At 43.3% G+C, this 143,631-nt stretch overlaps 5 protein-coding genes across 7 annotated transcripts; 1 reads left to right on the forward strand and 4 right to left on the reverse strand.

Annotated features, from left to right (window-relative positions):
• Window positions 1-1,774: 1,774 nt before the first annotated feature.
• MTG2 (mitochondrial ribosome associated GTPase 2) lies at window positions 1,775-15,674 on the reverse strand. 2 transcript variants are annotated; one of them, XM_081322848.1, is made up of 7 exons: window positions 15,451-15,674; window positions 13,821-14,006; window positions 11,569-11,716; window positions 5,528-5,643; window positions 5,134-5,352; window positions 3,967-4,105; window positions 1,775-2,483 (listed from the first exon to the last, which is right to left on the reverse strand). In XM_081322848.1, exons 2-7 carry the CDS (start codon window positions 13,998-14,000, stop codon window positions 2,089-2,091), a joined length of 1,197 nt encoding a protein of 398 aa, XP_081178974.1. In that variant the 5' UTR covers window positions 14,001-14,006; window positions 15,451-15,674; the 3' UTR covers window positions 1,775-2,088. The 2 variants fall into 2 exon arrangements, with proteins under 2 accessions (XP_081178974.1, XP_081178973.1); XM_081322847.1 differs by having other exon boundaries at window positions 15,374-15,672.
• An 8,637-nt stretch (window positions 15,675-24,311) lies between these two features.
• On the reverse strand, window positions 24,312-53,063 carry SS18L1 (SS18L1 subunit of BAF chromatin remodeling complex). The gene is made up of 11 exons (XM_081322849.1): window positions 52,733-53,063; window positions 46,441-46,517; window positions 44,724-44,808; window positions 41,840-41,984; window positions 40,440-40,637; window positions 39,849-40,013; window positions 36,001-36,102; window positions 33,168-33,260; window positions 31,455-31,574; window positions 28,311-28,438; window positions 24,312-27,151 (listed from the first exon to the last, which is right to left on the reverse strand). The coding sequence occupies exons 1-11, from the start codon at window positions 52,799-52,801 to the stop codon at window positions 27,125-27,127; spliced, it is 1,209 nt and encodes a 402-aa protein (XP_081178975.1). The 5' UTR covers window positions 52,802-53,063; the 3' UTR covers window positions 24,312-27,124.
• A 666-nt stretch (window positions 53,064-53,729) lies between these two features.
• PSMA7 (proteasome 20S subunit alpha 7) lies at window positions 53,730-64,283 on the forward strand. The gene is made up of 7 exons (XM_081323346.1): window positions 53,730-53,942; window positions 57,985-58,111; window positions 59,154-59,278; window positions 60,417-60,539; window positions 62,722-62,841; window positions 63,135-63,197; window positions 64,064-64,283. Exons 1-7 carry the CDS (start codon window positions 53,847-53,849, stop codon window positions 64,157-64,159), a joined length of 750 nt encoding a protein of 249 aa, XP_081179472.1. The 5' UTR covers window positions 53,730-53,846; the 3' UTR covers window positions 64,160-64,283.
• A 2,882-nt stretch (window positions 64,284-67,165) lies between these two features.
• On the reverse strand, window positions 67,166-93,998 carry LSM14B (LSM family member 14B). 2 transcript variants are annotated; one of them, XM_081323888.1, is made up of 10 exons: window positions 93,516-93,994; window positions 80,887-81,050; window positions 78,832-78,967; window positions 76,993-77,109; window positions 73,025-73,189; window positions 72,819-72,896; window positions 71,538-71,699; window positions 71,104-71,257; window positions 69,852-70,032; window positions 67,166-68,453 (listed from the first exon to the last, which is right to left on the reverse strand). In XM_081323888.1, the coding sequence occupies exons 1-9, from the start codon at window positions 93,634-93,636 to the stop codon at window positions 69,861-69,863; spliced, it is 1,269 nt and encodes a 422-aa protein (XP_081180014.1). In that variant the 5' UTR covers window positions 93,637-93,994; the 3' UTR covers window positions 67,166-68,453; window positions 69,852-69,860. The 2 variants fall into 2 exon arrangements, with proteins under 2 accessions (XP_081180014.1, XP_081180013.1); XM_081323887.1 differs by lacking the exon at window positions 72,819-72,896 and having other exon boundaries at window positions 93,516-93,998.
• Window positions 93,999-102,951: 8,953 nt separating this feature from the next.
• LOC308665575 (galectin-1-like) lies at window positions 102,952-103,356 on the reverse strand (the record flags this gene model as incomplete). Its single annotated transcript, XM_081323639.1, has 1 exon — window positions 102,952-103,356. The coding sequence occupies one exon, from the start codon at window positions 103,354-103,356 to the stop codon at window positions 102,952-102,954; it is 405 nt and encodes a 134-aa protein (XP_081179765.1).
• Window positions 103,357-143,631: the final 40,275 nt, after the last annotated feature.

The raw sequence follows: 143,631 nt of genomic DNA on the forward strand, positions 1-143,631 counted from the left end.
GGCTTGGGGGGGCACTTTTTTTCAGTGCCATTGTAACTTTGAACAGTCACTAAGCAAACAGTTGTAAGTCGAGGACTACCTGTACTTCATCACTTTTTTCCTTTTTTTGGTCATCAAGTTTTTGACACCTTGCTAGGTGACTGGGGCTACTCGGATGTTGCCATATCCTAAAAGTGGTACAATGGGTGAAAAGGTTGAAAAGCCCTGCCTTATAATACCGGTGTCGCAGGTGCTACATTGGTTGCCAAGAGGCTTCTGAATACAATTCAAAGCGCTGGTCATCACTTGCTCGTGTTTGGGTCAAAAGCACCGAGGCGCTTTCGGATTGAAAGGATTAGCCAGTGACATCACCACCGCCCAGGGGACTCCTTTTATGTCTCTGTTAATGTGCCCACCAAAGTGGAACCTATTTATCCACTGGCAATTACTTGCTTTCAAATTGCTAGGTCGGCAAGAGCCGGAGTGATTTGACGGGAGCTCACCCTGTTATGCAGCAGTAGTCAGGTCTTGAAGGTGGGCTCATCCTGCAGCGTCCTGACTATGTGAACTACTGTACACTTGGTCATCATTTAAAGGTAAAGGTAAAGGTTCCCCCGCACATGCGTGCTAGTCGTTTCCGACTCTAGGGGCCGGTGCTCATCTCCGTTTCAAAGCCGAAGAGCCAGCGCTTGTCCGAGGACGTCTCCGTGGTCATGTGGCCGGCATGACTAGATGCCAAAGGCGCACGGAACGCTGTTACCTTCCCACCGGAGTGGTCCCTATTTTTCTACTTGCATTTTTACGTGCTTTCGAACTGCTAGGTTGGCAGAAGCTGGGACGAGTAACAGGCGCTCACTCTGCTACGCGGCACTCGGGATTCGACCCGCCAAACTGCCGACCTTCTGATCGACAAGCTCAGCGTCCTAACCCACTGAGCCACCGCGTCCCTTTCGGTCATCATTTACAAACCCACAAGTCCCAAGTTCCTAAAGGCAACTGGATTTTGCTTTTACTTGGAAGACATTTCGCTTCTCGTCCAGGAAGCTTCTTCAGTTCTGACTGAATGGTGGAGGATGGATTTATATTCCTTGTAGACATCTGGTCGTAAGCACTCTTTCTGAGGGTCATTGAGGCCACTTGGAGCTTTAGCTGTGCCTTTAGTCACCTGAATGATGCAAATGAGGGTGGAGCCTTCTTGGAACTGCTGAACTGACTGTGTTGTAAACAGGAGACAGGTGGTGTCATATCCCTCTCCCTTCTGTTGAGAGAGGGCTGTTCAGTCTTAACGTAGATGGCTTTTTTGACTTCTCTTTCAAACTAGCGGTCCTCTTTGTCCAGAATGTGGGCTTGGCTGTCTTCAAGTGACCTTTATTTTTTCAAATGCAGATGGATATCACATTGCTCAGTTTATGTCTATGTGTTTTATCCTTGGAGTGGACAAGCTTCTGCCTTAGTGTATTTTTGAGTTATCAAGTGTGTATGTATATTGTGTTGGTCGGCACCAATACGAAGTTGGCACCTAGATAGGTTCAGGATAGCCTGAGCCGAACAGAAGTGATTTATCCAATGTTGATGTCCAGATATAGGATACTCAAGAGTCCTTTCCTCCCCTTGGAAGATAATAGCAGTCCCAGTTTGGTGTGTAACCCCTTGGGAAAATTGCCCACCCCTGATTTACACTGTTCTATGGGAAGGATCATTATGGGCTTTAAGTGCAATTCTAGTGGAACCCCGATGGCGCTATATTTGATGGCGATAAGAATTTGGAAACTGTGGAATTGGTGGTACAGAAACGTTATGATAAATACACATACCTTTATTAAATTATTGAATGTTCCCTTGATTAAACTTATGACCTGTAAGTCTCAGTAGGCTTAAGAACATTTCACTTTCTGTAGCCTGGTGGACTCGTCTCTTGCTTAATTTATTGTTTGTGCAGATTGATCATTCTTCCTTACTCTGCTGGTAGGGCTCTGTGTATCTCCTTGTAACTTTAAACGAATAAAAAAGCAGTTTTATTCTGCTTCTAGAGACTGGCCCTCTTGTCCACGCCCAAACTCCAAATGTCCTTCCTATCTCAAAATGATAATGGAAGGGTTCTGTTGCCAACTACCATTTCATTGGCTTGCGAGCCTGCTCTTCTTCCGTTTTCAGATAATCATCATAGAGTTCTCTCAGATGCACCAACAATTCCTCCAGATTTTCTCCCGTCAGAGCAGAGAGTGGGATGACCCTCTGCCTCACTTGCTCCTTAAGGAGAGGCAAATGGTTCTTGGATTCTGGAAGATCAAATTTGTTTGCGACAATGGCATGAGGAACCTTTGACAAGCCAACTTTATACTGTTCCAGTTCATACTTCAAGGCTTCCAAATGAGCCCAGGGCTCAGCCACAGAGAGATCCAACACGAAGAGAAGAAAGCAGCAGCGTTCGATATGTCTGAGAAAGGCCAGGCCAAGCCCTCGGTCTTCATGGGCTCCTTTTATGATTCCAGGGATATCCACAACTGCAAAATAAGACAAAACAGAATGCAGGTAGTCTTCAACTTACAACGGTTCATTTAGTGACCGTTCAAAGTTACAGCGCCACTGAAGAGAGACTTATGGCAGTTTTTCACACTTATGACCATTGCAGCATCCCCATGGCCGCGTGACCAAAATTAAGACGCTTAGCAGCTGGTTCATATTTATGACCGCTGCAGTCTCAGGGGTCATGTGATCAGCTTTTGCGACCATCTGACAAGCAAAGTCAATGGGGGAAGCCAGATTCGCTTAACAACCATGCTACTAACTTAACGCCTGCAGTGATTCATCTAACAACTGGCAAGAAAGGTCGTAGGACAGACATGTCAAACACAAGGCCCGGGGCCCGGATCCGGCCCGCAAAGTGGTTTCATGCGGCCCGCGAAGCCATCCTGGAAACAGTGAGGGAACAGCCCCCACTGCCTTGGCCCTGGCCCAGAGACCCTCCTTCTGCCAGAGACCCTCAGATCTGTCCCACTCCTGCCCAGGCCCCCATAGGCACCCTTGATGCAAACGATGTAGAGCTGGCCACGCCCACCCAGTAGGCCATACGCACTCTAGCCACGCCCACCCAGTAGGCCACGCCCACCCTGGCCATACCCACCCGGCCCCCTGAGGACAACCGCAACGCTGATGCGGCCCTCAATGAAATTGAGTTTGACACCCCTGTCGTAGGAAATGGGGCAAACTCACTTAGCAACATAAGTGTTGGGCTTGATTGTGGTCATAACTCGAGGAAATCTCTAACACAATCAGTAACAGTCTGGTGGTTGGAGAATGATAGAAAAAAAGGAAATTGCCTGGGGTGGGGGGGAAAAACCCAGCATTTGGATACCTAGAGGAGTTTTCCAGGCCATGGTATCAGAAACAGGAAAAGAAGAAAAAGAAAAAGAGAGGGGGAGAAGGAAAAAGGAATAATAATAATAATAATAATAATAATAATAATAATAATAATAATAATAATAATAATAATAATAATAATAATAATAACAACAACAACAACAACAACAACAACAAGAAAGAGGAGGAGGAGGAGGAGGAGGAGGAGACGACTCCCAGAATTCTTGACCAAGAGGCAAAACTGTAATGATAGAAAATTGTCTATCTACGCTTGAACATTTTTCCTTTAGCCTCCTAACTCATCAAAGTTTTCCAAAACCACAGAATTCCACAGAACATTGTTTGAAATCCTAGAAAAATGTGAGGCAGCTGGATACCCTTGATTACTTTGCAGTTGACCTGCAATGAGACAATCAAAACACTTTCAATTTTTTGTTCCAAGTTGTTTCGTGCTTTTCAAGCCTTGGTTCATGAAAAAGGGTAATCTGCAGTTAAGCTTTCTGTCTCCCCTGCTTAGTACAAACTTCAGCATGATACTGCTGTCACAAAATGCTTTTTTTTTCCCCCAGAAGGAAATAAAATCATGAAGGTCATTTAAAAAAAAAAGAAGGAAATATAAAAGCGTACCTGCAATCTGCTCGTAGTCTTCGTAGCGAACGATGCCTACGTGAGGATTTAGGGTTGTGAATGGGTAGGGAGCCACGGCGGGTTTCGCTCTGGAGATTGCTCGCAAGAGGGAAGATTTCCCAGCATTGGGGAATCCTATCTGGAATAGAAAGCCCAATCTGAAACGGAGATCGCTTTTGCCTTCAAGTTTACATTTAATTCTACTGGCAAGATGGAACGTGTATATGGCAAATTTCATTTCCCCCCCCCTTGTTTTAACTAGATTTGGTTTAATGATCTAATTAACCTAGGTCAGGGGTAGGCAACCTCGGCTCTTTTATGACTCATGGACTTCAACTCCCAGAATTCCTGCTGGCTCGGGAATTCTGGGAGTTGAAGTCTATGAGTTATAAAAGAGCCGAGGTTGCCTACCCCTGACCTAGATGAACTATGTTAAATTCAGTCAATATATTCAAACAAATACAAATTTAGAAGTTTCGTCCCTTTAGCCATCTGTATTACAGACTGGAACAAATAGCACAGGCAGTCATCAATTTACAACCATCCTTTTAGTGATCGTTCGAAGTTACAACAGCACTTTAAAAAAAAAAAACCCCACTTATGACCGGTTTTTATACTTATGATCCTTGCGGTATCCGCATGGTCACGTGATCAGAATTCAGGTGCTTGGCAACTGGAATGTATTGATGAAGGCTGCCGTGTCCTGGGGTCACGTGATCACCATCTGTAACTTTCCCAGCCAGCTTCTGACAAGCAAAGTCAATGGGGAAGCCAGAATCGCTGAAAAATCACACAATTCACTTAATAATTGTGGCAAAAACGCTTGTAAAATGGGGAGCAACTTAATTACTTTTCTTAGCAGCAGAAAGCTTTGCCTCAATTATGGTCATAAGTCCAGGCCTACCTGTAATGGCAAAACCAGGCAATGTCACCCGTCTTCCTACTCCCAAGTTATCAGCTGTTGATAGTCCGATCAACAAACCCGAAGCCAAGAATGTTAAGCAATACTCAACAAGCAGGTGAATTATGGGTCATCAGGTTTTTGTCAATTCTTTTCCAAGTAGGGCATTTTTTTAAACCTCCCATGTTCCAACATTCCTGACTGAACCTGAAGGTTTGATTCTTCAACATTAAATATCCTGTCGAAAAACAAACTAGCACACTTACCATCCCTGCATGGGCCACAGTTTTGAGCTCCAAGTGAAGGAATCTTTCTTGACCCAGTTCTCCTAAAGTGACAGTGGTTGGTGCTCGGTTGTCATTAGCCAGAAAGAAACGGTTGCCTTTGCCCCCAGTTCCACCGTAGGCTGCAATGTATTCTTCTCCGTGACGGTTGAGATCCGCTACGACGTTAGTGCCTTCCTTAATTATGGTACCAATGGGCACCTACAAAATAAATACAAATTTAGGTAAAATACAGCTAAGAATTTACAATCCTTGGCTATTTGTTCCTACTGGTGAGCAAAGAATTGCTCAGCAGTTTTCTAGTGTCGGACATTAGCCATTCAGCCTTTACAAATTCAAAATTTTGACCATCTAACAACAAGTATCAACAACATACCTTAACATACAGGTGCCTGCCAGCTGCTCCATAACAGTTTTTGCTTGCCCCATTTTCCCCACTGAGGCCTCTATAAAATGGGTAGAGGCAAGCCAAGGATTTGACTTGCCGATCCACTGTAAAAATAAAATATATTACAATCCAACATGCTAAAGATGATTTTTTTTAAAGAAAAAACTCTGTTGGCTAATTATGAATCAACAAACTGTTTCCTGGATAAGAGCACATCACAAATGCCAAACCTTATGTTTTTATTTTATACCAAATGCTGATTATACCATCTGTTCCTTACCTTCTGATATAGGAGTTGTTCTTTTGCCTAAAGGACAAAAGTGCTCATATAAACTTTTTCCCAAGATAACCTTATTATCAACAACTTCAAAATATTAAATGGAGATATTAAATATCACATGGAGAGAAGTAAGCAGTGGGGTACCACAAGGCTTTGTCTTAGGCCCAGTACTCTTCAATATCTTCATAAATGACTTAGATGTGGGAATAGAAGGGGAACTCATCAAATTTGCAGATGATATTAAACTGACAGGAATAGCCAACACTCCAGAAAACAAGCTCAGGATCCAAAAAGATCTTGACAAGCTTGAACAATGGGCCCTATCCAACGAAATGAACTTTAATGTGGACAAAAGCAAAGTTTTACATTTTAGACAGGAAAAAGTATAAGTACAGAATAGATGAGACCTGGCTCTAACTGTGAGACGGACCTTGGATTCCTAGGGGATGATCACTTGAATATGAGCCAGCATTGTGCGGCAGCAGCCAGAAAGCATAAACAGAGGCATAGAATCAAGATTGCGCAAAGTATTAGTACCGCTTTAAAAAACCTAGTAAGACCACACCTGGAATACTGCAACCAATTTTGGTCGCCAGATTACAAAAAAGATGTTGGGACTTTGGAAAAAATTCAGAGAAGAGCAGCTAAGACGATCAAAAGCCTGGAGACTAAAACATATGAAGAACAGAGCTCCAGGAATTGGGTTTGGCTAGTCTAAAGAAAAAGAAAAAATAGGGGTGACATGATAGCAGTGTTGCAGTCTTTGAGGGGCTACCACAAAGAAGACGGGGTCAAATTATTTTCCAAAGTACCAGAGGGCAGGACAAGAAAAACAAAGGTTGGAAACTGATCAAAGAGAGAGGCAACCTGGAATTAAGGACAATGAGGTCAATTAACCAGTTGGTCCCTTCCAGTTCTATTCTATTCTAAATTACTGTACTTAGGCAACAAACTGCAATTCATATTTTTATTGTATTCACCAGCAATTCTCATTCAACAATAAAATAATTACAGTTTATTATCCCAGTTTTAGCAGTTAAATTCTCAACATTCATTCTTGTTTATGTTGGAATTAAACCAAAATACATATGTTAAGACATATTTTGATGTGTTTTTTTTTACTTTACCTCATTTATTTACGTATTTATGTAGAGGGCTTATAGGTCATTTCAATCAGAACTGACTGTAAGCAGTTTTATTATTTGAATTACTGGATTTTTAAAATCTGGCCTCCTCTATGTTTTATCGTGCATTTTTAATTCATCACAATTTATTTTAGAAGTCCAAATATGATCATGCTTTTCATTATTTGCACAAATATATATTTCAATTTCGCATTCCCATTCTCTGATTTGGACCCCAAGAACTGTCAGCAGAAAGCACTTCTATTCAAATTATTGGTACGGATAGTCCTCGACTTACAACCATTTATTTAATGACCATTCAAAGTTACAACAGCATTGAAAAAAGTAGCTTATGGCCAATTTTCACACTTATGACCGCTGCCGCATCTCCATGGTCAAGTCATCAAAATTTAGGCAAAACTAGTAACGCCTGTTTATGACAGCTGCACTTTCCCAGGGTCATGTGATCACCATTTGTACCCTTCCCAGCCAGCTTCCGACAAGCGAAATCAACGGGGGGGACACCAGATTCACTTAACGACCACATGATTCACTTAACAACTACAGTAATTTGCTTAACAGGTATGACAAAAAGGTTGCAAAACGGGGCAACACTCACTTAATAACGGCCTTGCTTATCAACAGAAATTCTGGGCTCAACTGTGATCAGAAGTCAGAGACTACCTATACCAGTGATGGCAAACCTTTTAGAGACCGAGTGCCCAAACTGCAATCCAAAACCCACTTAGGTATCATTGGGTGCTGGGTGGGCGTGGCCCTTCGGGTGGGCGTGGCTGCAGTGGTAAGGGCAGACTGGGTGGGACTAAAAAGTTCAATCAATCAATTCCAACTTTGTGAGAACTTTTTTTTCCCCCCGCGTGAAGTTGAAATTGATTGATTGAACCTTTTTTTTTTGTACACGGTGGCAGAGGCCTAAAGCGAAAAGGTTTTATAAAACCCAGCTAAAGGCCTAGGACTGGGGTGACGGCACGTGTGCCCACAGAGAGGGCTCTGTGTGCCATCTGTGGCACCCGTGCCATAGGTTCGCCACCACGGACCTATACGTATGATTCACGTCCGTATTCAGAATGACCACTTCAGACTGGCTCCTTCAAGATGCCCTCAGAAGATAGAGGGGATCCTGAAGGAGCCTACAACTTGCAAGGATGTTGACAGCCCTCCCACATAAATCAGACAGGAAACATGACAAGATGAACTGATTTTACTTTATTGTAAGGCTACATCAAGATAGATAGACAATGATAGATAGATAGATAGATAGATAGAATAGATAGATAGATAGATAGATAGATAGATAGATAGATAGATAGATAGATAGATAGATAGATAAAACCACTTTTATCCTGCCTTTATTATTTTCATAAGCAGCCCAAGGCAGTGATCATACCTAATACTTTTTGTTCCTCCTACTTTACCCACTCTGTGAGGTGAGGTGAACTGAGAGAATAACTGGCCCAATTTCACCCAACCAGATGACCTAAGAAGCTAAATAAAGTACCAAACACACTTAAGAAAATTCTGGGAACTGAATGTTGGTTTTACTAGCTGAATTTAGCAAGGCAAGCATTATGAAAGAAGCTCTTAGATTAGATGCTCTGTCACAAAACGGGAACAAAATAGATCAAAACATGTATGCTCCATCTCTTAAAAGGATTTGCTTTGTGTATTATAGTGCCTTTGGAGAGTACAATGTTTTACTCCTGTAAGGAAGTTATCTTTGATTTAGTGAAGTATTTTTGATTCGATGCATTCAAAATGTATAAAATTGATGCCTGCCTGCACTCGAGATGTGGATGGAGGATTTGAAGGAGGCTGTGTGACAGAAGAGCATGGAGAGTGCTGATCCCTAGAGTGGATGAGGGTTGGACACAACTAAATGGCTGATGACAACGCTCTTGAGATTGAGTGTTCCGAGTCCACTGACAGGCATGGTGCTTAATGCTCCTTGATTTCCTCCTCCTGTTAATTTTTACCCTAGCTTCAGGGTGGGCTGAACCACTAATTCACAAACACTGATAGCAAGAAGTATTTCCCCTAATTAGTAAAACTGATAAAGCCATCAAAGGACCAAATCCTAAGATTTGGGAAGCAGCCCACTTGATTGTTGCTATTTTCATTGCTGATTTTCTTAGCAAAACAGTGGGGGGGGGAGGAGCAGCAAAAGCCTATTTGCATAAGGAAATGTTCTCTTTGGTTAGTCAGAGCAATAGGCATGTATTTTTTTTAAATGACTCACCAGCTCCGCCCCCAAAATTATTTTGATAATCCAAAGGATTTTGGAAAGCCTTTTCAGGCCAGTAATCTTTCGGTAATCAATCTGGTCAGGCTAGGAGGGAAATTCTTTACTCCACCCAGCAAATGTGTTTTCTTTTCTCCCTCCTTCTTGGCTTTCGTCAAAATGGTCTTTTGCCTCCCATTTTTCTCAGACCTATCTAGGCTACTTTTGGCTCAGGTTAGAAATCTTTTATAAAAGGGTGAAGGCAAGCCTTACTTGAAGTCTTTTTTCCATCAGCAACCAAAACCATACAGGAGAACAGCAGGGAGAGTCAGGCAGTCCTGAGGTCTTTCCACCATCCCTTGCCAGTCTTTTTTTCTTATTGAGAGAGAAAATCCTTTGAACCCTGGACTGGACTAGAAACATGGGAGGATAATGGGACTGACAGGTTGTCAAATTTGCTCATGGCAAAAAAAAAAAGGTGTGGCAACATCCAGGCTGACAGAAAACAGATCAGGTGAAGTACTAGTACCACTTTACAATGCCTTGGTAAGGCCACACCTGGAATACTGCATCCAGTTTTGGTCACCACGATGTAAAAAAGACGTCGAGACTCTAGAAAGGGTACAAAGAAGAGCAACAAAGATGATTGGGGGACTGGAGGGTAAAACATATAGGGAACGGTTGCTGGAATTGGGTATGTGTAGTTTAATGAAGAGAAGGGTGAGAGGTGACATGATAGCAGTGTTCCAGTATCTCAGGGGTTGGCCACAAAGAAGAGGGAGTCAAGCTATTCTCCAAAGCGCCTGAAGGCAGGACAAGAAACAACAGATGGAAACTAACCAAGGAGAGAAGCAACCTAGAACTAAGGAGAAACTTCCTGACAGTTAGAACAACTAACCAGTAGAACAACCTGCCTCCAGAAGTGGTGAATGCTCCAACACTGGAAGTTTTTAAGAAGAGACTGGACAGGCATTTGTCTGAAATGGTATAGGGCAGACATGTCAAACACAAGGCCCGGGGGCCACATCCGGCCCACGAAGTGGTTTCATGCGGCCCGCGAAGCCATCCTGGAAACAGTGAGGGAGCGGCCCCCACTGCCTTGGCCCTGGCCCAAAGACCCTCCTTCTGACAGAGACCCTCAGATCTGTCCCACTCCTGCCCAGGCCCCCATAGACACCCTTGATGCGAACAATGTAGAGCTGGCCATGCCCACCCAGTAGGCCATATGCACTCTAGCCACGCCCACCCAGTAGGCCACGCCCACCCAGACCATACCCACCCGGCCCCCTGTGGGCAACCGCAATGCTGATGCGGCCCTCAATGAAATTGAGTTTGACACCCCTGGTATAGGGTTTCCTGCCTGAGCAGGGGGTTGGACTAGATGACCTCCAAGGTACCTTCCAACTTCTTCTTCTTCTTAAAACTTCTTTAAAACTGTTAAAAGATTTCCCCTGTCCGGTCATGACTGACTCAAAAGGGCAGTGCTTATCTTTGATTCTCAGCTAAAGGCGCCTGCATTGTCTGAAATGCTTCCATCATCATGTGGCCAGCCTGAAAAGCATGGAATGCAATAACCTTTCCCGCTGAAGTGGTATCTATTTATCTACTTGCATTTGCATGCTTTCAAACCGCTACGCTGGCAGGAGCTGGGGCAAAGAGCTCACCCTGTTGTGCAGCACCCAGGTTTCAAATCCAGGCTGTTGGCTTTCCAGCTGACAAGCACAGCCATCTTTTAACTGCTGAACCATCGCGCTGCCCCTAGGCCAGGGGTAGGCAACCTTGGCTCTTTTATGACTCGTGGACTTCAACTCCCAGAATTCCTGAGACAGACATGCCTGGCTTAGGAATTCTGGGAGTTGAAGTCCACAAGTCATAAAAGAGCCAAGGTGGCCTACCCCTGCCCTAGGCTGACAGAATGCTGCAGTCTAAAATAAGCAAGTTGAACGGGCCCCAAGAAACGAAAGACCCTTCAATAGGAAGAATCGCCAATTGTTATTTTTATTTTGCATTAAAGGAATTTAAATTATTTATTAAATGGGTTTAACTTCGTTAAAGGAAGAAGAGCGTCAGGGATTCATGATTTGAAAACACTGAAAAATTCACTTGGTATGCTCACTGACAACCACGTGACTAAGAGCCAGCAGCTAAGACAGCTGCCAGATGGCCTATTGCAGTTCTGTGACGTGTCAGAAGGAGCACTGTGTCAAAGGCATTGGAAGCCCTTATTCCCCTCCAGCAGGCTCTCTTGGCACAAAGACATTGATCAACTTTGCCATACGAACTCAACTTGCTGATGGAGAGGTTAGCAGAGAATTCAGTCACCTCCTTCTCCGCCTCGTAAGACTGCCTTAAAACAGGTCTGTACAAGAGATGGTAACCTTCTTACCTTTAAATATAACATGTCCCCCATCTCCTCCATCTCCACCATTGGGGCCTCCAAATTCTTTTCTAGGTTCACTGAGAAAACAGGCAATACCATCTCCTCCTTTCCCTCCTATCACGCGTACCTTTAGGTGATCGACGAAGTAACGACTCTGGAATGTGGGAGACACATTATTCAGAGGTGCTTATCTTTTGTAAAGTTCAAAGCTTCAAAAGCCTTCATTTCTAGACATACTCATGTTCAATTCTCGAGGAAACACATCGGGCTTGTTTCGAGGATTGATCTGACGAATACTGCGATTGGTAAAAATATTTAAAGTTCGGGGAGAAACCTACCACGGTGGCCTGCAATCCAGAAATAGTTTGGTCTTTTTTCCTGAATTCTACCAATTATTCAGTTAAGAATACAAGCTACCACCACCTTCCATTTTTCTGAATTCATGACTGCAGTTTGCTTTTTCCCCCAACGCAATCTCCCTAGGAATATCCCTCAAAAGGATGTGCACAGCCTTAGTTTCAAAGCACAGTAATTGGGCTGTGTATAAATCCAAGCCCTGACATGTCTTTTAAAGGAAGACAAATTTTCTAAAAGATGACAGTGATCCCAAACAAGGGTGCACCTACAAACATTTTCCACCAAATGTTGAAAAAATTAGTGAAGTTGAAATTCCGGCATTAATCTCAGGTTTAATGCCTGATATCTCCAGATGAGAACTGCCTAAAGCTAACTCTGACCATAGTATAATAAAAAAAATGCCCAATATATTCTCTTTCTTACAAGAAACACATTTATTTATTTATTTATTTATTTATTTATTGATGGGATTTATATCCCGCCCTATCTCCTGAAGGACTCAGGGCGGCTCACAATAAAACAATCCCCCAAACAACTTTACTGGAAAAAAATAGCTAGCAGTTTTCCCAAAGGTGATTTTTCAAGAGGCAAATGGATTTTCTTGTTTTTCTTTGAAGACGTTTCGCTTCTCATCCAAGAAGCAAAACATCTTCAAAGAAAAACAAAGTCCAGTTGCCTCTTGAAAAAGCACCTTTGGGACAACCATGGCCTGGATGACTGAGAATTTCCATCGACGTTTAGCTATCAGTTTGTTGCTGATTTCATTTTCAGCACTTCTACCTTGCTACAATGTAAGAACCACTTCTGATATTCTTTATTCCTTTCCCAAAAAAGAGCTGTTTGTTAGATGACAATTAGACAAAATATGCTGACAAAATATTTTGGATTTTTAAAAGAATGCTGGCTTATCACTTGAACAAAATATGTTGAACTGGAATAGTTCCTACCTTCTTAAATATAACCTTTCTCAAGTTTGCATAGCATCACCAAGTGGTGAAACTGAAAATTGCTGCAATATTCAGTAACAATATGTCTTTTGTGTGTTTGTTGTTGCCAAAAGGATTTATAAAATCAAAAATTTGAAATCTCTCAGATAAACCAAAATTCACTAAGAGACCTCTCTCTTGAGAAAGAGGGATTTATTCAGTAATCATTTCCATTAACTTGGGACTCAAAAGAGATGTCTGCATTTACTGTCAGAAGGAGCCTAACGACACGTTGCAGTTCACAAAAGCATGCTTTTTAATAAAAGTTGGAAAAAGGGCTACTGCATTTCTTCAGGTTTTTGGCTATCACAGACTAACACAGCTCTCCTATGATATTCCAAATAAAACTAACCAATGATACAATCTAGCTACAAGAAAATCAGCACTAATAAAACCTAAAATGAAAGTCTAATTTTTTTACATTTCATGTTTTTATATTTGAATTCAAAAGCTAGGATTTTATAGAACACTATCAAAAGATATCAAGTGAATGCCAGATGGATGAATTTAGGTCAGTCACCATTACACTATTTATTATCTCATGATATTGCTGTAATATTAAAAGGGAGACCAAGGTACATATTGTGTTCCAAAGAAAAAAGGAGAGGATGCAAATTCAACAAATATATACAATAACCATCTTTATTCAAAGGAAAATCCCAATTTCAGTAGAATCTTATGTATGTATACCTATGCAATTCTACACCTTAAACACAGAACATCATTTGCATGCAAAGGATATTGAAAACATGTGTCAGGATTGTCACCTAAATGCTTAAATCTTAATCATTTTTGCATTTTTTTCACAAATATGTGCTTTCAGAAATAGAAATGAGACTTTAAAAGTACTTAAGAAAAACTTGCAAAAATACAAATTACATATTTTTAATTAATCTGAACATTTGTTTACTTTACCAGCTTCTTCTCAGACATATTTCCTTTACAGATTTTCTGCATCTTTGAACGTTGTATGTTTGTTATGCTAAGGCTCCTGTGCCAGTTTTTAATATGCTTTTGCAGTAAGCAACTATGTATTTGGGAATAAGCCGGCCTCCACTGACTTTCCAAACAAGCTTTGAGCATTATTTGTAGCATATTTGCCTAGAAGGAAAAGGAAAAAAAAGATGGGACAATAAGGTAACTAAAATATGCCAAACAGCATACATATTTTGTACCACATCTGGAACAAAAATGAGTAAAGATCAGTTGCTTCCATTTTTGATTTTCAGAGGTTGTAAAAGCATTAGAAAAAACTTTCGGAACAAAAAACTTTCAGCTCAGATTTTTGAGCGTTCTCAAAAATATTAGTGTTGTTTTGGGTTTACACAGAAAAGTAAAACAGGCCCGTTATATGTAAAATACATTTTTAAAAAAATCTTTTTCGTCTGTGTAGCATCCACTTGATGTCATGCATACTTAAGCTTTGCAGAAGTAGCAAAAGATTTTCTGCAATATTGTTACTTCTACGCGGGACCAAGCAACAAAAGTTGCAACTGAAAAATGAAGATAAATGGACAAATATGAAGTTTGTTGGTTCAAAAGAAGCAGGTTTATTCTTCCCCTTTGTGATGTGGCTAAGCAAATCCGTTTGTTTTTTTCCCCCTCCCCTTCGTGCATATACTATTTCTGGGTGGAAGGGCTCCAGATTCCTCGGACAGATTATTTCAGCCATGTTTACAGGCTGAAATACGGGTGAGATTCAAGGTGCTGGTGATGACCTATAAAGCCCTGAATGGCTTGGGTCCGGAATATTTGAGGGAACACCTGCTGCCAGCATCAAGTTCCCTTCGTCCAGTGTGCTCACACAGGGAGGGTCTTCTCAGGGTGCCGGCAGTAAAAGATTGCCGGCGGATAACACCCAGGGAGAGGGCCTTCTCTGTGGGTGCGCCTGCCCTTTGGAACCAGCTGCCCGTGGAGCTCAGGACTGCCCCCGACCTCCGTTCATTCCGCCGGGACCTGAAGACCTGGCTCTTTGAGTTTTCCAGCCCAGGCTGAGAATTTTTAACTGGGGTGTTTATTTTAAGGGATAATTTAATCTTTTTTAATTGTTTTTTTAACTTTTGTATTTTGTATTTCTTGATTTTAAATACCCTGTAAACCGCCCTGAGTCCTTCGGGGAAAGGGCGGTATATAAATCTAATTAAATTAAATTAAATTAAATTAAATTAAATTAAATTACAAGGTAGACCAGCGTTTCTCAACCTCAGCAACTTTTAAAGCGAGCGGATTTCAACTCTCGGAATTGCAAGACTGAGGCTCAGAAAGCTTGAGGAAGGCCAATGTTGCTATGATCCACCTGGGAAGCCTCAAATCCCCTCAAAGAGGGCATGAAGCGAGGCAGAGGGAGAAGGCCGCATCTGACAGCTTCTCACTCTCCACACGCGCTGCCTCGTCTCCCACCGCCTGGGATCCCTGGCCACCCACAGTTAAGATTGGGAGATTGCCCTCCCGCTTCTCCTTTGGCTTACTGGAGCTCCTCCGCTTTTAGCGCCTCACTTTTCGTCCCCGCTCCCCCCCCCTCCATAGAATAAGGGACGGGGTATACACGAGACTGTCAAGGTAGGAAAGCTTTTCCCGCTTCATTCACACGCAGCAGTTTCCTGAGGAGCCATCTTGCCCGCTCCAGTGTTCGGCGTCGCCCACCGTGACGTCACGATTGCGCGCGTCGAAGCGGCACCGGCGGCCAGAAAAGACAGAATCTGATCTGCTGCCTTTAGCGAGCCCGGATTTTCCTGCGCAAGCGCAGCTCCCAAGCGCTCGAGGAAGGAGGGAAAAGAAGGGAGTCGATATTACGCGTGCGCAGGCGCGGTTTGATGCTGGAGGTTTCAAACGTCGCACGAGGCTGTTGCCTTTCCTCCTCATTTTCCCTTCCCCGACCCCGCCTCTCCCCGGTCCTCTGGGGAAATGGGATTGGAGGGGAAAAAAGCTGGCGCGGCGTTGTGAGTGGATAAGAAAAGCACCTGGGGTGGGACTACCAGAAGTGAGGAGGAGCTTTGTCAAGGCGGAGGCCAATTACTTCGTTTCAGGAAAAGAAGCTGCGCTGAGATTGGCAGAACTTAGTAGCAAAGAAGACACTGAGCATTTCCTGTGAATTATGTCAGGGTTTCACAACCTTGGCAACTTTTAAGACATGTGGACTTCAAATCCCAGAATTCCCCGTTGTTGTTAGCTGCGAAGTCGTGTCCGACCCATCGCGACCCTATGGACAACATTCCTCCAGGCCTTCCTGTCCTCTACCATCTTCTGGAGTCCATTTAAGCTCACGCCTACTGCTTCAGTGACTCCATCCAGCCACCTCATTCTCTGTCGTCCCCTTCTTCTATTGCCCTCGATCTTTCCCAGCATTAGGCTCTTCTCCAGTGAGTCCTTCCTTCTCATTAGGTGGCCAAAGTATTTGAGTTTTAGCTTCAGGATCTGGCCTTCTAAAGAGCAGTCAGGATTGATCTCCTCTAGGACTGACCGGTTTGATCGCCTTGCAGTCCAAGGGACTCGTAGGAGTCTTCTCCAGCACCATAGTTCAAAGGCCTCAATTCTTTGGCGCTCAGCCTTTCTTATGGTCCAACTTTCACAGCCATACATTGCAACTGGGAAGACCATAGCCTTGACTATACGCACTTTTGTTGACAGGGTGATGTCTCTGCTTTTTAGTGTGCTGTCTAGATTTGCCATGGCTTTCCTCCCAAGGAGCAAGCGTCTTTTAATTTCTTGACTACAGTCCCCATCTGCAGTGATCTTGGAGCCCAGGAAAATAAAATCTGTCACTACCTCCATTTCTTCCCCATCTATTTGCCAGGAATTGAGAGGGCCAGATGCCATGATCTTGGTTTTCTTAATGTTAAGTTTCAACCCAAGTTTTGCACTCTCCTTCTTCACCTGCAACAAGAGGCTCTTTAGTTCTTCTTCACTTTCTGCCATTAGAGTGGTATCATCTGCGTATCTTAGGTTGTTGATATTTCTTCCGGCAATCTTAATTCCAACTTTTGATTCATCTAGCCCTGCCTTTCTCATGATGTGCTCTGCATATAAGTTAAATAGGCAGGGCGACAGTATACAGCCTTGCCGGACTCCTTTCCCAATTTTGAACCAATCAGTGGTTCCGTGTCCAGTTCTCACTGTTGCTTCTTGACCCGCATATAGGTTTCTCAAGAGACAAATAAGATGGTCTGGTACTCCCATCTCTTTAAGAACTTGCCACAGTTTGTTATGATCCACACAATCAAAGGCTTTAGCATAGTCAATGAAGCAGAAGTAGATGTTTTTCTGGAACTCTCTAGCTTTCTCCATGATCCAGCGTATGTTGGCAATTTGATCTCTAGTTCCTCTGCCTCTTCGAAATCCTGCCTGTACTTCTGGTAGTTCTCGATCCACATACTGCTGAAGTCTAGCTTGTAGGATTTTAAGCATGACTTTGCTAGCATGAGAAATGAGTGCAATGGTGCGATAGTTTGAACATTCTTTGGCATTGCCTTTTTTTGGAATTGGAATGTAAACTGATCTTTTCCAATCCTGTGGCCACTGTTGAATTTTCCAAATTTGCTGGCAAATTGAGTGTAGCACTTTTACTGCATTGTCTTTTAAGATTTTGAATAGCTCAGCTGGAATACTGTCACCTCCACTAGCTTTGTTGTTGCTCAGCTTTTCTAAGGCCCACTTCACTTCACATTCTAGGATGTCTGGCTCGAGGTCAGTGACCACCTCATTGTGATTATCAGGGACGTTAAGCTCATTCTTGTATAGTTCTTCTGTGTAATTTTGCCACCTCTTCTTAATCTCTTCTGCCTCTGTTAGGTCCCTGCCATTTTGGTCCTTTATCATGCCCATTTTTGCATTAAACGTTCCCTTCATCTCTCCAATTTTCTTGAAAAGATCTCTGGTCCTCCCTATTCTATTGTTTTCTTCTATTTCTTTGCACTGTTCATTTAAGAAGGCATTCTTATCTCTTCTAGCTATTCTCTGGAATTCTGCATTCAATTGGGCGTATCTTTCTTTTTCTCCCTTGCCTTTCGCTTCCCTCCTTTCCTCAGCTATTTGCAAAGCTTCCTCAGAAAGCCATTTTGCTTTCTTGCATTTCTTTTTCTTTGGGATGGTTTTGGTTGCTACCTGTTGTACAATGTCGCGAACCTCTGTCCATAGTTCTTCAGGCACTCTGTCTATCAGATCTAATTCCTTAAATCTATTTGTCACCTCTACTGTATATTCGACAGGGATATGATTTAATTCATACCTGAGTGGCCTAGTGCTTTTCCCTACTTTCTTCAGTTTAAGCCTAAACTTTGCAAGGAGAAGCTCATGGTCTGAGCCACAGTCAGCTCCTGGTCTTGTTTTTACTGACTGTATAGAGCTTCTCCATCTTTGGCTGCAGAGCATATAGTCAATCTGATTTCTGTGTTGACCGTCTGGTGATGTCCATGTGTAGAGCCGTCTCTTGGGTTGTTGGAAAAGAGTGTTTGCTATGACCATCGTATTCTCTTGACAAAATTCTATCAGCCTGTGCCCTGCTTCATTTTGTACTCCAAGGCCAAACTTGCCTGTTATTCCAGTTATCTTTTGGCTTCCTACTTTAGCATTCCAATCCCCCATGATGATAAGGACATCGTTTTTTGGTGTTAGTTCTATAAGGTGCTGTAGGGCTTCATAGAACCGGTCAATTTCATCCTCTTCAGCACTGGTGGTTGGGGCATAGACTTGGACTACTGTGATATTGAATGGTTTGCCTTGGATTCGAACTGAGATCATTCTGTCATTTTGAGGATTGTATCCCAGTATTGCTTTTCCTACTCTTTTGTTGACTATGAAGGCTACTCCATTTCTTCTGAGGGATTCTTGCCCGCAGTAGTATACCTGATGGTCATCTGAATTAAATTCACCCATTCCTGTCCATTTTAGTTCACTGATGCCTAAGATGTCGATGTTCAGTCTTGTCATCTCTTGTTTGACCACGTCCAGCTTTCCTTGATTCATGGATCTTACATTCCAGGTTCCTATGGAGAAAAAATCTTTACAGCATCGGACTTTCCTTTCACCACCAGACACATCCACAGCTGAGCGTCCTTTCGGCTTTGGCCCAGTCGCTTCATTCTTTCTGGCGCTACTAGTACTAGCCCTCTGCTCTTCCCCAGTAGCATATTGAACGCCTTCCGACCTGAGGGGCTCATCTTCCAGCGTCATATCGTTTTGCCTTTTGGTACTGTCCATAGGGTTTTCATGGCAAAGATACTGGAGTGGGTTGCCATTTCCTTCTCCAGTGGATCACGTTTTGTCAGAACTCTCTGCTATGACCTTTCCGTCTTGGGTGGCCCTGCACGGCATAGCTCATAGCTTCATTGAATTACGCAAGCCCCTTCGCCACGACAAGGCAGTAATCCATGAAGGGGTAGAATTCCCCAGGCAGCATTGAATTCTGGAAGTTGAAGTCCACGTATTTTAAAGATGCCAGAGTTGAGAAACACTGCATTATGTACATTTAATTGGGGTTTTTATTGGGGGGGAGGGAGAATTAGCGTTTGACATCCAGCCAGGTGGCAGGCCGCTGTGACCTGGTTGTGAGAAAGGTAGCATCTATTTGGATGGGAGACCACTAGGCAATCTTAGTGGTCTCCCATCCAAATCCTTCCAGGTCTCTAATCCTGGAAGAAAGTGGTGGCAAACCACTGTCTTCTTCAGAATGGCCTACAAATACTTTGGACCAACTTCCAGAAGTTCCTTCATGCACCCCAAACTCTCCTGTTAGGTGAATACCAGTTTCCTCCATAATTCAGGGGCTCTATTTGTACAACATACTAACCTAGAGTTAACAGAATAACAAGAGTTGGAAGAGACCTTGGGGGTCTTCTAATCCAAGCCCCTGCTCAAGCAATAGACCTTATATCAGGGGTGTCAAACTCACAACGTCATGTGACATGTCGTGACATATTGTGACTTTTTTTTCCATTGCCGGCAATGGGATGGGCACAGTTTCGCCATGATGCATCTGGCCTGTGGGCTGGCAGTTTGGCACCCCTGCCTTATATCATTTAGGTAATATCATCAGTGCTAGAAGAGAGGGGACTTTGCTTCCACCACTGATGATGTTGCCTAGTTTGGGTAATGAAACATCTGCAAGAAAACAAGCAAGCTCAGACAGCACCAAGGATGCTTCAGTGAAAAGACCTTTGTAAAGATGATGATAACAGAGTGAGCTCCTGTTACTCGTCGCAGCTTCTGCCAACCTAGCAGTTCGAAAGCACGTAAAAATGCAAGTAGAAAAATAGGGACCACTGCGGTGGGAAGGTAACAGCGTTCCGTGAGCCTTTGGCGTCTAGTCATGCCGGCCACATGACCACAGAGATGTCCTCGGACAAGCGCTGGCTCTTCGGCTTTGAAACGGAGATGAGCACCGGCCCCTAGAGTTGGAAACGACTAGCACGCATGTGCGGGGGAACCTTTACCTTTTTAAAGATGATGATAGAACAGTAATGAAGGACAGATATTGCATTTTCGATAATTAATCTGTGTCTTTCACTGTGAAAAGACTAACTGAATGCTGGACCATAAATTTATTTACAAAAGGGCTGGCATTCAGAATTTGGGTTGAGACATACAAGGCCTGGAGGCTAAAACATACGATGAATGGCTGCGGGACTTGGGTCTGAATAGTCTAAAGAAAAGAAGAAATGGGGGAAACATGATAGCAGTGTTCCAGTATCTGAAGGGCTGCCACAAGGCAGAAGGGGCCAGGTTGTTCACCAAAGCACCAGAGGGCAGGACAAGAAACAACGGTTGGAAACTGATCAAAGAAAGAAGCAACCTGGAATTAAGGAGAAACTTCTTGACAGTGAAGACAATCAATCAGTGGAATAGCTTACTACCAGAAATCGTGGGTGCTTCATCACTGGAGGTTTTTAAGAAGAGGCTAGAGCTACACAGTCACTTGTCCAAGATGTTATAGGTTCTCCTGCTTGAGCAAGGGGCTGGACTAGAAGACCCCCAGGGTCCCTTCCATCTTCTATTTCTATTCTAATTTTCCCTACAATAAAAGCTCTGTGAGATGGATTGGGATGACACAGTGACTGGCCTCACCCAGTCAGTTTTCATGCCTAAGGCAGGACTAGAACTCAGTCACCCAACTGGCTTTCATGCCTAAGGTAGAACTAGAACTTCCAGGCTCCTGCTTTCTAGCCTGGTGCCTTAACCACTAGACCAAACTGTCCTCAAACCACCCACAGCTGACGGCAAAGGCAATCTTCATCTTTTTGTGATTGTTGCAAATCGGAAGTATTGTTTTCCCACTTCCCACTGGCCTGTCTTGAGAAAGTGCTGGAGGGAAAAGTTGTGTGATTTATTGTTTACGTGTGGGTGGCCAAGAACGCACTTAGCTTCCCAGTCAGTGACTTCATCAACTGGGGTGGTATTTGAAAAAGATCAATCCCTCCCACACTGAGCTGGACTAAGTTAATAGATCTTTGAAAAGAACAATGGTATATGTTGCCAGGATGCTAGTATGAAAAAGTTGGGTCAGTTTCTCAAGCCTACCACAATACTCATCAAAGTGGTTCCAGTTCTCCTAGTATGATTAGATACAATGACCAAGTAGTCTACAGGAAAACAGGCCTAAAAATATTTAAATTGAGGACAACCATGCACTTAATTAATTAAGACCTAAATGGCTTGGGTCCGGGATATCTGAGGAAACACCTGCTGCCGGCATCAAGCTCCCTTCGTCCTGTGCGCTCCCACAGGGAGGGTCTTCTCAGGGTACCACTGGTAAAAGATTGCTGGCGGATAACACCCAGGGGGAAGGCCTTCTCTGTGGATGCGCCTGCCATTTGGAACCAGCTGCCTGTAGAGCTTAGGACTGCCCCTGACCTTCGCTCATTCCGCCGGGACCTGAAGACTTGGCTCTTTGAGCTTTCTGGCCTGGACTGAGAGCATTAATTGGGGTTTTAATTGGATTTTAATTGGGGTTTTATATTTATTCAAGGTCTAAATGTAATCATTTTAACTGTTCTTAATTTTTGTAATTGTTGTATTGTTATTTTAAAAACCTTGTGAACCGCCCTGAGTCCTACGGGAGAAGGGCGGTATATAAGTCTAATAAAGATAAAGATTAACCCTTCCCTCTCTCAACCCTGCTTAGACCAGTTTTCTCAACCATGGCAACTTCAAAAGGTGTGGATTTGAACTCCCAGAATACTTCCTGCTGGCTGGGGCATTCTGGGAGTTGAAGTCCACACACCTTAAAAAGTTGGCAAAGTTGAAAAAACACTTAGATGCCACTCTCGTAAATCATTTACGTGCTCCAAATCTTTCTTTTGGATGCTGTCTTAAGGCTTTTTATGCTGGCACATGGTTTGGTTGATTTTGATCAGTCTTCAGTGAGTCCTTTGTAAAGTTTTTATACTTAAAAGGCAACATGTGCAAATAGATCAGTTAAGTAAGCCAGGTAACAGCCCTTCAGATTAGTGTTTTTCAAACTTGCAACTTTTAAGATTTGTAGATTCAATTCCTGGAAACTCCCATGCGGTACTGGGAATTTTGGGACTTGACGTCCATGCATTTTAAAGTTGCCACGTTTTTGTTTGTGTGTTTGTTTTAAACTGCTTTAGATCAAGTGCAACCCCAGGCTCACTGCAGGAATCAGTTAAAAGTATCCCAAATAGCTGTCTAACTTCCATTTTTATCTTTCCCCAAAAATATGACTAGTAATCCTGTCACCTTGCAGAGGTGTTGAAAATTCTAGGAATGCAAATTTGTCTGCTCCAGATCAGTTATTTCTTGCTTAAAACAGAAAGAGTGAAGCCTGACCTCGATAATTACAATTTTACATCTTGAAAAGTGACATTAATGCTTATTTTCTCATGCAATGATCTTTACTTGAAATATTTTCCAATTATAAATAGAAGGTACGTAGTTTATGTATCGTTTTCATTAAACCTGCAATTTAAAAAAAAACAAAAAAAAACCCCAAAACTAAAACAGATTTTAAATATGATTACACCAGTCCTTTTAAAAGTGTTTCCGTCATATGAAAAGGTGCCATGGCTTGGTTTCACAATCCAGTCTTTTGAACCTAAAGTGTATTTTAACATTCTGTATTACAAAACAGAAAATATGGTACAAGTAATGAAACTGTTAAAATGCTGGCATTGCCTCGTTTTCACATCAATACATAAAAATCACCACACGTTAAGATATCTTGTTATTAACAGTTAGAAATATTAACACTAAATATCAAGTATAAATCAGGAAATAATGTACAAACTATTTCCAAAGCGCGTTTTCAAATACAATTTATATACAACATTCAAGAAATTCTTAATGTAAGACATTTCCAACAGATGCTATGTTGCTGTTTGTAGATGCTATGTTGCTGTTTGTAGATGTTTAAATGCTGCTGTGGCTTTTTTCCAAAGTGATTTTTACTAATGCTAGGAAAAACCAATATCCATAGAAGAAACAAGTATCAAAGCTGGTTAAAAAAAGCAATGTACAGATCGTACCTTTTTGGATAGCCACAATTCCAACATGAAGGCAGTTATCTTCTTACTAATCCTCTGGTGGTATTTAAGAAGCATTGTTCACATCACTGTTTCTCAAACTTGACACCTTTTGGACTTCAACTGCCAGAGTTCCAAGGCCAGAAGGGCTGGCTGGGGAATTCTGGGAGCTGAAGTCCGTACGTCTTAAAAGTTGTCAAATTTGAGAAATACTGGTCCACTGTTATCAGGCCATCTCCCCTCAAGGGGTGGTACCTACTCAATCTTGGCTGATCTTGGAAAAAGATTTGGGTATATGGATAATACATGGATGGGAGACAACCAGGTAATCCCAGCTGACAGCCTAGATCGGGAAATTGATGAAACCATCCTGAAAGCAGACAATGCAAGCTATCCCATAGCTTGCCAGCAAAGGAGCAAGGAGCTGTCCATGAAGACATGATGAGATTTAGTTTAGTTGGAGGTTTGACTAAATAATTTTCACTCCCTCCCTCAACACAAAGAGCCAGAAGTAGCTGCAAGATTAGTACATTCAATTGCCCTTTTCAACAATTTTCAGAGGGCATTGTCTGCAACTAGGTACAGGGGTAGGCAACCTCGGCTCTTTTATGACTCGTGGACTTCAACTCCCAGAAATCCTGAGCCAGCATGGTTCAACTTGGAAACCTCTCCCTTTCCCCTCAGCATGGCTGGCTCAGGAATTCTGGGAGTTGAAGTCCACGAGTCATAAAAGAGCTGAGGTTGCCTACCCCTGAACTAATAAAGGCAACACAGAGACTGCAGCAGGAGGAGCAGTACCCAAAAGCAGAATACATTAGAGAGTTTTAGTTGGTCCTAGTGGAAACTTTTTTTAAAGGAAGAAAAAATAAAAATAAAAATGAGGAACACATTATTCCAGCTCTTAAAATGAGGGGAGGGTGGTGTTACAGTTTTTAAAATGTTTGCTTTCCTATTTATTTATTTATTTTATTTTAATTCCATTTATATCCCGCCCTTCTCCGAAGACTCAGGGCGGCTTACAAGCTTAGCAGTAGTACTAGATATACTGAAGTTTATATTTGTAGTACTAGATATACTGAAGTTTTTTTTTAAACTGATAACTAATTAATTGGTTGTTATCCAAGCTCCTTTGGATGGAGAGAAAAAGAATATTGTATAACAGTTGGCAAGGACATTATTTTGCATATTACCTTTCTTTTTTTTTATAACCATTAACTTAGTACGTATATAGTTCTGCTATTGATATTCTTAACCGGTAGATGAGAATCCATAGCATTCCATAGTTGCCATAAGTCTTGAGAGTTTGTGGGGTAGGGACAGTGGTGGGATTCAGCCGGTTTGCACCAGTTCGGCAGAACCGGTAGCTAATTTTTTGTTGCCCAGGCCCAAAATGGACTTCCGGAAGCGGCATCCACACAGAGAACTGGTTGTTCACATATTTGAATCCCACCACTGGGTAGGGATGTCTCATCTGTAGATTAATTTTTGTGCCTGTTAATCTCTGGGGCACAACATTCAAAAATGTAAGTGAAAGCATAGTGAAAATAAGGCTTTAAAGAATATTATAAGCTAGATTCTTCCATACCAAGTGAGTAAATTTGGTCTGGTTTTGGTGCGTTGTAAACTGTGCCAGTTGATTCATGAGACTAAGATGGCAGAAAACTGGTTGGGTCCCTTTTATGACTTATGGACTTCAACTCCCAGAATTCCAAAGTCATAAAAGGGCCATTGTTCCCCATCCCTGTGCTAGAGTAACAGCCTCTATTATTTTGACCATATTCTGGGTTCACTTATAATGTTAAGCCAGAATTTTATTTATTTAATGTTTGTCTTGCCCATCTCCCCTACAAGGTGACTTTGGAATTCTTTAACAATAGTTTGTTAAATCTGCTTTCTGAGGATACGATATACAAACTACATTAAGCCAAACGTATACATACCAACTGCTAGACAAAGAATCTTGGGTTGAGGAGCATTTTTAAAAGAAAAAAAAACCCCCTGCATTTTGGCTTTCTAGAGAGCAAATATATGTGCTGGTGATATTGCCTGACTGGCAGAAAAAAAACAGTGGGTTTTTTGAGGGGGCCATAGGGGGGTTAACTAAAGTGAAAATGCACATGATAAATGTATATTTTAATACACATTAATAATTTTAATCTGCTGGGGAAAAAACACTCCAAAATCATAGTATGAAAATTAAGCGCTTTTTCCTAGAACTTCAGTGTACATTTGTCTATGGAGATTTTCATTTATCCAAGTCCTGGTTGTCCCAAAGGTGCTTATATTCCTTGATGAAAGGAATTTAAATCCTTCCATTCTCCACCATTCAGTCAGAACTGAGGAAGCTTCTTGATGAGAAGCAAAATGTCTTCAAGCAAAACAAGAAAGTCCAGTTGCCTTTAGGAAGAAAGCACCTTTGGGTCAATATACATTTCTTGTAACATTTGCCAATGTTTCTGCAGATAAATATTTCCTTGGTATTGATTTGTCAGGAGCTATAAGGCCATCATACATCCCACCTCTGGGTCATTCCAATGTTAATTTAAGAATAAATTCCAGCAATTAAATAATCAAATACAGGTAGTCCTTGACTTGTAACAGTTCATTTAGTCAGCATTCAAAGTTACAACAGCACTGAAAAAAAGTGAGTGAAGACTATTTTTCACACTTACGACCACTGCAGTATCCCCATAGCCATATAACCAAAATTCAAATGCTTGTCAATCAACTCATATTTATGACGGTTGCAGCGTCCTGCGTTCCCCTTTCGCGACCTTCTGTCAAGCAAAGTCAGGGGGGAAGCCAGATTTGCCTAACCACCATGTCACTAATGTCGTAAAATGGGGCAAAATTCACTTAACAAATGTCTCACTTAGCAACAGAAATGTTGGGCTCAATTGTGGTCATAAGTCAAGAACTACCTGTAATTTATCCAAAATGGTACACAGTCTCCCTCTTGGGCAGGTGGTTGGATCATAAGACCCCCAAGGTCCCTTCCAACCCTATTATTCTATGTCCTAACAAATTGAAGATGAGTGAGTCATATACAAAATTACTGTCTCACATATTGAGCAAATCTCAAATATATATCCCTGCACCCCAGTAGCTGTGGTTTCCATCATAGCTCAATTAAGTACATTTTAGAATACATTGAGCCCAATTAGAATCTAACGAAAAACAACGCATTTCAAAGGAAGTGCCCCTGGGAAGAGCTAAAACACATCTGGGTTGGGATATCCCAGTGCCAAACCAGTTGGGTGAACAGAAAACGAAAGATATATTCAGTTACTCGCTTGTCATACAACCCACAAATATCTTCCTGCTGAGTAGTGGTCCATCGGAACTGAAAGAGGCTAGGTTGCCGATGATCTTGTGAAAAAATAATAATAATAAGCAGGTCAACAAATGCTATGTGACCTCTTGGTTTCTCCAACTTTACACGTCAAAAGAGGAGGTGGCAAGAAGTGATGGAAGAACCTCTGCAAGGATTATTAACAGCAGCACCAAAATGTACCAGACCATCCAAACATTGCTTCGTTGCCAGTACTGTAATGCACTGTTTCATATCCAGCATGAAATGAATACTATTTCACATACAAACGCTTCTCTGTGCTACAGCGGTATCCAACATCTTACGATCCATCAATCATCAATCATTTTAAAAAAAAAAGACTTGCCCATACATCCAAGTTCCAAAAAAAAAAATGGACATAAATATTGAAAACAAATGTGACGCTCGTCGTTTTATTGCTGATAGTTTCCATACTGGCCCTGTTAAACGTTGGGAAAGTGAATAAGAGAGAGAAATTAATGTAATAATTCATTTTTACGCACAGTGTAAAGTACAACCCCCCCCCCTTTTTTTTTTCCTTTACAGAATTTAAGGACGTCAAAGACAAACTTTCCAAATATCTGTCAAATCTTCTCAAAAGTGATCAGGGCTGGAAAAGAAAGGCACAGAGACAATCTTCTCCAAGCTTAGAGCGATAAGATTAGGAAAAATATTTCAAGGGAGAACAGAACAAAAATTCCAGAAAAGCACAGGTAGCCTTTGACTCACAACCATTTCTTTAGTGACCGTTCGAAGTTACAACGGCATTGAAAAAAGTGACGTGACCGTTTTTCACACGTAGGACCACTGCAGCATCCCTGTGGTCACGTGACCAAAATTCAGAGGCTTGGCAACTGACTCATATTTATGACGCTTGCAGTGTCCCAGGTCACGTGATTCCCCTTTTGCCACCTTCTGACAAGCAAAGTCAATGGGGAAGGCAGATGCACTTAACAAGCGTTTTCCTAACTTTAACAATGGCAGTGATTCACTTAACAACGGTGGCAAGAAAAGTCACACAATGGGGCAAAACTCACTTAACAAGTGTCTCGCTTAGCAACAGAAATTTTGGGCTCAATTGTCGCCGTACGTCGAGGACTACCTGTAACTGATTGTTTCCTAAATGCCATCTTTGAGGGCACTGGTACCAAAAAAGTTTTTTTTTCTTTTTTTAAAAAAATACTCCAAATTTCATTCGTTCTCGGTGATTTCTCTTTCAAGAAACCTCACTTTCATCTATTTTCACTTTTTTAAAAAGAGTTACCTCTTCTGGTTTAATTTTGGGAGCGAACAGATACCCTACTGGAATATTGTGGGTGCAATACTGTTGACCCCCTTGAGTGAAATGTAAGTAAATTTCACCAAATATTTCAGAGTAGACATAAGGTTACCGTAAAATTTACAGTATAAGTGTTCTCAACACAGATTCTCTGCCCGGAAAACAGGTAGTTCAAGCAAATAAGTCTTATTTCCCAATTACTTCTTTTTTCAGGAGTAAAGCTCCCACACCCGGAGCTTCCCAATGTTCTTTGGGTCTACGATTTCTCTTTTCGCCCAGCCCAACGCATCTCGTGTCAGCTCAATCCCTTCCCATCTTACCTGTTCGTAGCCATAAGACCTCTGTTGCTGTGCAGATGGTCCGGTTTGTGAAGCTCTGTAGCTTCCGTACTGTTGGCCCTGTCCTTGTTGGTAACTAGAATACTGTGACGAAGTTCCTTGGGCAGGTCCTGAGAGGGGGAAAAAAGAAACAGCAGAATTTTTGACAAGAGTTCAAAAGACAGGTATCAAATCCCAACTTGTGTGTTCTTTGGTTTGCTGGTTTACTCTGACCGGACTTTTCATATTGAGCAATCAAAAGGTTTAGCCGAAGGAAATGGGCAGTCTTGGATGGCCTGCAATTTCTCTCCAACCTTTGAAATAGCTTGAGTGCACAGCCAGAGAGGGAGAGTCACAAATTTTAGTTGACGCTGTAAAAGTGAAGCACTCTTGACCTCGCGGGAGACAAAGGAGGAGTCAAAAGCTGGTTTACAGGTAGCATTTGAGGTACGATGGTTCATTTAGTGACCATTCAAAGCTAGAAGGGCACTGGAACAAGTGTTTTTCACACATGCGACCATTGCAGCATCCCCATGGTCACGTGATCCAAATTCAGACGCTGGACTCATATTTATGATACTTGCAGTGTCCTGGGGTCATGGAATCACCTTTTGTGACCTCCTGACAAACAAAGTCAATGGGGAAGCCAGGTTCACTTAACGGGCCGTGTTCCTAACTTACTAACTGCTGCAATTCACTTAAGAACTGTGGCAAGAAAGGTCGTGAAATGGAGCAAAACTCACTTTAAAACTGCGTCACCTAGCAACAGAAATGTTGGGCTCAATTGTGGTTGTAAGTTGAGGACTGCCTGTACTGTATATCCTTTTGCTTTTCAGGAGATGTACAGTTCTCTCCCGCTCAACGTTTTTAAGATTCTTGGTTTGGTCCTTGGCCTTCAATCAAAGCCAGAATCTAATTCCCTATTCCCTGCCTTGGTGGAGCAGTGGGCTAATGCCTCCTTAAGTAACACCAGCTGCCTGCAATTAGTGCAGGTTCGAGTCCCACCAGGCTCAAGGTTGACTCAGCCTTCCATCCTTCCGAGGTAGGTAAAATGAGGACCCAGATTGTTGGGGGCAATTAAGCTGACTTTGTAATAATGCCGCTTGGGGTGTGTGTGAAAGCCCTAATAAGCAGGCATATACATAGAATGAAGGCTACTGCTAAGCTTGTAAGCCGCCCTGAGTCTTCGGAGAAGGGTGGGATATAAATGGAATTAAAATAAAATAAAAAAAATTGAGTCAGCACCAAGTCTAAGACATCAGGAATGGCTTCAGTTGGCCAACAACCTAATGGTTCTTCAGATACTGCCTCTCAATCCATCAGGATCTCCTCTCCAGTTTCAAAATCTGGGAAGTTCGTAACACGGCACCGCTCAGGCATACTTCTCCAGAGTTAATTCGAAGAGAACCAGGAATCTAACTTCCCCATTGACTTTGCTTGTCAGAAGGTCACAAAAGATGACCCCAGGACACTGCGTCTGTCATAAATAAAGAGTCAGTTGCCAAGTGACGAATTTTGATCACGTGACCATAAGGATGCTGAGACGGTCATAAGTGCGAAAAATGGTCATACCTTTTTCAGTGCTGTAATAACTTCGAACAGCCACTGAACGAATTGTTGTAAGTCAAGGACTATGTCAATGCTGCTAACATCGGATGTTCTTGCTTTGACAACAGATGAAAATGCAGCCATTTTCCTCTATTGCTTTTAGAGTTAGAGTTAGAGTTAGTTGATGCTGGGAGGGGGAATGTGGATGAGAGTCCAGCTAGTCATAACAATAATAGCTGTGGGAACCCAAGGTCATTGGGCCCAGAGTTGATAAGAGTTTTGGCGGGCTGGAGAGCTTGGGAGAAAGCCCGTGCTTCAAGCTAATTGGGGAATGTGATTTATGACTGTTTATTGGAGGAGGGAATTGTGCATTGTTACTTAGTATCCAGGGGAGGGGAATTTAGTTTTTGGTTTCGACTATGTAGTGACGATACTTTGTTTCTCGAATAAAATATTTTTTAAGGTAAACAATGCCTCAAAGTTCTTTTGAAGAGTTTCATCTATCAGAACCATGACAGACTACCTGTATTCAACGCCAGAACATCTCCTGGACCTCCATCTTTGTTGGAAACAACTCTCTTGCTCCTTGACCTGCCGTTCTTTACCTTATAGTTCCTCTTGTGAAGTCATCCCTGGCTTTTGATTACTGGCCAGGAATTCAGCTCTGAAATAAAGGACTTCCTTCTAAGCTCTTCAAGCTATCTTATCTTTCAGGCTCTTTCCGTAGACTTGACATACTTTTATTCCAGTTGTGAGGCAAGAACCCCCTTACGGTTTTGCTTTGTGCGAAAGTCTTGATCTGAGTTACAACCATTAGCTTGTGTGTCAACTCTCTTTATGTACTGAACTCCTTTACAGCCTAGCTAACTGCGGCAGTTAGAATCGATGTGCTAATTCACTGAGGTTATTGTTCCGCCTTGAACTAAAACTGCGATAACTGGAGTGTTTAGTTTAGTCTGGATTGGTGTGAAAGTCTCCCCTCAGATACCAGTCATACTGGGTAACCTGCCTTCCAGTTGTGAGCCCAACATTTTCGCTATTAAGCAAGACCGTTTGTTATGCAAGACATTTTACAATCTTTTTTGCCCGGGTTGTTAAGATATTCACTGCAGTCGTTAAATGACTCGTGTGATTGTTAAGCGAATCTGGCTTCCCCACTGACTTTGCTTGTCAGAAGCAGGCTGTGAAGGTCACAAATGGTGATCACATGATCCCAGGACAGTGCAACCACCATGAATACATGCCAGTTGCCAAGCACCCGAATTTTGATCACGCCACCATGGGGACGCTGCAGCATGAACCGTGTGAAAAATGGTCGTAAGTCACTTTTTTCAGTGCCGTTGTAGCTTCCAACGGTCAATAAATGAATGGCTGTAAGTCGAGGACCACCTGTATTGAATATAGTATCATTGTTGGATACCTATACACCAAACCACCAAGAAACAAATCACATCTGAACCTGGTCAGTCTTTTTCAGCACAATCTAATATGAAGACACAAAGGTTCTGGGGATAGTGCCTGTTAAGAATTTCTCCCTGAGAAACTGAAGTCAGAACTGACATTTTCTGGCAAACAAAAGGCAGGATGGGGTGTTCTCACCATATCCTTGCTGTTGCCCTGGATAAGTTTGTTGATTTGAGTATTGCTGCTGGGAATATGTTTGCTGCTGGGCAGCTCCTTGTTGGTATCCGGCTTGCTGCTGGCTGTACTGGGAATTCCCTAAAAGACAACAGATCAGCACAATGGATTGGCAGGGTTATAAGATACACAGGGAAGGTTAATATCCACATTCGGTTTCTCTATTGTCACACAAGAACACCGCAATATCCACATGGAATCAGTGTAACACATAGGCCCTTCCAGGCATCCTAAGCAAACCAAAAGACCCAGCAACCCCAGAAGAAAAAACAGGAGTCAAATAATAACAAACAACAACAACAACAACAACAAACAAACAATAATAATAATAATAATAATAATAATAATAATAATAATAATAATAATAATAATGATGATGATGATAATAATAAAGTTGGAAGGTACCTTGGAGGTCATCTAGTCCAACCCCCTGCTCAGGCAGGAAACCCTATACCATTTCGGACAAATGGCTGTCCAGTCTCTTCTTAAAAACGTCCAGTGTTGAAGCATTCACAGCTTCTGGAGGCAAGGAGTTCCACTGGTTAATTGTTCTAACTGTCAGGAAGTTTCTCCTTAGTTCTAGGTTGCTTCTCTACTACAACATACAATGTGAGGACTGCAACCACTGTGCAGGACAAACAGGCAGAAGACTGGCAGAACGCATCCGTGAACACCAACCGGCAGTCAGAAGACACAGTGAAAATTCTTTCACAACATAGGGTTTCCTGCCTGAGCAGCGGGTTGGACTAGAAGACCTCCAAGGTCCCTTCCAACTCTGTTACTCTATCATTCTGTTCAATCAAGTTTTCAAAAATGCGTGGAGATATTTAAAATGCAGTATGAAAGTACAGTTTCTCGATGTTGCAGGGGTGGGCAACCCACAACAATTTGCCACCCTACCCCTCTCCTTTGCACTTGTAAATGTTACAGTATGAACAAATTGTAAAGAGTGAAAGTTCAAACAAATCTCCCTAAACATCTGTACGTATTTTAAATGAACAATGGATGTTCCTGTGTGAGGGGTCCTTGGTGCTCTCTGAGCTTGCTTGTTTTCTTGCAGATGTTTCATTACCCAAACTAAGTAACATCATCAGTGCTAGCAAGTGGCTTGCCTCTCACTGTTGGTGGGGGCGGTCTTAAGAGATTCTTTGGTTAGGCAGTTTGCTGTTAGCTCTTTGGCAGTTTCTTAATTGGGGTATTGTTAGCTTGATTGTTGGCCTGATGTTAACCTTGGAGTTAATCTATGCTTATCTGGGTGCCGATTGCCAGTGGAGAAGCGCCGGAGTCTTTTTCTCTTTGGGGCTGGTTGATTATCCCTTTTGCATAGACTACAGATGTTGTTAATGTCTATGTGTCGATTGATGGCTGATTTGTCAGAGTGGCTGGCATTTTTGGACTTGGCCTGATCTAGGTTTGTCACATTTTTCCCAACTGAAACTGTGTTAAATCTGTCTATACCATTCCAGACAAATGGCTGTCCAATCTCTTCTTAAAAACCTCCAGTGTTGGAGCATTCACAGCTTCTGGAGGCAGGTTGTTCCACTGGTTAATTGTTCTAACTGTCAGGAAATTCCTCCTTAGTTCTAGGTTGCTTCTCTCCTTGGTAAGTTTCCATCCCTTGCTTCTTGTCCTGCCCTCAGGTGATTTGATTTGCAAGACCGCTGATCCCCTTACCTCCTTCGTAGTAGTGCTGTGTGGAGTCCTCAAATGATCGGTCATAGCTTTGCTCAGAATAAGACGACTGCTGATACGCATAATCACCGTGGCCTATTCTCAGATAACAAAACAAAACATAACAAAAACCCATAAAAGCGATGTCACAAACATAAAGAAAATGATTTCTATGCATTAGAAAAGGAAGAGGCATATATCACGGGGTAAAATGGAGAAGGGACCCCTTATGCCAGACAGGTCAAACACAAGGCCCGGGGGGCCGGATCCGGCCCACAAAGTGGTTTCATGTGGCCCGCGAAGCCATCCTGGAAACAGTGAGGGAACGGCCCCCACTGCCTTGGCCTGAACGATGTAGAGCTGGCCATGCCCACCCAGTAGGCCAGGGGTCTTCAAACTCGGCCCTTTTATGACTCATGGACTTCAACTCCCAGCATTCCTCAGCCAGGTACGCTGGCTGAGGAATTCTGGGAGTTGAAGTCCATGAGTCATAAAAGGGCCGAGTTTGAAGACCCCTGCAGTAGGCCATATGCACTTTAGCCACACCCACCCAGTAGGCCACGCCCACTCAGGCCATACCCACCTGGCCCCCTGAGGGCAACCGCAATGCTGATGCGGCCCTCAATGAAATTGAGTTTGACAGCCCTGCCTTATGCCATATTTGTATCTTGATTTGTGGATCATTCTAATTTACAGCATGCCCGAATGCATTCTAGGTGTTGGGAGTTTGCTGCTACAAACTCTTAAGAGACACTTTGCACCCTTTTACAAACTGCTCTTTTCCATAGAAAAAGGAAATGCCAATAAATTTTTTCCAGTTTTGCAGGATCAAATTACTGAAAGACAGTTGGATAAAACTGCCTTGATTGTCGAGGAAAAAGACAGCAGACTTTAGAAGCAGACGTCTAAAATAAAAACGGATGGTAAGTGTCTGAATTTTTAGAATCGTGAAATTCCCATCGAATGAGAAAGGCAGCTTATGAAATACTCAGCAGCAGAGACTACAATAGAGTTTCTGCTTACAGGTTTCTGCTCCTTTTTAATCATCTAGACCAGGGGTAGGCAACCTCGGCTCTTTTATGACTCATGGACTTCAACTCCCAGAATTCCTGAGTCAGCTATGCTGACTCAGGGATTCTGGGAGTTGAAGTCCATGAGTCATAAAAGAGCCGAGGTTGCCTACCCCTGATCTAGACCAATCACGTTTACTGTCTCCAGGGATATTTTTTTCTCACATTTACCTTCACCAACTCAGAGCTGTGATGCATGTAAAAAGGGTGGGGCTTCGATCATAGGTTACTGGCTGCCATGTTGACTTTATTGGCCCCCTGCCTGCAGGCACCCACTGCACCAACTCAGCTGGCACTGTGACAGGTCACACTGTATTGCATGGGATACAACTACTCAGAGGAGATGCTCACGTACTTTCCAGGAAGGTCACACAATTTCCAGAACAGATGTTATGCCCCTAACTTGGTGCCTTCCAGATGTGTTGCAACAATTCACAGGGATGTCTGCAGCAAGCTGGAATTTTGTAGAAATTTTGTGATGTCAGAGTGCAAATTCCCGCCTTTTCATAACAGAATAACAGAGTTGGACAAGACCTTGGAGGTCTTCTAGTCCAAACCCCTGCTCAAGAGGAAACCCTATGCCAGCGGTAGGCAACCTTGGCTCTTTTATGACTCGTGGACTTCAACTCCCAGAATTCCTGAGCCAGCATGGCTCAGCTTGGAAACCTCTCCCTTTCCCCTCAGCATGGCTGGCTCAGGAATTCTGGGAGTTGAAGTCCACGAGTCATAAAAGAGCCAAGGTTGCCTACCCCTGCCCTTTGCCATTTCATACAAATGGCTGTCCAGTCTCTTCTTAAAAACTTCCAGTGTTGGAGCACCCACAAATTCCTGAGGCAGGTTGTTCCACTGATTAAGTGTTCTGAGTGTCAAGAAATTTCTCCTTAGTTCTAGGTTGCTTCTCTCCTTGATTAGTTTCCATACTTGCATATGATGTCAGCCCCAAGTAAAAAGGAATGAAAAAGGCATGCCGAATTGTAACATATAGTCTGTTACCAGCCCCCACATATTCCTGTGGACTTCACTACTTAAAATGCCCCAGTTTCACGTGAAACACGTGAAGTATTAGTACTGCTTTATAAAGCCTTGTAAGGCCACACCTGGAGTCCTGCATCCAGTTTTGGTCACCACATTACAAAAAAGATGTTGAGACTTTGGAAAAAGTGCAAAGAAGAGCAACTAAGGTGATTAAGGTCCTGGAGACAAAAACATATGAAGAACAGTTGCAGGATTTGGGTATGGCCAGTCTACAGAAAAGAAGGACAAGGGGGCGACATGATAGCAGCATTCCAGTATTTGAGAGGTTGCCGTGAAGAAGAGGGGGTCAACGTATTTTCCAAAGCACCAAAGGGCAGGACAAGAAACAATGGGTGGAAACTAATCAAGGAGAAAAGCAACCTGGAATTAAGGAAAAACGTCTGAACAGTGAGAAGAATTAACCAGTGGAACAGCTTGCCTCCAGAAGTTGTGGGTGCTTCATCACTGGAAGTTTTTAAGAAGAGATTGGACAGTCACTTATCTGAAATAGTGTAAGGTCTCCTGGGGGCTGGACTAGAAGACCTCCAAGGTCCCTTCCAGCTTTATTCTGATTCAGCTAGAATGGGCAATGTCTCACTTAACAACAGAGAAATTATGGGATCCATTGTGATCGTAAGTTGAGGACTATGTAGTTTAAATTAAAATCAACTATATTCAGGTCATAGCTTCAGAGCATGAGAAGTAGACTTTAGTTTATCATTTTATGCAATTCCCCTGTTCAGCACCATTACCGTCAGGATAATATTGCTGGTTCATGGGTTCTGAGGATCCTTGTCCATGACTGTATTGCTCACTATAATATTCCTCCTGACCCATGTACTGCTGAGAAGAACCTGGAAGAGACAGAAAATATTAAGACCATCAGCAGCATTGAAAATTCCTACATTTGGATTAGAGTTGAAAAGATGTTTTTAGGACTCTAAGGTAAAGGTAAAGTTTCCCCCGCACATACGTGCTAGTCGTTTCCGACTCTAGGGGCCGGTGCTCATCTCCGTTTCAAAGCCAAAGAGCCAGCGCTTGTCCGAGGACATCTCCGTGGTCATGTGGCCGGCATGACTAGACACCAAAGGCGCACGGAACGCTGTTACCTTCCCACCGTAGTGGTCCCTATTTTTCTACTTGCATATTTACGTGCTTTCGAACTGCTAGGTTGGCAGAAGCTGGGACGAGTAACAGGCAACTGAAGAATATCATTAAGTCAGATCGGGAAACTTGGTGAGAAATTAGGAATAAAATGTTGTAATGAAAAAGGGGTTAAAGTTTTTAAAAATGTTAAATAACAGAAGGACGTGTCTGCCAATATTTACAATTGAAAGAAAAGATTTAAAGCAGACAAAAAGAGCTGTGGGTATGATTTTGTGAAAAACGAATCGGAAGTCCTACTGTGTGGTAGGATTTACTGCTAAAGTTTTCAAATTGTTATTGAATTTGAATTTGGAGAACGAACATGTAAAGCACTGCATGATTCAGTGGGCAAGAAATTTTGGATATAATGTCACGCTTGAACAATGGGAGAATATGTAGACAAAAGGTTTAAAATTTACATTAAATTATAACTTAAAAGAAATTTTTTATAAGATGATGCACCGTTGGTATTTAACATAGGCTGTCAAGAATGTATAAAGCAGGCATGTCAAACTCGTGACGTCACGTGACGTCGCACGACGTATCAGAACTTTTCCCCATTGCCGAAAATGGGATGGGCGCGGTTTCTCCGTGACGCTCCGGCCCGCGGGCCGGCAGTTTGACACCCCTGGTATAAAGGTATTTCAAATGAATGTTGGAAATGTAAAAGTAAAGAAGGGACCTTTTACTGCTTATGGCGAAGTATCCTATTGCAGTAGGATTCATATTTTAATACAGAAGATTCTCAAAGTGAATATGAAGATAAAACCAGAAAACTTTCTTTTGGGTTTAATGGAAAAAGACTTTGATGCTTGATGGCAGCAAGATTACTTTATGCACAAAAATGGAAGGGCAATTTGATTACTACGATGGATGAATGGCTACAGAAGTTGACGGAGTTCGCAGAGATGGCTAACCTGATTGCTCTTTGAGCTCTCCAGCCCAGGCTGAGAGTTTTTAATTGGGGTTTTATATTTTTCAGGGATTGAATTTAATTATTTTTAATTGTTTTTAACTTTTGTATTGTATTGACGTTTTTAAATACCTTGTAAACTGCCCTGAGTCCTACGGGAAAAGGGCGGTATATAAATTCAATAAACTTAAACTTAAACTTTATTAAAGACAAAAATACTGCTACTTTTGTTTCTGCTTGGAAGCTGCTTCTGGACTTTGTGCTCGAGGTGGGGAAAAAATGATTAAATAGGCTTGTTATAGAAATGGCCAGCTTATGCTATTATGTAAAAGTAAAAAGTTGAGGTTTGATGTTATTATGTTATTCTATGGCACCAAAGGGAGTCGGAGGTCAATGCCTTTTCTTCTCTTTTTCCTCTCCCCCCCCCCACTTTTTCCTTCCCTTTTTCCTCCTCTATCTTCCCTACTATTTTCTTTCATATTTTTGTATCTTATTATGGTATTAATACATAAATAAACTAACATTTATTTGAGAAATTAAGGGACGCGGTGGATCAGTGGGTTGGGACGCTGAGCTTGTTGATCAGAAGGTCGGCAGTTTGGCGGGTCGAATCCCGAGTGCCGCGTAACAGAGTGAGCGCCTGTTACTCGTCCCAGCTTCTGCCAACCTAGCAGTTCGAAAGCACATAAAAATGCAAGTAGAAAAGTAGGGACCACTACGGTGGGAAGGTAACAGCGTTCTGTGAGCCTTTGGCATCTAGTCATGCTGGCCACATGACCACAAAGACGTCCTCGGACAGGTGCTGGCTCTTCGGCTTTGAAACAGAGATGAGCACTGGCCCCTAGAGTTGGAAACGACTAGCACACATGTGCGGGGGAACCTTTACCTTTACTTTATTCGAGAAATTGGAAATAAAGTGTCATAGCGAAAATGGGTTAATGTTTCTAAAAATGTTAAATATCTGCCTTAGGATCTTTAGATGAGATTATGTTTACAAAGTATTATTTTTCACATTTATTGGACATCCTGGAGGGTGAATTGTTTTCTTCCTTCCATTCAACAATGTCTACAGTAATTCTCAGAGACTGCCTGGAAAAAGTTCTTGCAGTTTTGCTGGCAAGATTTTTCAGAAGTGGTTTCGTTTGCTACTGCATGGCCCCCAACCTTTTGGACCCCAGGGACCAGTTCCGTGGAGAGAGGTTTTTTTTCCATGGACTAGAGGGGGCATGGTTTTGCATGCTGCCTGCATCCTGCAGATGGGGCTTCACTTATTTGCATAGTCCAGTTTCTGGCATGCTGTGGCCCAGTGCCAGGCCATGGCCTGGGGGTTGGGGACCCCTGTGCTACTGCCTTCTTCCTAGAGCTGAGAGAAAGTGACTTGTACAAGTTACTTAGTTGGTTTCACGCCCAAGGCAGGACTAGAACTTACGGTTTCCCAGTTTCTACCCTAATGCCTTGTGCTGGACCAGTTTAGAGTATTTAACATTTACAGGGTTAATGTTGTATCCTTCGCAGAATTGTATGTAAGAACGTTTAGCATTTCAAGGATTAAATGCTATTTCCTTAAGAGATGGCTTCTGGGAAACAGTCTAGTTAGTAAATCCTATAGCTTATCTAGAACAGTGGGAGAAGTTTCAAAGTCTATTGCAGGATATCCTGGCTTTATGCTTTTGTAATTATCTCTCTGGATGAATCCAAGCAACAAGGCTTCTTCGATCTGTACGAACATGGGGTGAATCTATCTTTATTTTTTTTACACTGCTAGAATGGACAGATATGCTCATGAACAGATGAACCTAGCAGCAAACGTAAATCTGCCTAGGATTCCTGATCAATAAATTTCTGTTTAAAACCGTTCTGCAGAGTTTATGCTATCTGGATCAGAATTATAAAGCATTTCTAATTCATGGTTCCATCATAGTAAAAAATAAAGCTAGTAGATTGCATCCTCTTCAAAAGTAAAAGTTCCATCATATGCCTTAACCATTACACCAAACTGCTCAAAGGAGGAGGTTTAGTAAGGACTTGTCCAGTGGTTAGAATGCAGTATTGCAGCAAACTCTGCCCACAGTCTGGAGTTCGATCCCGACCAGCTCAAGATTGACTCAGCCTTCTGAGGTCGGTAAAATGAGGACCCAGATTGTTGGGACAGCATGCAAATAATGGTTCTACGTTGTGAACCACCCAGAGATAGCTGTAAAAGCACTGTGGGGCAGTATATAAGTCTAAGTACTATTGCTATTGGTCTCATCAAGCCTTTCAGCAGTGACTGGAATTAAAAATAATTCTTTTCCAACTATGATTTTTCCGAGTACCTTTTAGCAAGGTTTATTAAGATCAAAAGAAGAGGGTTTTCCCCCCCCAAAATTCTGCCAACTGAACCAATTCATACATTAGAGTGTCTGTTATTTTGTTTCCAACAGCTGTCCTTGGGGTGCCATAGGCAGGGAGCCTCACGAGTATTGAGAAGGTTGCTGTTTGCTATTTACACAACAGCCTCTGGGAATCTTTATTGATACGGAAACCACTTTTTGCACTCACCTTGCTGTGAAGCTCTATAAGAGCCCATCGGCCTTTGTCCCATGAGGCTGTTTCCTTGATTACTCTGGCTCATCATGGCAATGGAAGACTGCCCTTGGTAATGTTGGGTTCCTGGTTGCGCAGAGTTGTAATGTGATGTTGCTGCTTGCTGGTGAATCATGGAAACTGCAACACAAAAAAAATGCAGGCTGGGTTCCCATGACCTGCTTAACTTGTCTGCTGAATTCACTGAATTGGCGCAAAGGCCTCAACCGCTATCACCATTAAGTAAGACTGCTTGGGTTGACCGAATGTGCTACGTTCCAGAGAAAGGAACCAGTGTTAATATTAACACCTAGATCCCTCTACACGGTTACTACTGTTGAGCCAGGTATACTGCTACTCTAGACCTCTGCGTTTCCTTTTTCCTGTCTAAGTGCAGGACTTTTACTTTTCTCGCCACTGCGCTTGCATCTCGTATGGGTAGTTCAATTAATTAAATAGTGCAATGAACTGATTGCAATTATTAAAAGCCAAGGTGGGCCCTTGGAGACCAAAGAGGCTGCTTTGGTTAAAGCAGGGCAAGGGGCAAAGAGAGTCAGCCAACTGTACCTGGGTTGGACTGCATGCTGAGATTCGCTCGCGAGACGTAGTTGCCGATTGATCCCTGGCCTTGCATGGCAACGCTCTGAGACACAGGCACCGTGTGACTGTAACTGGGCCCAGTTCCATGGCTGCTGAGGCTCATGCTCAAGGAAGTCGTGGGCAGAGTGTTCTGGCCCGACTGCTGCATAGACACATGGTTGGGACCTAGGTAGAAGGCGAAGCAGGAAAAAGGTGTTCTAGTTTGCAAAACATATTTTGATCAATCAGAATGTCCATAAAGAAAGGGTATATGTGTGTGTGTGTGTGTGTGTGTGTGTGTGTGTTTTGGGTGGAGCACCCAGTCTACCAAATATAAATGTTCCGCGTTTCGCTCCAGTCTAGGAGCATCTTTTGCAGGCAGACGTCACTTACTGTGAACACTGTAAATTCAAAATTTTGTGACTGACAAAAGAGTTAAAGGGAGACTAGTATAGCTATTTCAAGCTCTTTAGCTCTCATCAGCTAGGGGTAAGACTAGCTGATGAGAGCTAAAGAGCTTGAAACAGCTATACTAGTCTCCCTTTAACTCTTTGTCAGTCACAAAATTTTGTACACACACACACATACACACGCACACATACACACACACACATATTTGTGTCACTTTCTCTGGATCTAGCCCAATTCCCTATAACATAATCCTTGTTGAGTTGAGGGAACTAAGCTCTCAGCTCATTTTTAATTCCTGATAATCTAATTTTGTTCTTAGTTGTATGATTTTCTCTTTTTATGGTAAATGGCAAGTAAGTAGGGTAGACATGTACCCAAGATACATGTGCTTTCTTCCTTCATTTTATTGTCTCTTGCTTTGGGATGTTAGTTGGCCAGAACTGTTTGGGAATTCAAGAGGCCCCTAAATAGGATAGATGGATGGATGGATGGATGGATGGACGGACAGACAGAGAGAGGTTTGTCATCTCTTTTCTTCCATGCTACACAAACATTTTCTGGAATATTTTTGCAATGCAACGTAAGGAGAAATGGTTCTGTGCTGATCTGAGACGGGATCAACATTTTCACGCTTAGCTTCCCACATTCTGGGTAACCTGTGGGAAAAAGTCACAGTTGCAGAATCCCAGCTGCTGCTATATAAACTGCAAACATGCAAACTTTTTCCATGGTTTTTGAAATGCGTTGGGCCAATGTCGTTCAAGCATGGCCGCTTTAAGAGGCGTGGACTTCAGCTCCCCAGAATTCCCCAGCCAGCATTGGCTGACTGGGGAATTCTAGGAGTTGGAACTCCACGCCTCTTAAAGTGGCCAAGGTTGAGAAACACTGCATTAGGCTCTAAGCACGCCACCCTGATTGGTTGCAAACCCGCTCCAAGCATCTGTGATGCAGTTGCCAGGCAACCGTGGAACTCTTACCATTGGTAATCTGGCTCTGCATGAGAGAGGATGCTGGAAGCCCCGTGCTGATGGCATCGCTGAGGTTGCTTTGTGAATGGAGAGACTGATTGGAGGCACTCTGACTCATTCCAGTTGGGCCAAGGTTCATGTTTTGTGTTGGTGGCTGTAAGATAGGAACAAGAAGACAAGGTGTTTCTTAAACAAGGGTCCCCAACCTGTGGGCCGTGGCCCACTACTGGATGTAGCCTATTGGCCACCGGGCTGCATGAGTGGCTGGCCAGTGCATGTGTGCACTTGCGTGCGCAGTCCCACTCAAGTGAGTGTTGCCGCGAGTGCTCATGATCCCACTTGTATGACCGCTCACGGCCCCACTCATGCGAGCAACAGGTGTTCATGCACGCGCACACACATGCATCTGCATGCATTCACCCCCCAAAAACCATCGCTTCTTTGCCCCCTCCCCTCACTCCAGGCCGCCAACCACGAAAATTTGGGGGACTGTCTTAGAAGGATCCAGAGGTTTTTTGGGGGTATCTAGAAGGATGGACTGATACAACGTATAGACAGGTAGTCCGCGACTTGCAACAGTTCGTTTAGTGACTGCTCAAAGTTACAGCGGCACTGAAAAATGTGACTTATGACCGTTTTTCACACTTGTGATCATTGCAGCATCCCCATGGTCATACGATTTACACTCGGACGCTTGACAATTGATTCATACTTATGACAGTTGCAGTGTCCCGGGGTCATGTGATTCCCTTTTGCGACCTTCTGACAAGCAAAGTCAATGGGGAAGCCAGATTCACTTAACAACACTGTTAGTAATTTAACATCTGCAGCGATTCACTTAACAAATGTGGCAAGGAAAGTCGTAAAACGAGGCAAAACTCACTTAACAAATTTCTCACTTAGCAACATCAACTTTGGGCTCAATTGTGGTCGTAAGTTGAGGACTACCTCTATTTCACCTTGGTGACTCTAGATACAGTTCCTCACCCAGAATTAAAAACAAAAGAGCAAAACGTAATGTAAACAATAGACAAATCATCATCATCATCATCTATTTTTTAGGTTTGGTTGGAAGAAAAACAAAGTGTGGCCACACCTAAGTCTTTAATGCCTTACACAGAAAGCCAACAGGGTCAGGGATGCTGCTTTAGGTACAACAGAAGAGACACAACTCCTAGGTGCCACTAGATGGCACTGTCTAATAAATAGGACCCAGAAGACATCAACTTTGACAGTTCTGGTATGGTATAGCAAATAGAGAGGGAGACAGAGGGTCCTGTAAATCAGGGGTCCACAACCCCTGGGCCGTGGACCGGTACTGGGCTGCGGCATCCCAGCAACCGGTCTGCACAAACAAGCAAAGTCCCATCCATGGGATGCAGGCAGCACACAAAACCACGCACTCTCCGGTCTGTGGAAAAATCTTTCTCCACAGAACCAGTCCCTGGTGCCCAAAAGGTTGGGGACCTCTGCTGTAAATAACCTGTTTCTGGGCCATGCAGAGCTTTGTAGGGGATCACCAGCACCCTGAGTTGCACTGGAAGTCTCCTGGGAGGCAGCGCGGCTCACAGAGGTGTTACATGTTCAAGTTGTGAAGTGTGGGTCCTTGGTGCTCTGAGCTTTGTTGTTTTCTTGCAAATGTTTCATTACCTAACAAGATAACATCATCACTGCACCAATGATACACGGATGATGTTACCTTGTTAGGTCATGAAACGTTGGCAAGAAAACACCAAAGCTCAAAGAGCACCAAGGACCCCTCTTTTCAACCCAAAGCTACAGATATTCTCCTTTACCAGATCAATTGTGTGTTTTCAATTGCTCCAATGCAGGGGTCTTCAAACTTGGCCCTTTTATGATTGTGGACTTCAACTCCCAGAATTCCTCAGCCAGGCACGCTGGCTGAGGAATTCTGGGAATTGAAGTCCACAAGTCATAAGAGGGCCAGGTTTGAAGACCCCTGCTCCAATTGTTGTTGTTGTTAGCTGCGAAGTCGTGTCCGACCCATCGCGACCCCATGGACAATGTTCCTCCAGGCCTTCCTGTCCTCTACCATCTTCTGGAGTCCATTTAAGCTCACGCCTACTGCTTCAGTGACTCCATCTAGCCACCTCATTCTCTGTCGTCCCCTTCTTCTCTTGCCCTCAACCTTTCCCAGCATGAGGCTCTTCTCCAGTGAGTCCTTCCTTCTCATTAGGTGGCCAAAGGATCTGAGTTTTAGCTTCAGGATCTGGCCTTCTAAAGAGCAGTCAGGATTGATCTCCTCTAGGACTGACCGGTTTGATCGCCTTGCAGTCCAAGGGACTCGCAGGAGTCTTCTCCAGCACCATAGTTCAAAGGCTTCAATTCTTTGGCGCTCAGCCTTTCTTATGGTCCAACTTTCACTGCCATACATTGCAACTGGGAAGACCATGGCCTTGACTATACGCACTTTTGTTGACAGGGTGATGTCTCTGCTTTTTAGTGTGCTGTCTAGATTTGCCATGGCTTTCCTCCCCAGGAGCAAGCGTCTTTTAATTTCTTGGCTACAGTCCCCATCTGCAGTGATCTTGGAGCCCAGGAAAATAAAATCTGTCACTACTTCCATTTCTTCCCCATCTATTTGCCAGGAATTGAGAGGGCCAGATGCCATGATCTTGGTTTTCTTAATGTTAAGATAACTTAACATTAAGAAAACCTGCTCCAATGCATAGGTATAAATCACACCCCACATCACTTGGTCCACAACACCAAAGATTAATTCCACTCCAACCCATATCAGATGCATTTCTGGTTGCCCCCCCCCCCCAACTCTCATAAAGCACAACCAGAGGATTCTGGTCAAACTAATAAGAGTTCTCTTAATGGGCTCATTCAGTAACAAACTTGGGTTGATTTACATGCAGATACTTACAGCAGGCAGCAAGGACTGCATATTCTGATTAGAGTCTGCTATGGTGGCCAAGTAAACCAGGTTTCTGTGTAAGATTTGTTGGTATCTGTAGACAAAAGAAAACAGCACATATCTGAGAAAAAGAAACTGCGTTGGAAATATTTCTCCTTTTAAACCTGCATCTGAACTTGGTACTTGCTTCTTTAAAATCCCACACTTTTTGGCAGCCTTCAAATCACCCCTCACCTGCTTAACTCTAATAAGCAGCAATAAAGTAGCATTTATTCTAAAACTGCTAAGATGTCAGCCCAAGAATAAAAAATGTTGGGTGCATTTTTGATCCTTGTAACTAACTCCATTATCTTTGGACCAGAACTGTTGCCTGACACATTCATCTTTGTTCTGCATTACATGACATGAAAGCTAAAGAGTTACTAAACGGTTCCTTACTCTCTGAGCCTGGTTGTTTTATTGTAGACATTTCATTACCCAACTAGGTAACATCATCAGTGTATCACTGGTACACTGATAATGTTACCTAGTTTGGGTAATGAAACGTCTGCAAGAAAACAACCAGGCTCAGAGAGCATCACGGACCCCTCATTTCAACACTGAGCTACTAATATTCTCCTCTGTCAGTTAAGAAAGACAGAGTTGCTTTGCAGAGACAGAATCAGACACAGCATTAATACATCCAGTGCCAAGGTACTCGCAAAACACACTGGATTTCGAGAGTGGTTGGGGGCTTAAAATGGATGCTAAATATTCCTGGATGATTCCGATCACTGGAATGAAATGGCTTGAAATGGGAAAGGGTGCAAGAAGGAAGGGAAAAGCACCGGAAATTTTAGAGATGCAGGCATGCCGATGCAGCCTTTCAGAATGGGATGAACTAATTTGAGTGTGCATTTCATTATGTTATGCTTTGTTGTCTGCTGAACCCAAGTGGAAGTTACACAACCTCTTAGATCAGGGGTGCCAAACTGCCGGCCCGCAGGCCAGATGCGTCAGGCCAAAACCGCGCCCACCCCATTGCTGGCAATGGGGGGGGGGGGAAAGTCACAATACGTCGCAACACGTCACGTGACGTTGCGAGTTTGACACCCGTGTCTTAGACTAAGCTAAACTGGATTTTGTAATTTGGGGTTGAGCTTTGGTTGAGAGACCAGCCATTGCTTTAAGCTATTAGGTGACCCCAACTCTCACGTTAAAGCTAGAATTTCATTCATAGGTGTAGCACAAAGGTAAAACAGATCTCAGACCAAATGAAACATGGTTCAAAACAGTCACCTTTAGAGACAAATGCTTTAGAGCAGGGGTCTCCAACCTTGGCCACTTTTAAGACTTGTGGTCTTCAACTCTTAGAATTCCCCAGCTAGCATGGCTGGCTGAGGAATTCTGGGAGTTGAAGTCCACAAGTCTTAAAGTAGCCAAGACTGGAGATCCCTGTGTTAAAGGCCAAGCGAGTCTATGGAGAAGAGTAAAATAAATCAAGATAGCTGCCGTAATATATAGAAGAAACGGGGCTTGGAAGATGTGGTTGCATCCACCATCTTGATTTTTCTGACCCCTTTGCCTCCCTCTAAATAGAACAATGTGAAGATCCTGGCTTAAGACAAAGCAATTGTGGGTGTTCTCTACATTAGCAATAATGAAGATGTTCATTTGCTGACAGTTGGCCAGGAATTGACTGACAATCTCACCATATTTTAGCACCAACCTAGAAATTCATACTCACTGGGTACATTCTGCTGTTTTGCCCTTGCTCTGATAGTCCATAATGCACTGTATCAGATGGTGATTTTCATCCAACATCTGGATTTAAAAAGCAACAAAAAAGATCAAGCCATTACCGATTGAAACGGAGCTGAGAAATTCCATTTGATCCTGCTAAACATGCAAGATACTCCTTGCACAGTCTTTATGCCTTAAGTACCGTACTATGAAATCTAAACAAGCAATTAGCAAAAGTAGTGGAACAGCATTCGCGCTAATGGAAATGAAATGTTTCACCATCGTCTACATTATTTTTAATTTTTAAATTTGATTTATCCTGCCTTTATTTTTGTCCGCTCAAGGCAGCACATGTAGCAAATGTTCCCACCTGTTTTCACCTACACAACAACCCTGTGAGAAAAGAACAAGAAAGTCCAGTTGCCTTGTGAAAAAGCATCTTTGGGATAACAGTGAGATGGGTTGAGCTCAGTGGTGGGATTCAGCTGGTTCGCACCACTTCGGCAGAACCGGTAGCTAATTTTTTGTTGCCCTTGGCCCAGAACTGACTTCCGGAAGCGGCATCCACACAGAGAACTGGTTGTTCACCTATTTGAATCCCACCACTGGTTCTGCTGTAAAAAGAGGAACTGGGCCAAAGTCACCTGCTGGCTTTATGCATTCTCATTGATATTGGTCAATGAAGTCTTGTAAGGTGAGCATCTTCTCCGGGTCCAGGTTTTTTTCAGCAGAAGCTACTCATATTAAACCTAGGAGTTCATCATTTTAAAATGTGTGCTCCAAATTTAGAGGCAAATCATATTTATGTGTCTTTTCAACCTTGCAAATGGAATGGCTCCGGTAATTTGTTTGCAAAATGCAAAGCTGGTTCGGAGGTGTCCACTGGGTAGGTGTCAAAGAGATCATGTTTATCAAAATCCCACTTCTTTTTATTTGCATCATGATGAAGGTAAAAAAGAGGGAGAGCTTCAGCTGCATGATCGTGGCTGCCATATTGATTTTTTTTTCATCCCCTTGGTCTGGACATGGCCGACGGTATTGAATGGCTTCACCCATTCAAAGTAGCTGTGCGATGGTGTGCTGCTTTTGCTTTATTACAGCCATTGTAGATTGTCCTCTAGTTCAGGGCTTTTCAACCAGTGGTACGGGTACCACCTGTGGTACATTGGCACCTGGCAGGTGGTACGCAACCATCCTAGAAAAGTGGTAGCGGGGGAGGGGAATGAGCTGAACCGGTGGCAGCACCGCACAAGCCTGAGCGAGAGATGGCTGGAGCTGCAGGGCTGTCAGGGCTCAGCGGAAGTGCCAGGATCAGTGTTTCTTCGGGGCTGTCAGGGCTCAGTGGAAGCGGCAGGATCAGTGCCAGGCTCCAGCTGGAGCTTGGCACTGATCCTGGTGCTTCTGAGCCCAGAAGAAGTGCCAAGCAGCTGGAATGTTGCAGCATCTCCAGGGTCTTGTGATTTACATTCAGATGCTTGGCAACTCATTCATATTTATGATGGTCACAGTGTCCCAGGGTCATGTGAAATGACCAAAACCTGCTGCAACCACCCAGCAGACGGGGGGGGGGGAATAAAAACCAAACACCCACCCCTTCCCACCCCCGCTGCTAATCCTCAACAGAAATGCTCACAACAATGAAAACCTCGAACAGGAGGAAGAGCACTGCCAGGCAGGCAGACAGGTGTCTTGCTCGGCTGTGGCTTTTTTCAGTGCCATTGTAACTTCGAACAGTCACTAAGCAAACTGTTGTAAGTCGAGGACTACCTGTACTTCATCACTTTTTCCTCTTTTTTTTGTCATCAAGTTTTTGACACCTTGCTAGGTGACTGGTGGTACTCGGATGCTGCCATATCCTAAAAGTGGTACAATGGGTGAACTGCTCTAGTTTACGGTTTGATGAACTTGTATAGATAGTCTTTGAATTACGGTCATAATGGAGTCTGCCCATCAGAGTTGTGAATCATGACGGTTGTAAATCAGGTCACCAGCATTAATGACCCAATTTCATGACTTCTTTGGTTGTTAAGCGAATCTGTGGCTGTTAAACAAAAAACTAATCAAGGATAGAAGCAGCCTAGAACTAAGGAAAAACTTCCTGACAGTGAGGACAATTAATCAGTGGAACGGCTTGCCTCCAGAAGTTGTGGATGCTCCATCACTGGAAGTCTTTAAGACAGGAGTCTTCAAACTTGGCAACTTTAGGATTTGTGGACTTCAACTCCCAGAATTCCTCAGCCAGCCCTGGCTGGCTGAAGAATTCTGGGAGTTGAAGTCCACAAGTCTTAAAGTTGCCAAGGTTGAATACCCTTGCTTTAAGAAGAGAGCAAGGGGTTGGACTACTAGAAAACCTCCACATTCCCTCCCAACTCTGTTTTTCTGTTTGCTGTGGCTACGGTTATTCTAAAAACTGGAAGTAAATGCCAATTTTTGGCAAAACGGTCATAAAACACGGTCATATTACCAGGAGACTCTGCCAACATCTGCAAATGTGGTTTGGTTGCCAAGCACATGAAATGTGGTCACATGACTGCGGGGGGGGGGGGCTCTAGCCATTGGAAGTTCATCTCTGGGCTCTAAGTACCCCAGGTACATCTGTTGTAAATTTGAATGGTTGCTAAGTGACCAGTCTCTAAGTCAAGGACTACCTCTAACTTATTTATGAAAATATGGATAGAAAAATGGTGACGTCTCACATTGCATGATGTGATGTATGCATTGCATCGCAATTCACAATAGTTCGCAAATGGCAATGGATGAGTTCACACACTGGATTAAACCAGAGTCAAAACCAGCCATTAGATTCACTTGTGACCTTAATATGGTTTGATTTGGGATGGATATATTACAGGAAATCATACTATTGTGTTAATCGTGTTGAAACAAGCTAAGGTTCAACGTAATGTGTGAATCCATTGTCAAAGCAATATATATATATATATATATATATATATATATATATATATATATATATATATATATATATATATATATATATATATATATATATATATATATTTGTAAGAGGGATAAATATGAATAAAATAGAGGGGAAAAACTGCTTGAGAAAGCAACCAGGATTCTTATCAAATTCAAGGCCATTATCCTATCTTAATAAATGGCTACATTCACAAGACACACTGAATAACAAACTAAAGGATCAGATTTCAGCATTTTAGCCTAGCATGTTAAGCTCCAGCTGTGGTGATGGTCACAGAGAGCAAGAAAAAATGTGTTAATTCCATAAATCACAGCTGAGTTAATTAGACTAGAGTGCGACCATACATGGCTTATGCATAAACCCAAACAATGCATGGTGGTAATTGGCCAATTTGCTCATCCTTAAGAGCCACACTTCCTTTTCTTTAGAAGTCAATGGAATTGTCTCAAAGGTGCTTTGTTCCCAAGAGGCACTTATGACCGTTACAGCATCCCCAGGGTCATGTAACCCAAATTCAAAGGCTTGGCAATTGACTCATATTTATGACGGTTGCAGTGTCCGGGTTCACGTGATCACCTTTGGCAACTTTCTAACAAGCAAAGTCAATAGGAACATCAGATTCACTTCGCACTCGTGCTACTAATTTAACAACTGTAGTGATTCACTTAACAACGGTGGCAAGAAAGTTTGTAAAATGGGGCAAAAATTCAGTTAACAAAAGTCTCATTCAGCAGCAGAAATTTTGGGCTCAGTTGTGGTTGTAAATTGAGGACTAGCTGTAAATAAGAATGCCACTGAGGTAACGTTTGAGGTGGTGAATTTGGCAGCTCCTAGTCCAGGGGTGTCAAACTCAATTTCATTGAGGGCCGCATCAGCATTGCGGTTGCCCTCAAGGGGCCGGGTGGGTGTGGCCAGGGTGGGCATGGCCTAGGTGGGCATGGCCTAATGGCTAGAGTGCGTATGACCTACTGGGTGGGCATGGCCAGCTCTACATCGTTCGCATCAAGGGTGCCTATGGGGGCCTAGGCAGGAGTGGGACAGATCTGAGGGTCTCTGGGCCAGGGCCAGGGCCAAGGCAGTGGGGGCCGTTCCCTCACTCTTTCCAGGATGGCTTTGCGGGCCGCATGAAACCACTTCGCGGGCTGGATCCAGCCCCCGGGCCTTGTGTTTGACATGTCTGTCCTAGTCCATCCAGAGGCACAGAAACTAAATGGATGACTTTGGCCAGTCACTCCTTTTCCCGTGAACTAAATTAAAAATAAATACAGTATAACCCAACTAGGCTAGAGCAGCATAGTAGATTACAGTCAGTAATCTTCAGTAAAGATGCACAAGACAGATGCACAAGACAGATTCCAGCCAATAATAGTAACAATTATATCTGGGATGATTTTTTTCAAAGTACTGTCCGTGCCACCTCACACTTGCTAGGGCTTCATTACCTTGTGGTGACAGTCTGGACTTGGGGAAGTGTGGATGGGAGGAGGAATGGTTGGGGGGTGGGGAAGCGAAAGTTTTAACTGCTGTATCTTCCTGAGACACTGCTTCAAGGTCACCCAGCTGGGAGAAAAAAGCATCTGCACACCAACCTACTCTTGAAATGACAGTTCTGAAAACATCTTGCTTCAACCTGACTGGACAGGAGGGAGGTGTCAGCGGTGGGAGGCAATTAAGGGAGGGAAAAGTTGAACTTAGGGATTTTGGTGCGCGATTCTCGGTTCTGGCTATCGGTTCTGGCTATCGTTACTGCAACGCACTTGACTTCTAATAAAACTATACCTTTCTCAACAAATGGAGCCAAGGATCATTTCTATTCAGGAGTACAAGCTGTGGTAGGTCTGACAGGTACATTTTGCAACACAGGAAAATTGATTGGTTCCTGACCGTCCCAGCTCTTCAGCAGTGAACAACCCACTTCCTACTGTTAGACGCTCCATTGCGCTCCATCAGTGAACATTTTCAAGAAAAGGTTGGACGGGCATTTGTCCACGATGGCCTTTGTCCAGAAGACTTTCAGGGTCCCTTCCAACCTGATGCTCCATCCTCTTTCTCACCGTGATGATTAAAAAAAACCATCCCCTGTTCTTCCAAGATGCTGAAAAGACCTTCTTGGGTCTTGGCTGAGGATCCTGGGAGATGTAGTCTTTTGGCACATCTGAAGAGCATCATTGCTTCAGAGAAGGCGGGTGGGGGGATGGCTGGAGGGCAGCTGGGGTGCTGAAAATCCTGAGTATTGTTTACGCCTGGGCAGATCCAGGCTGGCCAGTAAGTTCCTCTAAGGAAGCTTTTCCTTCCTTGGAAAAGGGAGGCTGGAGAAAACCTGGGAGGGACTTGTGCGTCCCAAACTCGCGGGGGGGGGGGGGAAAGCACCTGCCTCGTTCTGGCCTTCCTCCCATTAAGGAGGGGCTCAATTCCCATCCAGAAACACACACACACACACACACACACACACACACACAGGTCGACTCTCCCTCCCAACCAGCCTTTAGGAATTTCCCCGGAACGAAGGAACGAACGAAGAAAAAGGAAGAGAGAGAGAAAGAGAGAGAAAGAGAGAGAGAGGGCAGCCCCACGGAGAAGACAGGCGATCCTCAAAGGCCAACCCCGAAAGGGAACATTGCCAACTCCCCCGGGCAGGCGCTGGCCACCGCTGCACGCGTTTCCCACCCGCAAACAATAATAAAGCCTCCCCCTCCCCGTTCCAACAACCGGTCTTCGCGTGAATTCCTCCCCCCCTCTCTTTCCATTGATTCTCCCACCCACCCCACCCACCCACCCCGAAGAAAGAAGATCGGGGACGAGCGGGTGCGGACGGAGAGGAGAACTGCGTATCTCTTCCTCGCCCGTTTCGCCCCCCCCCCGCCGCCTCCCCGCCAAGGCTGGACCGCTGTTAACCGCTGTCAAAGCGGCGGCCCGGGTCGAGGAGCGCCGCGGCTGAGCCCGGCAATCTGCAATGCGCCCGAGCGAGCCTGGCGAGACGCCGCTCTCCGGGGCCGGCAGGGAATCAACCCGGGGCTGCAAAGGGGGTGAGCGGGTTCGGGGGTGGTGGTGATGGTGGTTTGCACGAGCTCGGAGCCCCTCGGCTTTGTTCTGCCTTTGGCCCCCCGGTTCTTGCAGCAGCAGCAGCAGCAGCAGCCTTCCTTTTGCAAACGCCCGTTCGAGCCGCAGCCTCGGCGAGGGAAGAGGAAGCGCTGCCTCTCTCCGGCTGTCGACCGGGCTGGTGGAAGCTGGATGCAAGCCGGCCCCCACCCCGTCCCTCCCTCCCTGTGACACCCACGGCTGGTCCCTATTAAAGCAACCCCCTTGTGCCCCCCCTCCTTATTTTTGCTTTTATTATTATTATTTTTTGCTTTACCTTTTGGATAGTTTGCTGGGTGACCTCTCCTTTGCCTCTCGGGCGTGCAGAAGCAAAGGCAACCGACATGGTGGTGGGGTGGTGGCGGCGGCGGCGGCGTCCGCTTGCCTTTTTGGACGAGGCGGCTCAGGCGCGCAGGGGTTGCCCGGCTGTCCTAATCTTGTTATTATCTGGCCGCGCTATTGCCGTGCAAAGGGGCAGCCTTCGCCGCAGTGCATGAGGAGGGGAGCCCGAGGAAATGGTACAATCTGCGCCTTGCAATCAGCCTGCGGCATTGCACCAAGAGCCTTCCGTGCACCCCCTTTTACCTGGACGCTTCTTGCGCGCAATGCAAGGCGGAGAGCCAGCGACTGAGCTGGGGCGAAGGGAGAGGCGGCCGAGCCACCTGAGCGGCTTTGCCTCCTCCTCTCCCTTCCCTCCCCCCGTCTTTCTCCAAAAATCCACCTTCCCCTCCTCCCCCCTCGCCCTGCACATGGCCCATCCCCGTTGTCGGGTTTTCCTGTCGCGAGCGAATCGCATCTCTTTCCCTGATTTTGCCAATAAAGAGCATCTCGCTGCGCCAAGTGCGTAGGGAAAGAAGGCAGCGCTACGCCAAGTGCGTGGGAGCAGCAGGTGGAAAGTCAGGGGAGGAGAAGACGCGGGTTAACCCGCGCGTACGTCATCTGCGTAGGGGTCGGCCGGCTTCTCGGCTGCTTGCCCGGTTCCCTTCCTTGCCTAAGCTATTAGAGTAGGAGGAAGCCCAATCGCTTCCTGAGGGAGTGGGCTGACAGGCTGTTGTTACGCCTCAGCCAGCTAAGCCAATCCTGTCCAGCGTTGTGTCCGACCCGAGAGCGTTGGCGACGGGGATAGGTCGAGCCGCCTACGGCTGCCACTACGTGCTTGACGTAGGGCCCCTGTCTTTCCTCCCCTTGTAGGCGGGTAGTGCCTCAGATAAAAGCGGAGGAGCCGGCGTATGAGTGTTGCGTGAATAGCGTGTTGCGCGCGGCATCGGAAAGCACCGGCGCATGCGCGCTGAGGGAAGGTGACGGTGCTGTTTTGAGGGGAGATCTCGCGCGGCTGTTGCTTCCTTTCATTCTCGGCTCCGGTCGGTGCTTTTTGTCGTCTCGCCGCTGTCATGAGTTACGACCGGGCGATCACCGTTTTCTCCCCGGACGGGCACCTGTTTCAGGTGGAATATGCCCAGGAGGCCGTGAAGAAAGGCTCCACCGCGGTAAAGAAAAGGCGCGCCTGAGGGGGAGGGAAGGGCCTCTGTGCCGCGGAGCATGGACGCGTTGGAACTCCAATTCCCATCACTCCCAGCCAGCAAGGCCCAATGTTCTCCGGCTCGGCCTCGGGTCTTGTCCCGTGGCCGGCGTGGACCAGGCCAAGCCTCTCCGAGCGCCCGCCTGAACTTTCCCATCGATTGGGTTAGGAAAGTCGCTAATTTAGAAGGCCCGACTCTTACAAAATACAGACTTAACCGGGTTGGAAGGGGCCTTGGAGGTCATCTAGTCCAGTCCTTTTCCTCAGACAGGAGACCCTATATACCATTCTGGTCAAAAATGGCTGTCCGGTTGCTTCTGAAACTCGATTCTAGAGGGTCCTTGTGGGCAGAAGAGCATTTTTATTTCCTTGGGACTGCAAAATTAAATAAAATAAAATAAAATAGGATGGCTGGCTTGTAAAAAAAAAAAAAGAAGAAGCAGCTTTTGGTGAAAAGACGCGTTTCGAGCCCTCTCTGGAACTGTAAGAACGATGGGCCTCTCCAGTAAAGACCTCTTTTGGGGGCTGGGTAAGATGGGCCTCCCTGGTTGGTCTTTTCAGGCATTTTGGAATTGAATTTCCCAGAGTTCTCAGGAAGTAGGGAGGGCCTCGAGTTTTGGAAGGAGCCGGCTGTAAACATCTGGCGGGGGGGGGCAGAGGTGATTTGATAGTATGGATCAGGGATCTTCAAGCTTGGCCCTTTTATGACTTGTGGACTTCAACTCCCAGAATTCCTCAGCCAGGCACTGGCTGAGGAATTCTGGGAGTTGAAGTCCACAAGTCATAAAAGGGCCAAGTTTGAAGACCCTTGGTATGGATACTAAGAGCCTTGGTGGAGCAGTGGGCTAATGCCTCCTTAAGTAACACCAGCTGCCTGCAATTAGTGCAGGTTCGCATCCCACCAGGCTCAAGGTTGACTCAGCCTTCCATCCTTCCGAGGTAGGTAAAATGAGGACCCAGATTGTTGGGGGCAATTAAGCTGACTTTGTAATAATGCCCCTTGGGTGTGTGTGTGTGAAAGCCCTAATAAGCAGGCATATACATAGAATGGAGGCTATTGCTAAGCACATTGATTTGTGCTTTAGATTGTAAGCCGCCCTGAGTCTTCGGAGAAGGGCGGGATATAAATGGGATTTTTTTAAAAAAGTATACATATTTATTATTATTTATTTTATTTATTGAACTTATATACCGCCCTTCTCCCGTAGGACCCAGGGCGATTCACAAGGCAATTACAACAACTACAATACAAAAAGTTAATAACAATTAAAATAGATTAAATTATCCTTGATTAAAAAATCTAAAACCCCTCTAAATGGAATTAAAATAAAAATAAATAAATAAATAAATAAATAACTCAGATGTGTAGTAGATATATACTGGTATGCGTTCACACTGTATACAATGCCATAACATGAGTTTTGGTTTGTAAGCTTTGTTGTGCGTATCTAATGAATTGTCTGAATTTTAGTTTAATGTTGTATGTTGTCAGTTAATTGGGGTTGCTTAACAGACTGATACAGAACATTGTGGATTGGTGTGATGTTAGGTTAGAAAAAAGGCAAGTGTGTCTGTTGGGTGGTGGTGGTGGTGGCTATACTAGAAGAAAAGCTCTGGTTTCTTTTGGCTCATCCTCTAAAGGGAGGATATTGTTTCATATTGAAGGGGTTAGATAAAGTTAGGCTTGTTGTTGCCTGTGGCCTGCCACATTTTCTATCCTTAGGATTGTTCTCGGAAGCTAAATAATTTAATGGGAAACATAGAAAGTGAAACAGACACTTGGTGAAGCTTATCTGTCTGGCAAGAACTTTAATTTTTCCAGTGCTGTATTTTATAAAAATGCTGTTTGCTCATGTTTTAAGCTTAATGTATAACATTTTACTTTTAGTTATAAGCATTCTTGAAATGGAAGGAGGGTAATCAAATAATGAAAGTGATGTGAGGTCCAGAAATGAGCACAACTTAGTTCATTTGTGGTGGGACAAGCCTAAACAATTCATAGAAAGGATTGGTAGAAAAGAATTAATTGACTGAAAGAGATTAGAAAAGAGACTATTAGTTATAAAATTTAAGGAATAGGAATTTCAGATTGAGGAGGCAGTCTGAGAGATTGTTTTGCAAGGAGTTAAAGGTATTAGAGACATCCCATAAATCACTGGACAGAATGTGAATAATGTACAATAGTTCTGGTAAAAAGTTGGGAGAATTAAAACCTGTAGTTACAGAAAGGGACTTTAAAGAGTAAAGATTGAAACACATTTCAAACTTTAAAGAGTGTTAACCTTATTTAATAAGTAAAGCAATATGAAAAGGTAAATTTGGCTGAGTGAAATAAAATATTTATATCTAAAGCAAGTAATTAAATTGCTGGATGGAGCAAACAGGTATAGCAAGTGTGTATTTGCAATTCTTCATTGGCTTATTGTGGGCTGTTTTTTAGGATTAAAAAAAATGAGCTATGATGCTTCAAGGTAATATGATGGACCTGAATGTAGTTATGGGAAGATGGCATTTTGAATGAAAGACGTTTTGGATCAAATCAGTATATTTTTCCTTGCATAGTTGCTTTCTTTACTTAAGAGGTTATACTGGACAGTTTTAGGGAATTAAAGAGAACTACAGACTGCTCATTATTTTCCTCAATCTCTTTTGAAGAAAAAGCTGGAAGATATATATTAAGCGCAGGTAATAAAACTGCTAGGGGAAATCAGTGAAGTTTTGAAGGAGGAAACAAGGATAAATTAAAATTCAGGGAAAAAATATGATGTTCCTTAATAAGAAAATGCACTAGGATTAACATTCAGCATGTCTGGATGGGAGAATACTCCCTGTATTTATTTGGGAGATCTGAATATGGAGTATGTCTGTCCTTAAAGATAGTGTACTAGCTACAACCCTTCCTGAATCAATCAGATTTGGCAAACATGCTTAATTACTTTGGTTATTCTCCTGACTACTGCCACATGTTTGATGAGGAATTGTCCTTGAAAGGTGTCTAAAAGTTGCAATTGGTGAAAAATGAGGCAAGTAAGCTACTAAACAATGGGAGATACTGGAGTCACAGAATGATTATGTAGAAAGTTGTGAACCGGTTGCTTGTTGCTTAACAAGTACAATTTAAAAATTTGATATAAACCTTTGAAGTCCTAAACAGTGTATTGGTAATTACTAAAGGTCTGTCATGATGTAATCTCTCCTGTGAGGTTAGAATGAGCAGGAAAAGAGGGCTCTTTGAAAGTGTTCCCGTTAATAGAGGGAGACATTTCTTGCCTATAGTAGATTGCACTCTTGACATTGTTCCCAGACAGTGGAATGCACCCCTTTAAGAGATGTGTTGGGACCCTATTCTTTCATCCTTTAGAAAATTTGTAAAGGCATCATCTATCTGTCTTTGAAGAGAGACGACTTCATCTTACATTTTTGTTTCTTTTTGTATTATTTTTAAAAATTGACTTGAACATTCACCAGAGTAGAAAGGCATAACATGCAACAAGTAAATAATAGTAATGCCCTCTGGTTGGTATAGGTCAGGGATAGACAAAGAGCCAAGGTTGCCTACCCCTGGTATAGGTGGCTGCTACAATTCTTTTGGATAGGTAGAGCTGACTGGGGCTGATCAGAATTGAGCTCCATGCCATGAGGGGCACCATGGGGGGGGGGGGAAGCACACATAAGGTTTCCTATTCCAGATAGTGCTGTTGTAGGAATGGGTTTTTTTGGAATATATTTCTGTTACCTGTTAAAACCACTGAGAAGCTTTGCCATACATGTTACAAATTTTCATATCAGATAATATTTAGCAACAAAACTATACTTTGATTCAACTTTTGTTTTGGATAATTAAAAGTTCCACGTTCAATCTAAGTAGACATCTCCCGGGTAGAATATAGAATGATTCTAGTCTGAAATGATAAAAAGGCATTTGTTTTGCTATTGGTATTTTTTAAAATAAACTAATATATGGGGAAGGTGCTTGATATGGTATGTAACGCCTTCATTTCATATTACAGGTTGGAGTACGAGGAAAAAATATTGTAGTTCTTGGTGTGGAGAAAAAATCTGTGGCGAAACTGCAAGATGAGAGAACTGTCCGAAAGATCTGTGCTCTTGATGACAATGTCTGCATGGCTTTTGCAGGTACTCCGTTGATGGATTTTCTTAATACAGCCTTTCCCCACTTTCATTTTTTTTAGATGTGTGTGAAACTATAAATCTGAGAATTCTTAGCCAGTGCATTCCTTTCTACAAAGACTAGAAATTACTGTTCCTGTGGATCTAATTTTTATTTGCAAAGAATCTCAACAAATTAAAAACATTGAGGCTAGGGGGAAAAAAATCTGTGGAGATCTCTTCTGTTCTGAAAATATAATGAAGGACTGTTTTCTTTATCCCTCAGGTCAATTTTAAATCTCTTTATTTTTTTAAAAAAAGTACTTTAAAATTAATTATTCTAATTAGTTTTTGAAATTCAAATCTTTATAATAAATAGTATTCTACTTTGAATGTTGAGAAAAAAATATAAATGGTTCAGAAATGACCATTAATTTTTCTATTAATGGAAATTTAATTATTTTGACTTGAATATGACAGTGTCATTCTTTTGTCAAATATTTCAGTAGCAGTGTTCAATTCCCTATTTTACTCTGCCCACCATTCCCCCCCACCCCCCGCTGGTGGGGGTGGATTTGATAGGATTAAAACTCTGCTGTTGGAATACTGTCTGCTCTAGAAGACTGGGAGATTCTTGAAATTTAAGTTTTCCTGATTTTACTAATCAGGTTAGCCAGCCCTGAAAGGTAGAATTCTATAGCCCTGGTTCATTTTTTTTACTTAACAATCAGATTTAGGAGCACAACATTCCTTGTTCTATCTCTTTTTCTAAATTAAAAGCTGCATTAACAATCTGAGTGGAAGAATGGCAGTCACAAAATGTCAGGTTAATCTTTCCTCTGTCCTTTTTCATTCAAAATCATCACTGGGAGGCTCATTAGATATCATCATAATGGAGGTATGCTGGGAATACATATATCATTTATCCACATCAAAAGAACATGTTTTCTGGAACATAGGATGAATATAGGCATAAAATAAATATTCATTTAACCAGTTTACTAAAGTAAAAATATTTTTACCTACTTTGCTAAAGGCAAATATTGATATTTTGAACTATTATTTACAGGTCTCACAGCAGATGCCCGGATAGTTATAAACAGAGCCCGCGTGGAATGTCAAAGCCATAGACTTACAGTGGAAGATCCTGTCACTGTGGAATATATTACACGTTATATTGCTAGCCTGAAGCAAGTATGTACATTTTTTAAAGGCCATATTCTTTGCTTAGTTTTATTGCAAAATTTGGGGGAAAATGGAATATAATATAGCTGCTTTTATTGGCTAAAAACAAAATCTAGTTTTCCCCCCAAAAGTAATTAAAGATAGTAGGAAATAATGTTTCCTATTCCAGTTATTAGATATTATGTTTGATTTTTTCTTGCAGATTTACACACAGATAGTCCTCGACTTAAACAATAGTCCATTTAGTGACCATTCAAAGTTACATCACTGGAAAAAGTGACTTATGACCATTTTATACACTTATGATTTGTAGTATCCCCATGGTCATGTGACTATTGTAGTGTCCCCATGGTCATATGATTAAAATTCAGACACTTGGCAGCTGACTCATATTTATGACGTTTGCTGTGTCCTGGGATCATGTGATCACCTTTTACAACCTACTGACAAGCAATATCAATGGGGAAGCCAGATTCACTTTAACAACTGTGCTACTAAACGACAGTAGTTCACTGAACAACTGTGGCAAGAAAGGTCGTAAAATGGGGCAAAACTCACTTAACAAAGGTCTCACTTAGCAACATAAATGTTGGCCTCAATTGTTCTTGTAAGTTGAGGACTACCTATACTTGCTTCCATCTTTGCCAACGTTACTTTAATTAAAGTGTATGATAACACTCATGAAGATGTTTTTCATTTCTTAAATATGCATTTAAAAACATTGCAAATCCCAGGCTGGATTAATGATTAATGAGTAAGCAGATGTTTAAAATATTAATTCTTCAACATCTTTTGGGTTAGAAGTAAATTTAGTTTTCCAAAAAAATATACAGTACTGTTTTGTAAATTTCAAAGAGCATGGATCTGAAAATTTGAAACAGCTGTTCTACACTTGCTGCAAGTATTTCAGTGCTGTTTGATCATTCAGAAGTTTTGCTTCTTTGATATGGGGCTAAGTTTCAAATTCAGTCTGTTTTGAAACTCCGAACTGCTGTCTGAAACAGGGACTTTTGTTCTTAAAATCTTATTGATCTCTTCAGAACATAATCTAATTTCTCAGTTGTCAAGTGCTGGTTCATAAATTTTTACATCTCTTGGCATACAGTTACAATAGTTCTATTTTAATAACACCTTTTCCCCCCCTCAGCGATACACCCAGAGTAATGGCCGCAGACCCTTTGGTATTTCTGCCCTTATTGTAGGGTTTGACTTTGATGGAACTCCGAGGCTATATCAGACTGACCCTTCTGGCACGTACCATGCTTGGAAGGTGAGTTGATCCATTAGATTTTGTGAAGATGAAAATGAAAGAGCACTTAAATCATATAAGTAAAACCTTCCATCAGATTAATTTCTCTCCTAATCTATGGAAGATCAGAAAGTATTAAACCGTTTAATCTAACCTTATTTTCCTTATTCCTTTGTCTCCAATTCTGGATTAGATATAGCCTTTTTAAAAACTGCTTAACCATACTTTGATTCAAAATAACACATTCCCTCTTATTCATAATCCATGTATTTTTCTGCTTTTATTTATATGGAGAAACCAGAGTTAGACTAGGTTCATACATCATACTAACCATAATGTAACTTGTTTGGTTTACCAAGATACGTGAACCCTGCGAAATGAAACATGGTTAAGCCAATTAGTTCACTGCTTTGCATAGGATTTAATGGACTACTAGAAAAGTAGCCCCAAGGTGAGATGGGTAGCAAATAAATTTAATAAATACATTTTAAAATGAACGCTAATCAATGTTGAATGATAGTGGAAGCAACAGCCAAAATGTCACCATTTGGTTAAAATTCTTTTGCCATTTGATTTCCATTATTTGTAGGAATGGTCTTGTTATTGTTTTTTGATAGTGATAGTACTGCAGAACTTTCCAGTCGACAATTGGAATTACTTCATTCTTTATTAAAAATATTTGGTTAGATATAGAAAATTCACCTGGTTGCCCATCTTACGTATGAACTCTGGGTAGCCAACAACAATGAAGAGCAATATACCGCGTTTCCCTGACCTAGTCTTATAATTTTTTTGCCTCCAGAAAGAGGCACCAGGTCTTATTTTTTGGGGGGTGTTTTTTCCATAGTCTTGCCTCGCAGCGGTGGCATCAACAGCTTTGCCCAGCCGGCCAGCTTCTTCTCCGGCCGAAGGAAATGCATCTGCAGCTGAGGATGCAGCCTCGGCTTGATGCGTGCAGTGGCCCCTGGCCTGCATTTTGCTGATAGAGGCCTTTCCGGAGGTCTCTGACGTCGAAATGCAAGCTGGGGAGCACCACAGAAGAACTGGGCCAGCAAGGCAGGTGTCTATTCATGGGAGGCCTGGCTGCAACAGTAAGTGGAGCATGTGGGGCAACTCCCACCCTACCCCGCCCTAGCTTGATTTTTAGGCATGAGCCTTGCCCCCAAACTAGGACTTATTTTGGGGGTAGGGCTTATATTAGAACTGTGATGGTGAACCTATGGCACACGTGCCACAGGTGACATGCAGAGCCCTCCCTGTGGGCACGTGTACCGTCGCCTCAGTCCTGGGCTTTCAGCTGGGTTTTATAAAACCTTTTCGCTTTAGGCCGCCGCCGCCATGTGCAAAAAAAAAAAGGTTCAATCAATCAATCTCAACTTCTCATGGAAAAAAAAAGATCTCGCAAAGTTGGAATTGATTGATTGAACTTTTTAGTCCCACCCAGTCTGCCGTTACCACTGCAGCCACACCCACCCATTGGGCCACACCCACCCGGCACCTGACGATACACAAGTGGGTTTTGGGTTGCAGTTTGGGCAATCGGTCTCTAAAAGGTTCGCCATCACTGTATTAGACCCACCCCCAAAAATCAAGCTAGCGCGGGGTAGGTCTGTCTTTTGGGGAAACACAGTAGTAAGTTAAAACTCAACCTCTGTCCAAATAATTAAAAGAATTTTAGCACAATAGCAAAGGCACAGTATAACAAACAGTCACACAAACTGCATTTGCAGTGGGTTTCCCTAACAGCTGAGGATTGGGGGGAAAAGCTAGCTCTTTGCTGCCTTCCAGAAGGCCAGAGGAGTTGGGGCCTTCAAAGGAGGCTGTTAACATGGGAGAGGCACTATAATATTGTAGTCCTGCGCTGTGAAATACTTTTGTCTTGACTGCTTTCCCTAGAGCCTAGAAATATGGAGGAGTAGAGGTATAGAGTAATTGGACCTGGAATTCAGCCATCAATAGGTTTTGTCACTTTGTGGAAAAAAGAACTGTGATATCTTTCACTAAGAATATTTGCATGTTGGGAGATTGTTTATGTTAATTGGATCCAAATGCTTGCAATTTGGTTTCATAGTATCTGATAAATTGTTAAATACTAGCTGGAGGCATTTTAGGCTATCAGATGAAACATTTAAATACGTAAATATTTCATTTGACATTTTTCATCAGTTTGCCAAGTTTTGCCCAGTCTATTTCTTTATCCTAGGCTAATGCAATTGGCAGAGGAGCAAAATCCGTGCGGGAATTTTTGGAGAAAAACTATACTGATGAAGCCATTGAAACTGATGATCTGACAATTAAACTTGTTATCAAAGCCCTTCTTGAAGTAAGTGTCAACGTCTGAATTGTTCCTAACCTGATTATTTTGATAATTAACAAGCTAAATAGTGCCCTAATACTTTAATATTCTTTAATTTCATTCAGTAAAATTAAGACCCAGAGTTCTTTGCCTGGTTTTAAGATTGATTTGGAAGAAATACACTTTTTCTGGGTGTTTTAAATTTATTAGATTGAAGTACTCTTAGATGTATCATGTAGTTCAAATGGGATGTCAAACCAAAAATCCTTAATTGTAACACATTTGTAACAAAGTCTTTTTCTGAATTTCTGCAATTTAAGGTTGTTCAATCTGGTGGAAAAAATATTGAGCTGGCTGTTATGAGAAGAAGCCAACCTCTCAAGGTAAACTGATTTAAGTAATACTAATTTTTTGTTTTGAGGATTAGTTGCTGTATCATGGTCTTTAGTTGCTTGCACTTGAAATGTCATGGCTTCCTATTAAATAATATAGATAATTGGCATCTATACATGATACTTCTAAAGCCTAAATAAAGCAATAAATCATTCCAAACCATTCTGTTTCACTCATTCCCTTTCATTCCTATATTGATGTATACATTCCAGCAGAATTTTTCAAGCTGGATAACTTGAAAGATGTGTGGATTTCAATTCACAGAATTCCTCAGCCAAATCCCAAAAATACTCGGGTCCATACCACTTAAAATCCCAGAGTTAGAAAAATACTGTACTATTGAACAGTGATCCGCAACCTTTTGGGCTCCAGGTACCGGTTCCATGGAGGGCAGTTTTCTGCAGCCCGTGGAGAGTGTGGTTTCATGTACTGTCTGGATCCCATGTATGTGCGAGTGGGGCTTTGCTTGCTTGTATGACCCAGTTCCTGCCGGGCCTTGAACAGGTGCCGATCCGCAGCCTGTGGGTTGGGACCCTGGTGTAGAACATTATAAATGCAATGTGAAATTTTGCCTCAAATAAAAAATATATATTGTACAATCATTTCACATTGAGTTAACAACAGTATCCTTGATCTAAGAGGGCTAGAAAAGATGGGGATGAATAAAATAGGTAATGGACTTATCTGTTTTTTCTCTTCCGCTGGCTTGCTTAACTGGACCATTAATCTCTGCTATTGTCAATAAAAATCCTTCAGAGGGTGAGAGAATTTGTTAGGAAACCGGCTACACTGAAACCCCTGGTTACATAAGACTTGAAACTGACCAATTGATTGTAATCTCCTCACTTCCCTATAGATACTGAGCCCTGATGAAATTGAAAAATATGTTGCCGAAATTGAAAAAGAGAAAGAAGAGAATGAGAAGAAGAAACAGAAGAAAACCACAACATGATGAATTTCTTTAGTTTTGGTTTTTAAATCAATCATGAGTCTGTATAGATATGTAAGCATTCTATTTCCTTGTTCTCTGCCCCTTTTAAGAGGTCTACAATAAAGCACCTGTTTTTTTAAGCTTGTTACTAGAAGAGGCTCCATTCTTACATGTATGTGTATGTATGTATGTGTATATATAAGCCAGACTGCAATAATACCAGTTTTTCTAAACAAAAATAGAAAATGTTTTCATAACTTGTTCAGGAATGCACAATTTGACATAAAAGATACCTTTTATTACTATTATTCTATTACTGTTTATCACCACTGCTGCATTGCTAGTGTTTATGTTCCAATTTGTTAAAATTCATCAGGGTAATGATTGACGAAGCCTAAAATTGCTGAAACCTCACTCCAACATAATGTGGAAATGGTTCATATTTAAGTCCTGCACTTAACTATGAAAGATAAAATGTAAACGTGGTCTCGGTAGAATGTTTGACAGTAGATCTATGTGTGAATTAATTTCTAACTGCGTGGCAGTAAATTTCAATAAAATCATTTTGGCAGGTAGTCATAGAAATTCTCATACAGACTGAGGATGGGACCATGGTTGTAATGTCACCCTGAAATTATGAAAATGTTACCATAATTTTGCTTTTTTCAAAAAAATATATTGGTGTTGAGCACTTTTCTTATAAGCTAATCTGGTTTTGTTCTTTTGTCAGTTCCAGGCAATCATCAAGTCATGGGAGTTACAATCCAAACCTTCAAATAGTTGGCAAACACATACCAAACAGTGTATTTTGTGGGAGAAGGATGCAGTCTGTTGAAAAGTATTTGCATATAGAGCAATTGGAAAATAGTGGCTATTGAGCTGAATCATTACAAAAAGAGGGTTTTGTGTAGTTTAGAGCAAATAAGCATGACAGCAAAGATTCTGTAAAAAAAATCTCTTCCTTGAATAACGGTCCCTTCTTGATTTTGCAGCCCTGATAGAATAAGATAGAAAATTAGATCAGGGCTAAGTCAAGATTCACAGGACAGATCTGAACACTGGAAGAACTGTGGCACGTGCTGGGGAATACTTGTGAGCCTTTGAAAGATTTGATTCACAAAGATCAAATTCAAAGACTCAGATATAGTAATGCAGGGCTTTTCAACCAGTGGTACAGGTACCACCTGTGGTACATTGTCACCTGACAGGTGGTACGCAACCATCCTAGAAAAGTGGTAGCGGGGGAGGGGAATGAGCTGAACCGGTGGCAGCACCACACAAGCCTGAGCGAGAGACGGCTGGAGCCGCAGGGCTGTCAGGGCTCAGCGGAAGCACCAGGATCAGCGCCAGGTTCCAGCTGGAGCTCAACGCTGATCCTGGTGCTTCTGCTGAGCCCAGAAGAAGCACCGATCAGCTGGAATGTTGCAGCATCTCCAGGCTCTTGTGATTTACATTCAGATGCTTGGCAACTGATTCATATTTATGATGGTCACAGTGTCCCAGGGTCATGTGAAGTGACCAAAACCTGCTGCAACCACCCAGCAGACCGGGGGGGGGGGGGGGGCGGAATAAAAACCAAACACCCACCCCATCCCACCCCCGCTGCTAATCCTCAACAGAAATGCTCACAACAATGAAAACCTCGAACAGGAGGAAGAGCGCCGCCAGGCAGGCAGACGAGTGTCTTGCTCGGCTGTGGCTTTTTTCAGTGCCATTGTAACTTCAAAACAGTCACTAAGCGAACTGTTGTAAGTCGAGGACTACCTGTACTTCATCACTTTTTCCTTGGTCATCAAGTTCTTGACACCTTGCTAGGCAACTGGTGGTACTCGGATGTTGCCCTATCCTAAAAGTGGTACAATGGGTGAAAAGGTTGAAAAGCCCGGTAGTAATGAATAGAAAAATCATTTTTAAGATGTTCCACATGATTTATTCTATTCTTCCGATTTAGAAAGTGAAGAAACTTGACTTCTGAAGTGATAGCAGGATGCTTCTATTAACACCAGTGATACTTTCAGAGCAAGTAGTTGTAAAGGGTGTGTTTCTAATGGATTTTTATCAGTATTAATACTGAACTGCCAATTACCAAATTCAAGAAAATGTGTTCTAACATTATAAACCACCCAAATTTTTCATTATCAGGGCAGTCTATTAATCTCTAAAGCTCAAATTGGTACGTGTTAAGCCATATAATGCAAGTAAGAGGCTATTGCTCTGTTGTAAACCACACAGTTCTGCCATGCAGTATTCACATGTATAGCCAGGACTGGAAAGTTGCTATGTTGCAGAATTACGTGGGTCAAAGGTTGGCTTCTTTGCAAGATGAATTACTATCTTCACAGAACATCTAGGGACGTCTTAATTTGAATTGTGAGTTGCATAATCAGATTTAGCTGTTTTCATTAGTAAGTGTATGGCACAAATCCCATCAAAATTTCAAATCTGTTCAAAGACACTCAATGGACCTTGTCTATTTTGTTCAATTACATGCTCGTGTGTGCTTTGCAAGGATACTTTTTTTCTCTCTTAAGCAACCATTTTGCTCTTCTTTCAGATGGTCCCTGCGAACTGCAACGTGTAGCATAAGGTTATATTTCATAAAGACATAAATGTTAACTATTTAAAACTGCCAAACTTTGCTGGCCTCAGATTGGTTTTCCTAAAAGGACACCCAGACCAATTTTAAAAGTTTTATTCACCAAGTTTTTCAGCGTCTTTTATCCAGACAGAAGTATTTATGTTTCAAAATAGAGATTAAAGAGCAAGTCGCTAGGCTTCCAGGAGAAAATGTTGAAACTTCAGCAATAAAGAACAAGCTTTATAAATGACATGCAGTTAACATGTTACTTGTATGAAAGTGCTTTTGATGCAAGCAGAAAATGTGGCTGCATGCACATGCGTGTTTTTTTTTCTTAACATGAGAAATCATGTATCTAATTCTGGGCATCCTAAATGCAGCATCATCCTGATTTTGCAAGTTTGCCTAACCCTTTGATTGAAAACTTTAAAAAAAACCAAAAAGCTGAGAATGGTTAAACATTTACATGTTTATTTATAATTACAATTTACATGACTCCATAATGCGACCTCACCACAACGTGTCACTCTGTGCGATGAAGGCCTACAAAAGAAACTCAAAGCTTTACACCAACTTAATGCAAGACCTAGGGGAGCCATGGAAATGGGGGAGGCAGGGAGGAGACATGGCCTCCAGTACGGAAGCCTTTCAACAAAATATTTCTACAAGATAAACAAAAGTGGCACAAACCTATTACTAAAGGCTTGACCAATTTCCATGCAAGTGTATAATCCCTGTGTGCTCCTATCCTCCACAACTATTTTAAAAACAAGCAAAAAAACCGAACTATTTATAAAGTTGGAGGATGATAAGACCAACTGAATTTATTGAATGCCCAAGCTTCATTTACAAGTTGCATCTCGCATTTTGAGGCCACATGAAGCTTGGAACTTTTCCCCTTTAAATCGAGAGATTAAAAAAAAAGATCCCTCAAACTTTTGCTGAAAGGGCATGATGTGAGTTTTCGCTTTCTCCGCCGAGAGAAAATTCGCAGTGGCGTAGAACGGCTTCATCATTAGAAAATCGACCATGGCATTCATCCCGGATCCGTCTGAGATAACTAATTCTTCTGAGGGGTGACCAGCACTCCAAGCAACTCTGCAGTGTGTAACTCTCCAAAGAAAGATTTCTCGAGGGGCAAATCAGGATTTACAGATACATGGTCAGCAACAAATCCCATCACTACATCACACAACATATTTTTTTTTGCACTAGAATTGGTTTCTAGACATCAAAACAATCTGCTCCAAAGGGGGGGAGGATGAGGAAGGTGAAGAGAAAAGCACAGAAGTCAGAAGGATGCCAGCAGACTTGTCAGCTCTCCACATTTAAGTCACTGGTTTCATTTTTTTTTTTTTTTGAAGAGTTCAGAATTGCATCCCTTTCTTTAGGAATAGAACAAGCGCTGCGCCGTGTTCAACTACAACAGCAGCTAGAACTTAAAGAAGCAGCACAGGTTCCATGCACTACTTGCAAAAGACCCTCACCCGCAAAAAGAGAAAAATTGGGAGGGAGAAAAAAAAAAAGAGAACTTCTTGATTCGGTGGATCCTGAGCACACTCCGGTTGAAGTAATCCCAGTTGCCCCCATCTGCTGTGATAAGACTTAACAACAATCCCATCTGAATTCAGGCTTGTGAAGGTCAAGTTTCATCCACCCATTCTTTTTTAAGTGCAGCAGTTTGTATTGTTCCCTCCTTCCTATGTACATGATTTCATAGCAATGGGGTTGAAAGCTCTAAAAATAAAAACGAGAGACATGGTGTTTTTTCTTCTCAAATATACAATAAATGTATTCAATTTGTTCGCTGCCCCTCTCGCTGCAAGTTGACACTTTTATCTAAAAGACTGCTGGATGCTCATTTACTTCAAATGAATAAGAAAGGGGTGGAGGCACAGGAGACATTGTTAACCTTTTCCCAAGAAAGAACAGGAGAATTTGAGGGCATTGGGCGTTTACGATTCCCAGACTTGTCTCAAATGGTATAGGGTCGCGGTGGCGAACCTGTGGCACGCGTGCCACAGGTGGCACGCAGAGCCCTCCCTGTGGGCACGCGCGCCATCGCCCCAGTCCTAGGCCTTCAGCTGGGTTTTATAAAACCTTTTCGCTTTAGGACTCCACCGCCGTGTACAAAAAAAGTTCAATCGATCAGTCAATTTCAACTTCTCGCGGGGAAAAAAAAGTTCTCGCAAGTTGGAATCGATTGACTTTTTAGTCCCACCCAGTCTGCCGTTACCACTGCAGCCACGCCCACCCAAAGGGCCATACCCACCCAAAGGGCCATACCCACCCAAAGGGCCACGCCCAACCGGCACCCAATGATACGTAAGTGGGTTTTGGGTTGCAGTTTGGGCACTCGGTCTCTAAAAGGTTCGCCATCACTGGTATAGGGTATCCTGCTTGAACATGGGGTTGGACTAGAAGGCCTCCAAAGTCCCAGCTCTATTCTGATTGACTTATTGATTGATATCACCTTCAAAGTACATTGAAAGTATTTTAAGTCCTAAAGGTTAATTATGTACAGCTAGTCCCTCCACTTAGTGACAGTCTGAAGTTACAACAGACGTCCCAAACGTTGCAAATAAGATCTGTTTCTGAAGAGTCGATGGCCACTCCCGGTCATGTGATTGCATTTTGGGGGCCTGGCAATTGGCCCACGTTTCTGACCATTTGCAGCACCCCAGTCATGCAACCGTGACTGAGGACGTTACCACCAAAACCTGGCATTTACTTTTGGCATAAAAATGTCCCGTCTTAAGCAACTTAATGACGGTGGCCTTTGCTTAATAATCACGTATTCACCTAATGGCCAATACAAAAAAGGTCGTAAAATCGGGGGTCAGTCACGTGGGCGATCCACTTTATGGATGATCCAAAATTGATAACCGTTAACGGGCAGGTTCTATTATGGTCATAAACTGAGGATTACAAAGCCCTTGAAAAATTCTCCCTGTGAGAAAAGCTTGGGCTACTGTAAAAGCAACTATTTCGCTACTTTAAATATCCCCCAAAGAGTCTAATTAGTTACTTTTGAGGAACAGACTCATTATAAGCAAACGATTTAATTTTCTTCATTCATCCCAGCTGCTCTATTAAGAAAGCTGAACCTGAAATACTTTTAATTCTGTAACTTACCTGCAGAATTCAAACTCTTCCAGTACCAACTCTGGGAGTGGCTTGACTTCGCCGCACAGCTCCAGACCCCCTTCCACCACGAAATCCCCCACGAAAACTGCGGCCACGGAGAAATCGTCCAGAAACACCGAATGTCTCTGTGTTCAGCTTCCGCTCTTCAGCCCATGTTGTACGTCGCGAACTAAAAAACAAAAGTAACCAGCTCTCTTGTTACAGTTAAGTTCTCTTTAACTTCCCGATGTAAAGCTCTTGACTCCAGCAAAGAGCAAGACTAAAGCCATCGCATCATTTCCCACACAAAGGTCACAAAATATAAAGTGTGCTTTATGTTTGTAATTTTTCAAATCATATTGTTGTGGCTGAATTTTCCAAAACATGTACTGTAGATCCAAGTAATTTCAGAAGGATGAATTGGGGATAAAGGATTCGGTAACCAAGCAGTATTTATGGGTTACTTCCTGCCAAGAATATGTTATATACATTTGGCTTCTTTTTCCTGCTTCTCTCTCACGCTAAAATCTTAATTAGGGCTTTTCAAGCATGGCGTCAATAATCCGGGAAGGGCTGTGGGTAAAATCTACAATATAGTACAAAACTGAGAAAGGCATTCCTTTGCAACTGAAACAAGGACCAGGGGACTGCAGATTTAAGGACATTCATTTGTTGAAAAGCAAATTCCTGCTCAACATTGGGGTATAGAAGAACAAAAAACATTAAGATTCAAGGTGCTGGTGATGACCTATAAAGCCCTAAATGGCTTGGGTCCGGACTATCTAAGGGAACACCTGCTGCCGGCATCAACTTCCCATCGTCCTGTGCGCTCCCATAGGGAGGGTCTCCTTAGGGTGCCGCCGGTCAGGGAATGCCGGCAGGTGATCCCCAGAGGGAGGGCATTCTCTGTGGGTGCGCCTGCCCTTTGGAATGATTTACCTGTGGGACTCTGGACTGCCCCCGACCTGCGCTCGTTTCGCCGGGACCTGAAAACCTGGCTTTTCGATCTTTCTGGCCTGGACTGAGGGGTTTTTTAGTTTTAAGTTTTAACATTGTTTTATTGTTGGGCTATTAATTAATTGTTTTTAATTCTATTTTTTAATCTTAATTTTATATTGTCTTTTAAATATCGCCCTGTAAACCGCCCTGAGTCCTTCGGGAATAGGGCGGTATAGAAAACTAATTAAATAAATAAATAAATAAAATAATAAAATTAGCGTGGAAGAGATAAAATAAAGCTGCGAGAGTTACTGTTTGTTACCTAGACTTCAGTTCCGATGAGATGTTATCGAAGAAAGATTTTGTTTTGTCATAATAGCAGTTGGGCCCCAGTAGATCTTCATCTGGATTGCCATCACAGTTTTCAGCAGCCATAGTAGGCTCTCCCTTATCTTCACCGGTCTCAACTTTATCATCTGATAAGGGTTAGGGGGAGGAATCATTATTTTAAAATGTGCATATATGCAACAAGCTATATTGGTACTAGATCAGGGGTCTCCAAACTTGGCACTTTTAAAGACGTGTGGACTTCAGCTCCCAGAATCCTTCAGCCAGCATGGCTGGCTGATGAATTCTGGGAGTTGAAGTCCACAAGTCTTAAAGTTGCCAACTTTAGAAACCCCTGTACTGGAAGTTTTCTTTCACCCATATTAAGGAGTGGGGGACTGGGATACAAGAAACAGCCCAAATACTAACCCTTGAAATTAAGTTTCTTCCTGAATTCTTTATCCAATTCTTCTCGGTTGAACTGCGCGTTGGCGCTTTCAAAATCAAAGTCACCTTCAAACTTTATGGTATTCTCTTTCACAGTAGCTGGTCGATTCTGTCCTCGGGAACGATTCCTAGTTCTTCTATTTCCTAAACAGAAGAGGTTACAATCTCCTAGCGAGAATTCATTTAATTTTAGACAAAGCAAGGCTTGACCTCATATGCTCCTTGCTTAAGGCAGTGCACACAATGCTGTGCTTTTCAACATCATTTGAATGCCACAGAAGTGATGCCAGCAAGCTGGCTGATCTGGTATTTCTCATTCTGTTAATACTTGACTGGCATGAATACCTAGAATTTGACAAGACATCTCCTTACGCTCAACAGAAGGCATCCATCAAATCAGAAACTTCCAAGAAATTTTGCTTCTGAATCTTGTTATACAGGTAGTCCTCGACTTACAGCCATTCTCTTAGTGATCATTCAAAGTTGCAACAGCACTGGAAAAACCGACTTATGACTGTTTTTCACACTTACGACTGTTGCAGCAATCCCCCATGGTCACATGATCAAAATTTGGACGCTCAACAACTGGCATGTATTTATGAAGGTTGCAGTTTTCTGGGATCATGTGATCACCTTTTGTGCCCTTAAGACACAATGGGGAAGCCAATTTCATTTCACAACTGTGTTACTAACTTAACAACTACCAGTGATTCACTTAACGACTGCGGCAAGAAAGGTCGTAAAATGAGGCAAAACTCACTTGACAACTGTCTTGCTTAGCAATGGAAATTTTGGGCTCAATTCTGGTCGTAAGTTGAGGGCTACCTGTATTCCAACATAGTGAAAAATAATTCTATTTAATTTAGGACTATTTTGCTTAACAACTTCCACTCTCCTGAACTTTACAGAAACAAGTTCTTGCATCCTAATTCATCTTTACATTTTGACTTAAGATTTGAAACATTTCTCCTGGAGCAGCACAGCTTCCTAGGCTAACCCTACCCAAGCCATATTACTCCACAAGACTTCAGGTCCTTGTGGATTGTAGAGATGTCCTCTCGTGGTAATTCCGTTTTTCATGCAGAGATGTTGAACTGTTCTAGCCTTCAACTAAAGTAGGAATATACTGAATTAATTAGGAATAATTAATGTTTATCCTTCTGTGAAAGGCGGCATTACAGAAGTAATGCAGAAGAGGGCAATTCAGTTGCTTTGAAGAATTAAATTCAATTACTTTGGACAATTTACAATCAGGTAACATACCTGATCTCCTCCTCTGGGGCCTTCTATTCTCATCATTCACCTGCCCTTGCGTTTGCACAGGTGGTGGGTCAACTATATCTAGGACAAAATAGGAAAACCTGTTCACTCCACAGAGCCAAGATGCTGAAAGGCAACAGCTGATGGCAGTTCCAATTATTATTAATTTAAAACACTGGCATATTGTCTGAAGGAAAAGATTTCAGTACCATTTGTCTTGTTATTCTGCTGAATCTGACGGGTGTTGCGTGGAATGGCTGGAGGAGCTTTGACTGCCTTTTTGGGATTCAAGCTGTTATCCAGTGGGCCAGTCTGAACAGCCTGCTCCACCATTGGACTTTTGCGCACTGAATGAACAGATGGAAAAGCGGCACCTGGGAGAAACCAAGCAATGTCAGTAGCCCCTACACTCGTTCAGACCAAACTTGACTTGTGCTCAAGAGAGATTTTGGCTTCCCCCTCAAATCCTGTCAAAAGGATTTGAAACGGAATCCTCTCCTGAAAGTGGCTTACTCTAGGAAGCATTAGCGACTGATCAAGAACACCGCACGGATGGAGATGCTACAAGGCACAAATTCCATTTTCCATTTATAGTTCCCAAATAGCAGCATTTCAACAGGATAAATAAATTTGGCTGTGCGTATTTCACCCCAAACCCGACAGGTGCTCTGATTTAGATGAAAATCACACACTTTGAATCTTTGGGAAGAAAGTCTGAAAGTTAAGCTCTTTCACACAGAGATGTGAGTATTGACATAATGGAAAGACCTGGATCACACAACACACGGAAGTTGAAGTGTTGTTCTTTTGACTAAGTTACAATTGACTGGATAAGTGCAGCGTGCTAAGCCAAAGCCAAACAAGGAATATTGCTCAGAGTGACATACGCATGTGCCCACATTTACAAAGGGGTAACTTGCTTGATCGTCAGGTGATTATAATCACGGATTCCTCACCATACCAAAAACTTTTGACACAGGCAGCTAGCATTAAAGTTCCACCGATGCTCAAAGGTACCCCTATAAAAGCATACCAATTTCAGACAGACGGGAATTTGCTAGCAGATCGGACCTATCCATTCCAGTAAAGTTAAAAGCAGCAAATCTAAACATCCCATAATAATCTGGTTCAAGGGAAAACATAGCTTTTCTTGGGAGGGCACACATTCAAACTTTTACCAGAATCGGTGTGTTTCAGAAGAAAATCATTTAGACTTCAATGGGTTTCTTTATCTGGGAAAATAGTTTCTAACGCAGATACCACATTAAAAAAAAAGTCATTTGGAAGCCACTCCACTCAAAACATGCAAATTTAGAATACCTGCGAGACAGTTGTTATAAAAGCAAACTCAACAAAGCCTCCGTGAGGAAAGAGACAAGGTTTCAGCCTATGTCCCTGTAAAAGAATTAGGAGCTGACACCAGGAAGTTACAAAAGCCTTTTAAGGGGGAGGAACAGAGCCGTAAGAAAGGATTTAGAAAAGCAACTACAATAATTCAGAGATGGTTTCTTGACCTGATCTGTCTTGAGTTGACAAGTCCTCTTGACAGGTCTTAAATTTTATATTTAGTATTTTTTTCTAGCTATTTTAACTCTGATAACAGCAGGAAGCAGTTGTGAAGCAAATAAAAACACAGCAAGATCAAGGTTCTCGCTAAGGACACTGCAAGCTTCTGTTTTGGAAGGGAATTATGACATGCAGATATACATGGATTCCTGTAACTCTTCAACTGCAGAATTCAGTTAACTGAATATATAACTCTTTCTTTATGATTTACGATCAAGTTCATCTCTTTCCCATCAAGTATTCCATTACTGTGGTGCTGGTTGAAAGATCATATGCAAGAAAACAAATTATAAAAAATAGAATCATCTGTAAACCTTGTCTGGGTCCCACATATCTACTTTAAAAAAACAACCAACCACAACATAATTGTACTTGAAACTAACTTACACAGTAGGCAATTGTACAGAGATATACATTTCTACAGTAAGATGAAGTCCAACCACTTAGTAACTAAATTATTGAAAATTAGATCTGAACCACGAAATCTGATTTGGATAAAGGGATGCGGTGGCTCAGTGGGTTAGGACGCTGAGCTTGTTGATCAGATGGTTGGCAGTTTGGCGGGTCAAATCCCGAGTGCTGCGTAACAGTGAGCGCCTGTTACTCGTCCCAGCTTCTGCCAACCTAGCAGTTCGAAAGCACGTAAAAATGCAAGTAGAAAAATAGGGACCACTACGGTGGGAAGGTAACAGCGTTCCGTGCGCCTTTGGCGTCTAGTCATGCCGGCCACATGACCACGGAGACGTCCTTGGACAAGCGCTGGCTCTTCGGCTTTGAAACGGAGATGAGCACCGGCCCCTAGAGTCAGAAACGACTAGCACGCATGTGCGGGGGAACCTTTACCTTTATATGCTTTAAAAGGTAAAGGTAAAGGTTCTCCCGCACATGCGTGCTAGTCGTTTCCAACTATAGGGGCCGGTGCTCATCTCTGTTTCAAAGCTGAAGAGCCAGTGCTTGTCCGAGGACGTCTCCATGGTCATGTGGCTGGCATGACTAGACACCAAAGGCGCACGGAACGCTGTTACCTTCCCACCGTAGTGGTCCCTATTTTTCTACTTGCATTTTTTACGTGCTTTCGAACTGCTAGGTTGGCAGAAGCTGGGACGAGTAACAGGCGCTCACTCTGTTACGCGGCACTCGGGATTTGACCCGCCAAACTGCCGACCTTCTGATCGACAAGCTCAGCGTCCTAACCCACTGAGCCACCACGTCCCCCCTACAGGTATATGCTTACAGGCTTGTTACATATTAAGTTACTGCTTGAAAAGTAAAAGCAGTAAAAAAAACCACTGGAGGTTTTTAAGTAGAGACTGGACAGTCACTTATCTGAAATGGTATAGGGTCTCCTGCTTGACCAAGGGGTTGGACTAGAAGGCCTCCAAGGTCCCTTCCAGCTCTATTCTGATTGATATATTTGTGCAATGCTTGTGTTACGTCAAAACCTCTTGAAACCTTTTTTAAATGGCCCTGAAGACGGAAAAAAAAATTCTAGAGCTGCAAATAACTTCTAAGATGCCCAGCTGACAAAATAGCAGTACCTTTTCTGAATATCCAATGCAAGAAATCCAGAAAACGTCCATTACTTAAAAGCCACTCACAGCTTCCCCCAAATATGATTCTGAGGAGATTTGCAACTTCAAATAGCTCTTTCTTGACCTCTGCTTTAGACAATCCAAAATTCAAGAGGAAGTGTGAAGGAAATGCCACCAACCCCACCCCGCTGCCGAGCATTACCGGTGTTGAACATTATTCAAGAAAATGCACCAAAAGGCATTTAGAAAGCAAAAAAATAATAATAATATAATCACCTGAAGAAAACAAGAATCGACTCTCTGACGGAAAATCTTACTGTAGAAATGTTCAGTACCGAACAAAGAGGTTGCTACTTGTCCTCTGCTTCCCAACTATTACCTACCCGTTGCTGAGCCCTGGCCTCGCACGCTTGCCACAGAATTCGAGCAAGAGGAAACTCCGGGCCCATCAACTTAGTCAGGATGCCAAATTCTCCAGGCCGTAATTTGTCTGGCCAAACCGTTTTACCAAATGTTAAGCCACTGCGTTCCAACACCAGCCAGGAATTCACAACACGTGCCCATGTACAATGAATTGCTTTCTGGATGTCCTATCACCTGCCAATACACTAAACATTGTAGGGAATAATTTCTCCCAGCTTTAATTTTTATTCTTCCCCCTCTCCCCCCCCCCACTTCTCTTAGTTGCACAGACAGGACTATTTTTTTGCAAAGTAGAAGGCTTCCAAATCTGCCACAGCTTGTTCTCCGTGTGTTTACGTTCCCAAATTTCTCTGGCTCTGCCCTGCACTCTCCCTTCTGTCTGGTTTTTCACCTCAGAACGTGAAAATGAGTGGCTAAGAAAGGCGAGTTCCTGTTCGGTCTATCCGTCTGATACCTGAAGTGGAAGCAAGTGCACCAAAAGGCTTTCAGAAATAATTACTGCAGTAATTCTTGCACACGTTACTCTGTTTGGGAAGAAGAAAGGGGTTGTTGTTTTTTTAAAAAAAATAAAAATAAAAAAATAAAACAAAAACAAAGCTTTTGCGAACACCGTGCAATAATTCTTCTAAAACTCGGAATCCTCAAGCTGCTGTTACCCTTAGAAGACAACAGATGTGGCTCTGATGACATGTCAGGCTCTGAAACTGGCTGTGGAGATGAAGAAGTGCTAGGACTGGAAGCAGCGGCTGACGCTGGAGGGCTTACCAGCTTCTCTAGAAAGACAAGACAAGGGAGGAGAAGAAAAAAAGCAGAGGAGGAGAATGGTGAGACACAGGGCAGTACTGACATCCAGGTGACTTGAGGAGAGAAGGTTTAAGCAGCTAACATATTGGAGTCGTGGCCAGGGGGGCATTTGCCCAGGTTCGCCTGGTGCGCCAGTTGCGCCCCTATCTGGACCGAGATGCTTTACGTACGGTCAGTCATGCGCTCGTTACCTCCCGTGTTGATTGCTGCAATGCTCTCTACATGGAGCTGCCTTTGAAGACCACCCGGAGACTTCAGCTGGTGCAGAATGCGGCTGCGCGGGTTGTGATGGGAGCATCCCGATACTCCCATATTACACCCCTCCTGAGTGAGCTGCATTGGTTACCGGTTGCTCTCCGGGTGAGATTTAAGGTGCTGATTCTTACCTTTAAAGCCCTACATGGCCTAGGCCCGGGATACCTGCAGGACCGTCTGCTGCCAGGAACGACTTCCCGTCGCCCTGTGCGCTCACACAGAGAGGGCCTCCTCAGGGTGTCGTCGGCCAATGTTGGCTGGCGACCCCCAGGGGGAGGGCCTTCTCTGTGGGGGCACCTGCCCTGTGGAATCAGCTTCCCTTGGAGCTCTGGATGACCCCAGATCTCCGGTCCTTTCGTCGTGACCTTAAGACATTTCTTTTCCAACAGGCCAACCTGAACTGATGATAATGGGGTTTTTAATCTGGTTTTAAGGTTTTATTGGGGCTATAGATATAGTTTAATTTTAATTTTAATATTTGTATTCTCTTGTATTTTATTGTTGTTAGCCGCCCTGAGTCCTTTGGGAGATAAGGCAGCATATAAGTCCCAATAAATAAATAAATAATTATTTTTTAAAAAAAAAAGTTCTGAAACTTGGAAGAATTTGACCAGGGAACAAGACGGGTCCTGGTTAAGTTGCCCACCGTCAGATGTACGTTGCACGTCACATGCTCACTTTATGCAGAAATACTTTAATAAAAGGGACAGAAATGAAGAAATGGGCAAAAAAACCCCAACGTTTTGTAATTTAACAGCGAGCACTTTATTTTTCCTGAACGACGGTGAAAACGTGAGTAAATTTTCACACTGCTCAGAACTGTACATAAAGAGAAAATTCCTGTTTCCAAAAGTATGTTAAGTGTCCGTGTAGAAAACAGAGTCCAACAATTCATCTACCCCTTACGAAAAACCTAAAAGAGTAACTGCTCAGATGGACTGAAAAGAGGAAGGAATCCTAGGGTTAGGGTTCAAACTGATATTCATTACTTTGTGCATTTTTAGTAGCCTGTCTAAAAGTGGATTAGTTGAACAAGCTTCACTTAATAACCTTGTTTGAAAACCAGTAAGCAGTTAGGTTTTTCATAAAGCAACAAGCGTAACTTCTGGAGACGCTGGTGTTTGCTAGGCTAGGCTTTCCACAACCTAGAAATGGCCCAAGTTCAATGCACCTTTAGTCTAATTCTCACTCTACGCACCAGAGTCTGTGCTACGGTGGGATGTCTTCAGATGGGAGAGTTGCAAAATGAAATGTTTTCCTGCAATGCTTTGAAATAAATTATTATTATTTTTTTAAAAAAAATAACGCTGTCCCCTTATTCATCAACCTGTATTTCTCCCTCAGAAGACCATTCTCTGAGGATATGTAGTCCACCATTAAATGGTGCAGCCCAGAGACCAATCATCTCCGTGACAGGCAGATCTTTATTTACTCACCTAAACCAAGAGATGCTGCATACTGCTGGCCAATCAAAGAATTGGCGGCAAGCTGATTGTAGGATGACATCCCTCTGAAAGGACTGTAAGGCACATGAGGTTGAAAAGAGGATGCAGACGCAGAGCTGAGAGACGACTGCAAAAAGTGAACGTTAAACAATTATGCTCCCCTGAGCAAAACGAAGAAAACAATATGGATGACGGCACAAACACTGTCATTAAATCTATATTTTTTTTAAAAGAAAACATGCAAAGATTAACACATATTATGCCCTAAAGAAGACAAAAGTGGTCTGGCTGCTGAATATGCTGAATGTCAAGCTGGCAGGCAATTTTAATATCTGGTGGATAACATAAATCTCTTGGATGTTGTGAAAAGAACAGTATTGCAAGGGGGAAAAAAGGGAAATCCTTGTAACCATCAATTTACAAATCAAGTGAGGAAAGAGTCATTCAGCTGTAGAATAGGATCAATTCTCCACATGAAGCTGAAGATGAAAATCAAACTACTCTAACTTGAATTATGTATTATCATCTTAATAAAGAGTGGTGAAGACACCAGGGTAGGAACTGGGAGACCACGAATTCTGGGAGTTGAAGTCCACGAGTCATAAAAGAGCCAAGGTTGCCTACCCCTGGTCTAGGACCAGTACTGCCGTTAAGATCAGGTGGATTTCACCTTAACTCCCATTTCACTATGAATGTTTGCAAACGAATACATCCTAAAACATGGCTAACAATATTTAAACTAAAAGTGAAACATCTCACATTGACTGCAGACTTAATGTGGGCACCGATTCAATACACTAAACTGTTAATCAAATGGATTAGGTGTCACAACAGATTAAACCACACAAAAGAAACCAAGATGAGCAATAACTAAGGGTAGCATTCTTATGGAAATGCAGTTTGCTACGTTTTAAGCTGACCTCATAAGCACTGTAGGTAAATAGTCATTATATTTTAGATTTAAATAGCCACTGCAGTTTGTTAACTATGGCTGGTTTATCACGGTGTGTAAACCAAGTCCTGTCTGAAATTAATAACATGGTGGCAAACAATAGCAACTTAGTCAAATAGTAGACAAAACATTTGAAAAACCTTAAAACGCAGGAAGTATTTGTTTCTTATTTTCATTTATGCTCCTGAAACAAGTAAACTCCAATATACTGTGCATCTGCATTCAAACCTGAATGTTCAGATTGTTTTGAAATGGCTAATATTGTTCTTGCATAACTAAGACTAGGAGTCTAACCAAACCAATCTGCAGAAATCGCTGTGTTGAAATATGTCAGGTTTTCTAAGCAATATCTTGACCAAGGGTGATTTTTCAAATGAGTTCGGAAATACCAGCCAAAGACTGACATTAGCCAATTATAGGGAACAACTGATTTCCATGTTACAAATGATTCACTAACCTGTTCTAGTCAGGCCACCTACAATATTTCTCCATTAGGATCTGTCGGAGTTGTAAATTCATTGGGAGAGGACCGCATTTATACCGTCACAACGGAGGACATCCTTGGTGGAAATATGTGAGATAATCAGCCTTCCATCCTTCTGAGGTCAGTAAAATGAGGACCCAGTTTGTTGGGGGCAATATGCCAACTCTGTAAACTACTTAGAGAGGGCTATGAAGCACTGTGGAATGGGATATATGTAAGTCTGGTACTATCGCTATAATCTTCCTAATCACACTCTATAGTTTTGGAATAACAACTAGTTTCACTTCTGTTATCCCTGTGCCAGAGCAGATAAGCAGGTTTTAATAAGATTGCTAATATGCTACTGTGGTTAAGCTGTTTGTATTCATGTTTTCATTCTCTACTTCACTTGCAATTTTATTGTTCTTCTCCGTGAGCACTACATTTAACAGAAAGATATGATACCAATTTAATCTTAGACAACATTGCAAGCAACACTATAGTCAATCTTACCGAATTAGAATTTATCAGTAGGCCCAGTTGAATTTATACGCCTACTAATGGTATTTTTTTTTACTGTTCTGACATTTTGACAAAGAAACTTTTATACATTCCAGGTGGAATTACTTACTTGGACAATAGCAGGATCTTGGGGCAGATTATGCTGTGCTTTTGGAGGCTCACATACAGTGATGTCTTTAATGTCACTCCCTCGGAATATGATATATTCATAAACTTCCTCCCTCGGAGGAGCAGGACGATCCGTGGGACGATCTTCTGTTCCAAATGAGCGCACTTTGAAGAAAGACTCAAGCATTAGTATTTGAGCTCGCCAGTTTTTTCCCCACACCCTCCTTATATCAACGTCTCTTTTGGCCATATGTTTTGAGCTATGCTATCACTTTTCAAAATGCGAGTTTAGTATTGATAGGAGAAAATATCTGTAGCTCAGGGTAGAATTGAGGGAGTCCCTTGGCGCTCTCTGAGCTTGGGTTGTTTTCTTGCAGATGCTTCATCACCAAACTAGGCAAGGTCATCAGCACAAGTTAGTATTTGTTAAGAACTTATACGGACCTGGCTACCAAGTGGTCGTTCTTAGCACTTGTTGACCAATATTAAAGGCTGCCTCTTGCCTCCCCCTCTCCGTCATACTGTATTGTTGCTTTGGAACTGAGATAACGCCTGCGCAGGAAAATTTATCAACTGACAATTTCCCAATTTTTTCTAATCCAAACAGTAATGGAAGAAACTTATTTCTCTTCCATGCGTTCTCCCCAATCCAGGAGGTGGGGCAAATTGTGGCCGAGTGACAGGGTATCCCGTTTAATGTTCCCTCCAAGAATCTTATCCAACACTTATGCTGATAGAATGCGATCTATTTTTAAGCCATATTTTGAGAGTACAGATTACATGACTAAAGGTAGTCCTTGACTTACGATCACAATTGAACCCAACCTTTCTGTTGCTAAGTGAGACGTCTGTTAAGTGAATTTTGCCCCATTTTATGACCTTTCTTGCTACACCTATTAAGAGAAACACTGCAATTGTTATGTTAATAATACGGTTGTTAAGTGCATCTAGCTTCCCCATTGACTTTGCTTCTCAGAAGGTCACAAGAGGTGATCCTATGACCCCGGGACACTGCAACCATCATAAATATGAGGCAGTTTGATCATGTGATCGTGGGGAATGCTACAACAGTGGTGTAAAAAATGGTCATAAATCACTTTTTTCAGTGCTACTGTAACTTCAAACAGCCATTAAATCGTTATAAACCAAGGACTACCTGTACAATTATGATCTTACACTAAACATGTCTAGCAGTGCACTAAGAATCTGTAATAATAGCAACTTGGGATTACATTTTACACTGTCACTCACAGAGATATCTTCCCCTCACTATTGTTATTAGAACATATGAGATGTTATCATATTAATTTCCTGTTATGAGTTATCAATTTGGCCACTGTGGGAAAAGAATGTTGAATTAGATAGGCATTCTAAAGCCAAGATCTATTCGATATGTTTTCAGCATTAGGCAGAGACCTTTCATTTTCCAAAGGCTTTACATGATTTTTTTTCTTCCTGAACAATAAATATTTCATTTATATGGTTATCTTTAAAAACCTGAATTGGCTGGAAATACTTATTAAAAAATACTACATAACTGTATAAATGAAAGATACAAAAATACTGTTTTAATGCTGTTTTGTACGAGTGGTCCAGAAATTAAAACATATCAAGTTTCACTCCTGTTTCAAATAAGTAGATTACTCAAAATTATACTTGAATGTTTTGTTTTTCACTAACATTGCTCACTTGCAGGAACGAAACCATATAATTTGGGGCTGAAGAAAGAAGCAAACCAAATACTGAAGTAATTCATCCCTCAGTTTTCTTTAAATCATGCCTATCCAACCCTTGCAGAATGGAGCAATTAGCAAGGAAGTTTGACACGGAGAGAAAAGCAAAATGTTTATTCAACATAAAAAGAAAAAAGCCTGGTATTTTTTTAAGACAGTAATTCTCAATCCCAAAACTTGTTTACAATGGGGGTGGAAGGAGAAACACATTTGGACAGGAAGATCAAGGAGTTGTTCCACACACACACAAAAAGCATGGCCTAATAATAGGATTCACTTTTTCGAGAACCAAAATGGCACGGGCATTAGGCTGAACTGAATCAAATCAGCAGCACTTCATTCACACAGCAGCAGATTCCTTTGTTTTCACACTACAGCTGACAAGCTTCCACATTCATCCATATCTGTTGCTGCCAGATTAAAGCTAGAGGTCTGGTTGTGTGTTCAAGATACGCCTCTGAACCAGTTAACGCCCAGTTAACTCTTCAAATGCAGCCAGTGTGTTAAAAGCTTTGCCTCTTTTATTTCCTTCCTAAACGTAATCATAGCCCGCCCGGGTTGTTAAGACAACGAAGCCTGGAATTTTGGTCATAAATTGTTGTGATCGTTTAGTGAGACACGCATGGGACAGCCTCCCTTAACAACTACAGCTCCAATTCTCCCCAGATGTGGTTGTTAAAATGATTGCACAGGGGTGTGCCTCAGGGTGGAGGGAGGCCTGGCACAGAGAAACCTGTTATGGCTTGAAAGACCTCACCCAGCTAGGCCCGCTAGCATGTGGGCCTCCTACACCCCCTCCCCAACTGCCTAGAGGCCTGGGCCTTCTTCCTGCCCCACCATGCCTGGGTCCCCCTCCTGCTGCCGCTGCTGACAGCCATGCCCAGCTGATGTGAGGCTCAGATAGAAAGTAGGGAAGTAGAGAGGCAAATCTTTCTCAAGGATGACCAGGAACAGAAAGTTGGCCAGCAAAATGATGAGGCGGGGTGAGATGGGACAGGGAGAAGGCCCAGGCCTCTTGGGACTAGTGGGGGGAGGGAAGAGACTTGCATGCCAGTGGCCCTAGATCAAATGTGGCCCTTTTAATGACTTGTGGACTTCAACTCCCAGAATTCCTCAGCCAGCGTGCCTGGCTGAGGAATTCTGGGAGTTGAAGTCCACAAATCATAAAAGGGCCACTTCTGAAGACCTCTGCTCTAGATGGCTGATGCCTTCCAGCCCACAACGGGGAGAGGTTGCAGAGGTCCCAAAGTTGTAAGAGCATGCATTCTTCCAAACGCCGTCATTTTGATCACATGACGCGGGGCAGTGCAACATTTGGAATTTTGGGCAGGGGCCATAAGTCCCTCTGTCCAGCCTGAATAGTCACTGAATGAACAATTTTAATTCTAAGTCCAGGACACGTTATTGCTTTCATAGCGTGCTATTATTGCCTCTTCTATTAGGAAGAATGGCATCATGGCTATTACATCTTTACTTGTTGAAGGCAGGTAAAAACAAATTTATCACATCCAGGACAGACCAACAAAAACATTAGCAACAGAATCTCTGCAACAGAGTCCATCAGACAAAGTTATGATACTTTCCCATAGGGCCCTGCGCACAAGTCTGTGGTACTCAACTGAGCACAACTCAGTCCAATGATTTCACCTGACAAATAATAGTTTTCCTCCGTTTTAAAGGATTCAATCCTTCAAGTTAATGAAATCCTGAAGCAGATATAACTTTCTTTTCAGGATTCTGCAGAAGCCTGAAAATGACAATCTGCTTTAATAAATTTGACTGTAGCCTTCATTCATTCCTTTTTAAAATTTATATGATGTGCAGCTAATACTAAAAACACAATTCATATACAAAAAGCCCACAGAAAATTCAGAGCAGCCAGAAGAAAATTACAAAAACACCAGGTACCACAACAGGAAATAGGCACCACTACACATTCAGAACCCCAGGCTACTGCACAGAACCAACTTTTCAAGGTCTTGCAGGAAGTCAGTAGGGCTGGGGCCAATTTTAATGGCTGGAGGGATGATATTCCAGAGGGCAAGCCCCACTGCAAAAGGGGCTCCCCTCTTGGATCCCAGCTGACACTACTTAAGAGGGGACCCACAGCATGGCCTACTGCTGGACAGGATTGGACAGACAGAAAGAAATCAGGGAGAGATGGTCCCATAAATAATCCATCCCAATAGCAACAGTACTTAAGACTTTTAAACTGCTTCATTGTGCTTTACAGCACTCTCTAAGTCAGGGGTCTTGAAACTTGGCCCTTTGATGACTCGTGGACTTCAACTCCCAGAATTCCTCAGCCAGCTTGCCTGGCTGAGGAATTCTGGGAGTTGAAGTCCACGAGTCATCAAAGGGCCAAGTTTCAAGACCCTTGCTCTAAGTCAGACATGTCAAACACAAGGCCCAGGGGCCGGATCCGGCCCGCAAAGTGGTTTCATGCGGCCCGTGAAGCCATCCTGGAAACAGTGAGGGAACAGCCCCCACTGCCTTGGCCCTGGCCCAGAGACCCTCCTCCTGCCAGAGACCCTCAGATCTGTCCCACTCCTGCCTGGGCCCCCATAGGCACCCTTGATGCGAACGATGTAAAGCTGGCCATGCCCACCCAGTAGGCCATACGCACTCTAGCCACGCCCACCCAGTAGGCCACGCCCACCCAGCCCCTGAGGGCAACCACAATGCTGATGCGGCCCTCAATGAAATTGAGTTTGACACCCATGCTCTAAGTGGTTTACGGAGGCAACATCTTGCCCCCAACAATCTGGGTCTTCATTTTACCGACCTCAGAAAGGTAGAAAGCTGAGTCAAATCGATCTGCTGGCAGTGGGCAGAGTTAGCCTGCAATACTGCACTCTAAAAACTGCACCGCCAGGGAAAGCCCAAGTCACGGAAGCCTTTAAAGGTGACTACCTTCATCTTCAATTGCACCCATAAGCACACCAGTAGCCAATGCAGTTTGCAGAGCAGCGATGTCACATGTGCCAAATAATAAGCACTTTTGATTTTGGTGCACATTCTGCACCAGAGGAAGCCCTATATAGAGTTTATTATAGTCATCCAATTGGGAGGTCCCTTAGGACATGAGTGACTGAGCAGAGCATCCGGGTCAAGGAAGGGGTGCAACTGACACACAAATGAAAATTGTGCAAAGATCTCCTAAGCTAGGCTGCCTCTTGCTCCTCCTCTCTCAGGAGCTGTGTGTCCAAAAGAACCCCCAGATTACACACTGGTTCTGAAGCAGTGGCAAGACCATTCAGAACCAAAGTGGAAGGTTCAAAGGGCCCCAAACCCCAAAGTCACTCAGTCTTATATTTTTGCATGAGATCTAAACTGTATTATCCAAACCTTTATTTAAAAATGCATGACTTCCCCCCCCCCCCCGGCTTTGATGAAAATACGGAATCAGAGTCTCCTCTTCTAGAAATAAAGATTCATTTCAAACTTAGTTTAGAACACAAAATTTAGATCAGACATGTCAAACACAAGGCCTGGGGGCCAGATCCGGCCCGCGAAGTGGTTTCATGTGGCCCGCGAAGCCATCCTGGAAACAGTGAGGGAACGGCCCCCACTGCCTCGGCCCTGGCCCAGAGACCCTCCTCCTGCCAGAGACCCTCAGATCTGTCCCACTCCTGCCCAGGCCCCCATAGGCACCCTTGATGCGAACGATGCAGAGCTGGCCACACCCACCCAGTAGGCCACACCCACTCTAGCCATGCCCACCCAGTAGGCCACACCCACCCTGGCCATACCCACCCGGCCCCTTGAGGGCAACCGCAATGCTGATGCGGCCCTCAATGAAATTGAGTTTGACACCCCTGATTTAGATGGAGCAATCCTGCTGCTTGAAGGATCCACTTTTAAAGTTCCTTCAGGATCAAAAGGTATGCTGTTAAAACAATCGAGGTTAAATGAGGATTTGCAAACAGAATTCAGCATTCTTCAGCGACTACACAGTATTTTACTTTTCCACATGTCTTTCCATGGGGAGGAAGAGCTACAGACTTGAATCAATTTCTTAGCTCCTGTTATGATGGGGGGGGGGGAAATCCCAGTGGCACAGACACTGTTTGGCCACTAGAGGGCTTTGCAGCATTCAGCACTAAATCTGCTTCTATTTCCCCCCAAATAGGTAGACTTAACAATCCTAGAGAACTCTTGTTTAGCAAAGAGGTGATTCTGGAAATCTTTGAAGTGGTGCTAATCTAGCACACCCAGAAGGCCTAATAGGTTAATTTTTAAAGACAACTGAGCAGCCTGTTCCTGCCATTTCAAAAGGATTTTATGCACTCTTCTGTTACCACATTGCATTTCTCAGTCCACGTAATCCTCGACCTACAACTATTTCACTTAGTGACTGTTCAAAGTTACAAAGACACTGGAAAAAGTAACATACAAGCATTGCAGCATCCCCCACAGTAATCAAAATTGGGGCAATGAGCATTTATGATGGTTACAGCAGCCTGGAGTCATGTCCTTGCCATTTGAAACCCAGCCAGTTTCTGACAAGCAAAGTTAATGGAGAGTGTCAGATTAGCTTACTGACCACGTGATTCAACTAAAAACTGTGTGTGTGTGGGGGGGGGGAGGAAGTGGTAAAATCAGCTGGAACTCACTTAGCAACGGAAAACGTGGTCCCAACTGTGGTTGTACATTGAGGGCTACCTCTATCTGGATTTGCTTCTTCTTTTACATATCTATGTTTTTGCTTCTCACAACATTATAAATCTTTACAAAACATTAAGGGAAAGGGCCTAACTGCCTTTTCTTCTCCGTTTTGGGTCTCAAGAACTTGTTTTTAACTAAGGAGAAGAACTGTTCATTCTTTGGTTAAAGAATTTTTTTTTCTTTTCACCTTTTTGTAACAGAATCAACAACAGCTTCACCGGGAGAAGATTCTTTTAACAGTATACAAAATGCCTCTGTACCTGGAATGGATTCTAAGGCACATTTTTCCCCTCTTTTATTTTTAGCTTGTTTTTATAGCGCTTCATTTTGAGAATATTTAGTGTTCAAATATTTTAAGACCGCATGAAGGACGCCAAATATCCTATATCTGTGGTGGTGAACCTATGGCATGCGTGCCACAGGTGGCACGCAGAGCCCTCCCTGTGGGCACGCGCACCGTCACCCCAGTCCTAGGCCTTCAGATGGGTTTTATAAAACCTTTTCACTTTAGGCCTCCACCGTGTGCAAAAAAAAAAAGGTTCAATCAATTTCAACCTCTTGCGGGAAAAATAAAGATCTCACAAAGTTGGAATTGATTGACTGAATTTTTTAGTCCCACCCAGTGTGCCGTTACCACCGCAGCCATGCCCACCCAACGGGCCACGCCCACCCAGCAATACATAAGTGGGTTTTGGGTTGCAGTTTGGGCACTCGGTCTCTAAAAGGTTCGCCATCACTGTCCTATATCGTTCAAAAAGTCCCTTTTTCCCCTTGCACGATCCACAGGAAGCAGGGAGTAATTAGCAAATTTCAGCCACTTCCCAAAGGGATTTGACTTTTTGCATTACTGGAAGCCGATGCCTATGACAGAAACAATGCTGTAAAAGCTTTGCCTAGTTTTAGCCTTGCCAAAACTTCAGTTAAAAAGAGCTTTGCCTCAAATTGACCTAGGTTCTCTCTAGAAGCTGGTAATTCCTTCCATATAAAAGCTCAGCGCTAATCATCCCAATACTTCTCAAACTTGACAGCTTTAAGATGTGTGGAGTTCATTTCCCAGAATTCACCAGCCAGAAATCCACGTCTAAAGGTTGCCAAGGTTGAGAAACATTGGATCATTCTGAAAAGACATGTGCCTATACTCTTGCAGGGCAGAGGATTGATAATATTGATTCATAATATGATAGGGATGGCTGAATTCTGGCATGAGTTACTGTCTACATTGGTTCCAAAGGATGCCTGACTTCTCCATGGTTCCTGTCTCTATTTTAATCCAGTTGCCATCTTATCTGAATATGGAGTAAGCCCTCTTTCTTTAATCAATCCAGCGTGCCAAACCAGCTGCCAGCAATTGGTGGACCTTGGCAAACATGCAATTACGGTAGTATCTCCAGTCTCAGAGATACAGCATTCCTGGTTTATTTAAAAACTTGGTACTCTAGTCTAGATGACTATTCAAGTTCATCTCTATAGACAGGCAGCTTCTGGCCACAATCAGGGGTCCCCAACCGTGGCAACTTTAAGACTTGTGGACTTCCAAGTCTGGGTTGGCTGGGGAATTCTGGGAGTTGAAGTCCACAAGTCTTAAAGTTGGCCAAGGTTGAGGACCCCTGGTCTAAATGATTTCACTATTCTGAAATCACAAGTTCCAACAGGCTAGCAAAAATGCTAACAACTCTTTCCCCTACAAGGCTCCTGGAATTTAGGCTGCTAATTCTGAAACTCTAATTAAGGATTAAAAGTCCTAAGCAATTCCGTCCATTCTTTTCTGATGGTATTTTAAATGGTGCCATCTCACAGACATTAATAACTCCAAGAATCTGGGTTAAATCAATGCAGCCAGCCATTAGATAATTTTGCCACAACTTTTGAGAGCTAAGAAAATTATGACAGCCCCTCACAACTTAGGGCAGGGGTACCCAATCCCGAGGCCACAGACTGATATCGGTCCATGGCCTGCTAGGAACCAAGCCGTGCAAGCAGCAGGTGAGTGAGTGAAGCTTCCTCTGTGCATGCGCCGGATCTACGTTGCATGCAAAACCACCACCCCTCCCAGTCCGTGGAAAAAGTGTCATCCACAAAACCGGTCCCTGGTGCCAGAACAGTTTGGGGACCGCTGATTTAGAGGACTCGTTTCTTCTGCAATAGCTTGTGCTTGATTGGGCAACCACCTAAAAGTTTCTCAACTTTCTCCCTGATTACATAACATTATCAGTATTGTGTTCTGTCAACCTGTCCACAACTGGAGCAACGATCTAACTAAGCCAGGCTGCATGTAGGTGTAACTGGTTAAGGTGCTGGTGTAGAAACCAAGAGACTATGGCTTCTAGTCCTGCTTTAGGTTGGATGACTTTGAGGCATTCACACTCTCTCAGCCCAACTCACCTTGTTATGAGGAAAATAGGAAGAGTAAGGAACATGTTGCCATCTTCTGAGTTATATTAACAAACAGACAAAAAACAGGCAACAGCATCCACAGATAATCCTTGGTCTGTCTCTGCAGAAAAAGCTAATTCAAAATCCTTGGTGCTTTCTAAGCATTTAGTCTATGCCAAGGGGTCTTCAAACTTGGCAACTTTAAGACTTGTGGACTTCAACTCCCAGAATTCCTCAGTCAGCCAGGTTGCCAAGTTTGAAGACCATTTATGGCCATTCCACAAAGGCCATATTTCTTGAGCAGTATGTTCTTACGTGTGGACTCATTTTAATGCAATATTTGAAAATGCTTCCTTCGCTGGAGGCCATGGTGTTTTAGTTCTGAATTTTTTATAGACACACACTTTTTCAAAGGCCCTTTTTCCATTTGAATTTTCCCCCCTCTAACATAAATGATGGGGGGATATTTTTACGGATGCTTCTGAACCAAGTGTGGTCACTTCAGCTTTTCCTCACTGGAACAAAAGAAAACTAATATTACTACACAAAAATGCTTCACAACTTCAGGTAACTCTACCGGAACAGCAAAGCTACCAAGTGTAAGGCTTCACAACTCTGGGTATTTTTTTCTAGTGGCAAAATGACAAATATTCTAGAATCCTATAAATATCCCCACTATACATCACAGCTAAAAATTGGTTCTCCACACCTCTCTCCCAACATTACACCCTGTAGTTAACTGATAAAGCCAGAGCTGCTAAAAAATCAAACGCTCTTGAGTTAAAAGAAAATCTGCTTCTGTGTATAATCTGAACTTTTCCAAAAGAACTTTTGGAAATCAAAAAGAGAAATGAAGCACTGTTCCTTAGGCATCTTATATTTTTCTTCCAGAATGTGCCACTAAGAAACTGAACGGCCAAAAGGAGCGGCGAATTGAGGTCAGAGAAGAAAGTTTAGGATAGCCACACGTTACTCAGATTCAACATTAATCAAGCATAATCCATATCTTTGCCCCGATGAGTATTACTCAGTAAAGTTTAAAGCTGATTTGAAAACAATCAAAGGACAGGAAAGAAGACACCCATTCTCTGGAGGACCTTAACTAAAGAATATTCTCAAAAGTTTTGGTTGACTTTTCACACAGACTTTAGACCTAAAAAACATTCTAGAAAACTTAGCATTACAGTTCTAGAAGTCCACACTATTAACAAAGCAATTCCCATTTCCCGCCCCCCCAAAATGACTAGATAGATCACGCACATCAAAGACAGAACAAATTGATCGTGTTTTCAACATGACTACGCGCTCTGCTCACATGTACACAAGTACGCATTAATTGGTACCTGTGTGTGCTCATATTCTTCACAAATCTTTAGTAAATAAAATAAACTTCAGGAGCACAGTTTAAATTTTAAGTCACCTTCTTATTCTAAGCTACAAAATAATAAAACTGGCTCAAAATGGATAGGCCAACACTATAAAGCGTTGGACCCCCTTAGCCTGCCTCTCCTAGAATGGGACTTCAGTGCTATATTGTGCCTTTGTACAGCAATCTTGGAGAAGTGTCCTTTCAACTCTAGCTTTGTTTACTTCACCAGGCAATAATGTTGCGGAAAAGTGGAAATTTAATAGGAATCTTCTTACCAAGTCTTCCATTAAATCATCGTTCAAAGCTTTTTCATGGTTCTCTTGAGTGAGAGGGGGAGGGAGCTGAATAAAACCAAATATTCATTGGTGTTTAACTAACTTCAAACAGCAAATGAATAAATGGCCAACTAGTACTTTTGGGAGAGTGCAGTTATGCTGTTAACAATGGAACAAGGGCTGGCAACAGACACAGACTACCTCATTTTCCAGAATAAAATGCATTTTCTATATTCCTAAAATAAATGAAAAACATTTTAGCAGGATGACATTCTTGCACAAAGCACATCTTGACTCTCTGGTTTCCATTAATGTCATTTTCACCCTTTCCGAGTACCCTTTTTTTTAAGAGTCAGGATGGGGAAATTATTTCTATTTAATCCCCAATATTACATAGTGATTCTTTAGAAAAATATTGTGTAATAAATTTCCACATGAATTGTAAGCTCTGAATGACTTCTCTCCCCTTGGATGTAAACTTACCTTCTATTACAAAATATGTCTTTCCCCCCAAAACATTTTAACCAAGCAGTATCTGCTATACTGTATTTTGCTTTTATAAACATCCAGTCCATATAACACTGTGTCTACATGTAATGCTTTTCAGGGACATTGTTTCAACTCTTAAACTGCCCAACTCTTAAACTGCCCAAGGTAAGCAGCATTAGAGCTATTCAGTATGGAACATCCATATTTTTTTTTCTTTTGGAAATAGAAACTTTCTAAAACCTTCTAAACATAAACATAAGAATGGAAAATTTGCCAACACAAGTGCTTTTACTGAAATCAAACAATGTGAGGATCCCGCATGCCCACGAGACTTGGAAATGGTGAAGTTAAAAGAACTGCTCGCACAACTTGCTTGCCCCACTGTTCACAAAACTACAGCTTAACAAAGCAACACACCTGGCTAATACTTGCATGGCAGACTGAATCCTAAACCATTCAGAACCAGAGCCGGTACCGAAGGCTAAAACGTGACCGGCCCTTGAAGTCACCAGCAGCTTTTTACTACACCGCTACTTTGCTTTGTTGTTGTTGTTAGTTGCAAAGTCGTGTCCGACCCATCGCGACCCTATGGACAATGTTCCTCCAGGCCTTCCTGTCCTCTACCATCTTCTGGAGTCACTTTGCTTTACAAAACCCCAAACAATCCCATTTGCTCAGCGGATTGCAGCCAATTCCTCCTCCGCTCCTCAGCACCCCAGCAGGGTATAAAAAACCAAGGCTGAGCCCCATCTTCCAGACTAGCTCCTCAAAAGGAAACGTTTGAAATCGGGTTCAAGAAGCAGGTTGCAGCGGGGTGGCAGTGATGGGAGTTTTCCATATTTCCCCCCCTCCTCCTCCTCCCCCCAAAAAATCACCCTAAGGAGGAGGCCAACGTTTTTGTACCTGACAGCCCCTCTCTTCTCTCTCTCTCTCTCCTCCCCCCACCCCGAAATTCAAACTCCCTTCTCCCTTTTCCAGCACCGACGTGCAAAGGGTCTCGTGTACTCCTCCAGCTTTGGAAGGCCTAAAAAGGGAGCCCTACGAGAAAGCGAAGGGTCCCTCGCTGTCTCTCTCTCTCTCTCCCCACTCCACACACACACACACCACACACAGACACCCCAGCCCCGGCTCTCGTCCCTCCCCTCCCCTCCCCGGACCTTCACCTCCTTTGCAAAGCGCTCCCCCCCTCCTCCCTTTGCAGGTCTGCGGCGCGCCGGCCCCTTTAAAGGGATGCGGATCGGGAGCCCAGAGCCCGCTGAGCTCCGGGCTGCTCTTCTTCTCCTCCTCCTCCTCCTCCTCCCCCTTTTTTTGCAACCCAGCTGCGGCCCTCCCGCGTCGGAGCCCCAACAACAACAACGACGACCCGCGCTCGTGTCCACCCCTCCCTCCTTTCTCCTCCCCCCCCGGGCAAGTGGGGTGGTGGAGGGGGGGGTGCAAGAAGAAAAGAGCCGCGCGGGGAAGCGAAGCCGAATCCCGCGGCGCCGCCGCCGTCGTCGTGGCCGCCCTGCGCCATCGGCTCTCCCCGCCCAGCCCCTCGGGAACACCGGACGCAGGCGGGGCCCGTCCGCCCCCGCATTGTGTGTGTGTGTGTGTGTGTGTGTGTGTGCGGAGGGGGGGCAGGAGGCCGAGGAAGAGGCGTCCCCCCCTACACACACACACACACACAACTTCCCTCGGGCGCGCCCCCCCCGTCCTCCTCCTCCTCCTCCTCCTCGGGCCCTACCCTTGGCGAGGGCGACGGTGGAGTTGTCGGTGTCGATGGTGTAGAGGATGCCCTCGTAGCGGATCTGCGCCTTGGAGATGAGGCTAATCTTGCTCCCGATGTACGGCGTGCCCGAGCTCATGGCGTCGGCGCGGAGGGGGCCGCCGGTCGGCCGCGCAGGCGAAGGGGTGGGAAGGCCTCGGAAGGCGGCCCCGACACAGCCCGGCGGCCGGGCCGGACGAGCTGGGACTGCTGCGGGGTGGCTGGCGGGTGTGCGTGTGCGTGCGTGCCGGGGTGGGTGGGTGGAAAGGGTGCCGCAGAAGGCGAGCCAGAGAGAGCAGCCCCGCGGACCAGGACGGTGCAAGGCGTCGTCTCCGTCTTCGGCGTCTCCTCCTCCTCCTCCTTCGCAACCCCGCGGCTGACGGGCTGTCTCGGCGGCACACGCGCGCCCCGGCCGGGAGAGGGACCCACCGCTCGCGCCTCCGCAGCGGACTGAGAAAGAAACCCCCCCTGCCGGCCGCTCCTTTTATAGACCGCGGCCAGGGGAGGGGAGGGGGGATAATGGAAGAGCCGGCGGGAGGCAGAGAAAGGAACCAGAGGAGGACTGCGCGGAGCGGGAGCGGAGGGAGGGGGGAAAAGAAGGCGGGAGGGAGGAGGAGGAGGAGGAGGAGGGCGGGGCTACGCAGGCGCCGCGGCCTCTGCGTGCGCGCGCGCGCCGGGCGGCTGGCGAGTGGAGCGGGAGGAGAAAGGGGCGGGGAAGAAGCAGGTAGGCGGGCTTGTTTTGGATGGAGTGGGAGGGAGGGGCGAGAGGAGTCACGTGACGGCCCAGCTGCTGGCATTGTAACGCAGGCGGAGGAGGGAGGGAAAAGGAGCGTAGCGCGGCGGTGGAAGAGTTGAGTTGCGCTTGGGCTCGTTCGGAGCGCGTAAACCTGGTTGCTGGAACTGGGGAGTCTCTCTCCTCAGCCAACCCAGCCCCACCCGCCACCCCAGTTCTGGATCGCATCCCTGAAAAGCCTGCTTTCCCAAAACACAGATTTAGCCTGGGCGGTGTGAATGGCGCAAAGCTGCGCGGGTTAAGGAGATCGGGGTTTCTAGCAACTGGATTAGCCCAATGTGCTTCCCTTGTGGTTAAAGGAAAAACGGGTTGGTCGGTCAACCCTAATTCCTGGGTTGGCGTGATGAAGCAGGGACGCAGGTCTGATTTGCACAACCTTGCTAAGCCAAAATGCTCAGCTGGTTGGTAGCTGGGCAGGTGCCCTGCTCTGGTATTCAGAGGAAAGGAGCTTGACAAATTCTGCTGGGAAATTTAAAAAAGGCTGGGTAATGTACTATTTGATGGTATAATTTACAAGATAAACTAAATGCAATGCAACTTCTCTTCATCATACTGGAGATGTCGACTATTGTTACGGCTGATTGTCCTGAGCAAATCCAACCAAATGTGGTTTATTTAACACGTTAAAACAATTTACCCAATCAACATTTTTATATTAAAGAGTCAATTATAATTAACATTTAAAGTTGGTAACAAATGAAGGATATCTCCTGGGAGTTGCAAAAGTAGAAGCAAGCAAGCAGTTTGGAAGCCTGTGTAGTGTTTGTATGTATGTGTGTGTATACAAATATAGTCTACACAAATATAGACTTGTTTCACATCTGTAGAGCAGAAGACATAGGTGGATGGCATACAGTTAATGTGACATTGGTGATGATAGAATGGTGCCAAGTGATAGCAACATCAGGTAGAAGGAATATGAGAAGTGCCAGGGCCTGAACTGGAAAGGATGTGGAAAGTCAAGGCCAAATGGCCCCAGTAGCAGTAGGGGCACTTGGGGCTGTGACTCCTAAGCTGGGTGTGTCTCCAACAGATCCCAGGAACCCCACAGCTCTCTGTTAAGAGTGCAGTTAAGGAAAAGCTAAGATACAGTGCAGACCTCTCAGACTCTCAGGCCCCTGGCAGAAGACCCAGGATTGCAGAACATAGAAACCACCTATAAGGTGAGAAGAATTTTTTAATATATAAAATTCAAGGTAGCAAACGTAGATAATTTCTTATTTTCCCCTCCCCCAGCAACAGTCCTCTGAGGTGAGCTGAGAGAAAGTCACCAAGAAGTCTAGAACTCAAGTCTCTAGGTTTCTAAGACAGCAACTTCACTACACCAAACTGGCGCTCATTTGCCCAAAAACCATATTAAATTCAGTTTGCTTCAAAAGATGACCAAAAGAATGTGTACCACATTCTTAATGTTATTTTATAATGATTTGTAAGATGACCGATGGGTTTTCAAGATGGTTTACTTTAACCGATTCCCAGATAATATGTACTGTTATGTTGGGATAAGAGAATATTCTATGATGTGTTGAAATAGGTGGGATTGTCCAATCAGGTACAAATATATAACATTGCCACCCATCCCAGAAGAAAGTTTAGTTGTAAATACATCTGTAATGTCCAACTTCTAAAGGGTAGTTATGTTAATCTTTTGCAGGAAAACAATCCTGTACCACTTTAAGTGCTAATCTGTAAGAACATCCTTTGTGGATGCGTAATAATCAGCCAGGCACATTGACTGCAGTTATCCAGCATGCTAGCTTTTTAAAAAGTGATTAAGAAACATATATAATTTCATGCTATATTTTCTCCCACACCTCTATGTTCACAGCTCTTGAAGCTTTCAGGAACACAATCTACTTCATCACAAATGGAAAAATGGAAAAAAGCTACATGTTATGGGGGAAGTTGTGGAAGGTGTCTATATTTGATAACTAAGCTTTTTATGGGGTTGCAAATCATCTAAGATCCAGTTTGAATCAATTCAGGGGAAAGTTGTCAATTCTACATGGAAAAAGGAAGTGTTTAGGCACATGCAAATGTCAATCAATTTAGAACCACCTGATTTGATCTGACAAATCAAACCTTTTAAGATGTGCTTTGAAGATATGATTCCGTCAAATTTTCTTTCAATCAAAACTTTGGAATGGGCTAGTAGCTTTACCATATGCTGTGTAAATGCAGAAAGTGGGTTGGATCTATTTTTAATACATTTTAGAAAAGCAAATTGAAATCAATGGGATTTAAGTAATATCTTCAATTAGTATTAGGTACAAACAAGTTCACTATCTTAGCTTATTGCAGAAAAATGTTAACAGTCATTGCAACAGAGGGTCAAAAAAGTTCAATGGCGAATGGAATGGAATAGAATAGAATCTGGAAGGGACCTTGGAGATCTTCTAGTACAGCCCCCTGCTCAAGCAGGAGAACCTATACCATCTCAGCCAAGTGATTGTCCAATCTCTCCTTAAAAAACTCCAGTGATGGAGCACCCATGATTTCTGAAGGCAAGCTGTTCCACTGGTTAATTGTCCTCACTGTCAGGAAGTTTCTCCCCAATTCCAGGTTGCTTCTCTCTTTGATCAGTTTCCAACTAATAATAACAATATGAGTTTTGCCACTAGCCAAGAACCAATGTTTTTGTTCAAAATGGCAGTGACCTTATTTTCTTCTCAAATCCTTTTACTGGTGGGATGAAAATACTAGCTTGGTGGTCTAATTTTTGAACAATCATGAAACATATTTTTCAACTTTGAGTATTATTTGTTTATTCTGGTTGTGTCTAGTTTTCTCCAGGGGTATTGGGTTTGGAATTCTGAGAACTGAAGTCCAATCATCACCAGAGTAAGAGATCAGTAAAAAAATAACACTTGACCTTGAAGAGTAGACTGTATTGACCCTCAATAGCGGAACAGAAGACTTATTAAGTCACATCTCATAGCAGACATAGATTCCAGGGGTTAAATTGTATCTGTGATTGACAAGAGTGGCAATTCACCTGGACTGTATATAGCAGACTACATCATAACCCCTCTTAAATAGGCTATTTAGCTGCAGAGACGTAGCAAAGAGAATTTTGTCTTCCATCAATTAACATCTGTGGAGCAGATGGTGAGAGACCAAGTGCAGAGCAGATTCTCTTTCTCCCTAATAAGTTCCATCTGTGGTTATAAATTGCCATGATGTCTCCAGAAAAAGCCTCTCGTAAGAAATACAGTAGTGGTGTTTAATATTAAATGTACAATACACCTCCCTTTTTCTATAAGCGCTCACAATAATTAAAGCAAAATGTAGAACATTATGGTCTTATACTGTTTATTGTTTTAAAGATAATTTTTTTAAAAAATCCTTAAAATTGTGCCTGGCAGGCAACCAACCAACCCTGTAAATCTTTTAGTTCCCCCAAATCACTACACTTTGCACTGGTTAACAGCCTGACCGCTGCATTTTTCACTACTTGTAATTTTAGGAAACCCTCAAGGCTAACCCCATGAGAAATGGATTACAGTAGTCAAAGGCTTGATCAGGATTTCAATCATATCAAAATAAGGCTGAATGCATTATCTGTTGATTCATACATTACCTATTTGTCATGACAATGTTGAGATCTTGGGAGCAATCTACATGTTAATTGTAGATTTGACATAAACATTCCTCACTTACCTTAAGTTCTCACTGAGGCTTTGAGATGAAATCGCTGTGTTAGCAACCTGGCCGATAAATTAGATTCCAAAGTAAAGCAGTCTAGGTGCTGAATTTTCTGGAGGGTTTTTCCTAGCCACTTTCAATCCATCTTCTTCAAAGAAACTCTGAATCTTGCTCTCAGCTAAAGTGGGTTGCCAAGAGTTTGACACTACAGTCATGGAAAGCAGAACAACTGGGTAACATTTGACTTGACTTAAGTGATCCTGAAAACCTGCAGAGTGAGGCTTCTAGAATTTTTTTTTTACAATTCTTTAATAATAGCTGCATTCTGCATCATGTGACTGGAACAAAAACGAGGGAGGGGTCTTAGAATGGAGGTATCGTCAACATCCTGAGTCCAACTGCCCCACCCATAAGGTGATGTTGTTGTTGTTGTTAGCTGCAAAGTCGTGTCCGACCCATCGCGACCCCATGGACAATGTTCCTCCAGGCCTTCCTGTCCTCTACCATCTTCTGGAGTCCATTTAGGCTCACCCCTACTGCTTCAGTGACTCCATCCAGCCATCTCATTCTCTGTCGTCCCCTTCTTCTCTTGCTCTCAACCTTTCCCAGCATTAGGCTCTTCTCCAGTGAGTCCTTCCTTCTCACTAGGTGGCCAAAGTATTTAAGTTTCAAGGATGATGTACAATATACTATATATTTTTCTTTGTACATTTGGAATAATCCAATCCACTTTTTTAAAGTTGAGCTTTCATTTGTTAGCATATCCTTCTGCATGAAATTTAGTTCCGTTGTGTACTGGGAGAGTGAACCCACTAAGACCCTCCTGCGGCTGGTCTTCCAATACGCTACCCCCCGCTGCTGGGCTGCGGAGCCGACCAGGTGGTTCCGCCCCAGGCGCCTGATGGATCCAGAGCGGTTCCAGACGGCGCTTGGGTCTATACCTATCTCCCTCACTCACAGCCCAGCCGATGCCTTGGTGGAGGCTTGGGAGAGGGCCGCCACCGAGGCACTTGACCGTGTTGTACCCTTGCGACCCCTGACCCGGCGCAGATCTCGTTGAGCTCCATGGTTTTCTGTGGAGGTACGGGAGATGAAGCGTCAGAGACGGAGTCTGGAGAGCTGTTGGAGATCCAGCCAATGTGAATCTGACCGATTGCGACTAAGATCTTTTATTAAGTCTTATCTCGCGGTGATGAGGACGGCGAGGTCTAATCACTTCGCGGCCCTCATCGCGTCCGCAGATAATCGCCCGGCCGCCCTGTTTAGGGTAACTAGTTCCCTCCTTAATCAGGAGGTGAGGGAGGAGCCCTTACAGGGGCGGGCCGAGGAGTTCAGCCAGCATCTGGCGGACAAAATTGCTCAGATTCGGACCGGGTTGAACGCTGACTAGGCAGAGTCTGACGGGGAGGAATCGAGCGGTCTTGAGAGTAGTATTATCTGGACTGAGTTTGATCCTGTGACTCCCGAGGAGGTGAACAGGATTATGGGGAGGCTGAGCTCTACCACCTGTTTATTGGACCCATGCCCCTCCTGGCTGGTTTATTCAGCTCGGGAGGAGACACGAGGCTGGTTCCAGGCAGTGATATCCACCTCTTTGAGTGAGGGTGTCTTTCCTGCCGCCTTGAAGGAGGCAGTGGTGAGACCCCTTCTCAAGAAGCCTGCCCTGGACCCAGCTGTTTTAAATAACTACCGTCCGGTCTCCAACCTTCGCTTTTTGGCGAAGGTTGTTGAGAGTGTGGTGGCGCATCAGCTTCCTCTGTTCCTGGAGGAAACTGATTATCTGGACCCATACCAATCGGGTTTCAGACCTGGGTACAGCACGGAGATGGCATTGGTCGCGCTGATGAATGATCTCTGGCGGGCGCGGGACAGGGTTTGCTCCTCTGTCCTAGTCCTTTTAGATCTCTCAGCGGCTTTTGATACCATCGACCATGGTATCCTGCTGCGACGTCTCGGGGGGTTGGGAGTGGGGGGCACTGTTTTACGGTGGTTCTCCTCCTACCTCCTGGGCCGTTCGCAGTCGGTGTTGACGGGAGGGCAGAGATCCGCCCCGAGGCCTCTCGTTTGTGGAGTTCCTCAGGGGTCGGTCCTCTCTCCCCTCCTGTTCAACATCTATATGAAGCTGCTGGGTGAGATCATTCATGGCTTCGGGGTGGGGTATCATCAGTACGCTGATGATAGCCAACTTTTACTTTCCACCCCGAACCAACTCAGTGATGCCCTCGACGTGATGTCCCGTTGTCTGGAGGCGGTTCGGGCCTGGATGGGGAGAAACAGGCTCTGACTCAATCCTGCCAAGACTGAGTGGCTGTGCATACTGGCATCTCGGGAAAACCAGTTTTGTCCATCGTTAACTATGGGGGGTGAGGTGTTACCCCCCGTTGATAGGGCTCGCAACTTGGGCATCCTCCTGGATTCACGGCTCAGTTTAGAAGATCATATAGGAGCCGTGACCAGGGGGGCTTTTGCCCAGGTTCGCCAGTTGCGACCCTATCTGGACTGAGATGCCCTACGCACAGTCACTCATGTGCTCGTGACCTCCCGTTTAGACTACTGCAACGCTCTCTACATGGGGGCTGCCCTTGAGAACCACTCGGAGGCTTCAACTGGTGCAGAATGTGGCCGCGCGAGTTGTGATGGGGGCTTCCTGATACTCCCATGTAACACCTTTACTCCGCGAGCTGCATTGGCTTCCGGTTGCCCTTCGGGTGAGATTCAAGGTGCTGGTGATGACCTATAACGCCCTTAATGGCTTGGGTCCGGGTTATCTGAGGGAACACCTGCTGCCGGCATCAAGCTCCCTTCGTCCCATGCGCTCCCACAGGGAGGGCCTTCTCAGGATACCGCCGGTTAAGGAATGCCGGCGGGTTATTCCTAGGGGAAGAGCATTCTCTGTGGGCGTGCCTGCCCTCTGGAATGATTTACCCGTGGAACTTAGGACCGCCCCCAATCTGCGTTCATTTCGCCGGGACCTGAAAACCTGGTTTTTCAATCTATCAGGTCTGGACTGAAGGGGTTTCAGCTTTTTAAATATTGTTTTAATTGGGCTTAATTAATTTAATGTATTTTAATTCTATTATTTTTATATTGTATTTTATGCTGCCCTGTAAACCGCCCTGAGTCCTTCGGGAATAGGGCGGTATAGAAATTTAATTAAATAAATAAATAAAATAAATAATGAACAGCTGGACAGACAAATTTCAGATTTACATTTTCCCCCCCAAATTCTGTTGGGTTGCAAAAAATAATAAAAAAAGGCAACTGGAAGAAACTGGAACTATTACTAACCGAAGTTTTTAATGCGAAATTGGGTTCATGTTTGGTTAAAATGTAGTTGCCCCATTTGTATTTCAGAGTGTTGTGTAAGCCTAGATCTAGTGTTAATTTATATTTAGCAGGTTGTGTGAATCTGGGCAATTGCCTTAATTCAATAAATCATGGAACTGTTAACCATGAATTAATGTGTTATTCAAACACAAGCCAGAGTATTTTCGAAACATATTACTTTGGTTATTTAGTGAAAATGTGTTGACTATGTTATTGCTTCACACATTTGAATCCTTAACCATAATAAAATAGTTATTCTGTGATTAAGCATGATTGTAATTGCTGGTAAGTACTCATAGTAATTTGAAATCATCTTGATATCCAGTACTACTACATACTAAGTAGAAACGATGGCCACCAAGTTCAGATAACACAGCCATAAAAAAAACACTTATTCTGGTTCAGCAGCCATGTGGGATAATAAGTCCAGAGTGATTCATTGTCGATGTCATTTTCAATTCTCAGGATTCCAAAGATTCTCAGAATAGTGGTTATCCTCTTTTTCTCCCAGATAATCAGCTTGTTATTCCTTGACTGTTATCAATAGTAGCAGAAAGTTTGTCATTTCGTATCTCAAATTTATTGGGGTGAGCAGTTCCCATTTTAGAAAAAGACAAACCAAGAGATTTTAATGCTTGATCGCAAGAAATCAAAACAGCTCCCATGTGGTAGCAAATTACCATGCAAACAAATTTATTTGTTCTTTAATTACACTTCCAAATACAGTATACTACGATAAGGAGACTGGTAGAACAAGCTCTGTGTCCTAATCCTTTACAATTATAGCTAACAGTAGTGCAATGGCTTAGCCTTAGGTTGATGATGTGTAATTGGAAATGGATGACTAAAGTTATAATTTGATTATTTGATTAGTTCTTTCTAGGATCTCTGTCTTTATTGGGTTCAACATGTTTATGGAAGTGGAAACATATTTGCTTCTCAAAGGATATTCAAAATCTAAGGAAAAACACTGTTACAGAAAAGTGGATCGTTGATTTTAAACCAGAGACATATCTGCTTGGCTCCAGGCCTGGAAATATTAAGAAGGAAATATGGTATTTGGTTTTACATATCTTAACGGCGGCAAGGATGGGGTATGCTCAATTTTGGAAGGCAAATCATACCCCACCGGATGAAGTTATAATTAGGAGAATACTTGATTGTGCAGAAGCAGACACATTGACCAAGAAGTTGAAGGGTAAAGAAGAGACACCAGCATTTCTATCATGGAATAAATGGTATATTTGGATGGATAAAAGATTAAAGAAATGAGGGTGGCTTGGAGGTTGGTCAAAAATGAAGTGATATAGTCTTTGTTAATGAATAAGCTTTGGAGTTGAATGGTTATAAGAGACTTAATGAGTGGAATATAATCGTTAGCTTAGAAGTAGATATAATGTGAAATTTTTGAAATGGTTTTCAATTTTTTGATTTCTTCGTTTTTTGTATATTGTAAATGTTTTTTTTTGTCTTTGTTGGTGTATGGTGTGTTTTTAACACGAAATGTAAATAAAGATTCATTTAAAAAAAAGTGGATCAAACATATTTCCTATCCTCTTTGGTTTTTTTTTTTTTTTGACAGAATCATGCCAGGATAGTTTCACTTTATTCATGCAAGTTTTATTTTTGGGTGCAAAACAAGGGTTGGGATCAATCAAATCTGACAGATTTAATTCTAACATCGCCAACAATAGAGAAGTATTCCACTGTATCCACTTCCATCCTATTTGGGAACTTCATTTCCTCGCCCTTGGGCATTTTCACAGTGATTTCTTTGGCATCAGAGCAGACAAAGAGCTTGAAATCTTCCCCCTTTTGGAAAGGGAAGGCATCCTCCCTGACCTCCATACCCCATTCTCCACATGTTTTTGAATTGCAAATAATGGTCCTAACATCCCCATAACTCTGAAAGCGAGGGTTGAAGTGAAGGACCAGCTCAGACTCATTCTGGCCCAGGTTGATGGCAAAACTTTCAGCATGTATTTCTATCTTGGCTTTCACTTTGATGCAATCGCCACACCTGATTTTCATGTTAGAAACCAGTTGCACTCCCATCGTTTTTGTTGATTTCTTAGAGAAGTCGCAGCATGCTCCGCAAATCAAACCAACACCCTTGATCGTCTCCTCTTTATGTTTATAATTGCTATAACTGATACATAAGACTGATACATAAAATTGATTCTGTATCAAGTGTTAGCAACCACGTAGGTGAAAATTCCCCAGCACAATTTGTCTCCAACTTGGTCCTTCATATCAGTGCATCCTTCATTGCTGCAATGAAGTCAATTTGTTGTTGAGCATTCACTTAGAGTTTCCTGTTTGAGCAAGGGGTTGGAGTAGAAGACCTCCAAGTCCCTTCCAACTCTGTTATTCTGTTATACTTCCATTATTTCCTTCCACTTTTCCCAGCATTATAAACTCATCAGATATGGCAGACTTCTTAACTTTTCCCATCACGGATTTTTAATCTGTTTTTAACTTTTGTATCTTTGTTTTTTAATTACCCTGTAAACCGCCCTGAGTCCTTCGGGAAAGGGCGGTATATAAATGTAATAAAATAAAATAAAATAAATAAAATATTTGCATAACGTGTTCATGATATAATAATTTGAGCATTTTGGCATGGCATGAGAACTCTCGATTAATTTATAAGGTTCTACATTTAGGCAAGGAAAAACCAAATGCACAGGTACAGTATAGGTGGTACCTTGCTCAATAGTAGTAACTGTGAGAGGGATCTTGGAGTCCTAATGAACAATCACTCAAATATGAGCCAGCAATGTGCTGCAGCTGCCAAAAAAAGCCAACACAGTGCTAGGCTGCATTAACAGAGGGATAGAATAAATTGATAGAAGATCACTTGAAGTGTTAATACCACTTTATAATGCGTTGGTAAGGCCACACATGGAATACTGCATCCAGTTTTGGTCACCATGATGTAAAAAAGTTGTTGAGACTCTAGAAAGAGTACAGAGAAGAGCAACAAAGATGATTAGGGGACTGGAGGCTAAAGCATATAAATAATGGTTGCTGGAATCGGGTATGTCTAGTTTAATGAAGAGAAGGACCAGGGGTGACATGATGGCAGTGTTCCAATATCTCAGGGGTTGCTACAAAGAAGAAGTCAAGCTATTCTCCAAAGCACCTGAGGGCAGGACAAGCAGCAACGGATGGAAACGAATCAAGGAGAGAAGCAACCTAGAACTAAGGAGAAACTTCCTGACAGTTAGAACAATTAACCAGTGGAACAACCTGCCTCCAGAACCTGTGAATGCTCCAACACTGGAAGTTTTTAAGCAGAGACTGGACAGTCATTTGTCTGAAATGGTATAGGGTTTTCTGCCTGAGCAGAGGGTTGGACTATTGTTATTGTTATTATTCTATAAATCATTTATTGGTTTTCTTGGCTATCTATGGTATTCTCAGGAAAATACAACACAAATATTCCAAACATCAATATTTTTTTTCTGACCTGCTGTTTCAAAGTCAGCTTTGAATAGGTCAGCAGAGGGAGAAAGCCATTATCAGTATAAATGTATAAGTTCAGATGTACCACATGTCTGAATATCTTCTCTAATGCCTTCATGGAAGTTCTACAATATATTTTAGGACTGCTAGTTCCTTTATGGTTTCCGAGATGGCTGACGGTGAAGGGAGTGGGCCTCTCTGATATGGTGACCTGGCCTGGTGGTGGAACGCGGATGCTGTTGCCTCGGACATTTGTGAGGCAAAACTTAATCTCTGCGCCGCCAGAAAATCATTGGACCATGTTGTGGTTTCCCTTCTTGACTATCATCCAGTCTTTTTTGCAACATGGAAGTGACTTATGTAACCAGAATCTCTCCTACCATTTTGTGACCATGCCGGCTTATTAATCCTGATGTATTTCATAGATTCTTTGCTCTAACTCCCTCCCCTTCTCCCCCCTCCCCTATAATAGAAGGCCCGGGTTGTAACCACTGTGGGAGAGTGGTTAAGTTTTTACATCTGCTGCCTCCCAGAGGTGAGAGCTCTGGGGGGTATTGCTCCCCCGGTTTGTATGTACCAGGTTGCCCCCCGGCTTTGACCGCCGTGAGAGGGCGGGATTCGATCTGTCCCGGGATTTCCCAGCTCCAGTGGCAGTGGAGCTGGGCTGGCTCTCTGGTCATTTGCCTTCGATTTATTTATTTTGAGATCCTCCCATGTTGATCTGGTCTGCCTTGCTGTTTTTTGTCGGACTTGTTAAGATCATGCGTCTGACTTATTCGAGCACGACCTTATATGCTCTCAGGGGGGCCCCCCCATCCTGGGAGCGACCCGCCTTACTTTTTACACCTCCTCTTGATGAAGGGCCCGAGTGTTGGGACCCTGAGAGATGGCTGGGCATGGGTAGGGGCCTCCGATATAAGCCAAATAGGAGGCCCCTGGTTAGTTTTTTGGTTAAATTTTTTAGGAGGTTAGGGTGGGAACTTCTTTTGGTTGTTCGGATATGGGGGGCAGTCCAGCAACCACTGTTCAGGCCAGGGCCGGGATTGATCGCGGAGGGGAGGAGCGGGGGTCGGTCGCCCCCGGGGCTCCAGGGCAAGTCGTGGGAATGCCTATTCCCACGACGTTAGGGAATGGCAGCAGGTGCAGGAACAGAGGGCCGTATCGACCTCAGGGAAGGCCTCTCTGCTACTTGCAAGCGGTGAGGCGTTCCGACCCTCTTGTTCTACCCCAAGGTCCCGGGAGTGAGGATGTGCAGCCTCCTGAGCTCCGGCTGGTGTACCTGAATGCCAGGTATGTCGTTAATAAAGCTCCTCTCGTCCGTGACTTGGTCGAGGGTGAGCAGGCGGACCTGGCTTGCATCACGGAGACTTGGTTGGGCCCAGAGGGCGGTATTCCTCTGGCTGATCTCTGCCCACCAGGTTTCCGGGTGCTACACCGGCCTCGGGCTCAGGGTAGGGGTGGGGGAGTGGCTGTTGTTATGAGGGAGACCTTAGCTCCGCGGGAGGCCACCGTTCCGCAGATAGTCGGGTGTGAGTCTCTCTTCTTGAGATGCGGCCCTGGTGCGCAGTTGGGCTTGCTGCTGGTGTACCTTTCGCCTAGTCACACAGCAGCAGCCCTGCCTGAGCTTCTCGATGTCCTCTCTGGGTTGGTGGTTGAGTTCCCGAAACTTATAGTTTTGGGGGACTTCAATCTACCATCTCTGGGAGGATCATCTGAGTTGGCTCGGGAGTTCATGGCTTCCATGACGGCCATGGACCTGACGCAAGTAATTTCAGGACCGACTCATGAGGGAGGCCACACCCTTGACCTAGTTTTCTTATCTGGTCGGTGGTTAGATGATCTTGGTGGGGGCTCTCCAATTATTATGCCCCTGTCATGGACCGATCATCATCTCCTGCGGCTGGTCTTCCGTTTTGCCACCCCCCGCCGTGGGTGTGTGGAACCAGTTAGATGGTACCGCCCCAGACGCTTAATGGATTCCGCAAGATTCCAGGCAGCGCTGGGGTCCCCACCTGCCTCCCCCACTCACAGCTCGGCAGATGCCTTAGTGGAAGCTTGGGAAAGGGCAGCCACTGAGGCTCTTGACCGAGTTGTACCCTTGCGGCCCCTGACCCGATGCAGATCCCGTCGAGCTCCATGGTTCTCCGTGGAGCTCCGGGAGATGAAGCGCCGGAGACGGGGCCTAGAGAGCGGTTGGAGGTCCAGCCGATCCGAATCCGACCGATTGCGACTAAGAACCCATATTAGGTCTTATCTCGCTGCGATAAGGGTGGCGAGGTCTAATCACTTCGCTACCCTTATCGCGTCCGCAGATAATCGCCCGGCCGCTCTGTTTAGGGTGACTCGCTCCCTCCTTAATCAGGAGGTGAGGGAGGAACCCTTGCAGGGTCGTGCCGAGGAGTTTAACAATTATCTGTCGGACAAAATCACTCGGATTCGGACCGGTCTGGACTCTGACTGGGCAGAGTCTGGCGATCAGGACGCGGGTGGTCTTGTCGATATCACTTGGGAGGAGTTTGATTCTGTGACTCCGGAGGAAGTGGACAGGATCATGGGGAGACTGAGCTCCACCACATGTTTATTGGACCCGTGCCCTTCCTGGCTGGTTTATGCAGCCCGGGAGAGGACACGCAGCTGGTTCCAGGCAGTTATATCAGCTTCTTTGAGTGAGGTTAGCTTCCCTGCCGTCTTGAAAGAGGCGGTGGTGAGGCCCCTCCTCAAGAAGCCTGCCTTGGACCCAGCTGTATTGAACAACTTTCGTCCGGTCTCCAACCTTCGCTTTCTTGCGAAGGTTGTTGAGAGTGTGGTGGCGCATCAGCTCCCTTTGGTCCTGGATGAAGCGGATTATCTAGACCCGTACCAATCGGGTTTCAGGCCCGGGCACAGCACGGAGACGGCATTGGTCGCGCTGGTGAATGATCTCTGGAGGGCTCGGGACAGGGGTCATTCCTCTGTTCTAGTCCTATTAGACCTCTCAGCGGCTTTCGATACCATCGACCATGGTATCCTGCTGCGGCGTCTCAGGGGATTGGGAGTGGGAGGCACGGTTTTACAGTGGTTCTCCTCCTATCTCCAGGGACGCTCGCAGTCGGTGTTGACAGGAGGGCAGAGGTCGACCGCAAGGTCTCTCGTTTGTGGAGTTCCTCAGGGGTCGGTCCTCTCGCCTCTCCTGTTCAACATCTATATGAAACCGCTGGGTGAGATCATTCGTGGCTTTGGAGTTGGGTATCATCAGTACGCTGATGATACCCAGCTTTTTCTTTCTACCCCAAACCACCCCAGTGATGCCCTCAACGTGATGTCCCGTTGCCTGGAGGCGGTTCGGGTCTGGATGGGGAGGAACAGACTTCAACTCAACCCCGACAAGACCGAGTGGCTTTGCATACCTTCATCCCGGGTCTATTCGGATATTCCATCTCTTTCTATGGGGGGTGAATTATTACCCCCCGTAGATAGGGCTCGCAACTTGGGAGTCCTCCTAGATTCGCGGCTTACCTTGGAAGAACACATGGTGGCCGTGACTAGGGGGGCTTTCGCCCAGGTTCGCCTGGTGCGCCAGTTGCGGCCCTATCTAAGCCGGGATGATTTATGCACAGTCACTCACGCGCTCGTGACCTCTCGTCTAGACTACTGCAACGCTCTCTACATGGGGCTTCCCTTGAGGACCACCCGGAGGCTCCAACTGGTACAGAATGCAGCCGCGAGAGTTGTGTTGGGAGTCTCCCGATACTCCCACGTGACACCTCTGCTCCGTGAGCTGCATTGGTTGCCAGTTGTCTTCCGGGTGAGATTCAAGGTGCTAGTAATGGTGTTCAAAGCCCTCCATGGCATGGGGCCGGAGTACCTCAGGGAACATCTGCTGCCGGCATCAAGCTCCCTGCGCCCTGTGCGTTCCCACAGAGAGGGCCTCCTCAGGGTGCCACCGGTCAGAGAATGCCGTCTGGTGGCCCCCAGGGGGAGATCCTTCTCTGTGGGCGCCCCGGAGCTATGGAACCAGTTACCGGTTGAGCTCCGGACGGCGCCCGATCTGCGCTCCTTTCGCCGCGATCTGAAAACATACTTGTTCGAGCAAGCCAGCCTGGCCTGAGGGGGGATTGGTGGGGGTTTTTATCATTCTTATTGGGGTTTTTACTATGTATCAATTGTATTTTAATCGGGCATGCATTTAATTATCTTTTAATTTTTGTAAATTTCTGTGTTTTATTCTTGCCCTGTACACCGCCCTGAGTCCTTCGGGAGAAGGGCGGTATAGAAATGATAATAAACTAAACTAAACTAAACTTTACTCTTGATTGTTAAATCTAAATAGCAGAAGCTGCCTACCACCTCTGTATCTTAATTGTCAATTCTAAAGCTGCTTGCAATTTTAGTTGTTAATAGCTTGGTCTTCTTAGTCTCTCTCTTTTTTTGTTCCTTCACACTCATGTCATGTCTAGTTTAAAGAAAAGAAGGACTAGAGGTGACATGGTAGCAGTGTTCCAATATTTGAGGGGCTGTCACAAAGAAGAGGAGATCAACTTATTTTCCAAAGCCTCTGGAGGTAGGACAAGAAAGGATGAAAACTTATCAAGGACAGAACCAAATTAGGAACAGGGAGAAATTTTCTGAAAGTTAGAAACAATCACTGGAGTGGCTTGCCTTCTGAAGTTGTGGGTGCTCCATCACTGGAGGTTTTAAAGGAGATTGGACAGCCATTTGCCTGAAATTGTATAGGGTCTACTGCTTGAGCAGAGGGTTGGACTTGAAGACCTCCAAGGTCCCTTCCAACTCTGTTATTCTATTATTTATTTTATTTTATTATTTTATTTTATTTTATTTTATTATTTTATTTTATTTTATTTTTATTTTATTTTATTTTATTTTATTTTATTTTAATTTTATTTTATTTTATTATTTTATTTTATTTTATTTTATTATTTTATTTTATTTTATTTTATTTTATTTTATTTTATTTTATTTTATTTTATTTTATTTTATTTTATTTTATTTTATTTTATTTTATTTATAATGAGACTTGTATGCTGCCCTATCTCCCGCAGGACTCAGGGCGGCTAACAACAATAAAATACAAATAAATACAAATATTAAAAAGGAATTAAATTAAATTATTGTTATAGCTTCCAGATTATTTACATTTTTTGACTATTGGTATAATTGAGAATGCCAAAAGACATCTCAAATAAGTCAATATGGTTTTCATTCAATCGATGAAAAACATATTAACTTCTTTGGGGTGTCTTTTGGCTTTCTCAATTTTCCTATGTGCATTAACAATAATTTGTTTCTCAACTTTTTTTGTGAGATCAGTTTGAATATTTAGCATTTCTCTTTCCAGGTAGGACTATAATCTGCATTGCCTGAGTCTAAATTTTACATTGCTGTCATGTGAAACTAAGGTGCATTTAAATTAATCTGCTGGCCACAGTGTTGTTCTCCAGATTTGCTGGCATCTTTTGTTTAGAATCTTTACTACCGGTAGTTCTTTTTATGTTACTTGTCATATCCTACAAATGTCTCATTGATTCTTGTAGCCTTCCAACTTGGGATAGATAATCCTCGACTTACAGCCACAACTGAGCCCAAAATTTCTGTTGCTAGGTGCAACAGTTAAGTGAGTTTTGCCCCATTTTATAACCTTTCTTGCCACAGCTGTTAAATGAATCACTGCAGGTGTTAAATTAATAACCCGGTTGTTAAGTGAGTTTGGCTTCCCCATTGACTTTGCTTGCCAGAAGGTTGCAAAGGAGGATCACAAAACCCCGGGAGAGAACCATCATAAATATGAACCAGTTGCCAAGTGTCTGAATTTTGATCACGTGACCATGGGGATACTGCAATGGTCGTAAGTGTGAAAAATGATCATAAGTCCCTTTGTTGAGTGCTGTTGTAACTTCCAACGGTCATTACACAAACTGTTGTGAGTCGACTACCTGTAATGACTAAAGTGCTGGTCTTTATCTTCTAGTGTAGAAGAAATTGAGAATATCTTTTAAGACAGTGTTTTTCAACCTCAGCAACTTTTAAGATGGATGGCCTTCAACTCCCAGAATCCCCCAGGCAGCCATGCTGGCTGGGGAATTCTGGGAGTTGAAGGCCACCCATCTTAAAAGTTGCTGAGTTTGAGAAACACTGCTCTAAAATATCTTGAGTGACAAATTTCAGTGTACTCCCTCCACGTGTGTGTTCTTGTATAGTCTTCCATTTTCCCCACCTCCCAGTATGATTTGCTGTTGAAGGACATATTCAGTTTTCATAGGTTGCCTTGAGGGATGAAACAGGTAGGAATGTTGCTATGGAGACCCAGGTCTATGACACCGTGTGTCATCATTATTGTGGGTCATTTCCCTTCATTTCCCAGTGGATGTTTTTGGGTACCTTTTTGTAGACACTCCTGGTAGATGTGTGGAAGCTTCTCTTCAAATTTAATTAAACAGAACTGAAGGGACAACTTAATATCTATCCTGTTGCTTCTGATACATGGGATTTTTCCTTCCCTACCTTATTGCGTCGTTTGAACATGTCAATAAAAAGAACATTATATCCACAGACAGCTCTATGCATTTCGCTACTCATAATAAAATGTTATGAACATTATTAATCATGCCCTCAAATATTCAGATTTTTTTTAAAAAAGTAATATATTTTGAGCATTATCTAAAAATATTTGTATTAATTAAAAAAACAATCTGCTTAATTCATGATTATTTCATTGATTAAGCATCAGCTGAATTTCCCACATATTCATTTGACAGGCATAATATTATTAAAATGTCAATTAACAAGTACCACAAGAAACAAACACAGATCGAATTATTTAGGCTATAGATTACACATAGTATCATGTATCACTACATCGTTCCCCCTTTTGTCCATTATTAAATTATTATTTTTTTAAAAAAATCTCAGAGCTTCAGTTGTGATTGCTGGCCATTGGAATTATTGTGCTAAATAACTGAATTGAAAATGAAAAAGGAGAATATTTGTAGCTCAGGGTTCAAATGAGGAGTTCCTTGGTGCTCCTCTGAGCTTGCTTGTTTTCTTTCATTTCCTCAGGGATCTTCAAACTTGGCCCTTTAATGATTTGTGGACCTTCAACTCTCAGAATTCCCCAGCCAGTATTCTGGGATTCAACCATCTTAAAGTGGTCAAGGTTGAGAAACATAGCTATAGAGCAGGGGTCTTCAAACTTGGCCAATTTAAGACTTATGGACTTCAACTCCCAGAATTCCTCAGCCAGCATGCCTGGCTGAGGAATTCTGGGAGTTGAAGTCCACAAGTCATAAAAGGGCCAGGTTTGAAGACCCCTGCATTACCTAAACCAGGTAACATTATCAATGCTGACTTTCTCACTGAAAAAAGAACATAAAGAGATTTACGTTGAGCAACCCATGTTAGAAGTCGGATCTGTTAGTGCTAGTAAGTATAACAAGGTACCATAAAATAAATTTGTATTTCTATGTCAGCTTATTTTGCTCAGCTAAGAAATAATAGTTTGGTCAGTTTTTTTATCTCTGCAATTGTTGGCTTGATTGGTGAAAGTAATAGTATTTAATTTAGGTTTTAATGTCCTGCTTTTAGATATTTACATGGATTAATCAAGTCATTTTTTTTTAAAGGCAAGGTATAAAAAGTGAAGTTAAATATCATTCTTAACAAAACCATAAGCTTAGCTGTTGTACAAAGGTATCACAGCCACCTGCCTTTGCAAGGGGATAAGAAGTAAAGCTCCATTCTTCTGCTTTAATAAAAAGAGCTCGTGAATAATTTTGTCATATTTGACTCCACAGCTAGATTTTTTTCCAAGTTCTGAAAATTGCTATTGGATTGCTGGTGTAAATGATTATTAAAGGAAAAGGGCAAAACTGGACAGTTAGAATTGGCTAACTCTGGACTGAAGGATCCATATTCATATTGTTTCCACTCTAAGAAGGTAGGAAGCTGGGAATTCTGGGAGTTCATAAAAGAGCCAAGGTTGCCTACCCCTGCCTTAGGGAATTTGCTTGTAGATGGTCCAAAGCTGAAGCATCTCCAGATAAGATCTGGAAAGTTGCATTGAGAGTCAGGATCCAGAATGAGTTTACTCTTCCCAGTAAAATCAATATTTTTTCATTAGTTTTTGGTTTTGCAGGCGGTGTCTGCTGATTCCATTATAGTTTGTAAATGATTGTTTATTTATGTTGTGAAGTGTTGTATGACAACCAGTTGTGACTTGTTTGATAGTTCATACTAAAAACTTAGTGGGAGAACCAAACTAGTCTAAGGTATTTTCTTGTTTTCTCATTTTATTTTCTCTTCTGGGGAGAACTACCTGATCAACAAATTCAGCAAAATCCTCCTTAGGGTACATTTGTGACAAATATAGGTAGTCCTCAACTTACGATCATTTCTTTAGTGACCAATCAAAGTTAAGATGGCCCTGAAAATAGTGACGTATGATTGATTGGTCCTTGATAATTGGTCCAATTAACATCCCAATTAGCATCCAATTAGTCAGGGATGTCAAACTGCTGACCCGCAGAAACTGCGCCCACCCCATAGCTAGCAATGGGGGGAAAGCTCCAATATGTCATGTGACGTCATGTGACGTTGTGAGTTTTGACATATCTGCCTTAAGACATGTGATTGCAATTTGGGCTCTTGGCAACCAACATTTATTTATGATGAGTGCAGGTCCTGGTGACAGGTGATGGCCATTTATGACTGTCCTATCCAGCTTCTGACAAGCAATGTCAATGAGGGAAGCTGGGTTTGCTTATGTGATTCACTTAATGACTGCAGCAAAAAGGTTGTAAAATTGGGTGCAATTCACTGAATGAATGCATTACTTAGTGTCGGAAGTTCCAGTCTCAATGGTGATTGTATGTTGATGAGTATCTGTAGGAAATTGTTTCCAGAAGAGAAGGTGCCGATAGACAATTTGTGTTGTGTAGGTTCAAAATTTGGAAGCAAGTAGCCTTGAACAAATCATTTTGTTCCTCTTCTGCTTGCGGTAATTGTGAAAATGTGCTACTTTGTGTGCTTTGACTTTTCTACACGTGTTGTGGTTCTATGTACACATTTGGATTATGTGTGAATAAGGGATGCTATAAGCATAAACAGAGTTTCACAGCTGTAACAATGTGTGGCTAAGGAAGTGGGAGAGACTTGATACAATTTGGTGTGCTTGCACCTTAAAGGAATAAAAGAATCATTGGGTTAGTAAGCACTAATATTTGCTGTTGATTTTACATGTTGACTTAATGGTTTAATATGAAAAGTGAGATTTAAACTTAGCCAATTGTGATTTATTCCTTAATGTTTTAGTGTACAGATAGTCCTTACGACCACAACTGAGTCCAAAATTTCTGTTTAGATGAATTTTACTCCACTTTATAACCTTTCTTGCCACAGTTAAGCAAATCACTCCAGTTGTTGAGTTAGTAACCTGGTTGTTAAGTGAATCTGGCTTCTCCATTGAGTTTGCTTGTCAAAAGGTCACAAAAGGTGATCACATGACACCCTGGACACTGCAATCGTCATAAATACAAGTCAGTTGCTAAGCATCTGTTTTTGATCACGTGACCACAGGGATGCTGCAACAATCATAAGTGTGAAAAATGGTCATAAGCCATTTGAATGGTTACTAAATGAACTGTTGTAAGTCGAGGACTATCTGTACTGCCCAAACCTAGACTGATCATACCTGAGGCAGATGACCACTAGGTGGCACTAGAAGGTGGCCTTTGCTCTCCTCTAGTGGTCATCTGGAGTTTTGCAGGCCAAACCGCGCCACCCCATTGTTGGCAATGGGGAAAAAGTCACAATATGGCGTGCGATGTCACGTGATGTTGCGAGTTTGACATGCCTGGTCTATGTAGAGTACTTGGTTGTTGGCTGCTTGGTTACTGTCAACAACTGGTGTATAAACTTCTTATAAGCTGAATTCATACTAGACTAGAGGAAGTTGGCTAGTTTGTACACCCATGATCAGTATGCTGTGCAAACCCATACAACTGCATTAATTAATAAACCATAGATTTCTTTCTTTCTTTCTTTTTCTTTCTTTCTTTCTTTCTTTCTTTCTTTCTTTCTTTCTTTCTTTCTTTCTTTCTCTTTCTTTTTTTCTTTCTTCCTTTTTTTCTTCCTTCCTTCCTTCCTTCTTTCTTTTTCTTCCTTCCTTCCTTCCTTCCTTCCTTCCTTCCTTCCTTCCTTCTTTTTCTTTCTTTCTTTCTTTCTCTCTCTCTCTCTTTTCTTTTCTTTCTCCTGTATTATGTTTACAATAACTCAAGGCAATGAATATATCCAACACACTTTCCTCCTATTTTCCCCACAACAACAACCGTGTGAGCTGGGTCGGGCTGAGAGAGAATGACTGGCTCAAGATCATCCAGCAGGTTTTCTTGGCTGAGGTGGGACTTGAACTCACATTCTCTTGCTTTTTAGCCTGATGCCTTACCCCAGGGGTCTTCAAACTTAGCAATTTTAAGACTTGTGGACTTCAACTCCCAGAATCCCTCAGCCTGGCTGAGGGATTCTGGGAGTTGAAGTCCACAAGTCTTAAAGTTGCTAAATTTGAAGACCCCTGCCTTACCCAGTAGGCCAAACTGATTTTACTCTAATTACCCTAAGTGGTTAGTTGTGAAATCACAGCCATGGTATTGATCATGGGATTGCATGGTAAATATGTATAATTAGACCTGTATGTTTATATAGCCGTGCTCATTTTCTTCAGATTAATCAATGTGTCCATTATTTTCCTTTTTCTGATTAAAACATACTGGTAAGGTTTATTACAATAAGCATTTGGTATGTTTTCTGGTTGCTGTTGCCTATAGTTGAGGTTTTTAAGAATATATGGGGTTTTTAAACGGAGATGAATGCTGGAAAGTTTGCATATAAATAAATTCAATAAACATTTGAACAGATCTGAGTGTGTAATAATAAACTATCTAAAAATTAAAAAATATGGACAGATTTGCACTACATTGTCATTTGTGTAGGCTGTATACTGTATCATGAAAACAGCTTGTATGTTGTCTGGGATTTAACAAGATTGGCTTTGTTGAAACATAAGGTATGTGGCCTCATTTTTAAAAAAATTCCAATTATTGTCCATATATTGTTGCATTGTCAAACTTATTCAGGATTGATTTATGGGGCTTTATTTGCCTCACCATCTAAAATGTGGGTGGTGGGATGGCTCAGTGGTTAAGACACAGGACTTGTCGGCTGGAAAGGCAACAGCCCAGGTTAGAGATCCGAGCGGGTGAGTGCCCGTATTCGCTTAGCTCCTGCCATCTACTGGTTGCAGTCCGAAAGGATGCAAATGTGAGTAGATAAATAGGTACCACTTCAGAAGGAAACAATGTTTTGCAATGTCATGCTGGCCACAGGATCATGGAAATGTCTTCAGACAGTGCTGATTCATGGTCTCAAAACAGAGAAGAGTGCTGTGCCCTATAGTCAGCAATGAGTAGCAGCAGTGGTGGGATTCAAATATAATATAATAAACCTTTATTGTCAAAGTACAACATGTGTACATTGAGATTAGCTGAGCCTCCCCCCGTGCTCTCTCCCCCCAACACACAGTGACAACAAACCCTCCATCCTACCACACCATGTGAACCAACTACACCACACACCGGCCTCCCAAGTTAATTCTGCATAAGTTCACAGAGATTATGTCCCATTTAAAGCCTAACAGCCCACGGATAAAAGCTATTTTTCAGCCTGTTGGTACGTGAACAACCAGTTCTCTGTGTGGATGCCGCTTCTGGAAGTCCATTCTGGGTCTGGGCAACAAAAAATTAGCTCCCGGTTCTGCCGAAGTGGTGAGAACCGGCTGAATCCCACCACTGAGTAGCAGGGTAAAACCTATAGTAACTTTCCTTCTTTCTAAAATGAATTATTGTTTTATAGTCTATTTTAGGAAACTGAGATCAACCAAACTTTACAGAGGAAGAAGGTTAGATAAATATAGGCTGAGTGGAATGATGTGAGATAGCTCAAAGCCTGTTTTTCACTGCTTACCAAAGCCAGTGGACGCATTGAGTTGGGTGCCATCAGATTCAGCCCCGGCCTTCTACTTTTATATTCATAATTTGGATAAAAAAATTAGTCACAATTTGCAAAGGGTGGAAAGGTTCTTGCTACTGTAGTTGAACTTGAACATATAGGTAGTTCTTGACTTACGACCACAATTGACCCAAAATTTGTTGCCAGGCCAATGCCCCATTTTATGACATTTGCCTATGGTCATTAAGCAAATAACTACAGTTGTCAAGTGAACCATGCGGTTGCTAAACAAATCTGGCTTCCCTCCCTGACTCCGCTTGCCTCTTCAGGAAGCTTGAAAATGAGAATCCCAGGACCCTGACATGCTGCAAACATTATAAATGCATCCTGGTTGCCAAGATCCCAAAGTCTGATCACATGCCTGGGCAGAAGCTTCAAAGGCCATAAGTGTGAGAACAGGTGATAAGTCACTTTTTTCAGTGCCATTGTAACCTTTGAATGGTCATTAAACGTGGTGGTAAGTTGAGGACTACCTGTAAAATTAATACAAATTGACAAAGTGACATTGTTGTAGCAAAAAAAAAGTCAAGTTGCATTACAGGCATTCCTCAAATTAGGACAATTGAGCCCAAAATTCTATTGCTAAGCAAGACCATTGTTAAATGAGTTTTGCAATGGTCCTGTGAAAAATGGTCACAAGTCACTTTTTCAATGCTATTGTAAATTTGAAAGGTCACTAAACAAATAATTGCCAGTGAAGGATTACCTGCATTAAAGTTGTATGTCACCTGATTCTCAACGACTTTAGTCCCATTCTGTTTGCCCCACATTAGATTCCACATACATTCTTTCTACAGTTGGAGAGAAATGCAACAAGGTTGATTAGGAGATAGAAATAAAGTCTTGCAAGGAGTGATTGTAGGAAAGACTATGCTTAATCTTGAGAGAAAGCAATTGAGAGTTGATGTGGTTGGCTGTGATGATTCCCTTGGCCATTTCACCAGTTAACTCTCCAGATGTCAGCTCAGAGGAAAATGAAGCATTTCCAGACATGTCTGGGGGGATGTTGGTTAATGGCTCCAAGCAGCCATCTGAGAGGGAGATGGATCAAACACAGCTGCAGCAGGACAGCCCTGAGGCTTCAGGCAGGGAGAGCGTGCAGCTGCAGCCAGTCAGTGATGAGGAAGAGGAACTGCCTACTGCACCTGATTGAAGAACACGTAGGGCAGAGAAAAGGCAGGAGCAGAGAAGGTCAGCCAGATTACTCATGAGGAGGCAGCCTCGCCGTTCTTGATGGGCTGCACCAGAAGTTGGCTATTTAGCACAGCAGAGAGAGGGAAGTGATGCTGGGAATGTCTTCATTTCCTAGCTGTGTGTTTTCTGGTTGTGATTCTTGCCTTGCTTTGGATTGACACCATGCCTTGTGAGCCCTCTTGCATTGTGGGTTTAATTTTGCCTAGTGGGTTTATTTTGATTGGGAAACTTTCAGGTGCCTTGTGGACTCATTGGCCATTGCTCTGTGGGCTAGCATTGGTCTGCTTGTGGCTGGACTTAACTGGGACAGTTCTGGGTTTTTGGTGAAAGGAGTTGTGGGGGGATATTAATAAACCCACTAAACCACAGTTACATGTGAGTGCGTGTGTGAGAGGGACAGGACATAGGTTTTTTTCAAGAATCAAAAGGAGATTGTGTGCAGTAGAAAAGATGATGACTTCACTGACCCACAGTGTAGGACACAGAAGGATCTCGTTACAGAAAGATGGATTCTAGATGAAGGTAAGAGAGAACTTCCTAAAAAAGCAGTTTAGTAGATGATCAATTATCTAGTGAAGCAATGTTGCCCCCTTTTCAGAGAGGCTGGGACACCTTAATTCAGATTTAGCAGAGCAGGGGACTGAGTTCAATGGCTTTTTATAACTTGATAGTGGAATTGACACAATATGTTCAATGAGGTCTAGTGTAACATTTAATAATCTAGCACAGGGGGGTCAAACTGCCGGCCCATGGGCTGGATGCGTCATCTGGAAACCGCGCCTACCCCATTGCTGGCAATGGAGAAAAAGTTCCGATACGTCACGTGATGTCACGTGACGTCGCGGGTTTGACATGTCTGACCTAGCAGCTGCATTATCACACCTAAATTTAGTTAGTTTTAACTTTAGTTGTGCTTTTATGCTCGCTGGTATCAGGTATTAGTAAATACCTGATTCAGGATATTGAGCAAATCCTGAAAATGAGTTAATCTAGTAACCAAAGTTGTGAAAAGAGATGAGGATCCTCCTGGATACGAACCATCTGGAAAAGACTCTATGCCGTCACTATACCTGTAGTTCTCGATTTATGACCACAATTGGTTCACGAATGTCCATTGATAAGCAAGGTAATTAAGTCAGTTGCACTCAACTTGATGAACTGTTGTTAAGCAAATTGCTGCAGTTGTTAAATGAATCATATGATCATTAAGTGAACCGTTAAGCTTCCCTCATTGTCCTTGCTTGTCAGAAAGTGGCTGGGAAGTTTGTAAACGGTGATCATGTGACCTCAGGATGCTGCAAACATGGTAAATATATTCGGGCTGCCAAGCAACCAAATCTGCACCATGTGACCATGGAAATGCTTTGAAGGTTGTAAGTGTGAGGACAGGGTATACGTTTTGGACTACCTGGATAAAAACCCACAATAGTGCAATGGCAAGAAAGTTTTCTGCAGTTCCTTGCTCTATTGATGTGTGCAACTTTTGTATCTCTAATCCTTCAGGCAGAAGGAATTATGGGAGTTGAAGTCCAAATGCTGGAACACAGTAGTAGATTATAGAAAGCTGTTCCTTCACTTCCTTTGTGTCTATGTGTGGCATAGAAGTTGGGTGGTCTCAAATTGCGTGGGATGTGGAAAGCCTGTAGGTCTTCATAGTGAGGTCCAGCAGTTAAAATGGAAAAAGTGCCTTGAGTGTTGGCTTCTCTAATGTTGCCAGCCTTAGAAGGAAAGGGAACAAGTTTTGAAGTTCAAATATATTGTTTTGGAAGAAGGATAATTTTTTAAGTTGCATTTGAGAATAAAGTTCTGTACTGAGCTAGGGAAAAAATAAAATAAATTAGGTGCATGCTAGTGTCATAGGGGGACGTGGTGGCTCAATGGGTTAGGACACTGAGCTTGTCGATCAGAAGGTCGGCAGTTTGGCGGGTCAAATCCCGAGTGCCGCGTAACAGAGTGAGTGCTTGTTACTCGTCCCAGCTTCTGCCAACCTAGCAGTTCAAAAGCCCGTAAAAATGCAAGTAGAAAAATAGGTGGGAAGGTAACAGCATTCCATGTCCCTTTGGCGTCTAGTCATGCTGGCCACATGACCACCAAGACGTCCTCGGACAAGCGCTGGCTCTTTGGCTTTGAAACGGAGATGAGCACCGGCCCCTAGAGTCGGAAACGACTAGCATGCATGTGCGGGGGAACCTTTACCTTTACTAGTGTCATAGGAGATGACTGCTGTTGTAGGAAACTACTTTTTAGAATACATATATATTCTAGAATTAAAAAAAAGGATAAATTGCCTTAAAATGTTAATTTGGCAGAGGAGGACAAAAACAAGATGGGCAGGATGTGTGGGAATAAATGGGCTGGAGTCCATATGTATATGAGAAGCAATATTGATTTTTTGAAAATATTGAACTATGTTTAATTATAATTGCACTTTTAGGGGGACAGCAGATAATGACAAGAATTTCAGACATGATAATTATTGTGCTATACATTCCACTGAGATGGCATGTCTAAAAAAGCAGCTTCCAACTCTGCAGGCAGAGACTGAACATACATTACGTGACTGGGGACTGTGAGTTTGTGTATAATGACTGCATCCAAGGTTTATAGGCATGTTAGTAGTGTAAAAATCTACTGATGTGTTAGAGGCAACCATTTAAATAGGATATTTCTGATAATTCCAGGTGCAATCTGCTTAGGTATTTCAGATTTTATTAAATGTGTATGCCACCAAACAATTTCAGACCGAGTGGCTTAAAGTAACAATTTGCAGCCAGCCAAAAGTAATAAGAAGTCTAGGAAAGGAAAGAATACTGTATTTTTAAATGCTACGGTAGTTGTATTAGGTAGTCCTTGAATTGTCTCAAAGGTGCTTTTTTTCATAAGGCAGCCAGACTTTTTTGGTTTTTCCTTGATTTTGACTAGATGGGGTGGGGGTGGGGGGTGGATGGAGGAAGAACCTCTTCATCCACCCGCCATCCAGTCAGAACTGATGAAGCTTCTTGGATGAGAAGCGAGACGTCTTCAAGGAAAAACCAAGGAAGTCCTCTTGCCTCTTGAAAAAGCACCTTTGGGAAAGCCATGACCTGGATGACTGAGAATCTCTGTAGACATTTAGTCCTTGAATTGGCTGCAATTGAGCCCTGCCGATGCAGTTGTAAGTCATGATGGTTGTAAAGCAAGTCACCGTGTCTCCAGACTCAATTTTACTTCTGCGGTGGTGGTTAAGCAAACCCATCGTTCGCTATGAGGCGTCTTTTGCCGGAAACCAGAGGTAAATGTTTTTTTGACACAAATATTGTAAATCATGGTCGCGTGACTATGGAGCGTTGCAAACTGTCATAAATGTGGGCTGGTTGCCTAGTGCCCAGAATGCAGTCATGTGACGACAAAGGATGGGAAGGCTGGGTGTCGAAACTGAGTTGTAAGTAGCTTTTCAGTGAGTTGTTGTAACATCAAATGGTTGCTAAGCATCTGGTTGTAAGTCAAGGACTTCACCTGTATTCATAAAGGTACGGTGTTTCTCAAGCTGCTGATGCTGTTCAACCAATCTGAGTTAGATGTACCCTGTAATAGCAGATGGATCAATTGTTCAAATACTGTAAAACAGGCAAAGAGGAAATACTGTCTTGAAATCGTTCTTTCCTGTCACCAGCTGTTCAGACTATCTTGTTCGTGTGGTTTAAATGGGTGACTGTACTCGTTATTGAGCAGATAGCAAGAGGTCATATATTGTAGGCTTTGACAGGAAAATGCCAATAGCCATCATTTTAGCCGTTGTCTATCCCAGTGGTTCCTGACCTTTTCTATACCCCGCACCCCTAGGATGCTTCTGATATATTCCTGCACCCCTTACAAAAGTTCAAAACAAATTATGCATATACATTATAATTTTGAAACTTCTAAACCCAGGTTTTCGCACACCCTGGGATATCGTCTCGCACCCCCAGGGGGTGCGAGCACCTCCGGTTGGGAACCCCTGGTCTATCCAGTGCAGGATGAAGGCCTCTTCCGCATGTTTCCAACCAATACAATCTTGAGCTTTCCTTTGCCAATTGGGTAGCACCCTCTGCCTTCGGGCTGGTCTTCCAGAAGTGGGATTATTGTCTAGTTTAAGTAAACATTCACCAGCTAAAACTTCCAAGAGAAAACAATGGTAATTTATTTGTACTACTTTGCAAAGAGGGTGCATCATGTACACACAGGTACAGTGGACACAGCTTAAATCATTAATATTCTTTATATTCTCTATTGTCCTTGCAAAATCACCTCCCACCTTGTCCTCATTGGCTTCGTACTCATGCCATCTCAACCTATCCAAAGCGCCTAAAGTAAATACATTATCTTCGCACCTGATTACATCTCCCATTACTCTAATTCTATTGCCCCCCCCCCCCCGCCCTTATTTACAAATGACCTTTTATGGCTATAGTTCCTCGGGGTTGTCTCTAGAGTAACTATCATATCAGCAGATTCTGGTTAAAACCAGTTTCTAGCATAGCAAGCTTCAACTAGACTCATGAAATTAAAATATATACAATGTATTTCTTCACAGGCTAGCATATCTTCCTATAGTTTCTGTAAAAACAATAGGCCCTTTTTCCTAGACCGCTGCTGTTGTGTACTGGGTTTCTTGCAAGTAGAAGGCGAGACGAGAGAGTTCAAACAGGAACATTGCTTTATTGTAGAACAGGAACAGAACTAGTAACCAAGGTTTCTACGCAGCTACTTATACAGCTGGCCACTAGGCGGCGGCCAATAGGTTTGAAGGAACCTATTCCCGCCCCAGAGCCAACCAATGATCGTCCTGGAGACTGCATGTTTGGGAAGCCAGTGACCGTTACACAGACCTCCTGATTAAGCAATCTCAAGCAGCATTCAACAACACGTGGAACAGTTCAAGTAAATAGGCCCAATACATTATAGCTGCCATGGGTAGGTTTCCCTAAAGGCCTCCTGGAAATGAGGGTTGTTTTTGAGGTTGCATTCACATGTTGAAGAAATTTGCCATGTTGGTCCAATGCAGATTGGCAGATGTGATTGGTGGCAGTCTAGGCGAGGGGTGTCAAACTGCTAGCCAGCAGGCTGGATGCGTCACATGGAAGCTGCGCCTGTTCTATACCAGCCTACTACCGGCCCTGCAGAAAAGGCAGGGACAACCCCTTTACAAACGGCAAGAGGCTGGAACTAAGCCTGCCAAATTTATTAACGTAAAACAGAGCAAAACAAGACACGAACCATGAAACAGGAGCTATTCAAATGGTTGCCTTCAGCAAACCAGCCCTCCCACACATTCCCCTTTTAAACAGTTCAGGGCGTGGCTTCTCTCTGCCTCCTTCCAAGGTGCCCCATTGCCTTCCTCTGTTTACTCCTGATTGACTGCCTCCTGCATCGGGCGTCCTTGAACAGGGCCAGCTGTGGGTCATTTCATCCACGCTGTCAGGCTCACACAGCTGGGTCTGCGTCGTGACCAGATGGGAGGGGCCTGGCTGAGGGCTCTGTGGAGCCTCAATATTATTCTCAGCAAGCTCTCCAACACCCCCCTCCTCCTCCTCTGAATCGTCCGACCCAACTGCCGAACCCACAGGCTGACCCTGAATCACAACAGCGCCCACCCAAGCTCCAGCAAGGGGGAAAAAGTCACGATACGTCGCGACATGTCATGAGACGCAGTGAGTTTGACATCCCTGGTCTAGGCAGTCTCCATCATGCCCTGGGATATCCTTCTGGACATATACATGTCCAGTGACATAACCCACGAATTCATTTGTTATGCCCCTGTCATGGACCGATCATCATCTCCTGCGGCTGGTCTTCCGTTTTGCCACCCCCCGCCGTGGGTGTGTGGAACCTATCAAATGGTACCGCCCCAGACGCTTAATGGATCCCCAGAGGTTCCAGGCGGCGCTGGGGTCCCCACCTGCCTTCCTTGCTCACAGCTCGGCAGACGCCTTAGTGGAAGCCTGGGAAAGGGCGGCCACTGAGGCTCTTGACCGAGTTGTACCCCTGCGGCCCCTGACCCGGTGCAGATCCCGTCGAGCCCCATGGTTCTCCGTGGAGCTCCGGGAGATGAAGCGTCGGAGACGGGGCCTAGAGAGCGGTTGGAGATCCAGCCGATCCGAATCCGATCGATTGCGACTAAGAACCTACACTAGGTCTTATCTCGCTGCGATAAGGGAGGCGAGGTCTAACCACTTCGCCACCCTTATCGCGTCCGCAGATAATCGCCCGGCCGCCCTGTTTAGGGTGACTCGCTCCCTCCTGAATCAGGAGGTGAGGGAGGATCCCTTGCAGGGTCGTGCCGAGGAGTTTAACCAGCATCTGTCGGACAAAATCGCTCGGATTCGGATCGGTCTGGACTCTGACTGGGCAGAGTCTGTCGAGCAGGACACGGGTGGTCTTGTCGATATCACCTGGGAGGAGTTTGATTCTGTGACTCCGGAGGAAGTGGACAGGATCATGGGGAGGCTGAGCACCACCACATGTTTATTGGACCCGTGCCCTTCCTGGCTGGTCTATGCAGCCCGGGAGAGGACACGCAGCTGGTTCCAGGCAGTTATATCGGCTTCTTTGAGTGAGGGTAGCTTCCCCGCCGTCTTGAAAGAGGCGGTGGTGAGGCCTCTCCTCAAGAAGCCTGCCTTGGACCCAGCTGTATTGAACAACTTTCGTCCTGTCTCCAACCTTCGCTTTCTTGCGAAGGTTGTTGAGAGTGTGGTGGCACATCAGCTCCCTCTGGTCCTAGATGAAGCGGATTATCTAGACCCGTACCAATCGGGTTTCAGGCCCGGGTACAGCACGGAGACGGCATTGGTCGCGCTGGTGAATGATCTCTGGAGGGCCCGGGACAGGGGGCATTCCTCTGTTCTGGTCCTATTAGACCTCTCAGCGGCTTTCGATACCATCGACCATGGTATCCTGCTGCGGCGTCTCAGGGGATTGGGAGTGGGAGGCACGGTTTTACAGTGGTTCTCCTCCTATCTCCAGGGACGCTCGCAGTCGGTGTTGGCAGGAGGGCAGAGGTCGACCGCGAGGTCTCTCATTTGTGGAGTTCCTCAGGGGTCGGTCCTCTCGCCTCTCCTGTTCAACATCTATATGAAACCGCTGGGTGAGATCATTCGTGGTTTTGGAGTTGGGTATCATCAGTATGCTGATGATACCCAGCTTTTCTTTTCGACCCCAAACCACCCCAGTGATGCCCTCACCGTGATGTCCCGTTGCCTGGAGGCGGTTCGGGTCTGGATGGGGAGGAACAGACTTCAACTCAACCCCGACAAGACCGAGTGGCTTTGCATACCTTCATCCCGGGTTTATTCGGACATTCCATCTCTTTCTATGGGGGGCGAATTATTACCCCCCGTAGATAGGGCTCGCAACTTGGGAGTCCTCCTGGATTCACGGCTCACTCTGGAAGACCACATAGGAGCTGTGACTAGGGGGGCTTTCGCCCAGGTTCGCCTGGTGCGCCAGTTGCGGCCCTATCTAAGCCGGGATGATCTATGCACAGTCACTCACGCGCTCGTGACCTCTCGACTAGACTACTGCAACGCTCTCTACATGGGGCTGCCCTTGAGGACCACCCGGAAGCTCCAACTGGCACAGAATGCAGCCGCGAGAGTTGTGTTGGGAGTTTCCCGATACTCCCATGTTACACCTCTGCTCCGTGAGCTGCATTGGTTGCCAGTTGTCTTCCGGGTGAGATTCAAGGTACTAGTCATGGTGTTTAAAGCCCTACATGGCAGGGGTCCGGAGTACCTCAGGGAACACCTGCTGCCGGCGTCAACTTCCCTCCGCCCTGTGCGTTCCCACAGAGAGGGCCTCCTCAGGGTGCCACTGGTCAGAGAATGTAGATTGGTGGCCCCCAGGGGGAGATCTTTCTCTGTGGGCGCCCCGGAGCTATGGAACCAGTTACCGGTTGAGCTCCGGACGGCGCCCGATCTTCGCTCCTTTCGCCGCGATCTGAAAACATACCTGTTCGAACAAGCCGGCCTGGCCTGAGGGGGGATTTGTGGGGTTTTTACTATCACTTTATTGGGGTTTTATTAATGTATTTATTGTTGGGCATGTATTTAATTACTTTTTAATTTTTGTAGCTTTGTGTTTTATTCTTGCCCTGTACACCGCCCTGAGTCCTTCGGGAGAAGGGCGGTATACAAATATTAATAAATTAAATTAAATTAAATTAAATTTACTCACACAAGCCCCTTCGCCTCATCAAGGCCCCGATCATAGAAGGGAGGCAATAGTCATACTGGACTTGATTTAGATTTTATATTTGTACTCTAGTGTAGTGTAGTGCAGGGCTTTTCAACCAGTGCTACGGGTACCACCTGTGGTACATTGGCACCTGGCAGGTGGTACGCGACCATCCTAGAAAAGTGGTGTGGGGGGAGGGGAATGTTCTGTACCAGCCTGCTACCGGCCCTGCAGAAAAGGCAGGGTCAACCCCTTTACAAACGGCAAGAGGCTGGAATTACGCCTGCCAAATTTATAGCTACAAAAACAAACAAGACACGAACCAAGAAACAGGAGCTTTAAGAAACATGAACCATCCGAGCGGTTGCCTTCAGCAAACCAGCCCTCCCAGACATTCCCCTTTTATAGAGTTCAGGGCGTGGCTTCTCTCTGCCTCCTTCTGAGAAGCCCCATTGCCTTCCTCTGTTTACTCCTAATTGACTGCCTCCTGCGTCGGGCATCCTTGAACAGGGCCAGCTGTGGGTCATCTTCATCCACACTGTCAGGCTCACACAGCTGGGTCTCCGTGGTGACCAAGTGGGAGGAGCCTGGCTGAGGGCTATCATCAGCAAGATCTTCAACCCCCTCAGCAAGGTCTTCAACACCCCCCTCCTCCTCTGAGTCGTCCGACCCAACTGCCGAACCCACAGGCTGACCCTGAATCACAACAGGGAATGAGCTGAACTGGTGGCAGCACCATGAGAGGTGGCTGGAGCTGCAGGGCTGTCAGGGCTCAGCGGAAGCGCCAGGATCAGTGCTTCTTCGGGGTTGTCAGGGCTCAGCGGAAGTGCCAGGATCAGCATTAGGCTCCAGCTGGAGCTCGGCGCTGATCCTGGCGCTTCTGCTGAGCCCAGAAGAAGCGCCAATCAGCTGGAATGTTGCAGCATCTCCAGGGTCTTGTGATTTACATTCAGATGCTTGGCAACTGATTCATTTGTTCAGTGCCATTGTAACTTCAAACAGTCACTAAGCGAACTGTTGTTGTAAGTCGAGGACTACCTGTACTTCACTTTTTTCCTGTGGGTTTTTTTTTTTGGTCATCAAGTTTTTGACACCTTGCTAGGCGACTGGTGGTACTTGGATGTTGCCATATCCTAAAAGTGGTACAATGGGTGAAAAGGTTGAAAAGTGGTTAAGGTGGTGGTTTGCTACTGCAGTAAGAATGAATTTCCACTGCAGAAGCTTATGGATGACTTGAGAATTTGGCCCAATCATTTCCTAGCAATCCAGGGTGGTTATGGGATAGAAAAGTGGAAGGAGGGAATAATATAATCTACTTCTTGAATTTCTGAAAAAAAGGTGTGAAATAAATCTAATGAATAAGAAAATCATTTTATTTTATGCTCTGATACAGCTTAATTAGAAAACTAGGCCTGAGACTGCAATCATCACTATGAACAGCCATGTTGGCACTTTGACTGTTTTTCTGAATTTACTACGCCAGATGAAAAAAGACGCTTATATTTCTTCTCTCCTTTTAGACGTTCTAAAATTGTCTATAAGTAGTTCTTGACATATGGCCATAATAGGGACTGGAAAATTTGTCCTTAAGTAAGGCAGCACATAGCTAACTACCCCCCATTTTATAATCTTTTTTGGCAGGGTTGTTAAGCAAGATGTGACTTGCAACCTTCCCTACTGGCTTCCCCATTGACTTTCCTTGTCAGAAGCTGGCTGGGAAAAAAAATCACAAATGGCAATCAAGTGGCTGCAGGATGCTGTGACCATTGTCAATGTGTGATGGTGGTCAAGCATCTGAATAATGATCACCCAGTTGTGGGAATGCTGTGATGGTTTTAAGTTAGACCATTTTTTATAAGTCATGTTTTTCAATTTTGTGGTAATTTCAAACGATTGTTAAAGGAAAGGTCATAAGTCAAGGAGTACCTGTATTAATACATTACACATTTCCACGATACGTTATAGGCCAGTGAAGTACATCTAAATGCATGAACAGCTTATCACAATATGGATTTATCAAGTCATAAAATAGATACAGAAGCATCCCTTTGGATAAAACATTCTGGTAGAGAATTCCATGAAGCTATGTTTAGTTTTGTTCTAAAAAATCTATGGATTCCAATTTTAAACATGGTTTGTATATCCGAAACTACAATTGCACTATTCAAAGTTAAAGTGTTTGTTTAGGATCTCAGTCTTCTTGTGGGTGTTAAGTTGTAGGTCTTTCTGAATTTCTGGGATTTTGAATTGGGATTTTGCCCATGGAAACAGAGGTCTATCCCTGGATCCAATTACTTCTCAATCAGGGAGAATTTCTTTATTCTATCAAAATGAAGCCTAGGAAAATAAATACCTGATCAAATTTGAGATTTGTAAAGAAAGGACAAAGCCGAGCATTGACGAATAGGAAGATGAATTTTAGTGCTAAGAACACCTACGGTAAGGATTTTGACCAGCAATAAATGAAAGCAATTATGTATGACAAGCATTTTTTTTAATATAATGGAATTACAAAAACAGCTCAAAACATTTCAGAATATTTTTATGGCTTTAGTCTGTAAATTAAGTTAGGCAGATACTGAGGGCTGCATAAAAATCCAGCAGGGATTTTTCTGCAGGGCTGGCAGAAAAGAATGTCAACAGAAAATTTGTTCCCCAATTGCTGAGCATGGAAACCGGTGCTGTCCTTACCATTTTAATGTGGGAGAAATTAAAAAAAAGCAATTAAGCAGCTCTCCTATCCTTTTGCTTTCTGTTCCATCAATCATTGCCTCTCAAACAGAAAACCACCACGGATCACTCTCCCTAGCATGGGCAGGGCAGAACTGGTTGAGTGTTTGTGCAAGAAGTGAGACAACTGGCCACCTGTCGAATTACTGGATTAACAGATTTTATGGATCAAGTACTCATCGGCTGCTTGATTTCTGAAGATGGGTTTAGTGCTCTTTTGAAGGAGCATTGAACCATGTCCAAATATTATTGGGCTGACAGCCACAGGTATAGAAGAGGAACAGTGAGCGAAATGATGAGTGAGTTTTGTGCCTGAGTAGCAGTGCTAGCAGGAAGTTTAACTGTTTTCCTCCTGCCAAGAAATTAAAAGACGCTTGCTCCTGGGGAGGAAAGCCATGGCAAATCTAGACAGCACACTAAAAAGCAGAGACATCACCCTGTCAACAAAAGTGCGTATAGTCAAGGCTATGGTCTTCCCAGTTGCAATGTATGGCAGTGAAAGCTGGACCATAAGAAAGGCTGAGCGCCAAAGAATTGAAGCCTTTGAGCTATGGTGCTGGAGAAGACTCCTGCGAGTCCCTTGGACTGCAAGGCGATCAAACCGGTCAGTCCTAGAGGAGATCAACCCTGACTGCTCTTTAGAAGGCCAGATCCTGAAGCTAAAACTCAAATACTTTGGCCACCTAATGAGAAGGAAGGACTCACTGGAGAAGAGCCTAATGCTGGGAAAGATTGAGGGCAATAGAAGAAGGGGACGACAGAGAATGAGGTGGTTGGATGGAGTCACTGAAACAGTAGGCGTGAGCTTAGATGGACTCCAGAAGATGGTAGAGGACAGGAAGGCCTGGAGGAACATTGTCCATAGGGTCGCGATGGGTCGGACACGACTTCGCAACTAATAACAACAAGCACCTGGAAATGAGCTTGTGGGCATCATGGAGAAGGAATGGAATATAGCTAGTCCTTGACATGCAGTTTACATTTGAAATTATGACACACCACCTCATGACTATTTATGGCCTGGATTTGAAGTTACAAAGGCCAGTCCCCCACCAGAATAACTGAATAACAGAGTTGGAAGGGACTTTGGAGGTCTTCTAGTCCAACCCACAGCTCAGGCAGGAAACCCTATACCATTTGAGGCAAATGCTTGTCCAATCTCTTCTTAAAAGCCTCCATTGATGGAGCACCCACAACTTCTCAAGGCACATGTTTCCATTGATTAATTGTGGAAATTGTCAGGAAATTTCTCTTTAGTTCTAGGTTGCTTCTCTCCTTGATTAGTTTCCATCCTTCAGGCGCTTTGGAGAATTGGTTGACCCCCCTCTTCAACCTATTCAACCCCTGGTCACGTGATTGCATTTTGAGCATTTCGCAACCAGCCCACATATATGGCTATTTGCAGCATCCCATGGTCACATGAGCGCAATTTACAATGTTTTTTGCTGGAAACTGGTGTTTGTTTCCAGTTTTGAGCAAACCCCCCCCAAAAAAGCCCACTGGGAACAATTAATTTGCTTAATGACCCCCCATATTTGCTTAACAGCCACCACGAAAAGAATGGTAAAATTGGATGCAGTCACACGGACACCTGCTTAATGACTGGAATGACTTATGAACGTAATTTTGGGCTCAATTATGGTCCTAAGTCAAGGACTATCCCTAAATAAAATAGTGTGCCTTAAACAGCAAAGTAATAGATAGCAATAAACAGAAAAAGTAAAACAACTTGAAATCCTAGAACTGTAGTGAAAGCAATGGAAAAGTTTTAATGGTCACAGAAACAGCAATGCACAGCTGGCAGAATGCCCCCCACCCCCACCTGTACTTGTGGTTTAAAACAACCTTCTCTAAAGAAAACTCTTATGATGATACTGTCAAGGGAGAGCTTGACCTATTTTTAAGCACAGATCTAGCTCTCTTTCAGAAGAGTGCTAAACCCATTTGTTTTAACAGTCTGGTGCGCTTTCCAAAGACCCTCCTTATCTTTATAAGGAGTCAATATAAGATTTGACAAGCATGTGGTCAGTGGTGACTGGACATCATGCAGTCAGATGCACAAGCCCATTGTCCAATCTTTATGGCAGTCTATGTCCATGGAAAGTAGTTCCCAGTGACTGGAAGGGAATGGACATACCTACAAGTAGTCCTTGACTTGTGATGATTGGGACCAGAATTTGCATAGCTAAGTGTGCCTGATTTTACCACCTTTTGGGCAAGGTTGATAAGTGAATCACAACCTGAATTTTGATCACCTGGCCATGGGGAAGCTGCGACAGTTGTCAGCGTGAAAGCCAGTTGCAAGTCACTTTTTTAGTGCATTGTATCTTCAAGCACTCCTTCAATGAAGGGTTGTAAGTTGGGACTATCTGTACAGTGATCCACAGGAACTGAGTTAATGCTTGTTTGTGCTGCAGTTAGGACTGTATGAGGATGAGCCCAGTGGTGGGATTCAAAAAGGTGAACAACCGGTTCTCTGTGTGGATGCCACTTCTGGAAGTCCATTCTGGGCTTGGGCAACAAAAAATTAGCTACCGGTTCTGCTGAAGTGGTGCGAACTGGCTGAATCCCACCACTGGATGAGCCTATACTTTGATTTATCAAACATTTAATATTTCATATTCTTCCAGTCCCCAATCATGAGGTACCTTATACCAACTTATTAAAAAAAGTACTTTCCTCCTTCCTTCCTGATATAATCCAATGCTTACATATGATTACACCCTTTATTTTTTTTTAAATACCTTGAAATATGCTGTGGAAAGATGTTAAGCACCTGAGAATAACTGCCTTGTTTTACCCAGAACTAGTATCTACTTATTTCTTTGGGGGTGGGTGGGTGTTCTGTGTTTATTAACAGTTGGCCATTCCACATTTATTTCAAATATCTATGTTGCCTTCTCTTATTGCTTAGCTCTAAATGGCTTACAACATCCAAAATTCAATTTTTTTTTAAAAAAATCACAATCAAAATCATTGAAACCCAGCAGCATTGTTGTTGTTGTTAGCTGCGAAGTCGTGTCCGACCCATCGCGACCCTATGGACAACATTCCTCCAGGCCTTCCTGTCCTCTACCATCTTCTGGAGTCCATTTAAGCTCACGCCTACTGCTTCAGTGACTCCATCCAGCCACCTCATTCTCTGTCGTCCCCTTCTTCTATTGCCCTCGATCTTTCCCAGCATGAGGCTCTTCTCCAGTGAGTTCTTCCTTCTCATTAGGTGGCCAAAGTATTTGAGTTTTAGCTTCAGGATCTGGCCTTCTAAAGAGCAGTCAGGATTGATCTCCTCTAGGACTGACCGGTTTGATCGCCTTGCAGTCCAAGGGACTCGCAGGAGTCTTCTCCAGCACCATAGTTCAAAGGCCTCAATTTTTTGGCGCTCAGCCTTTCTTATGGTCCAACTTTCACTGCCATACATTGCAACTGGGAAGACCATAGCCTTGACTATACGCACTTTTGTTGACAGGGTGATGTCTCTGCTTTTTAGTGTGCTGTCTAGATTTGCCATGGCTTTCCTCCCCAGGAGCAAGCGTCTTTTAATTTCTTGGCTACAGTCCCCATCTGCAGTGATCTTGGAGCCCAGGAAAATAAAATCTGTCACTACTTCCATTTCTTCCCCATCTATTTGCCAGGAATTGAGAGGGCCGGATGCCATGATCTTGGTTTTCTTAATGTTAAGTTTCAACCCAAGTTTTGCACTCTCCTTCTTCACCCGCAACAAGAGGCTCTTTAGTTCTTCTTCACTTTCTGCCATTAGAGTGGTATCATCTGCGTATCTTAGGTTGTTGATATTTCTTCCGGCAATCTTAATTCCAACTTTTGATTCATCTAGCCCTGCCTTTCTCATGATGTGCTCTGCATATAAGTTAAATAGGCCGGACTCCTTTCCCAATTTTGAACCAATCAGTGGTTCCGTGTCCAGTTCTCACTGTTGCTTCTTGACCCGCATATAGGTTTCTCAAGAGACATCTCTTTAAGAACTTGCCACAGTTTGTTATGATCCACACAATCAAAGGCTTTAGCATAGTCAATGAAGCAGAAGTAGATGTTTTTCTGGAACTCCCTAGCTTTCTCCATGATCCAGCGTATGTTGGCAATTTGATCTCTAGTTCCTCTGCCTCTTCGAAATCCTGCCTGTACTTCTGGTAGTTCTCGATCCACATACTGCTGAAGTCTAGCTTGTAGGATTTTAAGCATGACTTTACTAGCATGAGAAATGAGTGCAATGGTGCGATAGTTTGAACATTCTTTGGCACTGCCTTTCTTTGGAATTGGAATGTAAACTGATCTTTTCCAATCCTGTGGCCACTGTTGAGTTTTCCAAATTTGCTGGCAAATTGAGTGTAGCACTTTTACTGCACTGTCTTTTAAGATTTTTAATAGCTCAGCTGGAATACTGTCACCTCCAGCAGCATTAATAAACTCTAAATAAAAAGGCCTGGGTTTGTTTTTAGCTTCATCCTAAATTGTACAAAAAAAGATGGGGAGGGGGCCAAGTATAGTTGCAATAGCCAGTTGTTGATTTGAGATGTATCCGTGGCAGGACACACAAAAAAAGGTGAAAAATCTAACAGCACGGATAGATTGTAGGACAGTGGGCAATCCTGCAACTCAGCATTAGCCATAGTGTTTGGGTAATCTTTGATTTACAACCGTTCTTTTAGCAACTGTCCAAAGTGTCAGAATCCATTTATATCACATTCATAAATGTATGTTTAAAACATTATCCCCCCCCATGGATTCTGCCATCTCCTGAGGAAGGAGGAGCGCATGTGGATTCAGCCTGCCTTAGGTTATTTCAAAGACCAAGGGAAACCTTTTGGACTGGAGGAACAAAAGGGAGGGTTAGAGAAGAGGGCATCTGGCCTGTGTCTTCATTTAAATCTGCAGAGGAAGAAGGCAATAACCATAAAGATTCGAAGTTCCTTTTTTCCCACGAAAGGGATGACACGAAGTAAAATGATGGGGGCTGACCAAATGGGGTTGAGGGAAGGGGGGTTGAACCAGAAACCCTTTATAAAGTTTCAATTTGTAAAACAATACTAAGTCCTGTCTTGTATTTCCACAACCAAGCATGTCCTAGTAAAAATTCCTTTTGGACTAGAACTGACTCCAAGAGTTTTTGTTTTCCTAAGACGTGGATTGGGGTGGGTCCTGACACAAAGTTACAGTGGCATGGAGCCCTCGTACCTACCATTAACCGCCCCTAGTAATGTGATCAAAATTTGGGCGCTTGTCAGCCGGCGTGTATTTTACAATAGCTGCAGCTTCCCAGGGTCGTCATTTGTGATTTTGTGACAAACCAAGTCAATGGAGAAAGCTGGGTTTGCTTCACAACCATGCGATCCACTTAACAACGGCAGCAATTTGCTTAACAACCATGGCAAAAAAAAAAGAATGTAAATTCAGGCACGGTTCACTTAACAACCCCCGTGCTTAGCTATGAAAACACTAGTCCCAATGGTAGGCGTAAGTCAAGGACTACCTGTATAAGGTTTTATTAAGGTGCCTCAGTGAGTATCTTGGCTTGAATCCATTAGTAACTAGCGCTCTGCAGCTGTTTCAACAGAGAACTGGTGTGGGACTTTATAAACACATTACTCACTAATTCGGTTATCCCCATTCGGTCTTTTTGCAGTTACCAGGCTGTTTTAAGGAACATGGATACCTTTAGCATCAAATTTATTTTTTATGTTAGGCAAGTTTACATCGCAGAAAAATTTGCCACCGGAACTGCAAGAATAACCAAAGCTAGAACTGTTCTCTAGGAATACACTTGGATTATCAGCCAAAGATGACAAAAGACCCCCTTGCCTGTTGCACTACCTGCCCTCTGGAATGAGTTCCCCCTGAGCTTTGAATGGCTCCCCCCCACTTTTCATTCTAGAAAGCCTCAAAGGCCTGGGTTAGAGGGATTAATGAGCCTTGGATTGGATGTCAGTTGCGGGTAGGAAGTTTGGGGGGGGGTTGCCAATTTGCTATTTTTTCTTCTTTGTACAAGCCTGTGGTTAGTCCCTGTTATAATGTTCCGATATTATTTTGGTGCATTGTGAGCAACCTAGAATTGTTGGGAGTTGGGCAGCATGAAATTGAATAGATAAATTACGCTTAAAAGTTGCTTTGAATCTCAAAAGGAGTGAAGCTGAATCCAGTTAAGACACAGATAATGTAGACAGGTGGTTCCCAGACCTGGGAATTAGGAAGATGGCATATTACAGGTAACATTTTCACTTAAAGAGCAGGTGTGTTATTGGTACAGGTAGCCTTAGTAGCAAGAAAGCGTAGACCCAGTTTTGACCAGGTGAGGACTGGTTATCTTAGACTGGCATAGCCTAGCTCAGCGATTCATACCTTAATAGCTACATAACTGGATTACAGCAATGTACTTTATGTGAAACTCTTTGAAAAATGGTCCAGAAACTCAAAATAAAATGCATGGCTGTTGGACTGCTGAGTAGGATGTGAAATAGGACCACCCAGAACCAGTTCTAAAAGTGATGCATTACTATAGTTATACTAATGAGGCCAAGTTAACATGCTGACGTTGACATACTGCATTAAAGCATATAGTATCCTGGTACTTATAAGATTACCTCTCCCAAAGCCATCCAGTAAGTCCAACTGAGGAGGGCCTCATGAACATAAATATATGTGTCCCAGGATACTTGAATAAGGACATGCATTCTATTTCACAGCTACTATGATTGTTGGCCGAGCAGGGACAAAAATAGCCAGAGAAATGATTGAAGCCTGGGAAATGGGCCCCTTATCAGTCAATAGGAGTGCTGACTTACCACCAGCCTAGCAGATATTTAGGATCCAAAGGTGTGGTGACTCAAGGAAACAACAATTAACAACTAAATAGCCAGCCATCAACAGCCTAACTAACAACTGAAAGCTACACACAACCAGCAACCATATAAATTTAACATGTAGAACAACCCAGTACGTATTCTGGGGAGAGAAGTTCCCTGATGATGGACTCCATCATGAGCTTGAAAGCTTGGAAGAATAAATCTTTGGTCCTGATGACCGATTCAGATTGGATCCTGAAGAGGAGCTCTTTAGGGTCCCAGATTTTGGCCTGTCCTGCATCGCACTGACCAGGAATAAGACCCTCGTGGCAGTGCCTGGTTAAGAAAATTTCTCCCAAAGTAAACTTGGCTTCCCGTCTTAACAGCCTTCTTTAAGGCAACAGTTGAAGACTTACCTATCAGCTGAAGACTTACCTTACTCTCCTTTAGGTCACTATTTACACTGCTTTTTCCTTAAGTGAAATTTAATTTTGTATTTTTTTTGTTTCATTTTAATCATAAAATCAATAAAATAAAATAAAATTTATTCCTAGCGTTTTCCCACAAGTACAGGGTCTATTGTTTTGGGATCAACTGAGTCTTGATTCATTGGTTGCAAAAGGAATTGACCAACCGGCTTGTCATCTGAGCCTGATGTCATGGGCTGAGAGATAGCAACCTGCCCGAAGTCACCCAGTGGGCTTTCATGCCTAAGGCAGAGTAGAATTCAGAGTCTCCAGGTGGCTGGATCAAAGTCACCCAGCCAACTTTTGTTATGAAGGTGGGACTAGAATTCAGTCTCCTGATGATTGACCCAAAGTCACCCAGTGGGCTTTCATGCCTAAGGCAGGACTGGAACTCAGTTTCCTGGTTTCTAACCTGGTGTTTTAACCACTAAACTAGACCAAAGTAGTTGTCTTGTTCACTACTATAATTGTATGAGAATATTATACTATTGTACTTTCACAAACTGCTCCAGTGAAAAAAGACATAAAAACAAACAATTAAAAAATGACTCAGTCAAACAGAAGCAAGCAACAGTTCATTTTGCTAAACTCCATAGCAAAACTATTCAATTTAATAAGATTAAACTTGTTTAACTCTGGCTAAATTCACACAACATGTTGAAATGTATTTGCTAATTTGTGGTTCACCAAGCTAGATGAACCTAAACATTATCTTAGTATGTTGAATGAATCAGTCTGTTGTGCTAAGTCAGGCAGTTCATTTGAACATAGCGTTGGTTCTATTTCTAGAATTGCTTCCTTCGTCGTGTTGATAATTTGCACTTAGATTTGATTTACAAAATATGGTAGCGGAATCTTCTTCCTAGTGTTTAATACTGAATTTTATTATTTCAAATGGAGCACTGTTTTTTAACCCCCTACCAGAAGTTTCAAATATACAATCTAAAATTCAGCCCCTCATGATGCATCCAGTGTACATCTTCATGTATGGATCAGCTGTCCACACTCATTATGTTTAGAACAAAGGATTTACTTCTCTGTCTGGCTTCTCTCTATAAAACTGAATGATGTTAGAAGTCTTTAGGAGAAAGGAATTGGTGTTATCACTTCTTTACCCTGGCAGTATCATCATGCTCAGACTTGGAGCGAGACTGGCCTGCCAAAATTTTCCTAGGTACTCTAGATCATATTTTCTTACTGGGGGAATAAACTACAGTATGTTCTCATAGCTTTGTGTGCTCAGCATAAGGATGCCAGAGGCCATGTTGTTCATAACCAACCAAACAACTAAATAAAAATTGCTTCATGTTACTACATGATCAGTGTGTAAATACAATATATGATTAAATTGACTCATTCTAATAGAAGACAATGATCTTATATATTAGAGGCATTTTAATTTTTACAGCTCTGGCTGTGTATAATGAAAAAAAGAGAAATAAAGAATTTAGAGATAGAATGTGAATCTAGAACAGGTGTGGCCTATGGGCTGCATGTGGCCCTGGACAGCTAGTTAAGCGGCCCCATAAGATTGTAAAACTTTTAACATTGTGTGATGTATATTATATATTTTATATGCGGCCAAGATAATTCCTCTTCACTCGTACAGCCAGTAATCAAAAAGGTTGCTAAATCCATGATTTAGAACATGCTTCCTAATTGTTAAGGATATGTACGTAGGATAAATATGCCATCTATTTTTATTCTAAGCAACAAACCTAAATTTTGTTGCTTGTTGTCTTCTACAATATGCTTTCTATTAAGTGTAAGCCTCACATATTTTTAAATATATATACTAATCAAAACTAGGAATGAAACTTATGTGGCTTATTTCATTGTGAATTGTTTTTAAACTGTGAGGTCTAAACTATGCTTAGACTTGTAGTAGCCTGAATGTAGTTATATGGAAATGTTTTTTAAAAATTTATTTAAAAAAAAATAGGACATTTTTTTTTAAAAAAAGTACAACAGGAAAAACTTTCTTGGAGCAAATCAAATAATCCACCATTCACTACAATGATCCCAATGAACAGGAAGCCCTTTTAAAATGTGTTCTAGATTCCTTTAACTAAATAGAAGCTGACATGGTACAGAGGTCTAATCCAGAACTGATTTATTTTCTTGAAAGCTTCCAAATTCAGACACCAGAGGCGTACCAAGAAAATAAAAATGGTGCACAGCTACAACCCAGTGTTGATTGGCAATGTGCATGCTTACCCACAGAAAGGACAAAATACAGATATTATGGTCACAGAAAACAAGCAACAGGAAGCAACCTGACCTGTTTGCCTTATAGGAAATAGATGTTTTATGACTAGCTATGACTATCATACAGAGCCAGTTTGGTGTAATGGTTAAGGCTTCAGGCTAGAAACCAGGAAACTATGAATTTGAGTTCTGCTTTGAAGCTAGTTGACTTTGGGCCAGTCACTCCCCCTCAGCCCTAGGAAACAGGCAAGGGCAAACCATTTCTGCAAAGCCTTGCCAAGAAAACTACAGGGATTTGTTTGAAAAAAAATTTCGGAGAATCAGACATGAAGGAAAAAAATGACTACCATAGTAATGATACTATATTGTGATAGTCAAGTTCTCCTTTAGCAGCCATGTGGTCAGAATGCCACTAAATGTTCTTGATATTCCAAATCTACTTTCAGACGCCATGCTATTCCTTCTTCCTGAAAAAGGAAATGGGTAGTAGGATCACATACAGGCCACGGTCCGCCTCATGCGTGTATTTGAACTGACTTTCCTCAACAGTGGATTGGACTTTGAGCAGCAATTGTAAGCATGCTTGTTATCATATCATTGCTGCTACGTAAGCTGCAGTTAAGCCTACTTCAGAAGTATTTTGTATCATGTAAATGTTTTTTTCCCTGGTTCTGAAGACTGATTAAAAAGGTTACTGCTAATTAGTACACACACACATGGCAGGTGACAGAAAAGGCAAATTTATTTAGCTTGGAAGCTTAGTGGTAGGTCTGTACCAAAAGCAGATAGGACAAAGGTAAAATAAAGCATAAATAAGGAAGTTGATGTACAACATGACTGTGTAGGAAAGAATGATTGGCAACTTGTAACTTGTTCCTAGCCAACCTGGACTTTGGTAATTTGCATACAGTACTGCCTACTTATTATTACAGCATTTCTACCATAGCTCTTTTAATTCAGTGTAATTTAATGGTTCTGAAGCAAGATCTCAACTAATGTAAGATACTAGCAGTAACTAAGCAAAATGTCTAATTATCCAAGTGGAAAAATGAGGGCAAATGTAGAACAGACTGCAAGGTGATCAATTACTGTATCAAGGACTACCTGCATATTTTTTTCAGCTTTGACATCACAGGCAGATTATATATAGTGTGAGCATTAGTTTGTATGTTGGTGGTCAAAACAGAGGACCTGGTAATTCTTTCTTAAAGCAGATTTGGTAACTTTTTTAATTTTATGTAAAGACTTATCCTTTGTTGGGAAGGGTCTAAATTCATATACAGATGCCGTACTCTCTTATATTAGAACATGCACTGATAGTGTAACAACAGATAAGTGCATTAGAGTTTACGGGAATTGTAAACCCTGGATGACTGCAGAGATACGAACACTCCTGAGAGCCCGGGATTCTGCCTTTAAGGCAGGGGACAGGGACAGATACAGAGAGGCCAGGGCAAATCTCAGAAGAGGCATTAGGATGGCAAAACAACAATACAAACAAAAGGTGGAGAACCATTTAGCGAACAATGATCCGAGGCAAGTATGGCAGGGACTGCAGCACTTAACCAACTATAAGGGCAGCACGAGGAGCATAGCAAACACCGATGCCTCGTTGGCTGAGGAGCTGAATATCTTCTTCGCCCGCTACGAGGTTAAAAGACCAGACCCCGTAGCCTTTGCTGGCCAGCCTTCTGACTCTCAGCCACTCACCCTGTGTGAACACCAAGTGAGAGCTGTATTGAAGGCTGTGAATCCCAGTAAAGCCGCAGGCCCAGATGGGGTGCTGGAGATAGTGGTCAGGAATTGTGCCGATCAATTAGCAGGGGTCCTGACAAGGATTTTTAACATCTCCTTGCAAACGGCCTGTGTACCATCGTGCTTGAAAGCAGCTACCATTGTCCCAGTCCCCAAGAAAACTGCAGTTGAGTGCCTGAATGACTACAGACCTATTGCATTAACGTCTGTAGTCATGAAATGCTTCGAAAGATTGGTTCTCCAACATCTCAGGACATGCCTCCCACTGGACTTTGATAAACATCAATTTGCCTACAGGGGAAATAGGTCGACAGACGATGCCATAGCTACTGCTTTACACTCTGTAGCAAGTCATCTCGAGAAGCCTGGAAGTTACGTCAGGATGCTTTTTGTTGATTACAGCTCTGCTTTCAACACCATTTTGCCGAGCATTCTCATCGAGAAGCTGACTGACTTGAAATTCTCCCCCGCCATCTGCGATTGGATTCAAGACTTTCTTAGGGATCGGTTACAAACAGTGAGGGTCGGCTCTGCTTTGTCCACCCCCCTGAAGCTTTGCACCGGCACGCCACAGGGCTGTGTGCTTAGCCCCTACCTGTACTCTCTATACACTTATGATTGTGTATCATCTGACCCATCCACTGCGATAATCAAGTTCGCAGATGATACAACTGTGGTGGGTCTTATTACAGGTGGGGATGAGACAGCACATAGGGCGGAGGTACAAAAACTATCCATATGGTGTAGTAACAACTTGCACCTAAACATCGGCAAGACGAAAGAGATGGTGTTAGACTTCTGGAGAAAAAAGGAGGAACCTACCCCACTTTACATCGGAGAGAACTGTGTAGAGAGAGTTTCCTCCTTTAAATTTCTGGGAGTCTACCTCTGTGAAGATCTAACCTGGAAAGTTAACACAACTCAGGTGGCTAGAAAGGCCCAACAGAGGCTTCACTTTCTTAGGGTCTTGCGGAAGAACAGGGTAGAACAACAGCTAATGACCCTCTTTTACCGGTCTACTATAGAGAGCGTCCTCTCTTATGGTATTGTGGTTTGGTATGCTGGTCTGACAGCTGCAGATAGGAAAGTATTACAGAGGGTAGTGAGCACAGCACAAGACATTTTGGGCTGTTCCCTGACACCACTGGATGACATCGCCAGGGCTCGTTGCCTTGGAAGAGTGAGGAAGATTCTCAGGGATGACTCACACCTGGACGGTATCTCTTTATTCTCCTACCATCCGGTAGGAGATATAGGAGTATAGCCAGCCGTACCAACAGGCTGAAAAATAGCTTTTATCCGTGGGCTGTTAGGCTTTTAAATGGGACATAATCTTATGCAGAATTGACTTGGGAGGCCAGTGTGTGGTGTAGTTCGTTCACATAGTGTGGTGGGATGGAGGGTTTGTTGTCACTGTGTGTTGGGGGGAGAGAGCACGGGGGGAGGCTCAGCTAATCTCAATGTACACATGTTGTACTTTGACAAAGGTTTATTTATTATTATATTATTATTATTAATATTGTTCTCTGTGATTCATTGGGGCTTCAGGTCCAAAGCACCTAGTCCATCTTGGCTCTTCTAGAAAGCTAAGCTGAAATAGCCCTGGTATTATTTGTATGGGAGACCACATGCAAATCTTGGTGTTGACTAAAATATAAAGTCAAATCTTGAAAGATGTCAATGGCACTCTCCCCCACTTCATGATGTTCCAAAAATTACATTGACGCACCTTAGAGATTCAGAAAGAGTCAACCTGGATTCAGTTTGAGGGTTCTCCTGGACTTGCAGCTTCTACTTGAGGAACAAATTGCAACTGTGACTAGAACAGCCTTTGCACAGATAATAATAATAAAGTTGGAAGGGACCTTGCAGGTCATCTAGTCCAGACATGTCAAACACAAGGCCCGGGGGCTGGATCTGGCCCGCGAAGTGGTTTCATGTGGCCCGCAAAGCCATCCTGGAAACAGTGAGGGAACGGCCCCCACTGCCTTGGCCCTGGCCCAGAGACCCTCCTTCTGCCAGAGACCCACAGATCTGTCCCACTCCTGCCCGGGCCCCCATAGGCACCCTTGATGCGAACGATGTAGAGCTGGCCACGACCAACCAGTAGGCCATACGCACTCTAGCCACACCCACCCAGTAGGCCACACCCACTCTGGCCATACCTACCCGGCCCCCTGAGGGCAACCGCAATGCTGATGCGGCCCTCAATGAAATTGAGTTTGACACCCCTGATCTAGTCCAACACCCTGCTCAGCAGGAAACCCTATACCATTTCAGACAAATGGCTGTCTAGTCTGTTCTTAAAAATTTCCAGTGTTGGAGCATTCACAACTTCTGGAGGCAGGTTGTTCCACTGATCAATTGTTCTCACTCTCAGGAAATTTCTCCTTGGTTCTAGGTTGCTTTTCTCTTTGGTTAGTTGCTATCCGTTGCTTCTTGTCCTGCCTTTAGGTGCTTTGCAGAAGAGCTTGACTCCCTCTTTTTTGTGGCAGCCCCTGAGATATTGGAACACTGCTATCATGTCCCCACTCGTCCTTCTCTTCATTAGACATACCCAACTCCAGCAACCGTTCCTTATATGTTTTAGCCTCCAGTCCCCTAATCATCTTTGTTGCTCTTCTCTGTACTCTTTCTAGAGTCTCAATATCTTTTTTACATCGTGGTGACCAAACTGGATGCAGTATTTCAAGTGTGGCCTTACCAAGGCATTGTAAAGTGGTATTCATCTTGTAGGTTAATTTCCCAGATCAGGAGGAACTTCTCATGGCCATTCATACCTTAGTCACTTGTGTATAATTACTATATTGTGCTCCACACGAAGCTGCCCTTGAAGAAAACTCAAAAGCTAGAACAAGTCCAGAATGCAGCAACATGTGCATTACAGGTAGTGCTTGACTTAATTTAGTGACCAATATGAAGTTACAACAGCATTGAAGAGAGTGATTTACAAGTTTCACACTCATGACCGTCACAGCATCCCCAAGGTCACATGATCAAAATTCAGACACTTGGCAACTGACTCATATTTATAACAATTGCAGTGCCCTAGGGTCATGCGATCAACTTTTGTGACCTTCTGACAAGCAAAGTCAATGGGGAAGCCAGATTCGCTTAATAGCCATGTTACTAACTTAACAACTGTGGCAAAAAGGCCGTAAAATGGGGCAAAACTCACTTAACAAATGTCTCACTGAGCAACAGAAATTTTGAGCTCAATTGTGGTCATAAATCAAGGATGAGTCGTGGTACACCCATTAACTCTTCTTTTACTTAAGTTGCAGGTTACTAGTGGGCCTCCTGGTGCAATTCTAGTTGCAGGTAAATATTTGTAAAGCACAGGACATTTATAGCACTGTCTTCTTCCAGGGCAGTTTCTGCTGACCCATTAGTTCTGATAGGTTGGCGTACTTTGCATCCCATGTATTCAACAATGTCATTTCATGGTACCTGGGAGATATTCTATGTTG

Source organism: Vipera berus (assembly GCF_964194415.1).
Source record: "Vipera berus genome assembly, chromosome: 3".
NCBI classification, from domain to species: domain Eukaryota; kingdom Metazoa; phylum Chordata; class Lepidosauria; order Squamata; family Viperidae; genus Vipera; species Vipera berus.

Excerpts from the sequence above, each read along its gene's own strand:
- SS18L1 (XM_081322849.1), bottom strand. The coding sequence starts at position 52,801 with ATGTCGGTTGCCTTTGCTTCTGCACGCCCGAGAGGCAAAGGAGAGGTC. Across the intron at positions 33,261-36,000 it reads CCAGCAATATTATCCTGACG|GCCACGGTGATTATGCGTAT; the intron begins GTAATGGTGCTG and ends ATCTGAGAATAG. Across the intron at positions 27,152-28,310 it reads GGTCTTATGGCTACGAACAG|GGCCAGTATGGAAACTATCA; the intron begins GTAAGATGGGAA and ends AACGTTTAACAG.
- PSMA7 (XM_081323346.1), top strand. The coding sequence starts at position 53,847 with ATGAGTTACGACCGGGCGATCACCGTTTTCTCCCCGGACGGGCACCTG. Across the intron at positions 62,842-63,134 it reads TTATCAAAGCCCTTCTTGAA|GTTGTTCAATCTGGTGGAAA; the intron begins GTAAGTGTCAAC and ends CTGCAATTTAAG. Across the intron at positions 63,198-64,063 it reads GAAGAAGCCAACCTCTCAAG|ATACTGAGCCCTGATGAAAT; the intron begins GTAAACTGATTT and ends ACTTCCCTATAG.
- MTG2 (XM_081322848.1), bottom strand. The coding sequence starts at position 14,000 with ATGCTACAAATAATGCTCAAAGCTTGTTTGGAAAGTCAGTGGAGGCCG. Across the intron at positions 11,717-13,820 it reads ATATGTCTGAGAAGAAGCTG|AGTCGTTACTTCGTCGATCA; the intron begins GTAAAGTAAACA and ends CCCACATTCCAG. Across the intron at positions 5,644-11,568 it reads GGGACATGTTATATTTAAAG|TGGATCGGCAAGTCAAATCC; the intron begins GTAAGAAGGTTA and ends TTATTTTTACAG.
- LSM14B (XM_081323888.1), bottom strand. The coding sequence starts at position 93,636 with ATGAGCTCGGGCACGCCGTACATCGGGAGCAAGATTAGCCTCATCTCC. Across the intron at positions 77,110-78,831 it reads TGCAGCATCTCTTGGTTTAG|AGAAGCTGGTAAGCCCTCCA; the intron begins GTGAGTAAATAA and ends TTGTCTTTCTAG. Across the intron at positions 71,258-71,537 it reads GAAGAAACTTAATTTCAAGG|ATGATAAAGTTGAGACCGGT; the intron begins GTTAGTATTTGG and ends AACCCTTATCAG.